We start from the raw sequence: 121,896 nt of genomic DNA, 5'->3' as shown, positions 1-121,896 counted from the left end.
TACCCCGAACTATTGTAAATGGTATGCAAATACCCTCCGTCATACTTTTGGGACATTGTTACCCCTGCCGTCCAAAAACTAGAGCATATATACCCTTTATACTAACGGACATACACGTGTCATAATTTTATCCACCGATCCGACATTTATCGACAGATAAGATTGCGCCACGTGTCCCTATTTAGTCTTTCGTTAGAGTGAATGGCATATATGCTCTAGTTTTTAGACGGCAGGGGCACCAATGTCCCAAAAGTATGACAGAGGATATCTGCATACCATTTACGATAGTTCGGGGTTAAAAATTACTACATATGAAAATTTACCAAAATAAATAAATAAATATAAGGAATATATTGGTAAATATGTATATATGGCAAGGATAGTTTGGTCTTGAAAAAAATAAATTCCTGCTTTTTTTAAGAAGCGGAAATTTTTAGTTTTTCCCAACAACAGAAAAAATGTTTCTACCTCCAATTAAAAGCCGTTTTATATGTTAGCCAAACACCTTAATTTTTCTAAGAAAGTGTTTTTCGTCAAAATAAGTGTTTTTGGCCTCCCAACATCAATGTTAAACAGGCTCTAAATTCATACTTTCAAGGTTCATAACTCTTGAAGGTAAAATAGAAAGAATAATGTTATTTATGCATTGATTTTGTGAAATGACAAGTATTAAAGAATATTTATTTTTAATAAGGACGATATGTAATTAGGAACGGGGAAAGTATGTTATAACAATATAAATAGGAACGGGGACATTTGGTTTGAATACAAGTTATGTTGGGATTAGTTATGCTGGTATAAGTTATACTGGGATAAGTTATGTTGGAATTAGTTATGTTGGGATTAGTTTTTATTGTGTGTTTGGTTTGTCATATTCAAACTTATATTCATTGGATAATTTTTAAGAATAAATTGTTTGTTTACAAAAATATCCCCCATCTTATTCAACTTTTTTTTCTATGCAAACTTTAGTTATTCATTCTTTAAAATAAAATTTTCATCTTATTTAGCTTAATATTTTTGTGTGTGCATTTCCATGATTGTGTCATGTCTTTTTAAAATAAAACTTTAATCTTATTTAACTTAAAAATAAAACTTTCATCTTATTTAGCTTAAATATTTTGTGTGTACATTTTCATGATTGTGCCGTGTGTTTTTAAAATTAAACTTTCATCTTATTTAACTTTAAAATAAAATTTTCATCTTATTTAGATTAAAAATAAAACTTTCATCTTATTTAGTTTAAAAATAAAACTTCCATCTTATTTAGCTTAAAAATAAAACTTCTATTTTAAGTTTGTTAAAGTAAGAGAAATTTTATTATTTCTATATTTTAATTGATATATAAAATATAATTTTTAAGTGAGTAATAAACTATTTAATTAAAAATATGTAATTTAGTAATGGAGTGAACATTTTAAGAGAAATCAAAATATAAATAAACATAAGAATTAGACAAATAAATTTAACTAATAATATATTCATAAATAAAAATTGTTTTTATAAAATGTATTTTTTTAATAGAAAATTATATTATCATAGAAACAACGAATAATTAAGGTTGTGAATGTTATTTAAAATGTTGTTAAAATTAATATACATAAATATAAAAGTGGTGTATAGAAGGGAGTTTAAGGAGGATATTTTTGTTATTTTACATACTTTATCTTATGATAAGTTATTCTGAGATTACTATTCCATCCCAAGTGACAGTGAGGGATAACTTATCCCTGGACCAATTGTTAATCCTGAAATAAGTTATCCAACCTTTGCAACCAAACAACAAATTAAAGGTCACTCAAAAGTTATCCTGGGATTCACTCTTCTTAACTATCTCATCAAACGACATAGTATTTAATTCGATATTTCCAACGGGTAGGCGCTGGGTTAGGGGCTGGGTTAGGTGCTTGTCTTGGGTGGGGTGAAACAGCATCCAGTGGCACTTTTTAGTTTCGTTTTTTGAAAAATAGTCATTGTTTTCGAGTTTTAAATTCATAAATTTAACTTTAAAATGATATTCTAAGTTTCATTTATGAGTTTTAGAGCAATTGAAGATTATTTTTTAAATTACAAAAGCTGGAAAATGATTATTTATGACCAGACTTGACTAATTCAAATTTATGTTAAAAAATCACACTTTAAAAGGTAAAAAGCGTTTCTTACAAAAAATGACTTCATTTTCATCTGAGACCTTTGATATATATTCTAAAATTTCACTTGTGAACTTTAAAACTTCAAGAGATTATTTTTCAATTACATAACTGAAAAATGATTATTTGTGATTTGTTTTACTAATTTAAATTTATGTAGAAACATCACTTTGAAAGGTAAAACGCTTTTATCAAGATTAACTTTATTTTTCCTTTGAGATCATTGATTAAAAATAAATTATTACTTGTCACTCTGCGTTTGATTACAAACATTTTGTACATTTATGATTGAATGCACACATTTGAATTCGAAGGTGAATTGAATTATTTCACAATGTGCATAATGGACCTACAAATTAGGAAAAAAAGGGTTTGTGGGACACACAATAATGTGAAAATGTCTCTAATAATAGTAGGGGCCTCTCACCTCCCCCCAAAAAAAGTCATAAAATTAAAATAAAAAATAAACACCGTCTTATAAAGAGAAAATGTACATAAATAATGTGACAAAAAATAAATTATGTTTAATATAAAATAATTCTACCTCTATAGGTGAAAAAGGCAAAGACAACATCATTGTATTCATTGATATAGAGAGCCTCTCTTTTCTTCTTTTCTCGTCTCATAATGAAAAAAATGTTTATTGAATTTGGAAAATAACTTTTTCAAAAATAATAATTCATTTTTGATATTTATTTTGGAGCCGACTAATTCTATTTGCATCAGAAATTCCACATTTGGCGGTACAACGCTCTTCATCAAAGATAATTAAAAATTAAATTTGAAACCTCGGATAAATGATAAAAAAAAATACTTATCATTTTTTTTTCTTTTCTTATTTTATTATAAACATTTATATTTGAATTGTGCTTGTTGGTTAAATTATTAAGTAATAATATTTGTAGTCAACAAATATAGAGTTTTTTTTTTTTATATATATATATATTTGACATACATTTTGCAGAAAAATTGCAGGAATCATTGAATTGGCACTTTTGCATTTGCATTGGCAATGATGATATCTCTTTTATCATTATCAAATGGCTTTAATCATTTCATCACTTTTGTTACATATTCTTGATGTTCTCTTAGGTACGGAGTTGATTTATATTAAGGAGCGTTTTTGTGGTAATATAAATTTTTTTCAGCGTGAATTTAAATTTAAGCGGATTCTAATATAAATATCAAATAATAGGTAGAAAACAAACAAAAAAAAAACATATTCTTTAGGATTTATTAATTGATTAAATACAATATATCCTATATATTTTCCTTATATAAATGTAATACTCATATGATTTAGAAAGGAAAAATATATATCTAGTCAATAATACCGTGGGATTCGAACACTGGGTGGAAAAAAAAAACAATCACTCACTTTTTAAACGCCGGAACTTTTGATTAATTAGCCCCTCATGTTGGGTTAAAGATTAGCATTAATTAGGCACACTAATAAGTTTATCCAGTTTTATAAGTTTCCTAAGCTATATATATTATTATATTAGTGTATGGAATATTTTTTTATAATTAAATTGATGTAATTTAATAATACCAAGTTATGAATTTGAACTCATGCAACCCTATGAATTCAATTAGTATGGCAATTCGTAGGGGTAAAAGAGTCGAATTTACGGTTATACAATTAAAAATTGCTCGATTTAATTATCCATTAGATTTTTATATATATAAAATATTAGTTTTATATTTAGGTAAAGAGAAAATGATAAAAATACCTCAACGCGATATAAATGACATAAATATACCCCTTCTTTGTTGGATTGTCCAATAGTTGGTGGATGTCCAATCTTGCGTAACTTTTTCATGAAATGAACATCACGTGGTATGTTATCTCACCGCTCCTTAAGTCCTAAGTCCTAACCCATTTTATCCCCTCCAATCCACTTCTTGCTCTATCACTATCATCTCTTTCATTATTAATTAAATGTGCTTAATCAAATATTACGAATATTAAAATCAGAATTCATGAGTAATTGTGAAATAAGAATGCTATTGTCTAAACTTTTTAAACTTAACTATCAATGTGGGGAGGGGGAGGGGGGGGGGGGGGGACAAGAAATTAACATTGATATGAAAACTCAATTAATTACCTAGATGCTACTACCAAAGATATGACTCCACTCTCATTTCTTCCCACTAATAGCATGTGTAGTAGTCATGGTGTAGAGTGGCTACTTTTGCTTCTCTTTTAATTGTATTTTTTTAATAATAATGATGGTGTTCGTGATTTATACATATTTTTATCGAAGCTTAGATAAATAGAAAAGAAATTGCTTAATACATTATTTATCTTTCATTAGATTTGATCCCTAGCCTTCCTATTTGCCTATTATATTAAGATCACATCCTTATAATACTACAAAGAAAACATGCATTAATTAGTGACATACAATTATTCTTATCGCTAAACAATAAAAAATTGTTATAACTTTATTTAACAATGGATTAGTGAGAGTACATTATCAAAAATTCATACTAGCCCTTTCTTTTTTAGTGCTAAATACTCTTTTACCTTTTCTCTTCGAGAAAATCTCACTTACTTTAAACAATGAACATTCATATCGTCGATCTCAATTTACACCTTTATCTTATCGTCAATCCCAACTTATTCAGAGTTGAAATCTAGTAATTATTATCGTTATTCGCTAAAAAATCTAACCCTCACTTTTTTTTATTATATTTACTCATTTCATTGACGACTAGATCAGACTAATCTTAAATGATCTCTTCCCTATTTTTCTTCAAGAATATCCTTACCAAACTTCCCTCCACCCCTAGCCCCCACACAAGCAAAAGACATAAATATGCAAAAAGTAAAGGAAAATGGGATTTGACTATGGGATCAAATATTGATTGAGATTGAATTCTCTTTATTAGACATACATCATGACCCTTATAACATGCACTGTCTTACTATATAGGAAAAAAACTAGGGTCCCCACCCCTAAAAATAAACCCAAAAAGGTGAAGGGAAAAAAAAAATCTAACTTTTTTTTCTCTATGTTTTATTTGGCTTTCTACTCTTTTCTTCAACCAATTTTTTGTATTTGTCAATTTTTATCATTGTGATAGAATGACATAGTTGAAAATTTCCCACTTTTTCTAAGTGCATTTAGAATTTGTAAAGTGTAGTTTTATTTCTAAATAAACAGAACAATAAGTCAATACTAATAAAAATATTCAATATAGTGTCACAAGGTGGAGTCTAAAGGGGGATAAAATGTACACATATTTTATTCTTAATTTATGAAGATAGAGAGAGCTTTTCTTAAAAAAAATCGGCTCAAATAAAGCATATAAAAAAATATTTCTAAATAAAGAGTAAACTTTAAAGCATAGTTTTACTTCTAAATAAAGAATAGATTTACTAGTAAAATGCTTCAATAAATGTACAAAAAGGAAAAGGAAAAACATAAAAGAATAAAATAAAAAAAATACTCCACTGCTTAAAAAATGTGACACTGTTCTCTTTTAAAGATTCAAATTATATAAATTTTCATCAATATTTTTTAATATATTTTTTTTATCATATTGACATGCGAAGAATTGCAATTTATAGTATTTTTAATATAATTTTTGAATATTCAAATTTTAATTTCGAAATATTAAGTTAAAACTTGATCGTGTCAATCATATTAATTCTCGAGAAGCTAAAAGTATCGTATAAATTAAGACAATAGCACATAAGTACGTGAAGAGCATACTTGGAAGTACATTACACCGAAGACATATTTTTTTTGGGCTAAAGGCCTATTTAATCACAATATAGATATGAGCCCAAATCAACAGTCTGGGCCAATAAATAGGCCCATCAACAATAAGCTGTAAAACCATTTTTAAGATTTCAAAATTTCACATTTTAAGATTTAGATGATCCGCTAAAAAATACTTTATACTGAAGGTTCACAAAACGTAAACTCATAGAAAAATAGTCACAACTTAATAGAACAAAAGATATCCTCCTCCTCCTCGTCTTCTCCTCCTTCTTTACACAGAACAAGAAAATAAAAACAATTTAAACTTTAAGATAAGATGATCACACGCTTCAAAATTAAACATTAGATACTGAAACATGATTAATGTTTTCACTTTTCAATAATTCTTAAAATTTTCAGATGCAAATAAATAAATAAAACATTATTTTGCTAGTCTTTTCATTTTTTCATCTGTACATAACTTTGTACCACTACACTAAGCTCATCAAAACCCTTAAAATCATAAACATTATTGTCATTGTCACTGACATTCTTAACCTCATCAATATTATCGCTCGTAGCTTGAATAATATTATTTTTGTCACTAACATTATGTACATATTGTTGTACCACCACACCAAGCTCATCAAAACCCTTATAATGATAAACATTATCATGGACATGATTACTTCATGATGAAATTAAATTTGTAGTAATTTCTTGGACAAATTGACGATCGTCATAAAACTCCAAATTGTTGTTGATACCTACAAAATTTTGTCTATGCTCCAATTTTTCTTCATGAATCGGATCGTCATGATCAATTATATTTTCATAGCCATTGACATACTTAACTTCATCAATATTATAGCTCGTAGCTTGAATAATATTGTTAAAAATATTGTCATTGACATTTCTAACCTCATTAATATTGTCACTCGTAGCTTGAATAATATCCTCATCGTTATTATTGGTCCTTTTGTTGATATAGATCTCGCACAATACACTTTTGTCCAACTACAAACATTTTAAGTGGTTAAATACAAAAAAAATAATTAATTCTTCTATTGAAAAAAAAAAACATTGAGGAATGTTATAAAAAAATTACAATAAGAAGCTTCAATAATAATAATAATATATATTCAATGTATTTTTAAAACTAAATAAGAACATATAACAACATATTTGATCGGTATGATTTCAAAACTAAATAAGAACATATATACTACACTACAGTAACAACAAGGACAATAACATATTTAATGTAATTTTACAGTCAAATAAGAACATATATACACTACAATAACAACATATTTGATCAACATAATTTCAAAACTAAATAAGAACATATATACTACTATTACTACTACTGTAACAACAACAACAACAACATATTCAATGTAATTTCACAGTCAAATAAGAACATGCATACATTATAACAACATATTCAGTGTAATTTCAAAACTTATAAAACATATATATATACTACAACAAGAAGAAGAAGAATATATTTAGTATAATTTTAAACTAAATAAGAACACACACACACATAAATATATATACTACTACTACACTATAATAACGACGACAACAACAATAATATACTCACTGTAATTTCAAAACTAAATAAGAGAATATATATATATACTATTACTATATTATAACGATGACGACAATAATAACATATTCTGTGTAATTTCAAAACTAAATAACAATATATAAAAAAAATTATGAAAAATTACTAACCTCATGTGGAGAACTTTTTTTATCAATACGAAATTCATGCATTTTCCACTTAGATTTAATTCCTTTTTCTTCTTGGTAATCAAGTGTCTTTTTGTACCCAATAATTTGATCATTTTTCTTTATTTCTACATCATTACCAGTAGCTTTCCAAAAGCCTTTGCTGCCTCCCACTTGTCTATTTGGTCTACCTCCTCTTTTGTACTTTCTTTCCCTTCTTGTGAAGAAATACCAATTGTCCCCTCTTTTGTGTTTATTTTCCGTTGCTGATGAAGATATAATTAAGTAAATAAAAGTATAAGATGTCGTCTAATAAATAATCATATTTTATACGAGATAGTATATATTACACATATAATTCAACAAGGTATCAGACTAGACACAAATTGCATATACATACGAAAAGAATGTGAAAAAACGATTTACGTAATTGTAAAAAATTATTTATAAAAGGAACATAAAGATATATGATTTATTAATTCAGTGTCTTAGCTTTTAGACGAGATAATATTTACAAATAACGACAACAATATATTCAATGTAATTTCCCGATATAGAGAGTAATGTGGTGTGTATACCCACAAGATAGAGATCAGACTATATACCATAAATCCTCAACCGCAAGTAAAAGACAAGATAATATCGATATCACAATATAATTAACTAAATCGGGTATCAGATTCCTAAGTGACTTTGAGTTTCACATACATATATATTACTTGAATTTATTAATAAAAATATAGAGTTTTGTTCTACAACATGTAACTATATATATAACTCCAATGACTCCTCCAAATAATAGATTTAGGGTTTCGACACAATAATTTTCTTCTAGGTAAAAATATATTAACTTATGTGTGTAATCATAGTAATATTTTTTTTCAGATAAGACCTAATTACACATAATATGCTTATATCAAATCATATCGACTTACCATATAATTAAATATCAAGTGTCAATAAATTTTTACCTTTTTTCCCTAACTTGCACGTATGAAACCTTTCTTTGTAAGAACCAAAATAAATAAAATAAAATAAAAAGAAAAAAAATCTTCTTACTTTATGTCAATATAGATATAATTAAACAAAAAATAAAAAGAGAGAAAAAATTCTTCTACTTAAATACATATATTAAACAAAAAGAAAATAGAGAAAAGTTCTTCTACTTAACGTCAATATACGTAAAATTAAACAAAAAATAAAATTGAACTAGATTAATGATTATGATGGAATGAATAGGATCCTCCAACACACAAATACAAGCATTGATCACCAAATGAGAATTTTTTTTAAAAAAAAACATATAAGACAAATTAAAGGACTTACTAGTTACTACCAAAGGTTATGGTAGGATGGGACAAATAAAATCTCTTTATTCTTAATCAAAGTTCCGAATTCAAGTTTTGAATATAAGAAAATGGATTCTAGTAAAGAACGTTTATGAATTAATAAAAAGTAAAAAAAATCGACTTACTGCAATATTCTTGAGGGTGATAACTATTGATACATATTTCTTGAAAATCATTAGTTTTTGGTAATTTTTCACCATTGATTTTCTTCATCAAATAATGCTCAATGAGCTCATCATCTTTTGGTAAAAATCTATAACCTAATGGAATTGAATTAAACTCCTCCATATATCTGCAAAAGAAAAAAAAAATTAATTCCTAATGATCTTAAAACACGTACTACTAATAATAATTCTAGAATTATAATAAGGAAGAAGAATAAAGGACGTATTAATTATAATATAATATTTATATGTATTATTTCGTGTGAGTTATATGTCACCAGTTTGATATGATCTATGAAGATAATCTCTAATACTTGTATTAAGGTAAGCAATTGTCTACATTACATACCTTGAAGTTTGACGACTTTGCTAACACAGAATACTTGATGCACGAGCTGAAACTTAGGTTTAGAATTTTTAGTATAATTTCTAATTTATGATTTATTTATTTTACGTATGTTGTCATGTATAAGAAATAAATATAAAGATACCTTTTATTATCCAAATAGGATAAGGCTATTAATTTGTACAACGGCAAAATTAGCTAGTAGATAGAAAATAGGATTATCCAGCTGGATTGTACTAATATTCTAAAGAGGTTAATGTTTATTTAGTTTTAGGGTGAACAAAATCGAATTAGAAATCGCATCAAATCGTAAATTGAGAAAAAAAAAAACTTGATTAGTGATTTAGTTTAACTTGGTTTGGTATCGAAGAAAAAACCGACTATATTGAGTTAGTTTGGTTTTAACTTTAAAAAGTCAACCCAAGACCAAATCAACCCAACATTATATATATAATTTTTAAAATTATTTTATACATAAAAGTATTATTTTGATATAAGTTATAAATATTTTTTATATTTTTTCATAATTTCTATTTTTTAACATATTATTTCAAGTTTGACTTATAATTTTGAATAGTCCAATAAAGTTTATATTTCATAAATATTAGTAACTCTAACAAAGTTCAAATCAAAATCAAATCAATACTACTGCTAACAAAAAAAAACAACTCAATACTAAGAATGACAATAGTGTTGAATATTTGTTCTTTAGTTATATATTTATTTAGATAATTAAAATACATAACCTAATTTTAGTTTTCTTTAATGTTTAGTCAGATTATTAATACTAATTAGACTTATTTTGGCATGATTAAGCTAGCGTTTGGCCCCAAGTTCCCAAATATTCTTGACAAAAATATTTAGGCAAAGTTTCTGGTGAAATTACACCATGTGTTTGGCCCCAAATTTTTTCAAGAATATTGGACTATTTCAAAAAAATATGATCTATACCCGTAAGTTCTAAAAACTATTAAAATACACATAAATTTGTATCATCATTTTATAATGAATATGTTTCGTTAAAAAATAACCTTATAGTATACATTGATAACAATCAACAATAACAAAATAACAACATAGGCAAGACAATACATTAATCTCGTACTCAAACTTGTCATTGATTCGGTTATAATGATAACCTATTAAACACAAATTGTTCTTTTTTCTCAATTTTGTCACTCAAATTAGAACTCAAACTTTTTTCAGAGGAGGTAATAACAAAAAGTTGGAATTAATAAATAATGAGTATTTTTTATAAAATAAAAAAGTTAGGGGTAATTTTTGATTTTTTAAAAATTCTCAAATATTAGAACTTGACCCAAATACTAGATTTTTCTAGTACGTGGGATACTTGGCAAATATATTTGTCAAGTTATATGACCAAACACCACCTCCCAAGTTTTTTCCATATTTTTCCAAAGTATTCTTGGGGCCAAACAGGTCCTAAGTACTTTAAAATTATGATCATCTTCATTTTGACTTAGTTGTTTGTAATATTTGTTTATTGTGATTTCATTATTATTTTTGTTGAATATAATTAGTGTCATCACTATATCATGTTTGATGTTATTTTCTTAAGAAACACCTTAGGTAATTATATTTTGGTAAAACTAAATAAATATCTGAAACAAAAATATGTTTGTATGAATAATTTACGAAAAACCCAAAAAACTAGAGAATCCGAAAAATCTGAAAAAATTAGAGGTTCAAAACCCAAATTTTATTAATGTGATTTAGTTTATAGATTTAGAAATCCGACATAAATATTTTAGTTTGGTATGTAAAAAACTTGAATTAACTCGATCCATATACACTTCTATCTAATTAATATCAAGTCGTATAAATTTACTATAGTTAAGTAAAGGATACATAGTTATTAAGCATAGTTAAGTGCTAATTGTTAAAGAACTATATATAAAGTGTAAACATATGTCATCTATATATAATTATTTAATGAAACTTCGAGTTTGAATAATTTTTATTCCATATCTGATATTTCCTGACCTAATTAATCGGACGCAAAGCAATATAAAAAATGTAGAAACAAAATAAAAACTATATTCAATTCAAGAGCAAATAGGAACAGCGAGATAATATTGAATTTGAGGATAATTAATGTTTTCACTTATTGTTTTCTTTGTTTGTTTTCCGGTAAAAAAAATATTTGTAATATTTAAGAATTCAGGATTTGATAAGTAAATTGTGTTTGGCTAATCTTTTTTAAAAAACGCTTTTGAGAGTGAAATAACGAAAAATGATAAGTATCAATGTACTTTTATTATTAAAATTATTTTATAGAGATAACATATTTTAAATGTCTGTTAGAAGTTTTTTAATTAAATTAAAATATACATATTCAAATTTTCAATTAATATTATACATAAATAAAATTAAGTATTAATATAATATTAACATGATGACTTAAATATAATTAAAAATATCTGGCAAAATAAATTCAAAAATCATTCCACAAATTAAATCACTATATACAAAAAATTCACCACAAAAATAAATAAACTCTTTCATATTTTTAATCCTACAAAATATTGTTGTTACCTTTATTTCTAATTTTGGAAAATAAAACATAAAATAATATAAAAATCTAAAATATAAATAATAATAATATATAAGCATAAAACAATAATAAAATTATATAAAAATAAAAAATAAAAAATAATTTTTTTATTGAAACTTAACCAAACATATTAGATATGCTAATTAATTAATAAGAGATATATTAGTATTAAATATGTATGTATGAAAGGGATATTTTAGTCTTAAAAAAATAATTTTTTGCTTCTGCTTTTTTTATGAAGCAGAAATATTTAGCTTTTTCCCAATATCAGAAAAAACTGCTGCTCCTTCCATTTAAAAATAGTTTTAAGAATTTGACAAACACTTAATTATTTTTTTTAAAAAAAGTGTTTTTTCAAAAAATATATATAATATTTTTGACCTCCCAATAGCAATAGCAATGGCAAGCAAGCTCTCATATTCAAATACTTATAAATAGATTTTCTTAATACATATATAGATTTGAGAGAAAAAAAACTACTAATTCACGTGAAACCATAAATTATATTATAGATCCGCTTAGTGTGCTGCTTCTTTCCCTATAACCATAATTTTGTAGTAAAAATATTTCTTAATGATAAAAATACGAAACGTACCGTATAAAGAAAGACAAAATTAAGCAATTTCATATGATAAGCAAAAATACATTTCAAATGCTCAGTTCACATGCAAATCATATATATGAACCATACCTTAAAGGAACACCAGCTTATATTTATCATAGTAATTATTAAAATTCAAATGGTATTTAGTTTTTTTTAAAAAAAACATGTTCCATCAATTAATGAAACATTAATGATTAGTGAAAAAGTCTGTTTGTACTTGTCTGTACACATTCATTGGATTAAAGTCAAAGGCTTAAATTAAATCTCATGTGAAATACTTTATTGACCTCAAATTATTTGTCGTATTTTTTTTTTATATATATAATTGTTAAAAAGATATTAATTAAGAGTTTTTTTATTGATAGTTTTATTTTTATTTATATTTTAAAATATAATCTCAATCTTTAAGAACAATTACTATTAAGGATAAATTAGAAAAAAATTAATTAATTTTGTCTTAAACTTCAATAAGTAATTTGAGATCATTATTTATAAAAATCGCGACAGATAATATGAGACGGAATACAAAAATAAACAACAAGGAAGCTTCATTGAAATCTATAAATTTTCAACTAATTGATGTAGAGCAAATTAAGGAAATCAATGAAGCCTTTTAGGTAAGCCACGTTCTTGATATTTGACTTGTTTAAGAATTTAAAGTGTTTTTTAATCATCTAATAGTTGAAATTTATTAATCAGACTAATTTAAATTTTCATCAAGTTTAGTAGACAATTAAGATGGTAAAACACACCTTATTAAGAGTGTTTTTTATTTCCAGATTCAAACCCTAAGTCTTTAATTAAGCCTGAAGAGATCCCAATCTTCATATCAACATATTGTAATAAAAATTCGGGTAACTAAGCATAGTGTATTGTTATTCTATTGTCGTAGATCAATTTAACTTGATGGTGTAAAATATTAATATATACATTGTTGGTGTAGATGAGTACTCGGTATCTATGCTGATGAGATGTGAGATGCATGTAAATTGATCCGGGATATAAAAATTATATTCTTTTATTTTTCAATTAAATAAAGAGAAAAAAAATGAGACAACCTAACATATATCACGGCTAATTTAGTGGCACAATGTAATGGCAATACATTTTTTTACTTTTTTTTAAAAAAATCTTATATTTAATTAATTTTAAAAAAAAATTCATTACTCTTTAAATAGGACCATATTCTTGATTTTTTTCTCTTCAATCTAATTGAGATTTTCATCTTCTTCTTTTTCACTAAGTTTTTGAACAAAAATGGCTTCCTTCTTTTCACTTTCTTTTATATTAATTTTCTCTTTATACAATTATAGCTTTGCTTATGCTAATACTGTTCCATATCTTGATGGTAAGTTCTACCTTTATATGAATTTTCTTATTTACTTTCTTGCGATGTTACATCGGATCGACTCTTTAAAAATATTAATGCACCTATATCAAATCCTCTTAAAATGTACTATGTTTTTGAGGTTTCGATAGACACATTCAATAATTTTTTGAATAGTTCGAGCAACATATCAGTTAGTAGTGTTTAGAAAAGTTCTTTTAATGTGTAATGAGGATGTTATTAGTATTTAGAGTCCTTTTGGTACTGTGGAAGGGGGTAGAGCTGAATATCGTTCGCCCGAAAATTATAGTGTAAATAGGTTAAATATAATTTTATATACATATATTCATTAAATATTGAGTATTCTTAATAAAATTTATATTTCAATCATTATTCTGCTAGTGATGTTGCCCGAACTTTTCAAAAATGTTGTCGCACCAATATTTGTTCCTATAAAACATGCATTACTTTTAAAGAATCTGACAAGTATTCGACGAGATTTTTTGAAGAGTTTGAACAACATAAGTCTAGAAGAGTAACAAGTTGACCAAGTTGAGGTTGTAGTCAACTTTTACACCTCAACCCAATAATTTTACATTTGAGTAATTTTGCATTGTATGCATGGATTTGACTGAGCTATCGGAAACATCCTCTCTATTCGCATGAGGTAGGGGTAAGGTCTATGTACACAATATCCTTCGAGACTCTACTTGTCGGATTATACTGGATATGTTGTCGTATATAATTAATCCCTTTCTAACATTTCACAGATCTACTAGAAAATGGAAGCTTTGAACAAGGGCCAAAACCATCAAACATGAATAAAACAGTTATCATAGGCAAACACTCCTTGCCCAAATGGGAAATCAATAACATAGTGGAGTGGGTGTCCGGTGGGCCCCAAGAAGGTGGATTCTACTTCCCGATCCCTCGTGGGGCCCACGCAGTCCGACTTGGGAATGAGGCTTCCATCTCTCAATATGTGAAGGTGAAACCAAACACAACATATTCACTCACATTTGGAGCCACCAGGACTTGTGCTCAAGATGAGGTCCTTACCGTCTCCGCGGGAGGCATGTCTAGTGATCTTAACATTCAAACATTGTACAGTGCTGATGGTGGTGACACTTATGCTTGGGGTTTCAAATCAACATCTGATCTTGTTAAGGTCACATTTCACAATCCTGGAACTCAAGAAGATCCAACATGTGGACCACTTATAGATCATGTTGCAATCAAGGAAATGCTTATGGCAACATATACTAAAGGTAAATTTCAATCCTACAATATTGTATGATCGTAAGACTGCGTACACATCACCTTCCCCAGACTCCACTTGTGAGATTATACGGGGTATGTTGTTGTATGACCATTTCTAAGGCAACAACTATTCAATATCAGTCCCCGTTACAGTCCACTGGGCTAAATTTTGTCTTTAAAAGTTGTCGGATGAACTTTCCTTTCCGTAGACAAATTTAGCCCAAATGGACTAACGGAGACAACATTTGTTACTACTATATATCATTTCTGTATTCTCCTTTTCAAACTTCTTGGAAGTGCTTTGTTTTAAGCTGAAGGTCTATCAGAAACAACCTCTCTATCTCTACGAGGTAGGGTAAGGTCTACATACCCTCTACCCTTACCAGACCCCAGTTGTGGGATTTCACTGTGTATATCGTTGTTGTTGTTGGCATACTTAAAATGAGATCCTTATAGAAATACCTTGTTCATGGAACATATGCAGGTAACTTGGTGAAAAATGGTGGATTTGAACTAGGTCCTCATGTATTCAAGAACTTTTCGACAGGGGTACTCGTCCTGCCTTTAAAACAGGACAAGTACTCACCAATTCCAGGATGGATGGTTCAGTTTGCAAAACCATCAAAATACATAGACTCGAAGCATTTCTTCGTGCCTTCAGGAAATGCAGCTGTTGAATTAATAGGAGGAAGGGAAACAGGCATTGCACAGACGGTACGTACAGTCCCAAAACAGTTCTACAACCTGACTTTCACCATAGGCGATGCACAGAACAATTGCCACGGAACAATGACAGTTCAAGCATTTGCTGGAAAGACTAGTACACAAGTTACCTTCGTATCGAATGGAAAAGGATGGTCCAAGACTGCAAGCTTCAAGTTCCAGGCTGATTCAATTAGAACAACAATAGCTTTCTACAATCCATACTATCACACGAAGATACACGATTTTGGACACATGTGTGGACCTGTCATCGATGATGTTAGTCTCGTTCATCTCCGTAAATAAACAGAATGAAGTGATCATACTCAGGACAGGTCAATATCAAGACAAGTTTAAACATGAATAGATTTTTCTCTCCAAATACGAATGATATATTCAATAAAAGTGTAAAATCACTCTCTTGTTTCCTTGTAGAAATGTATTCTCTTGATTCCAAACTCGATGATAGCATCAACTTTCCTGATCCTTCAGCAAATTAAATTTTGAAAATGAAACTAGAATCATGGTACTGATGAACTTGTTTGGTTAATTCATTACATCTAGTTAGCAGTCAGGACAAAATCTATTTTGTGAATCATTGATCGACTTTAAGATAGGAGTAACGTCTGCATACATCCTACCCTCCCCAGATCCCCACTCGTGGATTTACACTGGTATGTTGTTGTTGTGTTTATTGATCAACTTTAAGGCATTGACATTTCAAATCACATCCGAACAGCACCTAGAATAGCAGAATTTGTTTGTCTTATTTTTCTTTTTAGTCCGTTTCAAAAGAGTGTCCTTTTTTCTTTTTTAGCAATTCTTTGATTTCAACTTTCACCTGACATGTTTAAGACCAAACGATTAAAGGGCATTTTAGTACATTCTACATATCCTTTTAGTTTAAAATCACGAGATTCAGAACTCTTCTTTACTTTTCTTAAACTCCGTGCCAATCAAAACCAGACTATCAGATTGAAACGGAGGGAGTACAAGAATAAACTAAAGGAAACTTCACTGAATTCTACAATGTCAACTAATTTCAAGTGAAACAGAGGAAATTATGGTAACCAATGAAGACTTTAGGTAAGCCATGTTCTTGGTTTGTATTAAACTTGTTTAAGAATTGAAGTTACCTATACCTGACAGTGTATAATTTAAGTATAAGCCATGTTCATCGGGTCGGGTGCGTGTCAAATCTTTCAAAAGCAGTGCTTTTTTTAAGGATCCAACACAGGTGCAACAGGTCGGTGCAATTCAACTTAATATAGTATCTTCTAATTTTTCATTTTAAATTTGGTTTTGAAATGAAATAATTCAAGTTAAAATGATAGAGTAATAAAATAATAATAAACTGCCAGTACAGACAATATAAACTCAATTATTAATAAATGAGTGTCAGGTTTTTGCAATAAAATAAAGGGTAAAAATGAGACAACCTGACACATTTTCATGGCATATTAAGTGGTAGTACCATGCAATGTCTATAAATATCTTTTTTTTTAATCTTATCCTCACTACTCCTTCCGTTACAATTGTTTGTCTGATTTTGACTTGACATAAAATTCAAAAAATAAAGGGAAACTTTGAATCTCGTGGTCTTAAATGAAATATGTATGTAGTCCTTTAAATCTCATGGTCTTAAACTTACAATGTATAATATTGGAGTTGGAAAACTTACTAAATATAGTAAGAGACTCCCTCTGTTTCAATTCGTTTGTCTGGTTTTAACTTGACACTGTGTTCAAGAAATAAAGGAAAACTTTTGAATCTCGTGGTCTTAAATAAAACATGTATCTAGTCCTTTAAATTTCGTGGTCTTAAACTTACGATGTATAATGTTGGAGTTGGGAAACTTACTAAATATAACAAAAGACTAATTTTTTTTGGGACATGGAAGTAAGACAATTAAATTGAGACGGAGGGAGTAAATTTTATACTGTTTTACTTTTTTATTCTTTAAATAGGACATATTCCTGCCTTTTTCTCTTCAAATCTAGTTTAAATTTCTTTCTTTTCATCAAGATTTTTTGAACTAAAATGGCTTCTTCCATTTTCTCTCTTTCTTTTGTACTCATTTTCTCTTTGTACATCAGCTTAGCTTCTGCTGCAACTGCTCCAATTGTTCCATATCTTGATGGTAAGTTCTACTTCTTTTAGATGCTATAAAGATAAGTACTGCTTAAGTTTTTATGGATCTTGGAACCCTTCGGCAAAAAATTACACTGTATATAGAAGTAATTTTTCAATTTTTTTTTTATGGTTATAGATAGGTTTGGAATCTTCCGAACACAAGACTAGAGGTTGACTCAATAGTTTAGGGAGTTCAAAATTTACTTTGAGGTTTCGAGTTCAAATCCAGTATGCTACATTTTTATTTTTCGAATTGTCTTAGTGAAAATCCTGGATCCGCTACTTATGAAGACTACACTTGGAACTTTGGAGTAGCAAATCAACCAAGTTGAGGTTGTAGCCAACTTTTGGACTTTAGCTTGATAAGATAATTTGAGCATTTTTTTTTATTTGTATGCATTGATTTGATTGGCAAATACTCAGATTTGTTTGAATGTTATGTCAAATGTACTATAAACTGTGGTGTGATAATGACAGGTCTACTGGAAAATGGCGATTTCGAAGAAGGGCCAAAGCCATCAGAACTAAAGAAAACAGTGATCATTGGCAAATACTCCTTGCCTGAATGGGAAATCAGTGGTGTAGTGGAGTGGGTATCAGGTGGGCCCCAGGAAGGGGGGTTCTACTTCCCGATACCTCGTGGGGCCCACGCGATCCGACTTGGGAATGAGGCTTCCATCTCTCAGTATGTAGAGGTGAAGCCAAACACTGCATACTCACTCACATTTGGAGCCACTAGGACTTGTGCTCAAGATGAGGTCCTTACCGTCTCGGCTGGAGACACGTCTAGTGATCTTCCTATTCAGACATTGTACAGTGCTGATGGTGGTGACACTTATGCGTGGGCTTTCAAAACAACATCTAATTATGTTGAGGTCAAATTTCACAATCCTGGTATGCAAGAAGATCCAGCTTGTGGACCAATTCTAGACCATATTGCAATCAAGGAATTGCCTATGGCTACATATACTAAAGGTAAGCCTACAATACATTGATAATTTGTACCATATGGCCTTTTCTGAGAGTGGTCTCCCTAGAGATGGTTCAGGCATGTAAAGAGATGTGTGGATGCCCTTGTAAATAGGTACGAGAGGTTGGTCGTAGAGGGGTAGATGTAGGCCTAAGAATTACTGATGTGAGGTGGTTAGGTAGGACAATATGGAGCAGCTTCAGCTCACCGAGGATATGAGTGTGGAGGTCGAGGATTAGGATAGAAGGTTAGTAGGTAGTTGACTGCTTTGCTTTCTCATTCCCGGAGTATTCGTATTAGTCTTGTATTTTCGTATGCTTAGATTTCTATCTCTATTAGTTGATTCATTAACCTCGGTTATTGTATTTTCTTGTTGTTGTTCCTGCTTATTGCTAGTGTCGTCTTTTTCATCTCTTTTGTGCCGAGGGTCTGCCGGATTCTGCCTCTCTACCTTCTCAAGGTAGCGGTAAGGTTTGGTGTTGTTCTTGGCCTTTTCTGAGACTACTCTTTAAAGTATGTTCCCCTTAGTCCAGTGGGCTAAATTTCACCTTCAAACATAGTTGGATGAATTTTCCTTTCAGCAGACAAATTCAGCCCAGTAAGCTAATGGGGACAAAGTTTAAACAGTGGCCTCAACATAAGCAACAATAACATATCTAGTGTAATCCCACGAGTGAGATCTAGGGAGAGTAGAGTGTACGTAGACCTTATCCCTACCTTAAAAGGTAGACAGGTGGCCTCAAAAAAGGCGATTTGTGCAAACGCCGAAAATTCTTTCAGCAGAATGATGCATATTTAATAACTTTAAAAATCAGATCCTGATGCAATGCAACTTTTTCCTGGTCATGTATGCAGGTAACTTGGTGAAAAATGGTGGATTTGAAGCTGGTCCACACGTATTCAAGAACTTCTCGACAGGGGTGCTCGTCCTGCCTCTGAAACAAGACAAGTACTCACCAATTCCGGGATGGATGGTTCAGTTTGCAAAACCAGCAAAATATATCGACTCGAAGCATTTCTTAGTACCTTCAGGAAACGCAGCTATTGAATTAATAGGAGGAAGGGAAACAGGCATTGCACAGATAGTAAGGACAGTCCCCAAACAATTCTACAACCTGACTTTCATCATTGGCGATGCAAACAATGACTGCCATGGAACAATGACAGTTCAAGCATTCGCTGGCAAGGCCAGTACACAAGTTTCATTTGTATCAAGTGGAAAGGGATGGTACAAGACAGCAAGCCTCAAGTTCCGAGCAGATAAAACTAGGACAACAATAGCTTTTTATAATCCATTCTATCACACGAAGGTACATGACTTTGGTCACATGTGTGGACCTGTCATCGATGATGTTAGTCTCGTTCATGTCAAGAAGTGAGCATACTCAGATGAGATCAATTTCAAAACAAGTTCTGTACCATTGTTTTTATGTTTGTTTAAGTTGTTCAGTCCGAAACAAGAGTGATATATCCAATAAAAGTAGTAAAATCCCTTCATTATTTCCTTCTAGAAGTCACAAAGTGCCTAATCATGTATTTTCTTGGTTCCAAATCCGATGATATGAAATGAGCTTCAATGAAGAAGCGGAGATTACCCCAATTTGTTTGAGACTGAGGGTGTAGTTGTAGAAGCTCTCTTAGCAATGTTCTTATTTTAAAGCATAACACTACAATTCTTCTCCTTGCCTTGGAAGCAATTTGAAGTTACATCACAAATATAGCTTATTTTACCGTATAATAAAGTAGCACCAATCAAGACTGTGAAACAAGCAGATGGGAAGAAGAAGTAAAAAACTGGAAAATACACAGAAAATGAAACATGATATAACCAACCAAGGTATGAAAGAAGCAAAACTCAAGATCAGTCAGTTGATTTGCGCCTCAGAAATATGAGATGTCCTGCCTTGGCATTCTGAACTCAAGATCAGTCAGTTGTCGATCTTAAGTACCTTCAGGTTTGTGAGGCAACTCATCCCCTCGGGCAATGAAAATGATTTTCGGCACTTGGAAATTTCAAGTTTTTCAAGCGCAGTAAGATTTTCCAGCCACTTTGGCAATGCTGCAAAATTCAGGCACCTTTCCACCCTCAGGTATTGTAGAGTAGCACTAGCACCTTCAAGCCATCGTGGCAAAGTAACTAACTCTGGTAAACCAGCAAGTACCAACATCTGAAGGCTCCCAAGGCAGTGAACATCTTTTGACTCCAATTCAGGTAAGCCTCCGATAACCAATGACCGAAGCATCCTAAGTCCTTCAATATCTTGCCACTCCAACAATGTAAGCTCTTTACAGTCAACAATCAACAGATTCTCTAAAGTAGTAAGGTGTTTCATAGCACTTGGAAAAAAGGTCAGTCTTGGGCAACCGATGATTGCCAAAGTGCGAAGGTTAGTCAGATGTTGCAGACCTTCAGACAAAGATACGAGATTGTTGCAGCTGTGAATGTACAAAGAACAAAGAGATGATAAGCAGCCAATTGCTTTATCAGGAAAACATGCTTGCTTGGTGGTTATATATAAGTGTCGTAGGCTGATCAAATTTCCAATATCTTTAGGCAGCCCTTCAAGTTGTGGACAATGAGAAACTCGAAGTGTCTGTAAGCTCAGTAACTTGTTAATCGAATCAGGTAATTCTTTAATGCTTCCATTGGAGCTTACATCAAGATATCTTAAATACTTCAATTCGCCAACAGAGCTAGGCAGCTCATCGAAACATGAATCACTGATATCTAGCACCCTAAGTTGCATGAATCTTGCTATGCAATTCTCAACAAACATTGTACTCGTCGGCCCTAATCCATCAATGGAGAAGGATATGGTCCTTAATGCCTGGTTACTGACAAGGGATGTTGGCAGTTCCTTGCCTGACAAATCATAGTCAGAAAACGCCACATGTCTGACCTCATCAGAAATGTTTTGTATGTGAGAATTTACTGTACAGAATTCAACCCCTGCTGCTGACAGTGCAAGATCATGTACAAGGTCATGCATTGTACAGATTGAAGTATAAACGGAACGATATTCTTCAACGTCTTGAAAAAAAGATCTCGACAATAACTCTCGGAAATGTTGAATCGCAACGTGCTCAAGATCTTCTGATTCATTAGACTTACTAATGAGACCTTCTGCTACCCACAGCTGTATAAGTTTATCTATTTCAATCACACAGCCCTTGGGAAATATTGAGCAGTAAGCAAGACAAACTTTGAGATTAGATGTCAATTGCTCATAGCTCACTCTTAGGGCAGATGAAATTTCGCCATTCTGATTTGAGTTCCACCCACTGTGATTGTTAACTATACTCCACTCCCGTCTCTCAGTTTTCTTGCGCAATGTAGATCCTACAATCATTAAGAATAAGGGATTTCCCTGACATTTACGCACTATCATTCGCGCAATCCAAACGAGATTTGGATGGTCCACTTCTTGACCTTGTTCAAATGCCTTACTCAAGAACAAAGTAATACTATCTTCCTTTAACAAACCCTTCAAACAGTATGCAGGAACCGTCCCCATTATCAAAGCTACTTCCTTTTTCCGAGTAGTTACAAGTATCTTACTTCCACAAGCACCCACCATCAACAACTTCTTCAGTTCATCCCACTTCACTGGGTCCTCATTCCACACATCGTCTAACACAATCAAATAATTCTTTCCATACAAAGTCTGATGAACTAGATTCTTCAGTTCATTCATATCAAGTTTCTCACATAATAAATCTTCTCTAACTGAATTCACAATTTGTTCTAATACTTCCTCTACTTTAAACACGCGAGACACGTGAATCCACAAAAGCAGTTGAAAATGACTAACTATCTTTGGATCATTGTACACAAATTTTGCAAGAGTAGTTTTTCCAATGCCTCCAACTCCAACAATGGGATATACAAAAAGGGTTGCTTCATTTCCTGATTTTAAAAGTGCTTCGATAACGGTATCTCTATCAATGACCCTCCCCACAACACCAGAGTAATGTACAGATACACGAGTACGTGAACTGGCACTCCTTCCTTGTGGAGTAACCCAGATGGGAAAGGAGTCCAACTCAACAAGTTCAATCTTTTCTTCAAAATCTCCTATCTTATCCAATATCTTTATGAGCTTTCGAATTTCAAGACACATTCGATTTCTATAAGCAAAAGGGTTTAATCTACCGGAGAAAATTAAACCACGCACCTTTGATGATGTCGAACTAGGAAGCAATTGGTTTTTGAGAGACCAAATTTCATACTTGTCAATGACTCGTTCAGCATCATAACAAGCAAGCTTAAGCATCTCAGCTACCTCATGACTCAATGTAACATCTCTTTCTGTTTTTTCAACAAAAAGCTCTAGTTTTATGAGGTCAGAATGCATATTCATAGCCCTTGCAATGTTAACAACAGACTTCACTTTCACTAGAAGCATATCTAGTAGAACCTTTGCATCCTTGGTGATGGAAAGGAAAGTTGAAGATTCTAGAACAACATCCATAAAGAAAGGTTGGTTCTTTGGCAGAGGAAGTGAGAGAATGTGGTTTTCAACTTTGGGCCTAATTACCCCTTGTTGGTAGAATTATATGAAAAGAAAAATAAATAATTTTTACTTGTATATCCAATTGGTATATTATATTTTTACTAGCATTAAAATAAAATAAAAAATCTCTATAGTAAGTTATTAAATGATATTATATCCAAATATAAAATTAAGTATATTAAAATATTATTAAAAGATGAATTAAAATTATAAATACCAAATTTCCTAATAAGATATACAATCAATTATTGATTTATAACTTCCTTGCACATTAAATTTATAAATATATTTATAATTTCAATTATTTATTTATAAGAACTCTGTATGCATAATGTAAATTTTATCTACATTTGATATGCTTCGTTATATATATTATCTCATAGAAAGTGTAAGCATAAAAATTTCATGATATGTTGGGTGGTAGTGATTTATTTTAATATATAAATAGTTGTCATGCTTTATTTTTGAAAAGGTAAATCACATTAACTTTACTTAACATTTTAAGATATATTTTTATCTCATATTAATATGAAATGACTTTATAGTACTTTTTGTGTAATGAATATCTAAATTGTATTTTTAATACTCAATTAATTTAATTAAATTTAGCTTTAAAAATTAATAAAATTGAAAAAAAACAACAAAGTTTAGTGTAATGCTAGTGGTACTTTTTACCACATCGGTGGAAGACACATGATCTTTAGCATTTATAATGCTATTAGTTAGACAATTGGTAGAATAGAGTAATTACATATAGGTTGGGTAATGGGGGTAGTGGGCTTGGATTAAGTTGAGTGGACTAGGATTATGTTAGTACAATTAAGTATGTGCCTATGTGTATGTGTATGGGGTGTCCTTAACGGGTTTGGATTAGTAATGCACTTAAGGGGTCGTTTGGTAGGTAGAGTGTATAAGAATTATTAGAGTTGTATTAATAATGCATGTATTAGTTATGCTTGCATTAATTATATATAGATTATTTTAATGCATTTTCATTTGGTTGAGTGTATAAGAATAACTCTAAATATAGTTGTATTAATAATGTTTGCATTAGTAATGCACATAAGGATTATGTTAGTCAATTAAGTATGTGCCTATGTGTATGGTAGAGTTGTATTAATAATGTTTTCATTAGTAATGTTGGGGTGTCCTTAAGGGGTCGTTTGGTAGAGTTGTATTAATAATGCATGTATTAGTTATGCTTGCATTAATTATACATAGATTATTTTAATGCATTGTTTGGTTTGATGCATTAAAAATAGTATGTAATGCATTAAAAAATTATTTACAAAGATACCCTCCACTTTCATGGTGGAAAAGATGTAAAAAAGGTTTTGAGGGACAATTGGATCTTTTATCATTTTAATGCATGCATTATAACCATTGCATTGCTAATGCCTAGAAATCCATTGTATTAGCAATGCACACATTAATACACAATAGAGTGTTAGTTATACATATGCATTAGTTATACATAGGTTGAAAAAAAGTACCAAACAAGGTACTAGTAATATACAAGGCTAATACATGCATTATTTTTTCTAATACGCTCTACCAAATGACCCCTTAATGTATGGGGTTCAAGAACAAAATAATTAATTAGGAGAGATACTAATTATTAATTAATATTGTCTAGAAAAATTCTTTTTTGTTAATTTTTACAAAAAAAAAGGGTATATTTTTTTGCAAGAAAATTCCCAAGCAATTTACCTGCGAAATATAAATCCCTAGGTAAATTACTTGGGAATTTTAAAATTCGCAGAAAAGAATTACCTAGGAAGGTTTTACCATCGAATTTTATTTGGTAGGAAAATCCGCAGGAAAATTAGTTTCTTGCGAATTTTCATATGTAATCCCTAGAAAATCCCTATGTAATCCACATTTTTCTTGTAGTGCAACTTAGTGGGCCTACTAGGTACAAAGTTGTATTAGTCGAGCCAAGCAGACATATTGTGGTTGGCTGTATGAAATGTTACACATTATACATACAAGCTACCAAGTGAGGATGAGAAATAGTTCGAGCATGTAAGGAGATGTGTGGATGCCCCAATAAAGAGGTGCCAGAGGTTGGCCATAAAGGGGTAGAAATAGGTCTAAAGAGTATTGAGGTGAGGTGATCGGTGATTAGGCAGGACATGACACGGGTTCAGCTCACCTAGATATGAGTGTGGAGGTCGTTTAGGATAGAAGATTGGTAGGTAGAGATAGTTGAGTGCTTTGCTTTCCCATTCCCGGAATGAAATGTTACACATTTTACACACAAGCTACCAAGCTCTCTTAGAAATGTTCTCTTTAAGGCATAACACTACAATTCTTCTCCTCAATTTGAAGTTACACCAGAGATATAGCTTATTTTACCATAAAATGAAGTAGCTAGAGTGCCACTTGACAGTCAAGACAAGAACAATTTGTATACATAACACAATCAAGACTATGAAACAAGAAGGAAAAAAAAATCTGAGTAAACTGGAAAATACATAGAAAAATAAATTTAAATTTTTTGACACGCCCATTTTGGTTTTTCCTCAAATAAATGATGAGACAAAGGATGATGTTGTTTTTCCCTTAATTAGAGGTCTCGAGTTCAAGCATTGTGTATGAAAAATTTTTAATATGCAATATATCTCTCCGGATAAAGCCTACACAATGCAAATCTGAAATAATCAAATTTTAATGCAGATATCGAATGCAAAATAAAATATCAAAAAATAAATATTATACTAGAATAAAATTATATTAAGGGATCGTTTGGTTTGAAAATGAGTTATGATGGGATAAATTATGTTAGGATAAGTTATGTTGGGATTAGTTATGATGGGATAAGTTGTGTTGGGATTATTTTTTATTGAGTGTTTGGTTTGTTGTATTCAAAATAATAAATTTTAAGAACAATTTATTTGTTTACAAAAATGTCCTTCATTAATGTAAAAAGTGATATAACAAAAGGGTTGAAAGAGACATTTTTGTCATTTACCTATTTTATCCCGGGATTACTATACCACCCCAAGAGAGGGATAACTTATCCCGGTATTAATTATTAATCCCGGGATAAGTTATCCCGAACTTGCCAACCAAACAACAAAATAAGCGGTACTATAATTTAATTCCGGGACTATTTGGTATTATCCCTCACACCAAACGACCCTTAAGAGTCAACTACAAGAGTAGTATGCAAGGAACAACTACCGACTAACCCTCAACCATATTCCGTGCCTCCATAACATCCTATCTACATTAGAAAAGAAAAAAGACAATTTGTGGGTCATAGTTTTCTTGGTGGAAAAAGATGACAACCTTACAAACTAGAAGTTTCTTTGCATCAACAAAATGGAAAAAAAAAAAAAAAAAAAGAGACTTTTCTTTAGGGAAATGAAATTAATGGGAAATTTGTGCCCAAGGCATATGAGACCCACATTCCACTTCCTTTCATTTTCTTTTCTCATCCATTTTTAACCTCTTTTTTTTTTTTACTTGTTAATTCCTAACATAATTTTATTTTTGTATGATATTTATTATTTTATTTTTAATTTTGCATCCGAATCTGCATTAAAATTATACTATTTCAGATTTGTATTGTATAGGACTTTGTTCAGAGAGATATACTGCCTATCAAGAATTTTTCATACTCAAAGTTTGAACTCAAAATGCCTAGTTAAGCGAAACAATTTTTTTTTTTACAAGAGTAATATGCAAGGGACAACTACCGACTAACCCTCTACCATTATCCGTGCCTCCATAACATCCTATCTACATAAGAAAAGAAAAAAGACATAGTTTGTGGGTCATAGTTTTCTTGGTGGAAAAAGATGACAACCTTACAAACTAGGAAGTTTCTTTGCATCAACAAAATGGAAAAAAAAAAAGAAGAGACTTTTCTTTAGGGAAATGAAATTAATGGAAAATTTGTGTATATGAGACCCACATTCCACTTCCTTTCATTTTCTTTTCTCATTGTTTTTTTCTTTCTCCTCACAACTCTTTGTTGCATTTTTTTTTCTACTTGTTAATTCCTAATATAGTTTTATTTTTGTATGATATTTATTATTGAATTTTTTATTTTGCATTCGAATCTGCATTAAAATTAGACTATTTCAGATTTATATTGTATAGGGCTTTGTTCAGAGAGATATACTGCCTATCAAGAATTTTTCATACTTAAAGCTTGAACTCAAAACCTCTAGCTAAGCGAGACATCCTCTGCCCCATCATTTATTTGAGGAAAAACCAAAGTGGGTAGGTCAAAAAATTTAAATTTAGTTTCTAAATTAAACAATTGATAATCAGTCAGTCTCGTGATATGATGAGATGGTTGATTCCTCTACTCTTAACTAGACGTTTCGAGTTTGAGCTAGAACCTTTCAGCTTAAACATACCCCTCTTAACGGCCCACCAGAGGCGACTTTGAATTGGTCGACCAGTGAGTTTAGAATACATATATACATGCTGCTTAAACAAAAAAAAAGAAATTGCTTTGAATTTGAAAAGACATAACATGATGTGATCTTCACTCTTCAGTAGGTCCTTCTGAGCTGTGATCTCTGAACTTACATGTGATGTGGGGACATCCATCATAGATTGGACACATTCATCTCACCTACAATAGAAGTTGATGAGTTAGGTTTAGAAGTCGATTCTTCGATTCGATTTTTTGGTATTCAATTTTAGAAAAGTGTGCACCATATTTCATACCAAACTAGATCAATTCGATTTGGTTTTTTCTACTTCGATTCGGTTTAGTTTGGTGTTTTTAAATTGATTTTTCAATGTGAATAAAACTAAAGAGGGAATATGATAAAGTGTTAAGAATTTCATGTGTTTAATTTTTAATTAAGAAGACGTAGTATAGATGATTCTTTAACTAGAAAATTCAAATTTTGTTTCTGTTTCTAGCAAAGATGCCAAAAGATTTGTTAATTAGATGGATTATTTATCCTCCCATGTTGCTACAGAGATGACCAAACTCAGCAAACATATGCAGATAAATGGTAAAGAGCACACAACAATTATCTTTACTCACAAAACAAGGTCTTCAAAGACTTGTCCACACATTTTTTTTAAAAAAAAAACACAACACCAGGTAAATATTTTGAGTCAAAATATATAAGTATTATTAAGTAATATAATTTAAATTTTTTAAAATTTATTTAATAAAACTTCGGTTCTTCGGAGCACCGTAGTTTCGGGACCCTTACACCTAACTCCGAACTCCAAACCGAAGTTTCGAAAATAAAGAACCAAAACACCGAAGAACCAAAATAGTTCAGTTCGGTTGGGTTTTTCGGTTTTCCAGTATTTATGCCCACCCCTAGTCAGGTTGCATTGAAATCAAAAGGACTTACATAACTCGAAACGAAAGACAAAAACAATCCTAGATAGAATTATCAGTCGAGGCATCGAGGGACCGGAGATGTGGTGGTTAACGCTGCAGTGATTTTCAGCTATTCGTGAATGCAGATTCCACATTTAACATATAAGTTGTTTTAAGTATCCAACTTTGTGGCAAAAGTAAGATGCTGCAAATATACATGAACATATAAAAGAAGGCTCTTGATTACCTAGTTATATATTGTGATATCATTAAGATGAATTTCCTGGATGTGAGCAATCTTTGTCCAATCCTCTCCAGCATCCTTTTCGCATCGTCTAGTTAATTCAGGACATTTCTGAATTTTCAACATCCTCAATGTAGTAAGACAACTCATGCTATCCGGGAGAGATGAAAATTTCGGGCACCCTGTTATCTCAAGCTTCTCGAGGGACGTGGAGTTTTCCAGCCAATCAGGCATTGCAATGAAGCTTGGACATGTTGAGATGCGAATGAACTTTAGACTATTAGAATCCCCTTTCAACCACTCTGGCAAAGACACCAAATGTGGAAGTCCTCCGATTACAAGTGACCGGATTCTCTTTAGACCCTCAAAATCTGGCCAGTCAGACAACATAAGCTCTTCACAGTTGACAATCATAAAGTTCTCTAAGGCTGGCAAGTGAACTATGCCTCTTGGCAAAGCAGTCAACCTCGGACAATCACCGATAACCAGAGTCCTAAGTTTCGTGAGCTTCTGTATTCCTTCGAATAGGGATACAAGATTTTCACATCCGAATATGGACAGGGATTGAAGAACTGCCAAGGACCCCAATCCTTTCTCCGGTAAATTCTGCTCTTTGGTTGTCAAGTACAGATGTCTTAGACTGACCAAATTTCCCAGCTCCCTTGGCAATTTCTGAAGTTTCATGCAAAGAACAATCCGTAAAGTTTGCAGATTAGGCAACTTGCAGATGTTTGAGGGAAGCATTTGGATGTTATTGTTGCCACTAAAATCAATGTACCTTAGATGCTTCATGTTTCCAATAGAATCTGGCAGCATCTCAAGACTTGAATGGCGTAAATCTAACACCCTCAAGTACTTGAATTTTGAAATGCATTGACCAACCCAAAGAGCAGCATATCTTTCAAATCCTTCAGACGGAGCAAAAATGGTCCGAATTCTCTTCTGTTTACATAAAATTCCAGGAATGCTTTCCTCTGAAGGACTATAACTGAAAAGTGTTACATGACGAACCTTTTCAGTTATACTATCAGTGTTGTTTTTTATGACACAACAATCAGTTTGTGCAACAAATACTGCAAGGTCATGCAAAAGATCATGCATTTTAATACTTATGAACGAGTCATACGCTTCAACCTCTTCGAAAAGAGATCTCGAGCACAACTCTTTCACATAGTGGACACCAACATCTTCCAACTCTTGGCTTTCGTTAGACGAATGTATTAGCCCTTGAGCCGACCACAACTGAATCAGCATACTGCTCGCGATTTCTTGACCCTTGGGAAATATTGAGCAGTAAGCAAAGCATGGCTTCAAGTAATATGGCAACTGATTATAGCTTAACCTTAGTGCAGGTAAGATATCATCACCTTCCTGATTTAGTTGCCATATCTCATCGTCTCTCACTTTTAACCATTCCCTTTCATCTGTTGTCGCATACAGCATGCCTCCGAGAGTCTTTACTGCCAAAGGCACTCCTTTACATTTCTTCACAATATCTTCTCCAATTTTAGTAAGGTTCGGAAAATGCCTCTCTTGTCCGTTCCTAAACGCCCATTTTAGAAACAAAGAGAGGCAATCCTCATGTGGAAGCTCCTTCAAGTTATAAGTAACGACAGATTCCATCATCGAGGCAATATAATCACTACGAGTAGTTACAACGACCTTGCTTCCACACTCTCCAACCATCAACAAACTTCTCAATTCCAACCACTTGGAACGATCCCGACTCCAAACATCATCAATGATGAGTAAAAACCTCTTCCCCCTCAAAGCATCTTGAAGCGAAGCATGGACTTGTTCAACATTAAAGTTATCACAAGAGGCACCACTCGCCAAATTAACAACGATGTTTCTAGACAATTTTGCAACGTCGAAATCCTGTGAGGCACATAACCAAATCCTCACAGGAAAGTTCTTAACTATCCTCTCATCTATATACACTAATTTAGCAAGTGTGGTTTTCCCCATACCTCCAATCCCAACAATTGATACCACAGAGAGACGACTCTGATCATCAACAACACCCTTTTGCATTAGAACTTCAATAACCTCTTCACTCTCATTCCTCCTTCCAACAACATCAGAAGGAAGAATAAATGAATATGTCAAATCCCTTTTATTCATTTCTAAGGCAATAGTTCTCTCAGATAAGTGGAATTTAGCTTTATCGGCTGCAATACTATCTAATCTCTCCCTTATTTCTTTCACTTTATAACCCATTCTATACCTAAAAAGAAGAAACTTAAAGGGTGAGAATAAAAAACAAACCTTTGGTTTCAACCTTTGACTCTGTTGTACATGAGTCTGAATTTCATCAAGAAAATCATCAGCATCATAAAGAACATCTTTGAGTTCTTTAAGCCAATTGGTCAACTCATGATTCTTGGATTGTTGATCCTCAGCATCCAACAGTACATCTCTGATGGTGACTAAGGTCTTCTTGAGTTTTTTGAGCTCATTTTTAACACCCCAAATCAAGTAAAACTCTTGAAGAGCATGAGATCCTAATTTACCTAAGATGGAGTTTGCAATGTTGAAGAGAAAAGATGCTGCCATGTCTTTCAAAAGAAGGAAAATTTTGACAGTATGGAGAAATGCTGGAGAGAGGCACTATGTTGTCTCTATGACTTTGTAACAACTCAATAGTAAGAATAATCAACCTTATCCCAACCTGAGGAAGAGCAATTGTTTTTGAAAGAGTCTCAGCTCGAGCAACGCAAAGAAAAATACAAAAATAAAGAGGACATAGAAAAGCATAACAAAAATGCCCTTACAATAGGTGATTCTCCACACTAATATGTACACAAATTGTTTAATTTAACATACATAAGATACATTTAAAATTTGTCTTGAAAAATCAGTTATATGCTCTAACTTTGTTGGACGTCTTCTTAACCCCATATTCTCGTTCAAAGTGAAATTACTATTTTCCGTTGGTTCTACTCTCTTTGTACATCTTTACTTATTCATGTTTGACTAGACATACCTTTAAATAATAATAAATAAAATGATAATTTTACTGCATCACCCTTATTAATTACTCCCTCCGTTCACAAAGAATGATCTAGTTTGACTTGGCACTGAGTTTAAGAAAATAAAGATGACTTTTGAATCTTGTGATCCTAAATTAAAGTTATGTCAAATGTACAAAATTGCCCTTTAATCTTGTGGCCTTAAATATGTCACGTGGAAAGTTGAAATTAAAATGTTACCAAAAAAAGAAAGAGGTCATTCTTTTTTAAACTGACTAAAAAGGAAAGGAGATCATTCTTTTTGAAACGGAGGGAGTATAAGTCATGTAAATGTTGGAAAATGAATAATATTAAATAAATAAGAGTAAAATAGATATAAAATAGCAAATTATCCTTTGATTTTTAAACTGAACAATTAAAAGTGGACGGAGGGAGTGTTCCGTTTTCATCTTTTTCTACCCCACATATTTGGCTGTCAAATGTATATAGACCTACATTCCACTTTCATTTCATTTCCTTTTCTCATCAATTTTAACTTTTTTTTCTACTGTTTCTTTTTTCCTTTCAACTCTTTCTTGTTAGCTCTTAATATAATTTTATTTTTTGATATTTTATTTTGCATTTGATATTTGCATTAAAATTTGATTATTTCAAATTTGCATTGTGTAGGTTTTATCCGGAGAGATATACTGCCTATCAAGAATTTTTCATACACAATGCTTGAACTCGAGACCTCTAATTAAGGGAAAAATAACATTATCCTTTGCCTAATCATTTATTTGAGAAAAAACCAAAGTGGGTGTGTCAAAAAATTTAAATTTATTTTTCTATATATTTTCCAGTTTACTCAGATTATTTTTCCTTCTTGTTTCATAGTCTTGATTGTGTTATGTATACAAATTGTTCTTATCTTGACTGTCAAGTGGTACTCTAGCTACTTCATTTTATGGTAAAAATAAGCTATATCTCTGATGTAACTTCAAATTGAGGAGAAGAATTGTAGTGTTATGCCTCAAAGAGCACATTTCTAAGAGAGCTTGGTAGCTTGTGTGTAAAATGTGTAACATTTCATTCCGGGAATGGGAAAGCAAAGCACTCAACTACCCACTAACCTTCTATCATAAACAATTTCCACACTCATATCTAGGTGAGCTGAAGTCATGCCATGTCCCGCCTAATCACCGATCATCTCACCTCAATACTCTTTAGACCTACGTACCTCTACCCCTTTATGGCCAACCTCTCGCACCTCTTTACCGGGACATCCACACATCTCCTTACATGCTCGAACCATCTCAGCCTCACTTGATAGCTTGTATGTAAAATGTGTAACATATCATATAGCCAACCATAGGGCTGCTTGACTCGACTAATACAACTTTATGCCTAGTAGGCGAACTAGGTTTGTAAAGCATGACAGAGGTGCACACATCGATTAATTTGGAACTACTATCTAAGCCATATCCACAATGCATAAATGAAAATGAAAAATAAGGATCATGGGAAAAACTTACTCGCACTCGGTAGACGAACGCATAAAATAACAATTCAACATATGCGTCAGAGCGATTAAAAGGAGAGCGTCCATTTCACCGAGACAAACAACCCATTTATGATCAGGGTCCCCTAGCTGACATAAAGTTTCAATATAAAAATCAATCGCCTCGTCTTAAACACTCGTGCATGAGTAAATTTGTATTAAAGAAAAATTTTAATATAGCTTGTAGGTGAAAAAGAGAAGAAAAAAAAACTCAAGTAATGTAATAACACAGAAATTGAGTCGACTACTTGACTTTTGGGTTTCACAGAATAGTATATTCACAGGTTGTGTTTTGGTATGAAAAGAAGTGTTCCACTGCCAATATATACGACTATCTAGTTTATGAAATATGACTGAAATATACCATATATATACACACAGTTATTATATATTATGTATATGTTTTGTATATACTATTTATATACGGTATATGCAAACTAAATAACCCAAAAGATATTGAGCTATAATTTTGCAAAATATATAAGTAAATCTAGAAAATGTTTTCAAATTTTTGTTTTGTCATGTATTCATTTTATCCTAATTTAAGTGGCACATTATATATATACTAGATATGGGACCCCGTGCCAGCACGGGGCCCAATATATGTTACTGTTTCTGTTTCAATTTATGTGGTACATATGAAATTTGAAGTTTATCAATTTTTTAGTATGTTTTTATATATTTTATCATGCACAAAAATATGTTTTTATAGCTCGAACAATAACCTGCTAAGCACATAACATTAACTTTACTAGTTACGCTAACGCTGACCTTAGTAATTGATAGAAATAATTGTGGAAGTTCTTTTTGAAATTTCTTTGAAAAGCTTTGACATTGAGAATAGTATAACAACGAAAATGTCAAAGATTCATTTAACGTACGATTGGTTCAAGGGTTACCATTCCAAATTAGTAGTACAAAATTTTGATGGAAAATACAAATGGACAGATTAATAGTTAAATTTTCGTTAGGTATTGACTAGGAAACTTACTTAGTATTAATTAATCATTTATTACTTATTCCACAAGATATTACGTAGTGTAGCTTCATTTTCATGACTCAAGCATGACCTTCATTGGATTAAATTATAACCGGACTCCAAAAGTTTATCAAAACAGGCCAAAAGGATAAAAGTTTATCTTCAAAATGGTTATTTTTTATAATTAAGAAAAACTGCACTTTAGTGTGGAAATGACAGGTCATGGTATAGAAATTAGAATATGGTCATATTGACCTTTTTATATTCACCTTTTTAGTACTATAGTTTCTTGATGTTTTACCTAAAGACTAAAGTGAGTTTTTTTTATTTTTTTATTTTTTATGGGAGCTTTTTCCTTGGGAATTACTTTTTTTATTTTAATCTGTTTTATATCTCTTAATTTGAATTAGTACGTATAAAAGTTCCATGTAATTGCTCAGGTAACTCTACAAACTACAAGTGACATCTGGATAAAAAAGAAGTGTTTTTTATGAAAAGAAGTGTTCCACTGCCAATATATACGACTATCTAATTTACGAAATATGACTGAAATATACCATATATATACACACAGTTATTATATATTATGTATATGTTTTGTATATACTATTTATATACGGTATATGCAAACTAAATAACCCAAAAGATATTGAGCTATAATTTTGCAAAATATATAAGTAAATCTAGAAAATGTTTTCAAATTTTTGTTTTGTCATATATTCATTTTATCCTAATTTAAGTGGCACATTATATATATATATATATTGTCATAAATAGAATATCACTTTTTCATATTAAAAAACCATTTAACATTAATTTTCTCTCTCTTAACTATATGATTAATGGCTACACAGCGTTTCGACTCTTGTTTTAAATTTTAAATTTAAAAAAAATTACTTCCTTTTAAAAATTTCATACCCGATATTACACTGCAACATAAATTCAGACCAACATAATAATTATTCTAAAATCATATATTGTTAATCTACATTTATTCCACGTATATAATACATAAATTCCCGCATAATTACGGAAAAAGTGAAAAATTCAAAACCATATATTATAAATGAACTATACTATGTTTTTATGTGGAAAAGTCGAACAAAGATAAAATATTACTCCATATGAAAACATTGTTGAATTTCGAACCACAAGAAAATGGCAAACCGGAAAGTACTATGAAATATAACAAATGTACAACTAAGAGTAGCAGCCTCCCTTCCTATTGACTCTATATATATTAAGGTCATTCATCTAAGGTTTTTTTCGCAAAATCAGAATTTGAGGTTTTTCAAGAACAAATGGCAGTTGGTAAAAAGGAAGAAAATATGGCAGTAGCGATAGTGAAGCCTCGAATTGATAAAAGGGATTACAGAAGAATTGTTCTTCAAAATAATCTTGAAATCCTTCTCATCAGTGACCCAGAAACTGATAAAGTTTGTAACTTTTATTGATTTATGTTGTATTTTTATGTGTTTTTTGAGTTCTTTTTATGTGGGGTTGGTTTAAATTGTTTGGTTTTGCTAAAAATGAATCAATCTCATGTTTTTTGTTTTGGGTATTTGAAGAAATGGGAAAGTAATTTTTATTGATTTGTTTTGTATTTTTATGTGTTTTTTGAGTTCTTTTTATGTGGGGTTGCTTTAATTTATTTGGTTTTGCTAAAAATGAATCAATCTCATGCTTGTTTGTTTTGGGTGTTTGAAGAAACTGATTTGGTTTGTTGCTTTTATGTTTTTCCATGTTTTTTGGAATTGATTTTATATGGGTTTACCTTGAATTATTTGGTTTCATTAGAAGTGAAATAATTCTATCATTTTTTGTTTGTTTTTGTGGGTACGTGTATCAGTGTGCAGCTTCAATGAATGTGTGTGTTGGTGCTTTTAGTGATCCTGAGGGACTTGAAGGCCTTGCCCATTTTCTTGGTATGATTTCTTTGTTGCAAAACAGGTTCATTCTTTATGTGGCTTCATTGAGTCTCTTGTTTTGCCTTATATTTATCCTTAATTTTGAGTCAAAAGAGTAGTTTTACTGTACTGTGACAGCAGGGGGTTGCCGTTCTGGGTTGAGCTCGTCGCATGGGGCTTGCCTAGTGTGGTTTACCTCTCCTGTGTGGTTTGTGAGCTATTGCACAGGAGCGAGGCTTACCATGCCCCAAAGGGTAGCGGCTATGGGCTTCCTTGTCATTCAAAAAGAAGAAGTGTTGTTTTACTGCAATTTAATTTGAATTTTAGATAACACTCTAGATTGTTATTCTTACAGCAATATTGTTTAACTTGGCTGAGGATAAAAATCATAATTTTAATATGAATTTCTATTTTTTTGTGCGGGCATACTAGGAATGATAGGACTAAGAATGTGGATATCCGGGATAAAGTAGGAGTGACATCCGTGGTGGACAAGATGAGGGAGGGGAGTCTGAGGCGGTTTGGGCATGTGAAGAGGCGATTCGCAGATGCCCCAGTGAGGAGGTGTGAGAGGCGGGATATAGTGGGACTGAGGAAAGGTAGAGGTAGGCCGAAGAAGTATTGGGGAGAGGTGATGGACAAGATATGATGTATCTTCAGCTTATCGAAGACATGGACTTAGATAGGAAGGTTTGGAGGTTGTGGATAAGGGTAGACAGTTAATAGGTAGTTAGGGGTTGTCACATTACTAGCCTTTCCATATAGTCTTTGGCTTTTTGTACCTTTTATCACTTGGTATTATTGTAGTTCTTACTTTTGATATCTCGTATCGTCTGTAGTTAACTGTGTTTCAATTATCGCACTAGCGTTGATTCATCGGGTTAGTTGTTATGTTTTCTTCATTGTTTTCATCTGCTTTGTACTTGGATTGGATTTACTGCACTTGAGCTGGGGGTCTTTTGGAAATAGCCTCTCCACTTCTACGAGGTATCTACATACACTCTACCCTCCTCAGAACCCAGTTGTGGGATTCTACTGGGCATGTTTTTTTTTTTTTGTGTCAGTTTCATGGTTCAGTATTACTGGAGTATGTATTGTGTTCAAAAAAGTTTTGGGAATTTTTGAACTTCTAAATTTAGGTTGTAAAAGACCATGTTTCCAACTAAAAATAGTTAGATGCAATGAAATGGTATTAGGAAGTGCTATTGCAAAATACTGATGGTTATTGGTGGGTTAGCCATGTGTTATAAGTGGGGGATGCAATGAGATGGTATCGGGAAGTGCTATTCCAAAATACTGATGGTTGTCGGTGGTTTAGACATGTGTCACAAGTGGAGGATCAGTTCTTTGAATCCAACTTGAGCAAGTAAAGCGTAATAGTTTCTGATGGGATCTATACAGTTGGATTGTATTAGGTAGGGTCCAGTGTTCTTAATTAGTTGTAGATGATATGATTTCATTTGTGCTTAAGCATTGTAAATCTTACTATAAGGAAAAGAACGCATCTCTTAATTACTTCGTTTTTTGGGGTCTATCTGATTGTCCCTTCTATGCAGGCATATGCACATCTATAGCCCTTAAAGATAGTCTTGTTCAATTAAGAATATGATGAAATTGCGTCAATTGAAACAAACTTGTACAGTGAATCATCTACATAGAGAATCTGTATTAGTATAAAGCTAGCAGGCACTAAAACCTCTTTTTATTGGCTTTAGGAACTGCCAGAGTGTGCTAGTGTGCAACTCTTACCTCTGATTCTCTTGTTGGTGGTTTCTGTTGCCTTCCTTGCATCATTTGTTATCAACTGTCTTTTTTACTTTTTGATTTGGCCGTTTTCCTGTTATATGCCAGAGCATATGTTGTTTTATGCAAGTGAGAAGTATCCTGTAGAGGATAGTTATTCAAAGTACATCACAGAGGTAACAACTCCGAATTCACTGTTTCTTTAAGTTTTTTTATTGCTTTTGTACATTCCTTATTTTCCTATTGATTCAAAAAAATAGTTGTATTTTACAAATCCCTTTCTTGTTTCCTGATTAGAATGGAGGTAGTACAAATGCTTTTACATCTTCTGAGGATACCAATTACTATTTTGAAGTAAATGCTGACGGTTTCGAAGAAGCATTGGACAGGTAAATTATTTTAATTCCGTGGTTAAGTATCATGTTAATATTTTTAAAAATGCCACGGCTTAATTTTGTGGTTTTCTTTTCCAGATTTGCCCAGTTCTTTATCAAACCATTGATGTCAGCAGATGCTACCACTCGAGAAATTAAAGCTGTTGATTCTGGTTAGTATTCTGATTTTTTGCATATCTTTTGATTTTGCACCTGTGCATGTTCATAGTAATTTCATTGTCACATATATCTTTTTTACCCATACAGAACACCAGAAGAATCTACTCTCTGATCCTTGGAGAATGAACCAGGTATATGACTTTCATCTTCCTTCGTTCTTGGAGAATCCCCATCCCATTTGCCGACTAAATAAAAACAAAAAGAAAGCGATTCAAGAGAGATAATAGTTTGAGAAGGTTCTTTTTCTATGTAATAATGATGAGACCACAAGAGGTTGTTTGGTGGAGTGGAGGTACTACTCCATTAACCATGATGTTTCGGGTACGAGCTCTAGGAGCGGAGTTTCCTTTGGTAGGGAGCGCTTTATCCCCAAAGTGGGACTTCCCAACGCAAATCCGGATTAATCGGGTCCCAAAGCGGTACCAAATGCCGAGGGGGAAACAAAAAAAAAGAAAAATAAAAACCAAGACAAATCAAAAAAAGGTGAGAGTCCGATAAAGACAACAAGCATACCATGAGATTTTTTGTAGAGAAATGTCTTTGAAATCATTCACCAACTTTTGCACTAAATGAAACTGTTTGATTCCAAGATACTTACATAAATTCCAGGAGCAATGCCATGAATATTTCTTGGGCTAATAAACAAAGAAGAAGAGCGGTTCTTATTTTTGCCCTCAAATTTGTTCAACCTTTGTCAAATCACTTGATCTTTTTGTAGGATTTTCTATGTTCTTTAGGAGATTTTGACCTCTAGACTTGCATTTATTTTTTTAAGGAAAAAGAGTAAAAGTGGCAACTTTTTCATGTAGGTGCATTCTCGCTTTGATATAGAAAAGAATAAGGAGCAATGTTTTTTTTTTTTATAAAGTAGTAAGGAGCACTACATCTTTTGACAACAATAATGGGAATTTCCTTATCTAGAGATTGGATGATGTTAAACTGAATCTGTGGGCGGTGTAAAATCGGTGACATGCTCGAATAGGGTTTCTGTCTGGATACAAATAACAGCCACGTGGGAAGAATTCCAGAATCATGCCAGACTCAACTGGAAATGGCAGAAAGAATCAGATTTTGGTTAGATAAATGGCTTGAGAACTATGCATTGAAGGTGATATACCCTAATTTATTCAACAATGTGCAAAATAAAGAATGTTATGCAGCAAAAACAGATGCAAAGTGGTTGGAATAAGCAATTCAGAAGGATTTTTCTGATTGGAAAATAGATAAGAGTTTAATCTGTTATTTGACAAGTTGGAAACAGTAGAGTCCCAAGATGACATGGCAGATACTTTCTGATGGACAGCCAAGGCAGATGGATGATTCTCTGTTAAATCTTGTTTTTTAGATTGCTGGAAGTTTCAAATTCTATGAATGAAACACTGTGGCTTGGAAAATAATATGGAGAACAAAACCCCTCCAAATTGCTATGGCATTGGATGGACAGCATTACAAAATGCATGCCTAACTCAAGAATTTCTACAAGAAGAGAGTACAGTATGTAACAGGTGTTAGTTCTGTAAATCTTCGGCAGAATCAGTGAACCATCTGTTTCTATATGGTTACCTGACTTGGAATCTTTGAAGTATGTTTCTGAACTTGTTTGGTATATGATGGACTATGCCAAGGAGTTTAAATGCCGCTGGCGGAGTCGAAGGATAAATAAGACAAGAGAGTAGAGAATAGAGAGTAGTCCGGGGAACAGTCCCGCTTTGCATGATGTACTAAAATGGATTGATATAGTTCCAGATGTTTTGATGGAGTAAAGGATCATATACTCCGTGCTAAGTACATTTCTTCAAAATCTTTATTTTTTTGTAGGCTGAATTCTGTTAACATGTATGATGACATTTTGGATATGATTGACTCCCTATAGTTTTATTAGAAGTTGGTCTAGCTCTATTGTAATTTTGTCAACACTATCTTAGTGCTGCTATAAAATAAAATTCCTTCCAGAAAGTAGAAGTCCCATGATGTCAAAGTTTTCTGGATTATTCTTTTGCAAATGTTTTCTTTGTTGAAGAAGTTGTAACTTTCAAATACTACTTTGTGCAGCTTCAAAAACATCTAAGTGCGGAAAATCATCCATACCATAAATTCAGCACAGGTTTGCCCTGCTTGCTATGATGCATATCCTTATCATGTGTTTTGTATGATTATATCTTGGTTTTGATTGTTCAATATCTGCTTTCTGATTGTCTACTACGATATGTGTAGAAATATGACTGGTTTACTATGCATTGAACAAAATCCTATCAGAAAATTTCTCCTTCATGAAATAAAACCTGCAGTTTTTCTCTCCAAGATGGAGAAAGCACATCATAAAGCCACAGGAATTGATCACAGTAATACGAGCTGTTGACACCCTTGGAACACATTTGATGCCACATTTTTAACGTGTCAACCATACTTCCTTTTAGTTTCCTTATATTTTCCTTGAAAATTCAATTTTGAGTTAAGCATACTGGATTCTTTCATCATGCTCATATCACAAAAGATCTTAGCACTATGATGTTATTACTTTTTTGTTTGTGATATCTGTAATGCAAACGGTCCTATCCTCTCTGACATAGAAAACTGACCATATTATAGTTTTACTTACCCCAAGAAAAAGAAATGATCATATCACTCATCATGTGTGTAGGCAGCTGGGATACATTAGAGGTGAGACCAAAAGAAAGAGGCATAGATACAAGACAGGAGCTTCTCAAATTTTATTCTGAAAATTATTCAGCCAATCTCATGCACTTGGTCGTCTATTCAAAAGGTTTGGACAATCTTTTTTAACAGAAGGCATGGGTAATTGTTGCAAATATATTGCTGGTGGCCCAAATTAACAATTTACCTGTATAACTATAATTCAGATAGTCTTGATAAAGTTGAGCAGTTGGTGCGGGGTAAGTTCCAGGACATCCGGAACATAGATCGTAATCAAATTCATTTTACTGGACAGCCTTGCACCACGGAACATCTCCAGGTATCAAGTTGTAAAACACAGATGCGTCACCTTTCCTTTTCTTTTGGTTGTGGACTGTATTTGAACAGACTTCTTTCGATAATAGCTGTTGAATTTCAACAAGTGATTTGTTCATGATGCCTGTTGGTTGCTGAATCTACTTGTTTAGTGATTTTCAATTCCTCCATGCTCTCATCTGTTCTCTCCAAATAGTCCACATGAATTTATTATTTTATTGTCCATTTAATAGTCATATTGGTTATGTCTTTTTTCTCAGATTCTTGTTCGAGCTGTTCCAATAAAACAAGGTCACAAGTTGAAAATCATATGGCCTATAACCCCAGGCATACACCACTACAAGGAAGGGCCTTGTAGGTACCTGGGCCACTTGATTGGCCATGAAGGAGAAGGATCATTGTTTTATGTCTTGAAAAAGTTGGGTGGGTTCTCAATTAATTATTTTATGCCCTTTCTCTACCCTATCCTTACGTCATTCATTTCCTGGCTCCAATTCATCCTTCCCCATTCTTGAAATTTGGAAAGAGAAATGTGATATTATCGGTATAAATTTGTCACATCCTTTTATTGACCCATAGCATGTTTGAAATATTAGGATGCCTTAGGCAGCATCCTTGAGGCGGAATCTCTTCTGTCCAAGAAAATACCCACAGTAGGAAGTTCTAATTTTGATAATAAGGTTCGTCTGCCACTTTGCAAACATGATGACATCCTGTACACTTATAACTTGTCTCATCCTTGAGTTGCTGACATGGTAGTTGCTATATGTGTTCCTACTTGCTTGAAGTCAATGTTAAGTCCTTCATATTTACTTATTAGAACCAACTATCTAATTTAGGACAATTGTGAGAGAACATGTGTATAACAGTTCATGGAAATTATTTTTATCTGATCAATGAATGATAAGATGTGGTTTCACATATGCTGGAATGATGAAATCAATGTGTTTGTTAAGATGCTAAAATGCCATATTATTTTTGTGACTTTGGTACATTTTTTTTGCATCTTGCATTGGATACATGTTATCCCTGACAATGCTATTATAGTTCTTCAAGTGCCTGAAAGTGCTCGTCTCAAACTATTTTTTAATATCCAGAAAGGTACTTATATTTGGTTGTTACAGGATGGGCTACAAGTTTATCTGCTGGTGAATCAGACTGGACTAATGAGTTCTCTTTCTTCAAAGTGGCTATTGATTTGACTGATGCTGGGCAAGGTACTTGTTTTTCTGTATTGAACCTTAATATGTTACCATGCCCCTATTTTCCCTTCCACTAAAAGTAGTTTTTCTTGAATGAAGCTGAAGATGTGAACTTTCCGGAACTTTATGTGGGATATTGATGTTTATGTCCATTGTTTATTTCCAGATCATTTTGAAGACATTATGGGTCTGCTATTCAAATATATTCATCTCCTACAACAAGCTGGTGCCTCCAAATGGATATTTGAAGAGGTATCGTCAATTGAAACCTCATGCATCCCAGTCAACACCACTAATTTTTCATGACTGTATTATATGTCATTTGCATCTACTAACACCAATGATGTGTATTCTAATAGATGATTTGATGAATAAGTTTTGACCTTACATACATTTAGTGTATATAAGAATCCTTAATTTGGAAAGAACAACAATAACAACATACCAGTGTAATTCTCTAAAGACCACTCTAAAGTGGGGTCTGGGGAGGATAGAGTGTACGCAGACCTTACCCCTACCTTGGAGGGAGAGTGGTTGTTTCCGATTAACCCTCGGCTCAAGGAAAAACATTTAAAGCAGGTTGGAAAAAAGAAACAACGGAAGTGAAGTAGCCATAGCAAAATACTTAGAAAGCATGACAAAACATTCTGAAAAAAATAGAATAATAACTACAAAATTATATGATAATCGTACGAGTAAATCTGCGCCTACTAGTTTGTAAGGATAAACGAGACAATGCTCTACTACCTACTAACCTTCTACCTTAGTTTGTGTCCTCCACAACCTCCTATAACAGGTCATGTCCCCAGTAAGCTAAATTGCACTGTCTCCTATCTAATCATCTCACCTCTCCTGAAACCATCCATAGCCAATCTCTCATACCTCTTCATTGGGGCATTCATGTGCATCTTTTCACATGCCTGAACCATCTCAATCTCGCTTTCCGCATCTTGTCCTCCACCGCGGCCGCTCCACCTTGTTTCGAATATTTACATTTTTAATCCTATTGCTCCTAGTATGTCTACACATCCATCCCAACATTCATACTTTTGCAACTTTCATCTTCTAAACGTGAGACTTTTGGCCTCTTCTTGACTAGCCAACACTCCGCTCCTTACAACATAATAGTTCTAAGCACCACTTTGTAGATCTTGCCTTTAAGTTTTGGTGGCACATTCTTATCACACAAGACTCCAGATGCGAGTCTTCATTTCATTCACTTAACATTAATACAAAGGTAGACATCATTGTCAATCCCCATTAATTTGAAAAGAAGTTTTTGTTTTTTGTTTCAGTTGTGAAAACTCTTAAAGAGTACTTAAAGCTCTATAGGGAAATGGTTATTGAAATTTGGAGGGGAGTAGCAAGCCATATGGAGGGAGGTAGTAGTAGAGTAGAGAAGTATGGTACTATGATAAGGGGGCTGGACTAGATCTATCATGATCCCATTGGGTGCATCACGCGGACGAGTATCATGAAGGGATGGGAAGATTTTAATAGTCATATTACTTTTAGGGTTGTGAATTGGAGAAAAAATAGCTTTTTTGGAAGCATAAGTGACGTGGGGAAGATACTTTGAGGGTATCATTTCCTAATGTCTAGTTTTGAATTCAGAGTGAGTTGACAGTCCAACAAATTCGAAGGGTGCAGGGGGGAGTACTTTGGGATCTTAGCTTTAGGAGAAATCTATGAGATTGGGAGTTGGGGGAGTTCCAAAGATGTGGAGTTATTATACAAGCCCTCATCAGGATTCATGGAGATGGGTTATTTATATGTGACCTTTACGCTCTTTTTTCCCCAAACAATCTTTAATTCTCTTGGTATACTTATTTTCCTTTTCTTTTTCATTCTTAAAATTGAGGGAAAGAATAAATTTGGTATTGTATTTTCTTTCTTTAGGTGGCTTTTAATTATGTCCTGCCTTTTCTTATCCTTTGTTGGTGGATATATGGTGCTAAGGAGGACGTCTATAGTGAATGTGAAATACTCTTATATCTTCTTCTCTTAAGGATTGGGTTTGATTAAGCATTTTGTTAGTTGGAAATGTGATGTATCAAGAAAAGAGTATGCATTTAGCTTTTTACGTAGGACTAATCATACTATTGGCAAATCACTCTAAGATCCACATGAAGCTTTAAGGACTGATTAACTCTCTTGCTTAGTTTGGGAATGTATGCTATATGTTTGCTTTCATATTTATCATTGGCCAAGCTCATGGCATGTATAGTTCGCTGTGACCTAACAAAACCCTATGGATTTGTCCCTTGGGCTACCCACATCAAATCCATAAGCGTGTGTACCATATGAACTTGTGTTCTATCTTATATAACACTTCATATTTCTTTTCTGATGTTTAATTTTTCTGAAGTGTCGTATGTACCCCTTTTCCGAATTCTTGCCAACTTAGAAGTTTGCCTCTTTGACCTTGCCTTCAATTGACCGTCCTCTATCTTAGGTGTAACATACAACCCTCTTCGAGATATAACATCCTCGCGAAGGTTTGCCCACCATCATAATGTGTGAGTCCAATTTTCATAATATATTTAACATGGCATGCGCTATCTTTTTTGGCCAATTATACTTCCCTGATTTGTCCTTTGGGTTGCATGACATTGAGCCCAAGAGCATGCATGTCATGTCAACCTGTGTTATGTCTTGTATAACACTAAGTTTTCCTCTTTCTGTTGTGATGTTGAATTTTCCTAATGTGGCCTATGAGTTGTTTTTTTAAAAGTTGGCTAGCCTAGAAAGTGATTATTTTTCCTTGACCCGCTCTCGTCACCCCGCCTTCTACCATTAGCATCACAAGTATCTCGTTTAGGGACTTAACGTTCTAAGTGAGGGTTGCCCCACCATCGTACCATAGTAGTCTTGTCTATGATACCATATTTGTCACAACCTAATTCTTGATACATATTATTTGCTTTGGCCTAACAAACCTTATAGATTTTTCAGTTGCACCACATTGATTCAAAAGCACTCATACCATGCGAACTTATACTCTTATCTTATATAGCTTTCACTTTCCTTTTTCATTGTGGGATTGCCTAAGGTGTTATATATACCCCTTCTCCGGAATGGTGTTGTCAAAGGTGCGCTTAATACGCACTTAAGCCTTGAAACGACGCTCAAAATGTGTTGAGTAATTCACCTCGCTTAGAGTGCATGTCATTGTCATCATCAAGGTTTTAATACATACTATTCCTTGCCAATGAGTCTCTTCTCAAGAGGTGACACTAAACAATTGATATTTTATTTTATCATAATTTTCTTATTCATATATTTGTCATTTAAGCTTATAATTGTTAGTCTTGGACTAAACACTATCTATTTATATTTTTTCTCCCTTTGCGCCTTTTTTCATTAAAGCTCATGCTCGCTTTGCGCGTAAAACTCCAATGGACCTTAGAGCTTTTTTGCGCTTTTTGCTTTTGATAACACTGCAAAAGCCTGCTAGTCTAGGAACCTGTTAGTCTCCCTCCTTAGCCCACCCTACTGATAGTCTCCCTCCTTAACCCACCCTACTGAGCTCGCCGTCATGGGCCTTAACTTCGCTGAGATTTCATATAATTGTACTGCAGAAGTCCGTCCTTTTTTTTTTTTATGACAAGGGAAACCCGCAGCCGCTACCCTTTGGGTGCGCACAGGGTAAAACCCCCACTCCTATGCAATAGCTCGCAAATCACATAGGAGAGGTAATCTGCACTAGGCAAGCCCGGTGCGACAAGCTCGACCCAGAAGGCAATCCCCTTGCTTTCGCTGGCAAGGAGTTTCGAACTTGAAACCTCCAATTTGGAAGTCCTAAGCCTAAACCATTGGGCCACCCCGAAGAAGCCCGTCTTTGATACCATATAAATCACAACCTAAGCCATAACATGTATTTTGTTCGCTTTGGCTCAACATACTTCATGGATTTGTCCCTTTAGCTATGTCATATCTAGGGCTGTTCATGGTTATGGTAAAAAAACCAAACCGATTTAAAAAAATGATATTTGGTTTGATTTGGTAAGGTTTGGTTTTAAATTTGAAAACCGATACTATTTGGTTTGGTTGGTTTTGGTTTTACTAAAAAATAACCAAACCGAACCGATAAATTAGATATATAAATTTTATAATTATTTATATATTATTCATAAAGAAAATATAAATATTTTGTTAAATTTTAATTAACTTAAGTCTTTAACTTTACCATTTTCTCTAGCCCAACACTTTAGCCCAACTATGACAATCCTAAGTCCAAGTCCATCAAAATCCATTTTGGTCTTTACCTACCCTACTTCACATAAAATAGTCACACTTTCTTTTAATTGAATCACTTTGTTCGTGTAATGATAACTCTAGTATTGCTTAATTGAACCAACAATAACTTTTTTGTGGATTGTCCATGTACTAGGTGTTTGTGTGTATCTCGAGATACGTACGTCCTCAAAAACATTATTACTTTCAAACCGAATAAACCAGAAAAACTGATCCAAACCAACAATAACCAAACCGGCGGTTATTTTTTTCGTTTGGTTTGGTTTGGTTTTAGAAATTTAAAAAACCGACTAAATTGGTTTGGTTTGGTTTTAGAAATTTAAAAAACCGACTAAATTGGTTTGGTTTTGGTTTTAATCAATAACCGATCCAAATCGAATCACGAACACCCCTAGTCATATCTAGTCCATAGGCGCAGTGCATGCGAACTTGTGTTTTATCTTTAGATAACACTCCACTTTCCTGTCACTTTCTAATGTGGGATTTGCCTAAGGTATCATATGCACTCCCTCAGATCATGCCATCCTAGGAACTTATAGCCTGAATTTTTTTTTTTGATAAGGTAAATAATTTTATTATTGTGGAAATTCCTAAAGCCTTACTAGCACACAGATCCAGAAATGCTGGAACAAAACCAAACTCCAATAAATCCAAAAAAAGTCTGAGAATGCATAACTTCACTGTACTGTTCTGCCTTCTCATTTCATTGCACGCCTTTTCTTGAAGAACCGTTGATCAAGAGGAAGGAAAGATTCTCTGGACCACCTTTGTCCTTCTAGTACATTCTTTGACTTTGTCCTGGATGGAAATCGAAAACAAGCCAAGCATCTTTGAAGCAAAGATGTTTAACTACTGGCTGTACCCTTTACCATCTTCCTTGCCCATCTAGCCACTATTTCTGGCTGCTCGATTGGTTGGTCAAATCGCACAACCAGACAGGTTCCAAAAATGGCTACGCCTCTCTATATTTTCTTGCTAGAAACAGAAAATATCTACTCCCAGCTCATATTTTTGACTTTGTACCCGTCATCTGATATGAGCGTAGGCCATGGCACCACATCTCTGTAGGATCTCGTTCTTACTATCTTTAAGTTCATTTGAAGTTCTTAAAATTTTCACAATTCTAGTCTAGTGTAGAAGCAAACTAGACTTTTCGTAGCTAGATTTATTAAAGAGAAGGAAGAGGATGTCATTCTAAACGGAGGTCATAATGGGCTGGCCCCAGAAAGGAATAGTGTTACATTACATGTGCACTATTCTGCATGTTATCAATAAGATTAGGGTCGATCATCCAATCTTGTTTTTGTTAGTTTCCTTTGTTAATCTTGGCATGTAATATGACCAGGTTTTGTCTTGGCCTTCTTTTTCTTGCTGTCTCTTATGCATTATTGTTCTTAATGATCTCACTTCCTTCTTATTCCTTTTTTTAAGTTATTCTAATTTTTTTTATTTTGTGTTAAAATTTGTATATTAAGCTCTCAGCTATTTGTGAGATTGCCTTCCATTATCAAGACAAGATTCGACCAAGTGATTATGTGGTTAATGTTGCAATGAATATGCAGGTATTCTTTAACATCTGTTCCTATTTTTATTTGAAGTAATTTATCTACACGAAGTATACTACTCAATTGATACAAAAGGAAGAAAAAGTATATGCAGTTCAAATTCCCATGTATATTTTTTTTTGAAATTGAATTCCCATGTATATTTTTTGTTGAGATAAATTCCTATATATTTTTTAATATGCTTTTTCCATCTTTGAATTGGTTGATTAATGTGGATTAGATTTTACACCCAGTTGGCAGTTATAGTTATTGTTTTGATCGTTTCCGGGAGTCATTAATGGTTTATAGGTGAAGGCAGACCGATAAAAGTTAAACCTTCGGTCTAACTCAACCCCACAAGCTAGTTCATTAGATGATGACTTTTCAAGACTATGAAGAGTCCAATTCCACATTCCTCAAGGGATGTGGAACAATGTACTACCTCCTGCACACCAGCACTTGCCAACTTGGCATGGAGTCAAAAAGCACTTGGTGATTTTTTCCCACTTGTCCAAGCCTTGGTAGATAGAGTTACCTGGTACCTGTGTTGGTGGAGGTAGTAGGTATTATGTTGAATTAGTTGAGGTGCCGGCAAGCTAGCCCGGACACCAAAGTTGTTAAGAAAAAGTATTTTGGTTATAAATTTTTATCTTTAGGTGAATATGTCTAAAGTTGTTAGTCTGGAGATGATTTTACTTTTGTTTATGTTAGAATAGTAATAGGTATATACAATCCTCTTAGAATAGAAATAGGAATAGTAATAGTAATAGGAATAGTATATGGTGTCCTACTTAGAAAAGGAAGGATTGTACTGTAGTGTCCTAGTTGGAAAATGTATCTATTGTAGTTTCTATAAATAGGGTCTCTCTGTAATAATGTCGAGACAATAATTCAATAATATATATTTCTCACATGGTATAAGAGCCTCTACGATATTGGTAGAGAATCAAAGTGCTTCTGCTGCAGCGGATGGCTATTACCCATATATGCCGCTTGTCTGGCCAACGATCATGTTAACAAAAGTAGGGCCAATGATATACGCATGAACTCCATATTTAGGGAAGAAAACTCAATTAGACAGGTCACTGTGTGTCAATTTTTGGTGACTTTCTAGGGCTGTTTTGTGTCAACTCAGATCCATCGGTATTTATGTAGCACCGTGCCATCTTTTTGGTGACTATTTTTTCATAATTAATTTGTGTAGCACCGTGCCATCATTCCGGTAACTACTTTTCATATCTGATTTTTGTGTAGCACCGTGCCATCATTCCGGTGACTACTTTCTCATAGTTGATTTGTGTAGCATCGTGTCATCATTCTAGTGACTACTTTTCATATCATATGTGTAGCATCGTGTGATCTTTCCGGTGACTACTTTTTCATATTTAATTGTGTAGCACCATGTCATCCTTCCGGTGGCTACCTTTTTTTGCATATTTAATTTGCGTAGCACTGTGCATCTCTCCGGAGTACTTATATTTAATTTGCTTAGTACCATGAATTTTTCCAAACTACTTGCTCATATCTGAGTTGCTTAGCACTGTGTCTTTTTGGTGACTCCTTAGATTTGATTTGCCTAGTTCTATTCAGCTTTCTGGTGACTCCTCAAATCTGATTCGCATAGGGTTGTGCCATCATTCCGATCCTACCCATATAATTCCTCTTTTTCATTAGGGTTGTGCCATCATTCTGACCCTACCCATATTATTTCTCTTTTTCAACAGGGTCGTTCCATCCATTCAAACTTTCCTATATAATTTCTATTTTCTAGTTGGGTCATGCCATCATTCTGATCCTACCCATATAATTTTATTTTTTAGATTGTGACCACTTTCAGCCATCAAATCTAGTACTCCGGCATATGAGCATGTTCCGACCAATTTTTCAGTGACTTTCTTGTTTAATATCGACTCATCTATTGATTCCAACATGATCCATATACTTTATACTAGATTTTGAGCACTTTTCGACGACCGCTGCATTGTGAAGAATTCTATATGGAGCAACCACCTAATTTTGTTGCTCAGTGGGAGTTTAGTAACCTTGTATGTCGATTACATAAGTCACTCTATAGTTTGAAATAGTCTTTGCAAGCTTGGTTTGGGAAGTTCAAAACTGTAATTTTATCACTCTGTGTTTTATTGACATTATGCATCAAATTCAGTATTTCATGAGAAGACCAATCACATTGAGATTGACTGACATCATGCATCAAATCCAGTATTTCATGAGAAGACTAAGCATATTGATATTGGCCGACATTATGCATCAAATCCAGTATTTCATGAGAAGACTAAGCACATTGAGATTGACTGTCAATTTTGTGAAGTAGAGTGATCAACTTGCACATATCTCTCCAAGCTCCTGATCGGTCCTCGTATTAATTATATTTGTAACAAGCTAGATACATATGATTTGTATGCACTAGCTTGAGGGGGAGTGTTAGAATAGTAATAGGTATAAACAATCCTACTTAGAATAGAAATAGGAATAATAATAGGAATAGTATATAATGTCCTACTTAGAAAAGGATTGTATTGTAGTGTCCTAGTTGGAAAGTGTCTATTGTAGTGTCTATAAATAGGGTCTCTCTGTAATAATGTAGAGACAACAATTCAATAATATTCTTTTATATTTCTCACAGTTTCAACTTGAACTTAAATGAGTTCTGCTCTAATTTTTGCGTTTCATGAACTTATGAGCAACAGAAGGTGATCTTGCCCAATCAATTCAATAAGTTTCAGTTTGCATTATGAACTATCATTGAAGTTAAAGAAACTATATATACATCATACATGTCATCTATATGCACAAATATATACCTGGATAACAGTAGAATATGGTTGTTAAGTTTTTCGGTTTCGACTTGTGAACTTTTCGTAGAATATTGACATTAAAAAGTTAATACCTGAACAACCTGATAATTGTGATGTTACTTCTTAGCACTATCCTCCAGAAGATTGGTTGGTGGCATCCTCTTTGCCTTCAAAGTTTAATCCTAGCGTCATTCAGTCATTCTTGAATGAACTCAACCCAGACAATGTCAGGTTAGCTTTGCTCTAATATAAAATACAAGTTCCAAGTATACCCAGTTTTTTGTGGGAAATCTTTTAAGTATTAAAGTATTAAAAGACCTCAATGAAATTTTGTTCTGAACAGAATCTTCTGGGAGTCGACAAAGTTTGAGGGTAATACTAGCATGACTGAGCCATGGTATGGAACAGCATATTCTATGGAGAAAGTTGGTGGTGACAGTATCAAGGTTTGATGGCAGCACTCTCTCATTAAATTAGTATTCATTTGTTATATTCTAATTGCAGAGACCAAAATAGTCGTCTTTTTAAACATTTGCTGACATAACAATTACTTTTGCAGCACTGGATGGAGCATGCTCCCAGTGAAGAGCTGCATCTCCCTGCTCCCAATGTGTTCATACCAACTGATTTATCACTTAAGCCTGTCTTTGAGAAGGTGCTAATGTTGAACTTATTTATTACTTCGTTTGTTCCATTTTATATGAAACTATTTCCTTTTGAGTCTCTTCCAAAAAGAATGATACCTTTTATATTTGGTAACTCTTCAATTTTAAACATCCCATTTTGCTTCTAATGGCATTTTCTTTTAGCTATATATCATGGCACAGTTAAACCATTTTAAATTTTAATGACACTTGTGGTAGGAGCCAAAAGTCTTTCTTTCTCCTTTAAACTGTATACACATTTAAACATCGTCATAAATAGTAGAATTGAGGGAGTATAGTTCTGATGGTCTTGGTTTTTCTTATATATAATTTGTCGAGCAGACAAAAGTTCCCATACTGCTGCGGAAGTCACCTTATTCAAGGTTATGGTATAAGCCCGATACAGCATTTTCATCTCCAAAAGCCTATGTTATGATCGATTTTAGTTGCCCATATGGTGGACATTCTCCAGAAGCTGAGGTTCTTACTGAGATATTTACACGTCTATTGATGGATTACTTGAATGAATATGGTACGTCTGCAAGATATTGACTAGTTATGCACTGCCGGGCAACTGTTCTACAATAACTCTGGACTTAACTTCTTAATGTTAATATTATTATTCATTAACTTCTTCACACTTCCAATATATTCTTAGCAATTGCTTTTGTTTTTCTCTGCAAGATATAACACTTCTTCAAAATCTCTTCCTTTGCATCTTTCAGCTTATAATGCACAAGTTGCTGGTCTTTATTATGATATAAGCAAAACAAACAGTGGTTTTCAGGTGATCATCTTGTTTCCTATCTCTATCATACAAACTTTTGAAGAGATTTATTTATTTGTGGGTGTGTAACCTTTTTCTTTTTTTCAAGTTTAGTTCTTCCATGCACTACGAAATACTCGCTACATCCATTAAACCCATATTTGTTTAATGAAATAGTCGCTACATCCATTAAACCACAGTATTAGTATTTGGGCACCATGTTTCTCTAAGGTTTTAGCTTTAAAGTGCTGATATGTCATATGGTAGGGGAGTTAATCCCAGATCCAACATCGAAGGATTTTAGGTTCTTGTCTGTACTGAATACCAAGTCCTAATGTTAATTTTAACATTGTTAGGCTTCTTTTAGCTGGCTCAAAGCTATTTAATCTTTTGATGTCATTTAAGGATGAACTAGCTGCTTCATCCCGTCTTCTTGAAGTGAATTGATATTGCTACTTCAATGGCTGTTAAGTTTCTTGCATTTTCTGCTCTTACCTGAAAACGACTATGCATTTTTCCTTCATTTATTCCCCTGTTCTTCCTCTCTTTTCTGCAGTTGACATTGGTTGGATATAGTGACAAGTTGAGAGTCTTACTGGAAGCAGTTGTTGAAAAAATTGCGAAATTTGAAGTAAAACCAGACAGATTCTCTGTGATCAAGGTGAGCATCAGCAATTTTTGCTGCTTATCGACACATCAACTATTTAGGCTCTCCAAGAATGCATCATACTCTATATGCATCTCATTGAGGCAAAAAGGTTACTCTTTGGCAATTGGCTTTAAAATAATGGTCCTATTATGCCATTGTCTTGGCCAGATGAACAACGATAACTTAGCAGATAACTATAAGAAAATTCTGAGATTCATATTCTCAACAATGTTTTTAAAGTTCACAGATAAAATTTCTGAACCAATTCCTCATGCAATCAATATCTAAGTTCTTCATTTTAAGTTCCCAATTTCACTCTTTTTCCCCTTTTGTCAAAGCATTGTTAGAGTTGCATCGGGCACTTATCGCTTCATTTGGTGTTTTGAAGAGCAAGTTTGCTGTCACATCTATTGGTTTATTTGCATCTATCTATTCTGCTTTTAGATACTATTGTGTGCATCAACATGTCTGCCAGCTACCTCTAGCTTTAGTTTGCAGTTGTCTTCACTGTACCATCTTCTTATTAATGATTCATGATTATTTATTCTTGATGTGTCATACTCAAGTTTTTCAGTCACCTCATACAAGAATGTTGTGTAGAAAGATCAGTTGCTTCTTTCCTGTTGCTTAATATGTTCTTATGAGGTTACAAAGGACATAACACCTGTAAGTAGTGGAGTTCTACTGTGTGGACTTGAAAATATCCTTGTTCCATGTACGCACTAATGCATACAGACACATACATATACAATTCTAGCAGACTAGCACAATTAAATTAAAGTCAGATTGCCAAAATGGACCCATATGAGTATAAGAAATCAGCTGCATAATTAAAAAGAGTTCCTAAAGATAAGGAGTCTCATTAAATATTTGAATCCCATCCTTATGGTATTCTCCATTGATTTTTAAGACCTCTCTGTCTCAAAATAATGATGTACTTTTGACCTGTTAAGTTTGAATAAACTATTATTTTGAACTTGCTAGACAATTTTTTAAAATAATAGTTTTTAAAAAGATTGAGCAATTTGTAAAAAAGATGTCACCTCAAAGCTTGAAATAAAATAAATTATATTTATTTGGATACAAAGAGACAATTTTACTATTTTTTTGGAGTAGTTCAGTTTTCCCTGGATGAACCAAAAAAGTGAAGTAGGTCATTTTTATTGGGATTGAAGGAGTAACATACAAATTTCTCTAGGTAACTCCATTATTTTCCTTCTTTTGTTCCTTCAGTTCTTCTAATGATTTTGTCGTTCAGTGTAATTCAAACAAAACAAATAGGATATTACACAAGTCACTTTTTAAAATTTTTTTATTTGGGTCCTTTTTGTTAGAATTTACTCTTGGTCATCTGGATGTGAGAAGTATGTGTCACCATTACCTGCAATGTTGGTTTTCTGTTACGATGTTGGCCAGCCTTCTTAGATTTTTATATTTCGTGGTCCATTGTTAACTCATGAATTTTACTGATATTTCTCTTTATTTCCTCCTTTTTAATCTATTTCTATTTTCTAATCAAGAGCATAACCACCACTCTTTTCTTGTTGATCTCCTTTTGTTAATAGGAATTGGTGACAAAGCAATATCAGAATTTCAAGTTCCAACAGCCATATCAGCAGGTTATGTATTACTGCTCATTACTGCTAAAAGACAACACATGGCCTTGGAATGAAGAACTTGAAGTCCTTCCACATCTTAAAGTTGATGATCTGGTTAAGTTCTATCCGCTTTTGCTGGCAAGGTCCTTTATGGAGTGCTATGTAGCAGGTAACTTTTCTCAACGGCCATTTAAGTTGTTTAATTTTACATCTATTAACTTGTGAAATTCACTGCCTTTCTCAGGAAATGTTGAACAAGCTGAAGCAGAGTCCATGATACAGCTTATTGAAGATGTGTTCTTCAAGGGTCCGCAGCCAATATCAAAGCCTCTATTTGCATCTCAGCATCTGACAAACAGAGTGGTTAATCTTGAAAGAGGTGTAAATTACTTCTATGCTGCAGAGGGCCTAAATCCAAACGATGAAAATTCAGCTCTTGTTCATTATATTCAGGTAAATCTTAAGTTGATGGAATGTGCATGGAATTGACAGCAAGTTTCTCTCTTCTTCTTCTTCTCTTGTTTTTTTCATAGAAAAAATTGGTAAAAAGGTTATCTCAAATGAGTTCCTTGGAGGTCCGTATAAAAACGTTATCTTAAATGAGTTCCTTGGAGGTCAAATACTTGCACAAAATTAATATGTGCCTAGAAGAAAAAGTTTTCCATTTTATTGGATGAAACCTCATCCAAAACCAAAAGTAGGTGCTGGATACCCCAAGCCAAAACCCTTGCCTTGCAACTATTTAGCACCAGCAGAACTTGTAGAGTGCTTCATTTTATATGGATTTCTGTCAATACTTAATTTGCTCTAGTCCCCTCATTCGTGGTTCTGCTTTGTTATGTTGCAATTCCTGTTACTTCCTTCTTGCCACTTCTGATAAGGTAAATAATTTCATCAATCTGGAAATTTCCATTATATAAGAAGGAAGTAATACCAAAAAATGGGAGACTACAAAATATGGTTCGTTACAAAGCACACATAAAGTAACTGTGTATTCACAAAAGGCTCATCATCAAATAAATGATGAGCATAGGTCACTTACAATCTCATCAGAGCATATCAAACTACCCTATGGGAGATTACAAATTACCTATAAAGTCTGCATAAAGTTCTATATCCCCCATCATATCTTGTTTACACCAAAAGTACAAAAGACTAAGTCAATTCATTCTAATTTTCTGGATGTTGTTCCTCTTATCCTCAAAGCATTTTCCATTCCTTTCTTTCCATAGGGACCACCAGATGCAGGCTGGGATTACCTCCCACCAATCTTCATTAGACTCCGTTCTTCCTATCTCCTTTCAGCTGTAGAGCAAATCCTTAGTGCACTTTGGAATTACCCAGCATACACCAAGAAGACCAAGAAACATGTTCCATAAGCTTGTAGCTACTTTGGAATGAAGGAATAAGTGACTATTAACTTCTGCATCTTGATCACACATAAAGCATCTTGAGCATATTTGTCTGCATTTCTTTTGAAGCACTTCATGTGTTAAGCAGGCCCTTTTGCACACTAACCAAGCAAAACATGAGATCTTCAAGGGTATTTTTATCTTCCATATTAACTTCCGTGGCCAGTTTTTGATCTGTGTTTGGCCAATATTGTATCTACAGTAACAAGACTTTACTGTAAACACACCTTTGCTTCGCCATCTCCAAATAGACTTATCAGGTTCAGTGGAGGTGCCTGGGAAGGCATTGAGGATCTGAAACAGATTAATGACCCTCTCGATTTCCCAATCATTGAAAGCTCTCCTGAATATGAGATTCCAACCCTGAGGGTTCCATAGTTGTGAGATTGTGGCCTTTTTTTGAGTGGTGAGCATAAACAGGTCTGGAAAGAGTGATTGCAGGCTTTCATCCCCAATCCAATGTTCATTCCAAAAATCAATTTTCCTACCATTTCCCACTTTTAGTGAGATGTTGCCTTTGAATTGGGGCCATAATCTTCTAATAGTCTTCCACACACTGCATCCAAAAGTTCCAAGAGCCTCCTTAGTAATCCAATGGCTTTGTAGTCCATACTTCATTGTGATGACTCTTTTCCAGAGTGACTGATCTTCGATGCAAAATCTCCACAACCATTTTTGAAGGAGACAATTGTTCTGAAGATTGAGCTTTTTTATTCCCAACCCCCCTTTTTTTCTGCTAAGAGTAAGAGTATCCCACTTAACTAGATGGTAAATTTTGTGCTCTTTATTTCCATTCCATAGGAAAGACCTTCTAAGTTGATTGATCTTTTTCACAGTGTTCTTTGGAATAGGAAATAGGTTCATCATATATGAAGGAAGGGCATCAAAAACTGATTTAACTAGAGTCAACCTACCTCCTAGGGAGAGGTATTGACTCTTCCACCTAGCAAGCTTTTTGTTACATCTCTCCAAAACTTCACTCCACACAACTATCTCCTTATTTTGTGCTCCTAAAGGCATGCCCAGATACCGTGTAGGTAGGGTTGCTATTTGGCAGCCAAGATTTCTAGCTAGCAACTCCATATTATCCACTTGGTTCACAGGGTAAAGAAAACTTTTTTGCCAATTTACATGCAGACCAGATATACCATCAAAGATGGTAAGGATTGCTCTAATGTGTCTAATTTGTATCACCTCAGCCTCGCAAAAAACTAAAGTATCATCTGCATATAGTAGATGAGTAATCCCCACCTCATTGTCCCTATTCCCCTGAGTGTGAGCCTTAAAACCTTTAATCCATCCATTAACATTTGCTTTTCTGATCAAGTGATTTAGGCCTTCCATGACTAGCAAGAAAAGAAAAGGTGACAGAGGGTCACCTTGTCTCAAACCTCTTTGTGATTGGAAAAAACCTTCAGAGTTTCCATTTATGATCGAGGAGAATTTAACAGTGGATCCAATTGAGCCATTTCCTCCCAAATCCCATGTCCTTTAAAACCTTCAGCAGAAAAGACCAATTAACATGATCATAGGCCTTCTCTATGTCCAACTTACATAAAATTCCAGGAATTTTTTAACTCTGGAGTCTACCAACTCTTTAGCAATTAGTGCAACATCCATGATTTGCCTTCCTTTCAGAAAGGCCATTTGGTGTACATCAACCAGCTTCCCCATTACTGTCTTCAACCTCTCAGTGCTATCAAGCTAATAGGCTTGAAATCTTTCAATTCTTATGCTCCAGGTTTTTTAGGAATCAGTGCTAGGAAGGTGGCATTGAAAGACTTTTCAAAAATTTCATTTTGATGGAAATTTTGAATTGTCAGCATTAGATCCTCTTTTACAATTCCCCAACAAGATTTAAAGAAACTCATTGTGTAGCCATCTGGACCTAGAGTTTTATCTCCATCACAAAGTTGTAGGCATTGCAAGACCTCAGATTCAGTAAATGGTCTTTGCATCCAATCAATTTCTTCCTGAGAAATAGTTGGACATTCCATAAAATCAAAACTGGGTCTCCACTCCTCAGATTCAGTGTAGAGTTCTTTGTAGAAGTTAATCACGGTGTTCCTGATCTCTACATGGTCTTCTACAACCTCTCCTCTGTCTATCAATCTATCAATAATGTTGATCCTTCTGTGTGCTGTTGCCATTCTCTGAAAGAACCTTGTGTTATTATCTCCTTGTTTCAGCCATAAAACCCTTGATTTTTGTCTCCATTTCAGTTCTTCATTTTTTGCCAACTCTTCCAGCTCCACTACTATGGTGGCTCTTATTATCACTTCATCTTCAGTCAATTCCCTGGTTTCTTGTATCAAATCAATTTCTGCCAGTTCCTACAGTAAGCTATTTTTCTTACTAGTAAGCTCCCCAAAATTTGACTTGCCCACTCCTTAAGTTTCTGCTGTAGCATTCTTAGTTTTATATTCAATTTGTAATCAGGGAAACCTTCCACTAGAAATTCATTCCACCAGCTCTGAATCAAGTTGGTGAAACCCTCCACCTTAAGCCACCAATTCTCAAACTTAAAATTTGACCTTTTCTGCTCCCAGTTACCACTTTCTAACAAGATAGGACAGTGGTCAGATAGCACTCTAGGTAGTAACTTTTGCCTGATGTTTTTGAATTTTTCTTCCCATTCCATCGAGTACAAGAATCCCACTCCAGATTCTACTATCCCACAGCAACAGGATCCCCCCACAACTGCCTTCAGCTTCCAAGTATCCGCATTTCATCCACCTGCATGACCATAGTTGTTTGGCCATTACTTCTAAATCCTTCTAATCTTTGTTTCCTGTAAACAATAAACATCTGCCTTCCACTTTTTCATTAGACTCTTCACCATAGTTCTCTTATTCTGATTGTTCAGCCCCCTTACGTTCCAGGTAATCAAGTTTACTTTCAATTATAAGTTAGACTTAGATTCCTCCCTCTACTTCTGCTTCCTTCCACCTCTTCATTTAGGTTGGATTTTAAGTTTTTCAGTTCATTCTTTCCAATACCTCTGCTTTTTGGAGTAATGACTGCCTTGCCCTTCCCCTTCTTATCAAGCTGTGTTTTCCTCTCATTAATCTTCATCAACAAAGCTATGGTTTCTCTTTCGAATCCTTCGAAAGCCACCCCATATGTGTTGCTCAAATCTAGGATATGAGAATTTACCCAATTTGAAGCTTCTGTTTCGCAATCTTCTTGGGAATTTGGAAGCTGAATGTTGACTGGTTCTGCATCGTGAATATGTTGAAGTTGCATGTCTTGTTCTGTTGAATGTGTATCGTTTGTCTCCCCTCCTCCTTTTTCATGAGAAGTTTGTTGTGTACTCATCATCACCAATTCTGTTTGGATGCAAGATAAAATTCTCTCCCCCATCCACTTGCGTCACCATGCTTGATTCTTTCGCTGTGTTTGTTTCCCAGTTCCTGAAGGCTTCCAGAAATTTAGTTGCCAGGTCTTTTTTTTCTGCCATGTGATTGTCACGCGAGGGTTCATTAAAGTTCATGGGCCTTTTTGAACTCACAAGAGGATTTGTAATGTCTGGATGCTTTTGACCTATTGGGCCTGCGTTTGAGGGCTCCTGGCCCAATTTTTTTGAATTCAAAGTGGGTCCACCAGAATTCTTTTTTAACAGCTCCCCACGTGGTCTCCTGCTGACACCACAACTTTCCCCTCTTTTATCCTCTGGATAAATCCTCGATAACTGCTGGGTAATGGGTTTCCCCTTTCCCTCTTCTACGATGGTGAACTTCGGCAGAATTTCTGTCCACAGTTGCATGGAAAAGGAGATTCCAGCATTGATAATGGTCACCTCCTTCGGGATCCTTGACCCATCGCCTTTCACTTTGATTCGAGCCCATTTGAGATGATTCCGTAGTTGTGTCTCTTCTTCAGTTTCAATTCAACCTCCACAGAGATCTCCGATGGCCTTGAAAACAGTCTCTGACCAGAGATGTAGGGTAAGGCCTACAATCTTGGTCCAGGTCGATGTTGATTTATTCTCCATATTTGTGGCCGCTAAAGTTGGGGACCACCACTCTAACCGAACCCTCGAGTTGTTCCAAATCCACTCACCTGCAATAACCTGTTCTGCCGTGGTTTTCATCGCAAACTCAAATAAGAATTTTCCAGCTCCCATCTCATAAATGTTTAGTCCATGGCTTTGTCTCCAAAACTTGTTTGCCCAGCTTCTCACTTTTGCTAGGTTTGGCAGTACATTATTCTTTCCTTCAAAATCTCCAACTAGTCTTCTCTGCAGAACTTCATTGTGGGTGTTTGAAGATTCATTAATGCAAATGATTCCCTCTTCCTTCATTAATGTTGCTTGGGCATTAACTCCGTCTCCTTTTCTATTAGTCCATTTAATGCTCCTCACTGCCTCTGCAAAGGAGAAATTATTGTCTACCAACCTCTGCTTTGTACTTTCCACCTCCTTTCTATGACTAGAAAGGAATCTCCCCATTTTGTCTGCTATGTTTTCCCATCCTGAGTTCAAAGTCAACTTCGGGATTATGATAACAGACTTCCTTCTTCCCCTTATGTTTATCAGACTCAGATATCTGCCATATTTGTTGAAATTCCTAGCACAATATATTTCTGATAGAGGTTCTAGTCTCCTCCATCTCTTCACCACATTTCCTTTCGTCCTTGAAGCTTCCCGCATGACCTGAGTGATCCAAATCATTGATTCCTTGTTGAAAGAAGTTCTAGTAACGTTTCTTTTACTCCTCTCAGTCCATTCGTACCAGTCGCCCGTCGTTCCCTTGATTCTCTCGAGATCGAAGGATTTAAAACCTACTGCAAAGTAAATACAGTCCTCCATTGATCGGAGGAGGGTTTAAGGAAAGAAAAGGAGGGAAGTTGAGGGTGGAGGTTCCCGGTGATCAGAAGGACCACCGGAAAATGGATGTTGGGTTTGGATTTAGTGCATAGCTTGGGAATCGTGCCTGAGAGTGTTTCTCTCTCCACGTGAAAAGCTACGCGACATTAATTTCACACATAAAGTTCTATACAGATGGGAACCTCATGGATGAATGAACCAAAAGGAGGGCAGAAACAAGAGGTTGTTCCTCATATGCACAATGTCCATGTGGAGAGAGAGGAACAAAAGATGTTTTCATGGCACCCCAATTCTCATCCCTACCCTTAAAGCAAGTTTATTGATTACTCTTTTTGGTTGGGTTTAAAGACCAGATCTGCTTGATGAACTCCCAACTTTCCAAGAACTCCAACACACAAAAGCCTCTCTCAATGAGCTTGGCATGGCTCAAGTGAGTCCAAAAAGTGAGAAGAACATGTTCCATAGGTCTGTTGCAACTGTGCAATGAGGAAACAGGTGATTGATAGATTCTGAGTTGCATAAGCACATGTAGCATCTGTTTAACTATTTGGAATTTCCTCCTTATGAGGTTATCCTGTGTCAAGCAAGAATCTTTTAGAATAACTTTAGGTGGCAGCTTAGTTCTCCAGATTAATTTAAGAATTTTGGAACTTATCGTTTAGAACAAGCAATAAAAATTTATGTGGCCATAAATCATCTCATTAAGGGTAAAATGGAAAGTATAAAGCTAAATTATTTCTAAATATGGAAAAGCGTATTTCTTTCTAGGATAAAGGGAGTAGTATTTATTCGTTTGTACTTTGTAGTAATGACATATCAAGTTGGAATTGGCAACTCCTCAACTTTGGTGTTGACTCTTCTTTGTAGCGGGTATCCCATAGAGTACCCATATTACCTTTTATTTCTGAATTAGATTGTTCTTCTAGAGTCATGTAATTTTCCCACATTCTTGAATATTGATCTCCATTGAGGGGTCTTTCCATTTTTCAACATGTAGGTCTCCTTGATTTTGAAATCTGCTGCCTTGCTATCATCTCATGTTTCTTAATTCTTTCTTCCTTCTGGAAAAATTCCTTTATGGAGAATCATTCTAACTAAGGCTACCTTATAAATCAATCTTGTGAGAATAATATGCCTATCGCGATGGCAGTTTTCCTGAGAGCCTTTTTGAATTTGATCATGAACTTCTAATCAAATAGTGCCTGATCCTGTGAATGGCTTGAATTGCTTGTTTTAAGGCTTAGCGTAATTTGAATAATCAATTTCTTTTCCATGACCTGTAAATTCCGTTTGTGCTGCTGTCATGAGTAGTGAGAGTCCTAGATCTTCTAGTTCTATAACTTTACTCAACTTTTTAATGATCATAGTTATCTGTAACAAATTACTGCTTTAATCTCGAGAAGATATTTCTTTAAATATTGGATGTCTTTCAGAGCTTTATTACTGGTCATGGATGATTTTGTTTTTCTCATTTATTGGAACGAGAACCTTGACTACAGATATGCCAGTAAAGATTTTACCAATCATCTTCAAGATCTTTTGACATATGATTATTCTTTTCTAAATGGAAAAGAAACCTGTCTAATGCATTTGTAATGAATTCTGTCATCAATCTTTTCCTGGTTCTTTGCTTCTCTAACATATTTGCTTGAGTTTCCAGGTGCATCAGGATGATTTTATGCTGAATGTCAAACTTCAGCTTTTTGCTCTCATAGCAAAGCAACCAGCCTTCCACCAGCTTAGATCAGTCGAGCAACTTGGTTATATCACTGTGCTCATGCAGAGGTATGTAGTGTGTCTTTTACTGAACACTGTTCGGCAAGTTGTTGGCTATTCATCCTTAAAAAGTTTTTGTTTTCACCTCAAGTGGACTAATATTCTCTTTCTAGGAGCGACTCTGGTGTTCACGGGGTGCAGTTTATCGTTCAGTCAACTGCAAAGGTAAGGATTTTTTATTATAGGTACTTTGGAAGGAAATAAGATTGGGCATTTATAGATTATGACAAATCTACTGGTTGAGTTTGGCAGGATCCCAAATACATTGACTCAAGAGTGGAGTTATTTATGAAGATGTTCGAAAGCAAGCTTTATGAGATGACTAGTGATGAATTCAAGGTGCGCTTAGTAACACTTCTGCTTCTTTTTCTAGCGATGAAGGTAACCTGTAGCAACTGAATTAGTCTCAGTATTGTCAGGAAGGTCCAGTAAGTTGACATCTTCATTTCTTATCAGCCCGTAATGGATTATTATTATGTACTTTTGATAACTCAAATTATTATCACTGGCGGAAGGGAAAAATAACCATTGACATAGCACAAAGATGGTATAACGTACTATGTGGATTTTTATCAACCCTTAAAAAATACATTCAACTGTATCTAATATGGAATAGAACTAAAAGGAGCTCTTGCTCTCCAAAATGGAGTATTATGTTTTGCACTTTTTTCTTGTTTGAGAAGGAAATCTTCAGAACGGAGTTTTAAATCCCTTCAAAGAGTTTCTGTTTGTTCCCTACAAATCAGCCAAAAGATGCATCCAGGCGAGACTTCCAACGGCTCTTTTTTCCGTTGGAACCTTCGCAATCTCAAACTTGCCTGTGCTTCCTCTTTACCAAAAATTAGCCTGTGCTTCCTCATGGACGATTTCTCAGACAAAGCTGCTGTGCAGTAAATAGTCCATGTCCTCTCTATTTGCCGTACAAAAACATCAACTAACTCCTCCTCAGATTGTGGGCATGAGTATAGCACTCCTAGTTCACATAATCAGAGGGCGCCACCTTTTTAGGAGCCTTTGACTTCCACGTGGTTCCATGTTTTGACTCATCATAATTGCTTACACTATCATAATTTTATTTCGTCAAAAACTTCATCGTTGATGGTCCCCCACCCACTCTTTAATAAAGCACTCCGGATTGTATACCTAGCTAGCTACTGTTGTTTATTAATCAATAGGATGTAGGTTTTGTCAAAGTTTTTGTGTTTGCAATACATGGTGGGTTACTGTTATCTGTCTTTATACTTTGATAACTTTCCAGTATAGCTTTCTTGTCTCTTAACTTTTGTCCGTTTATGACACAGAATAATGTCAATGCACTTATTGATATGAAGCTTGAGAAACACAAGAATTTACGCGAGGAATCTCGATTTTACTGGAGGGAGATCTCAGATGGGACCCTCAAGTTTGATAGACGAGACCGTGAGGTATGAAAATTGTTACACTCATGTAAAGAATCACTTTCATTTCATGAGCATTTGTCAGAGTTAATGACTCTACTTCTTTATGTTTTATTTTTGCACAAAGTGAAACTGAACTGCTGTAAAAGGAATAGGTCAAATATATGATATGACCCTTCTATGTAGAATTCTTATGTAGGTTTTAACCTTTTTGACCACATAATAACATTTCCAGTGTAATCCCACAAGTGGGGTTTGGGGAGGGTACAATGTATACAAACCTTACCCCTACCTTGGGAGGTATCGAGGTTGTTTCCGATAGACTCTCGGCTCAAGGAAAAGCATATCAAAGTAGATCAAAATGTATTAGTGCAATTGTTATTTCGGAATAATCTTTGTTTTTTTATTCTAGAAATGTATGCATTTTGAGTCCTCATTTTTTACTGTAGTTAGTGGCTCACATAGAAAACCTATAATTCATTCCGTTAATTGATGTCTCACTTACAGTAATTTAAGTATGGATCAGTCTGTGGCTTGTGTCCGTTCAGCAGCCTATCTTACTGTCCTTTTCATTGTCAGTCTGGTATTTCATGACTGCTGAAAGAAATTCAAAATGTTTCCACAATCGTAGGGGAACAATGTATCTAATCAGTTGCCAATGATATTGATGAAACAGATTGACGCGCTAAAGCAACTGACTCAAAAGGAGCTGACTGATTTCTTCGATGAATATATTAAAGTTGGTGTTCCTCAGAAGAAGGCCTTGAGTGTCAGAGTCTATGGAAGCTCACATTCTTCTCAATTCCAAGCACATAAGAATGAGCAGATGGAACCAAATGCAGTTCAGATAGAAGAAATATTTAGCTTTAGACGATCTCGGCCTCTTTATAGTTCATTCAAAGGAGGCTTTGGTCATGTGAGATTGTAAGAGGTAAGCATAGCTGCTCGAGAAGCTCCCCGATACAGTTGATATGTTGGCGAGTCCATTACTGAAGCAGTTGATCTGCAAATTACCTCTCTCGTATTCAGTTGTGTCAATTTGTCAGTTGTACGAGGGCTTGTGGTAGGCATGTGAGTTGAATTGCTCAACTGATTTGATGATGGACTGCTTAGAGATTTGGAGAAGTAAATGTAGACTGACATTAATTTCTGTTTTGATTGCTGAATATAATTGTTCAGAAGACAAGAAGTGACATGAATGAAACCTGAAAGGGAAATTATTCATTCATTGATTTGATGGGATGAATAAACTACAATATACTTCAGTTTTTTTTTGTTACTTAAATCTTCTTGATGTTACTAGTGTATTAGGCAAACTTATCAGGTGATCTTTTTCTATATGTCCAAATTTTAATGGATAGAATTATTTGGTATTTGTGTTGATGGGAGGTAGTAGGTGCCTCATAGAATTAGTCGGAAGTGTACATGCTGGTTCGAGCACTACAGTTATTAAAAAATGTTGTTTGATAGATGTTCATATGTGATGTTAGCTTTATGAGATCATAAAGATAGTGTTTTATCATGTAATTGAGTATTTTCTCTTTTTTCATAATGGTAGTATTTAGATTAGTTTACGTGCATTTCACGAAGTCCTCCATTTAGTGGCAAAATCAGAATTATCACTGAGAGAGTTAAAAAAATGAAGAAGTAAATATATGAAAAAATTAACGAAGTTTAATACCCACTAGTATACATAAAAAATAATTTAAACTGCGCATATATAATATAATTTTATTGAAAAACCACACCTTCGACCCTACCTTGCTCCACCCCTGCCTTTACCACCCACCAACATACATATTAAGTAAATGTCCAATCTTTTATATATAGTATAGTTTTGACAAATTCCTTTCAACCCTACTTAGCTTCACCCTTGCCTCTACCTCCTACCAACATACATATCAAATAACTTTATTTAATTTTATTTTATAGATAATATAATTTTCTATCAATAAAATCCCTTTAATCTTATTTGACTTCATCTATCTCTATCTCTCTCACCAACATATTACTATGTAACTCTATCCATTCTTTTTTCTTTGTCTTTATTGAGTGGATGACTTGCCTAAGGAATTGAAAATTGAGGGATGACTTTTCACCCTCATGGACCACACACTATAGTAACCTTTTTTGTCCAATTTTGCTACCTATCACATTCCTAAACCAAATGCCAAGTCTTCTATTACTTGATTAAAAAGTCAAGCATTTAGTTGTTAATAAGGTGAGTTGAAATATCGTAAAATTTTAGGTTTAAATTTTGCAGACACAAATATTACACGATTCTTTTTATTTATTTTAGATGCAATTAGTTGTTGTCGATGGAAGGTGACCCGTGGAATTAGACGAGAAAAACAAAATAAAATAAAAAAACAAGATGACTAGGCATAGACTTGGACCCTTGTCAATTTCCCTCCTTGAGGACATTATTCAACATTTGCAGGCTAAGTTTGCACACTTTATAACATGCAAGACTAAACAAGTCTCACTCTATCAATATTAGGAAAATTTCTCTATAATTGCACGTTTTATTGATCCAAGTTGAAATTTTGAACTTACCCTTTACTTTCTTTTGCTGTATTTCAGTGATTCTTGAAATACCCATTTGAGATTTTGGACTTAAATCGTGTTTTTTGAGCTATTGAGATTTGGGGTTGTTTAATTTTGCGAGAAAATGGCTGTGGGCAAAGCAAATGAACCTGTAGAGATCTTTAAGGCTCGTTCAGATAAGAGGGAGTATAGAAGAATAGTTCTTCAGAACTCTCTTGAAGTTCTACTAATCAGTGATCCTGAAACAGACAAGGTGAGTTGTTTTTGTGAACTTTTTTTTTTAATTTGAGAAAATTTATGAATTTATTGAGTAGGGTTGTTTTATAAATGTTTTTGTATGTTGTTGGATCAGTGTGCTGCTTCTATGGAGGTGTCAGTGGGGTATTACAGTGATCCTAAGGGTCTTGAAGGCCTTGCTCATTTTCTTGGTAAGTAAGCTAGTGCATTGACTGTAGGTCTTGAAGCAAGGACAAAGCTGCTTTTTATTTTTTGGGAAAAAGGACAAATATACCCCTGAACTATCGTAAATGGTATGCAAATACCTTCCGTCATACTTTTGGGACATTAGTGCCCCTGTTGTGTAAAAACTAGAGCATATATGCCCTTCACTCTAACGGAAGACTAAATATGGACACGTGGCGCAATTTTATCCGTCGATAAATGTCGGATTGATTGATAAGATTATGACACGTGTATGTCCGTTAGTGTAAAGGTACATATGCTCTAGTTTTTGGACGGCAGGGGCACCAATGTCTCAAAAGTATGACGAAGGGTATTTGCATACCATTTACGATAGTTCGGGGTATATTTGTCCTTTTTCCCTTATTTTGTTATTAATGATTGTGGTGTCCTGACCGGCTTGCGAGTAACCGTATACCTGTTACCTCCCACCAGATCAGCTCAACTACTAGTGTTTATCTTGGCGTAATTGGTAAAGTTGTTCTCATGTGGCCAAAAGGTCATGAGTTCAAGCTGAGATGTAGGGTAATGTTGCGTAGAATAGACCCTTGTGGTCCTAGTGCACCCGGATCGATTTTTTAAAATTTCTACTGTTTCTTTTCTCCAATATTTTCACTATTGTATCTACTGTATTTCCTTTCCTACTGATTTTGATATGCTTTATTTGAGCTGAGGTCTATCAGTAACAGCCTCTCTACCTTCACAAGGTAGGGGTAAGGACGTAAGGTTGCATGCACACCACCCTCTCTAGACCCCACCTGAGTGACTACAATGGGTATGTTGTTTCTTGTAGCTTTGGTTCTATGCACCAGTATTCTGCCAACCTGGAAGGTGGTGGTTTCTTGGAGGGGTGGGAATTTTAACTTCTCTTAATGTGCAGCTGATGTGTTTTTGGTTAATTTCATGATCTTATTTCTTTAGTTTTTGTGAGTTCATTGCACCCTTTGCAATGTATTCCATTTTACTGTATGCTACTTCAGTTTCACTTTCTTCCACGAGGCAAAAGTGCACACTGATTCATAATGTGTTAAACTGCAGAACATATGCTGTTTTATGCAAGTGAGAAGTATCCTGTGGAGAATAGTTACTCAAAGTACATCACCCAGGTATCTTCTTTTATCTTATTAGCAATTATAATTTACTTTTTTCCTACTCATGTAAAATAGTTTGCCCCTTCTTCCCACCGCTTACCCTTGCAATCTATCTTCTCTTCAGGACTGTTGAGAGCTGATTATTGTTTGTGTTCGTATTTTTTATGTTGGGATACAACTTTGATCCTTTTTAGGAGTTCTTTTATTGAGCCTCGATGGTGATACATGGTGGTAGTTTAACTATTTGCATATTCTTCAGTCGTTAATTTGTTAATTCAAGGTGACTTCTCCACTCCGAAATTTGAGGGGAAGGTTAGAATGTGTTGAAAAGTCATCACCAACTTAATATCCAAGACATGTCGAAGAAGAATCTAAAATATGCAGGAGTTGTAAAGAAATGAAGGAAGATCTCTTGAATGAGTGTTCTAGAGAGAGAAGACTAGAAATATTCCAGAAAGGGAAGTTCTAGAAGTGAGTAGTTAAAGGAACATTTTAGAATAGAGAAGAAATACCTTTAGTTAGATTCTTGCATCACCAGGTCACCACCCATAAATAGAGGTGGTTCATTTGAGATGTGTGTCCGCTCAAGTAAAGATTGAGTGCTCAAGCAAGAAGAGAGTGATCGAGAGAACTATAAGAGAACAAAGAGAGTTGCTAGAGTGTGAGGGCAAGAAAAATTGAGTGTAAGAATTATAAGATCGAAGCGGGTCTTTACCTTGCAATAATAAAATTCAAGTTGTGAACAATGGTGCAAAATAATTCTCAACAGAATGTTAATATGAAATGTTGTCTCGCATCTGAAGAAAGTATTGTGTGTATTCACTAAACTATTTACAGGAATTTGTGGTGTAAGTCACTTCACCTTGCCTTGTCAAAAATAAATAAATTGTGGCGAAAGTCACTGGTCTAATGCATGGCTGCAAATAAATTGTGGCAAAAGTCACTGGTCTAATGCATTGCTGCAATCTCTTCTGTTATTTTTCATGTAGAAGCTGAGCCCCAATAAGTGAAGAGATTGGGAATGCATAGACAACTATGCGGGCGGAGGTTATAGATGATTTATGCAAATACACATAATAGATTCTTAAGATGTGGGACAATATATCTAATCTGACATTCCAACATCAAGCAAGCAACTACACCCTAGTACCAAATCAGTTATGATCGGCCTTATGAATCCTCTACATTATTCCTCTCTATTCAGATCTACTACATTCCTATACAGTGTTTTGGAAGGCGAGAGGAGGCAAAAAGCGATGAGGGCCCGTTCATTGAGGTGAGAAGTGATGTGCTTGCCTTTTTGAAGTGAAACGTCAATTAATACAAAAAAAATTAAATATTAAATTTGCATATATAAATAACCAAAAACTCAATAGCAATAACATATTAAGCAAAACTAATTAAGTTATTATGCAACTAAATCCAAATAAATGCTAAAAGAAAAAAAACTGCGAAAAAATGCAGAAAATAGATATTGTTGCTGGAAAGCAGAAGAGAAAGAAGAAAGAAAGAAGTAAATGAACTCTCACTTCAACTTGTCTCATCTAAACGGAAAATAGATATTGTTGCTGGAAAACAGAGAACGAAGGAGAGAGAAATTGCGCAGGGTAGTCCGACTCTGACCAAAAAAACCTAGCTCTCAAATTGTAATTAAAAGTGAAGCTTCGCCTTGCCTCGCCATATATGCTTTTCAGATCACTTCTTGCCTCATAGGAAAAAGGTGATGTTTGTATGCTTCACCTCTCCTCATGCTTAAGCGCTAAGTCGAGCGCCTTTCACAACATTGTGCCAATACTAAATAGTTTTCCTTATTCTAACAAATTATAAGGCATGTAATCTTTGCATGTACATAATATACCATTACCCCAACCTAAATTCAGAATAGAAATAAGTATTTCCTACTTAGAATAGAAATAAGAATAGGAATAGGAATAGGAATAAGAATAGGAATCCTAGTTGGAAAAGGATTCCAATGTAGTGTCTATAAATAGGGTCTCAATGTAACTATTTAGATACACAATTCAATAATATTTTTCGTATATATTTCTCACATGGTATCAGAGCATTGGTGAGAACAAACAAGTCACCGTATGTCTATGTCAATTTCCGGTGACTGTTGGGTCTGATTTTGTTATACTTTTTTCTTTCTGTGGGTGTTGTGCGAAAACCAACACCACCACGAGGCTCGGAAAGCCCCCGCGACCAAACCCCAGCCAAAACCACCGGAAAACACCACCCCACGCGCTCTCACGCGCCTATCGGAGGTGGCAGTTTCCGGCGAGATCTGTCTCACGCGCCGGCGCGTGAGGGCTTTTCTGATCATATTTTTTTGAGATTTTTTTGACAGTTGGGGTCGTCCAGCCAATCCGACCAGGCCCATACTGTTTTTGACCAGATCCGATCGCCGGAATTAGAGTTCCAGCTATTTCCAGGCAGTTTCCGGCGACTTTTCTTCGAGATTTGAATTTTCCGAGACAAATTTAGCATAATGTCTTTTGGGTGTGATGTTTTTGGTTCCAAAAATATGGGGATTGGAAGTTCTAGCCCTATAATCACTTCAGAACTTTTATTGGGAAGTTCAAACTATTTATCTTGGGCTTCCTCGGTTGAGTTGTGGTGCAAGGGTCAAGGTGTCCAAGATCACTTAACGAACAAGGCTTATGAGGTAGATGTAAAGGCAAAGACTAGTGAGGAAGATGCAAAAGCCAAAGCACAATGGGAGAAAGTAGATGCTCAATTATGTAGTCTCCTATGGCGTTCTATTGATTTCAAGTTGATGCCCTTGTTTCGCCCATTCCAGACGTGTTATACAGTTTGGGAAAAGGCTCGTGCTTTATACACTAATGACATATCTCGATTCTATGATGTGATATCTCGATTGACCAACTTAAAGAAACAAGAATCCGATATGTCTACTTACTTAGGACAGGTACAGGCAGTCATGGAGGAATTTGACACATTAATGCCAGTTACTACGAATGTGGAAAAACAACAAGAACACAGACAAACATTGTTTCTAGATCTTACTCTTGCTGGACTTCCTCCTGATCATGATTCTGTACGTGATCAGATTTTAGCTAGCCCTACAGTTCCTACAATCGATGAATTATTCTCTCGTCTCCTTCGTCTTGCGGCACCTCCCAGTCACAAGGTAGTTTCATCACCCACTGTTGACTCATCTATTCTTGCATCTCAAACCTTTGAAAAGCGTACATATCAATCTATGGAGAATCGGCGAGGAGGAGGACGTTTTAGGAAACCTCGATCCAAGTGTAGTCATTGTCATAAGCCTGGACACACTCGTGATATATGTTATATTTTGCATGGTCCACCACCCAGTTATGATCCTATTGTTCTAAAGGAATATAATGAGTTCCTTCGAAATCGCGCAAGTAAACAGACATCTCCACCAGTAGCATATGGTGCTCAACCTAATCAACCATCCAATAATGCTCATATTGCTCAGACAGAATATGATGAGTTCCTTCAGTATCGTGCAAATAAGCAAACGTCTCCACAAGTAGTTTCGGTTGCACAACTTGATGTCTCTGTTGCGGGTAATTCTTTTGCTTGTGTGTCGCAATCTAGTACTCTTGGAACATGGGTCATGGACTCTGGGGCTTCTGATCATATCTCTGGTAATAAATCACTTTTATCCGATATTGTTTATTCACAATCTCTTCCAGCTATTACTTTAGCCAATGGGATCCAAACCAAACCAAAAGGGGTTGGAAAAGCCAAACCCCTATCTTCTGTCACCCTAGACTCTGTTCTTTATGTCCCTGGTTCTCCTTTTAATCTAGCATCTGTTAGTCGTTTGACGAAAGCCCTACATTGTAGCATAACTTTTTTCGATGATTTTTTTCTCATGCAGGACCGCAGTACGGGACAGATGATTGGAACAGGACATGAATCACAAGGCCTTTACTATCTTACCTCTTCAAATTCCTTAGCAGCATGCTCCGTTACAGATTCCCCAGATTTAATTCACAAACGTTTGGGACATCCGAGTCTATCCAAACTGCAAAAGATGGTGCCTAGTTTGTCTAGTTTATCCACATTAGATTGTGAGTCGTGTCAACTTGGGAAACACACTCGTGCTACGTTTTCTCGTAGTACTGAGGGTCGTTCAGAGTCTATTTTTTCATTAGTTCATTCTGATATTTGGGGTCCTAGTAGAGTCAGTTCCACCTTAGGATTTCGTTATTTTGTTAGTTTCATTGATGATTATTCAAAATGTACTTGGGTTTTCTTAATGAAAGATCGTTCTGAGTTATTTTCTATTTTCAAAAGTTTCTTTGCTGAAATACAAAATCAGTTTGGTGTTTCTATTCGTACTTTTCGTAGTGATAATGCCTTAGAATACTTATCCTCCCAATTTCGGGAGTTTATGACTCACCAAGGCATTATTCACCAGACTACTTGTCCATACACCCCTCAACAAAATGGTGTAGCTGAAAGAAAAAATCGGCATCTTATTGAGACCGCTCGTACTCTTCTCCTTGAATCCAATGTTCCATTGCGTTTTTGGGGAGATGCAGTTCTTACGTCTTGTTATTTGATAAATAGAATGCCCTCTTCTTCTATTCAGAATCAGGTTCCCCATTCCATACTGTTTCCTCAGTCACATCTCTAACCTATCCCTCCTCGTGTCTTTGGGAGCACATGCTTCGTTCATAACTTAGCCCCAGGAAAAGATAAATTAGCTCCTCGTGCCCTCAAATGTGTCTTTCTTGGTTACTCTCGAGTCCAAAAAGGGTATCGTTGTTATTCACATGATCTTCATCGATACCTTATGTCTGCTGATGTTACATTTTTTGAGTCTCAGCCTTACTATACATCTTCTGATCATCCTGATGTCTCTATGGTCTTACCCATACCTCAGGTTTTACCTGTGCCAACCTTTGTGGAATCTACGGTTACTTCTACATCTCCAGTTGTAGTGCCACCACTACTAACTTATCATCGCCGTCCACGTCCAACCCTAGTCCCAGATGATTCATGTCATGCGCCAGACCCTGCTCCTACTGCGGACTTGCCTCCTCCTAGCCAACCGCTTGCACTTCAAAAAGGTATACGATCCACTCGAAATACTAACCCACATTATACCTTCTTAAGTTATCATCGTCTATCATCACCCCATTATGCATTTGTGTCGTCTTTGTCCTCTATTTCCATTCCTAAGACTACAGGTGAAGCACTTTCTCATTCTGGATGGAGGCAGGCTATGGTTGATGAGATGTCTGCTTTACATAAGAGTGGTACTTGGGAGCTTGTCTCCCTTCCTGCAGGTAAATCTACTGTTGGTTGTCGTTGGGTTTATGCAGTCAAAATTGGTCCAGACGGTCAGGTTGATCGACTTAAGGCTCGCCTTGTTGCCAAAGGGTATACTCAGATATTTGGGCTAGATTATAGTGACACTTTCGCTCCTGTGGCTAAAATTGCATCTGTTCGTCTTTTTCTATCTATGGCTGCCGTTCGTCATTGGCCTCTTCATCAGTTGGACATTAAGAATGCTTTTCTGCATGGTGATTTTGAGGAAGAAGTCTATATGGAGCAACCACCTGGTTTTGTTGCTCAGGGGGAGTCTAGTAGCCTTGTATGTCGATTGCGCAGGTCACTCTATGGTCTAAAACAGTCTCCTCGAGCTTGGTTCGGGAAGTTCAGCACAGTAATTCAGGAGTTTGGCATGACTCGTAGTGGAGCTGATCACTCTGTGTTTTATCGGCATTCTGCACCAAGTCGATGTATCTATTTGGTTGTTTACGTTGATGATATTGTTATCACCGGTAATGATCAAGATGGTATCACCGATTTGAAGCAACATCTCTTTAAGCACTTCCAAACTAAAGACCTTGGCAGATTGAAGTATTTTCTAGGTATTGAGGTTGCTCAGTCTAGATCAGGTATTGTTATTTCTCAGCGCAAGTATGCCTTAGACATTCTTGAGGAGACAGGGATGATGGGATGTAGACCTGTTGACACTCCTATGGATCCGAATGTTAAACTTCTTCCAGGACAGGGGGAGCCACTTAGTAATCCTGAAAGGTATAGACGACTTGTTGGAAAGTTGAATTATCTCACAGTGACTAGACCTGACATCTCTTTTCCTGTGAGTGTTGTAAGTCAGTTTATGACTTCCCCTTGTGATAGTCATTGGGAAGCAGTTGTTCGTATTCTGCGATATATAAAGTCAGCTCCCGGTAAAGGACTACTCTTTGAGGATCAAGGCCATGAGCATATCATTGGATATACAGACGCTGATTGGGCAGGATCACCCTCTGACAGACGTTCGACATCCGGATATTGTGTTTTAGTAGGAGGTAATTTGGTGTCGTGGAAGAGCAAGAAACAGAATGTGGTTGCTCGATCTAGTGCAGAATCAGAATATCGAGCAATGGCGACAACAACTTGTGAGCTAGTTTGGATCAAACAGTTGCTGGGAGAACTAAAATTTGGCAAAGTTGATAAGATGGAACTTGTGTGTGATAATCAAGCGGCTCTTCATATCGCATCAAATCCAGTGTTTCATGAAAGGACTAAGCACATTGAGATTGACTGTCACTTTGTCAGAGAAAAGATACTCTCGGGAGATATTGTTACGAAATTTGTGAAGTCAAATGATCAGCTTGCAGATATCTTCACCAAGTCCCTCACATGTCCTCGTATTAATTACATCTGTAACAAGCTAGGTACATATGATTTGTATGCACCAGCTTGAGGGGGAGTGTTAGAATAGAAATAAGTATTTCCTACTTAGAATAGAAATAAGAATAGGAATAGGAATAGGAATAAGAATAGGAATCCTAGTTGGAAAAGGATTCCAATGTAGTGTCTATAAATAGGGTCTCAATGTAACTATTTAGATACACAATTCAATAATATTTTTCGTATATATTTCTCACAATACCATTACCCCAACCTAAATTCAGAATTCAGAACGCTATGTACTTCATATTCCTAGTAGCAATGACACAATCATATCACTAGCTAGGTAATCAATGAACAAAGCACACTTCTTATTGGTGAATTGGCAATTCAAAGTTCTACTATAAGGGATTGAATTAGAATCTCTAAGATCTTAGCAAAGATCCAATCAAATCAATATTAGCTTGTTTCTTGATTAAGTTTTATGATAAATTATGTTATTTGCAAATGATGTAGTTTTGATTAATGAGACTTGCAACAGAGTTAACTCTAAGTTAGACGTTTGGAGATAGACCCTTGAGTTTAAACGCTTGAGGTTGAGCATGATCAAGACTAAATCCTTGGAGTGCAAGTTCAGTGATGTGACGCATGAGGCTGATGTGGAAGTGAGACTTAATACACAGGTCATCCAAAAGAGAGGTAGTTTCAAGCATCTTGGGTCAATTATCCAGGGAAATGGAGAGATTGACAAGGATGTCACTCACCATATTGGTGCAGGGTGGATGAAATGGAGGCTCGCATTTGGAGTCTTGTGCGATAAGAAGGTGTCACATAGACTTAAAGGCAAGTTGTACAAAGTGATAGTTAGACCATCTATGCTGTATTGGTGGAGAGTGTTGGTCAGTCAAGAACTCTTACATTCAGAAGATGAAAGTGGTGGAGATGAGGATGTTGTGATGAATGTGTTGATATACTAGGAGAGATAAAATTAGAAATAAGGATATCCGAGACAAGTTGGGGGTTACTTGTGGGAAGCGAGATTGAGATGGTTCGGGTATGTGATGAGGAGATGCATGGATGTCCCCGTGCAGAGGTGTAAGAGGTTTATTATGGATGAATTTGGGAGAGGTAAAGGTAGATCAAAGAAGTACTGGGAAGAGGTAATTAGATAGGATATGACGCAGCTGTAGCTTACTGAAGACATGACCTTAGATAGAAAGGTGTGGAGGACACAAATTAGGGTAAAAGATTAGTAGGTAGGAGTGCGTCCATACTAGTAGGTAGGAGCACTTTGTCTTGTTGCCCTTACTAGTAGTCGTAGGACTATTCTTGTAGTTTCTTGTTCTTCAATTTCTATGACTACCTATTATTTCGTGTAGTTTGTTTGTAAGATTATTTTGCTGTAGTACTATTCTGGTCCTTGCTGTTGTTTTTGTTACTATCTATTGTCAATTGTGTTTTTCATTAATTCATTTCCTAGACTGTTTTTGCCTTGCGCCGGGGGTCTATCGGAAACAACCTCTCTACCTCACCTCCGAGGTAGAGATAAAGTTTGTTATACCATCCCCAGGCCCCACTCTGTGGTTACACTGGGTATTTTATTGGTTATATACTAGGTTACCTATAAAAAAAGTATTATGATACTGGATGAAGATCATATAGAATATCAGCAATGGGGTACCAATTGACATCAAATGCATGTTGTATGCAACTGTGTTTTACTTCTTCTCTTTTGTTAATAGATGCACACAGTTTGTTGAGCATGGAAAATTTTATTATAATTATGGTGGTAGAAGAAGAAATTATTAAATAATTGTTGGAGTGTATTTGCGGCAGTACCAACTTGGTCCTGAATGTGTTTCATTTGGACTGTAAGTTTCTAGTTATTTCTCCTGTATTCAATAAAATGTCTGTTCTATATAATCTTCACTACGATGTCCTAGCTTAATTTGGATTTTAAACCAGTGTGAAGAGGAGGTTATATATTGATGAACTCCCTTTGTCCCATTTTACATTTTATATGACATTCTCTGTTTTAGGTTGTCTTGGAAAAGATTAACAAATTGCTTCTGGAAAATTACGTTTTCTTATCTTTTTTAGCTTCACTCTCCTCGCACTAGTCCTTGTTTATATTTAAATGTTATTTGACAATTGTAAGTCTATGAATGCCTAGCAATGAGGTAAAATAGTGGTTGTGATGTAAAAAAATTGTTTGGACATTTAAAGAAGATGAACATAGGGTCTAAACATATGAGTTGTCTCTTAGATATGAAGACATTCTTTGTCATAATTCAATAGGCCAAATAAATTGGCGACCGCTAAAGTTTCCACCACCTTCCATATAGACCCCTCAATTGAGGTTGTTTCCTATTAAATACCTACCGTACGTGAAAAATGTACCTTTTAGACCTTAAACAGACAATCAGTCAAAATTGCATTAATACTCTATATTTTTGGTGTAAAGAAGAGGGTATAGATGATGTAGATCAGTTAGTAGATTTCCTAGGCTCTTTGTAATCATGACTACTTCGCCTTGGAATATTTTTGTTTGGTTGCCAGCATACCCTCATTGCTGATGAATACAACTTTACCATTCTCAAAAAAAAAAAAAAAACAGACAATCGGTCAAAATTTTGGAGTGCATGTATTTCACATGTGAATGATGTGGCAAAGTGACAAATGAAACGAGACATGTGGCACTTGGGCCCAAATAATTATAAAGAATGAATCTTGAGCAAAAAGAAATGTATTTTCACACAATCCTGATTCCCCCCCTCCCCGATTCGATCTACCACCACCCAAGAGAACCACCATGGCCAATTGGATGTTACTGGTTTCTTTGTATTAATGGCAATGGGGGAGGGTGTAGGAAAATGGGTGGAGCTTGGTGTTAAGCAGGTGTTTTTGCTTTCATTGTCAGTGGAAACAATCAACAAACAATTCTTAAAAAAAGAAGAAGAAAGAATACCTGCTAGTGCTTTTACATCTTAATGAAGTTTTGTATGAATTTCCCTTGAGGTAACTGTCTTATAGAGTTTAATTTCCTTCTCATTCTTGATTATTAATTCAGCACGGAGGTTCCACCAATGCCTTTACATCTTCTGAGCGCACCAACTTTTACTTCGATATCAATGCAGATTGTTTTGAAGAAGCATTGGACAGGTATGGATTTAATTTCTCCTTATTATCTTTGAAAGAGTATCTATGAAATGTCTTATGGTGTTTCATTATATAGATTTGCGCAGTTTTTCGTCAAACCATTGATGTCACCTGATGCTACAACAAGGGAAATAAAAGCTGTTGATTCTGGTTAGGCTTCATAATTTATGCATGTTGATGCATTCAGTCCCGTAAACATTAACAACTGCTGATTGCTCTTTCTTGTTGTGTTCCTGTGGCAACTTGCTGAGTCATCTCAGAGAACCAAAACAACCTATTATCCGATGGTCACAGAGTGTACCAGGTATTTTTATGGACTCATAAGCCAGCTTTAGGCTTCCTTTGGTACTTGTGATGATTCCTTAATGACAGAGATAGACGAAGTTGAACTGTGTGATCTCATCAGTTCAAAGATTAAACTATTAGAGAGGGGATATTGTCATTTATTTTTTTTAGGTCTTCACACACCCTTTTGTGTACGAGCATGATTCTATCATTAGGGACAAGAAATATTCTTCTAGTGGATGGCGGTTTGGCTTGAGTGCAGGACCTCTTGCCTACTCAGATACCATATTGAATTGTGTGATCACATGTCTAACAACTTAAGTTATTGGTGAGGGACCTTTTTATTTATTTACTTTAGGTCTGCAACAATGTATAGGATTACCTGGTCCTTTATCCTCAATAAGGATGTGCTGAATATTGTTCTAAGATTTTTTGATTTCTGAACTTGTTCCATGCTATGACTGTTTCTCTCTCTTATCTTGTGTATCTTGAGATTGTACGTTTGTTACATACCTGTTAGAGCCGTGTTGTTTACACTTCCAAATTTTGTTTTTATATCTTTTGGAGTAAAGAACACCCTTCTTCATTTTGCATTACTTTCTGTGCAGCTTCAGAAACATCTGAGCTCAAAAGATCATCCATACCACAAATTTGGCACAGGTTTGTTATTCTATGTGTAATGTCTTCCATTTGACTTGACTACATGGCTTGCAATCTAATTTTGGCTTACCTTAAATCCCTGTTTAGCTAACTTGTCTAGTGTCTACTGCTGCACCCTTCTCTGATTTGTCCTTTTCAGAACATCAATGCTGTAAATGCAGTATCTTTGGGTTTCAAATAAGCCTGAGTCTTGAACTAATTTTACTTAAACACTTATTTTGGATAAATAATTTTATAGACAAAAAGAAGTCTTACTCTTTCAACACTAGTAGACCCTCTACCTCTTATTCCCTGCTTTACTATACTATAAGATACAACATTATGAGGATTGTGTGATTTCATTATTTCCCCACATAACTAAAAGGAACTATACTTTTGGGTTAGGTCGTAAAGTTTACAGATCCATTTTAGTGCAATCTATTGTGAATAAATTTTCTATCTTATTGATAAAAAGAAAAGTTCGGTTGAAATATTTCACTCCTTTGTTTCAATCAATTCATTATTTTGGTTATCAAAAAACAATAATTCACTACTTCATAGCCTATTTTGCTATCATTGATATTGAAACTACTTGCCTGGCCAATCAAACAAGTATTAAGAACTCCCTATATTCTCAGTTTCTCTTCTGGAACTGAGAGCACCTCTACATTTCCTTCTTCTTTGCTGCATACTCTCAGTAACATTGACAATTTTGCCACTTATCTGTAGGTCATATTATCCAGTATCATCTTTTGGGCTTTAGTGACTTTGTCATTGCTTTCGTGATATTACTTTTCTGTATTGGAGAGAACAGGAGGTTACTCTATCTCTGTTGCACATTGTTTCTTTTGACACTTGTAAACATTTGATTCTTGCACAGGTAATTGGGATACCCTGGAGGTGCGGCCAAAAGCAAGAGGGTTGAATACAAGGGAGAAGCTTCTCAAATTTTATAAAGAAAATTATTCAGCCAACTTAATGCATTTGGTTGTTTATTCAAAAGGTAGCCGGTTGATTTCTCTTTTCTTCCCTATAAATTATTATTGTGGAATATCATCTATACTAATTTTCTCTTCTAAAACACTCAGATTGCCTTGATAAAGCTCAGACACTGGTACAGGGCATATTCCAAGAAGTTCCAAATACCAATAGAAGTTACTCCCCTGTTACTGATCAGCCATGCAAATCAGAACATCTTCAGGTGCTCAAATAGGTGTAGAGATCATAAATTTGACACAAAAGTTCAAAAATAAGGGCTATGTTCTAGCGAATCTCTTTTCTCTTGCCCCTTTTGTGTTGGCTGGATTGAAAGGTGTTTTTTTTGTGGTACAAAGATTAGCGGCAAGACAAGGAAGGGAGAATGTGTTTATGATATGGGGTCTTACGATTGATAATTTTTACTGTGCTTATGATTTATCAGATAGATTTTGGAATTTGTGAGAAATGAATGGTTTTTCCTGTACATGCATTTGATTTTATCTGAACCATACTTTCAGAGAAGAGAGCTAAACTTCTGATTGTTTCCTACCACCACTTATCATCCTTCGAGATCAAGCTTAATTGGCTTTGGTGGACAACGCATGAAAGAAACTGAGCCCTTTCCTTGTGTCCATGTACTTGTGATGCAATAAGATGTCACCTAAGCTTAACAAAGCACTCAATTGTCATATATTATATACTCGGCACTGAGTTGACATATCAGATATATTCTGTACGTTTTTTAATAGAAGCTCCTGCTGGATTATTCCAAGACCTGCTACTCCTTAATCTCAAAGAGAAGTCTTATTGATGAAGCATGAATTATGCCAAATTTTCTAGGAGTGGGTTGAATCTTCCCATTTTCAGTTTTCATTTTTCATTTTGGGTAGGGGTGTCAGAAATGCGCTAATAATCTATGTTCTTCTCTCTTCTATTGCATTCTCTTTATTATTACAAAGGCATTGTTGTCCTATGCCTATGATTCTGTACTCTTTGTTACACAGATTCTAGTCAGAGCTGTTCCAATAAAACAAGGTCATAGTTTGAGGCTCGAGTGGCCAATTATTCCAGACTTAACTCATTACAAGGAAGGGCCTTCACTCTATTTGAGTCACTTGATTGGACATGAAGGAGAAGGATCCTTGTTTTATATCTTAAAGAAGTTAGGTGAGTTCTCAACATAATCGTTAGAAATTCTGATTCTATTCCACCAGACATTTGTTATGAGGCACTTATGGAGCCCTTGAGTTCAATTGCAACAATATGCAAAAATAGTGAAAACACATAAGTATGTTGTTTACAAGTAATTGAGTGGTTGAGATATTTTCATCAATTCTATCCAAGGTAACCATGCAGGAGGTTGCGTATAGTATGCCATCAGCAATAACTATTGCTCTAAAGAACGAAAATGTTTTTTATCTACCATGATAAGTAGCTAGAGGATTGATGTAATGTTAATTACATCTGATAATCCAACCTCTCTCTCTCTCTATTACTCTGGAAGTGGGGCACACGTTGAAGTTAGAATTCCTTGTTAGTTGTTAGGACTCAACTCTCCAGACTGTTTCTAAGTACTTAATGCTGTTTATCTCTGCAAATTATTGCAGGTTGGGCAACAAGCTTATCGGCTGGAGAGTCAGGCGGCGGTCATCACTTCTCCTTTTTTGAAGTTTATATTAGTCTGACTGATGCTGGGCATGGTTAGTTCCCTCATGTCCCCCCCTCCCCCCCCCCCCCCCCCCCCCCAAACCCGTTCACGCCCTTATGTGGACAGTAATTCAATGGAAATGTGTTTGTCGTAACCCTCCATTTTTTCTGGAATTTACCTTCTATCAGGAAGTCTACTACACTGACCTTCATGTCACAATAATATTTCAGACCATTTTGAGGATGTTGTGGCACTGGTGTTCAAATATATTCACCTTCTGCGACAAGCTGGTGCCCGCAAATGGATATTTGATGAGGTTGTTGAAATTTTTTTTGTATCAAACACAAAAGTGTTTATTGTTGTTTACAGCAGAACAATATACCTTCAAGGTTAGAGGAAGATTTATTGATGAAACATCGAAAACATACATAGCAAATTAAATTTCCTCAGTGATCTCTGCCTCTTCCTCCAATTAAATCCGCATATGTTCCTCAAAATTGGCTTCACTTTAAAGTGCATCTAGAAGTAAATACGTTGGGGAGAAAAATCACAGAGTTTACTTGTCATGTCACAATTAGCTTATGTTCCCAATTTATAAATCTAAAGAGAGCATGATAAAACACAGAATCTACAGAAGGAGAGGATTTACTTTATGTAGTCGGTGTTAGTTCTGTAAGATTATACTGAATCTGTAAGACCTCACTTGTTTGAAGTTTATATGGGCATGTTATCTGAATATATATGCAGCTCAGTGGGTGATACCTGGCAATCTGCAGCAAGCTTGATCAGCTAGCAGGGACAGAGACCAAAGAAATTTAGAGACAGAATTGGAGAAAATACCTTAGTATATTTTGGGCCGTTCAAATAGAAAAAACTCACAGATATTTTGAGGGAAAAGGTGAACCCATATCATATGTAAAGCCTAGATATTGTCAAAATTTGTACTTCTGGTTCTGGTGTAGAGTGAATTCACCTATGTAAGTTTCTCATAGCCAATCTCCAGCCTAGAGAATGGATGATGGTTGTCATAAGCACTAAACGGCTTCTTGAAGGGGGGGCGGGGTGTACACCTAATGAATATGTGAGCATATTCATAAACGGATAAACCTGATAACTATGCTTACTCATGATAGTTTCAGGCTGTAAATGTGCAAGGTATTTTTTTGTAAATTGTTGATTTGATCAACAGTGTGTTGGATGCCTTACCAACATACATGATGTCTGTTTTCCCATCCCTAGCTAGTGTAATCAATAGAATAGAGGTACTCAGAACCTTCTTTTGGCAAGGAAATGAAGAGAAGAGGAACTATCATCTTGTCAAATGGGAAGAAATGAACATAAGCAAGAAGATTGGGGGTGTGAGCGTCAGAAACATGAAGTTTCAGAACCAAAGCCTTATGATGAAGTGGTTATGGAAGTTTGCATCTGCTGAGAACTCATTGTGGAAGGAAGTGATTGCTGCAAAATATGGAATGAGGGATAAGTGGATGACAACAGAGGTAGCCTTTCTATATGGGTCTAGTGTATGGAGATCTATCAGTGATCTATGGGATCTGGTGCTAGAAAGATCATACTGTAAGGTGGGAAATGTAAGGTGGGAAATGGCAGAAAGGTGGCTTTCTGGATGGACAAATGGTGTGGATAAGTTCCACTAAGACAAAGGTTTCCTGACCTCTACAACCTATGTCAAATGCAACAAGCAACTGTAGCAAAATTATGGAATGATCAGGGATGGAATTTGCACTTCAGGAGAAACTCAAATGCTTGGGAGATGTGTAGAATAGCAGAGTTTTTGGTCACCCTAGCACAATTCAGTAACCTGTCTGAGGAAGAGGATTCACTGATATGGAATGTGGGGAGCAAAGGGTGTTTCACTATTAACTCAGCATATGAAGATTTGAACATAGTTGGCATTGAGGAAATAGAATGGCCTTGGAAGATGATATGGAAAACTAAGATACCCTATAAAGTAAATTGTTTTACTTGGTTGTTAGCTAAGGAGGCAGTTTTGACACATGAGAACTTGAACAAAAGAGGTTTTCACTTGTGTTCCAGGTGCTTTTTGTGTGAACAGCAAGGAGAGACAGTCAACCATCTCTTCGTACACTGCAAGTGTACAAACCAGCTGTGGCAAATGTTCACCAATATGAGAGAGATCAAATGGGTGAAACCAGGAAGGATCAAACAGGTTTTGAAGTGCTGGAATAGGGATGTAAATGCAGTAAGAAAGGAGGAGAGATGGAAGATTGTTCCATCATGTATATGGTGGACAGTATCGCTAGAGAGGAACCAGAGATGTTTTGAAGGAAAGCAGAAAAACATATAAAGATTTAAGCTTAATTGTTTAGCTTTGTATTATTTTTGGTGTAAACAAGTAGTCTTAGATAGCTCAGAAGTAATCAGCACAACTATAGACTAGTTGTAACTTGGTAGATATAGGATCCTATGTAAATTACAACACTTTTGGAGGGGAACTACACTTTTGAGGTAGATAGACTAACTGTTACTTTAATAAATAAAAAACCTAGAGATAAGCAAAAAAATTCTGCTGAAAATAACAAACTCCTAAAGTCTCGAAAATACTATTTATTCAAAATTCAAATAGAAATCAACTCCTACATACTAGGTCTAACTAGTTGACTGGGTCTAACTAGTTCCTTAGTTTCTTGTGCTTCGATTTTTGTTATAATTTGTTGTTTCTTGAACTTCTACAATCATATTATTTTGTTGTAGGTACTGTCTTGTTACTAGATGTTGTTTTTGTTACTATCTGTTATTTCTTGTACTGCTATTATTTATTTTTCTGGACTGCTTTGGACTATTTTCCCTTGAGGAGGGGTCTATCGGAAACAACCCCTCTACCTCTGAGGTAGAGGTAAGATTTGCATACACTCTACCCTCCCAGACCCCACATTGTGGAATCATGCTAGGTATGTTGTTGTATAGATTCCAAGTGATTGTTGGTATTTCGAGATAATTTTCTTCCATGTGATTTTAAGTTTACATTATCTCCTTTCAACATCTTCAATTACCATGGTTTCACATCTTCAAACTTTGCATTTAGGATTCAACATAGGACATGACCAAACCTTCTCAAAATTCAAGTCGAGAGATCAATTAATCTAGTCACATAATAGATTACATAAAAACTCTATTGTTTTTCCATATTCCTAAATGGATATTGTTCAATGATTGAATAGGAAGTTTTCATCTTTTTATAAAGGTATTGTTCATCACTTTATTTATTTGCATATTTTGTTTGATGAATTGGCTTCATTAAAAGTTATATGTACAAATGTTCGTTCTTTAGTCAAAGTTTCTAGCTCACATATATTTTAAACATGCAGCTTTCTGCTATATCTGAAACTAATTTCCATTATCAAGACAAGAGTTCTCCCATCGGTTATGTGGTATATGTTGCATCGAATATGCAGGTACATTCACAATCGTATTCCTGCATTTGGTGTTGATTCATTTTTATGGTTGCTTTTGACGACTCATTGATTCTTTTTATCTTGTTTTTTTCTTCATGCAACTGATATTTTATGAATAAAATGGTCCTAGAATGCTAGAACCAAAAATAGCTCTAGAAGTATAGATTTTTTACAATTCCATCACATATCCAACTCCTAAAATGGTAGATGTTCAATGGCGAGCAATCGAATGATGGGCATACTTCCATTGCTATACATAGGAAATAACAAGTGATATCAATTTTATTTTATTTTTGACAAAGGTAACAGTTTTGTGTATTAATCTTCAGCACTAAAGGCTGGGATCCCAAATTTACATCATGGAGCTACATACAGTTGAGTGTACTCCTTATGATCGCTAATCCCAAAAGTTTTTGTTGACTCTGGAACGCTTCCCCAACCATTCTTTTTTCCCTCATGGTAGAAATGACAGGTCAACGGTTCGAATCCCACTGTCTACATACAAGTATTTTATCTGTCGGAAATAATCTCTCTACCCCACAGAGGTAGGGGTAAGGTCTACATACATCCTACCCTCCCTAGAGTCCCAGACTCCACTTGTGTGATTATACTGGGTATGTTGTTGTTGGTGGTGGTGGAAATGACGAAGAGCTTCTGGAAAGTGGTCGGCATAGCTATCTCCCTACCAGTGTTATCTCCAAATGTACTCCTCTCCTCCTTCTACCTTAGATTTTTTGTTCTTTGAGAATTTTCTCCATCCTCCCATGATTTGCTTCCATAAAGCAGATTCATATGAAGTTAATATGCCAGTACACCTAGAAGTCTTTAACTCCCAATTCCTTCATCTTCAAATAGAAAGTAACCTTCTCTAATTATGACAATGTGGATAAATCTCTTCCTTTCCATTCCACAGAAAATTCAAGAATTCAGAACTCCTAATGAAAAGGGGTCAGATAAAGAGTATAGTAAGCAAAATCATATGAAAAGAAGGGGGTTGAGGGTGTTCTCGTCTATTATTGTTGTTAGCTTAGTGAAGAAAGGCATAAGGTAGGTTAATAAATTAGAGAGTACACTCGATTAAGGTTATCTTTCCTTCTTCTGACAGAGTTTCCTAGTGAACCTTATCGACAACAAGGCTTATTGTTTAATCTTCATGAGTGGACCCCATTGGTAGTCTCAGGAACGTAGCCAGAAGATCAATGGCTTTGCCTGCTACCACCCTTGTCATGTCATCCGCTTCCTGAATCTCTTCCAGAGGAAAGAGTTCACCCTTGCAAACATTAATTGTCAAACCAGAGATTGCCTGAAACCATAATAACAACGAAGTAAACATATTGGTAATGGAACCTTCTTCAAAAAAGTCTAAAGGGTAAGCTAGCGAGTCCCCTTTTTTTTGCTTTTTCTGCAATAGAGGAAATTTCCATTGGACTAGTTAAAAGACTTAGATAGCACACCGGGTTTACATAAGAAAAAGTTCATGTACAGAAAAGAGATTAGATTAGTCATTGCATCTAGGAGCCTCCCGCTTCGGTACCATCTTTTTTACCAGCTGAGCTGCCCTGTCAACCTTTTGTGGCACTTGCTTCCTAGCTAGAACTCACACGGTGCAAACATCATAAATGAGAACTAAGCATAGTCTAACTCCCTAGCGCACAGGGCAAGAATAAACTACTTCACTCAAGAGAGAAATTGTTGAGTGAGTGATCTGGCCTAGCCTTTCATTGATGGATATGTCTTCAAAAAACCCCGACCTCAGTAGAAAACGAATGGCAAGGCTCTCATTTACACTAGCATAGAGTTAGCCAATGCTTAATTCCTAGATACCATCATTGCTTCTTCTCTGGAGAAAGAAGTTCACGACTCGTGGGCCTTCTACCTCCGATTGAATAGCGAGTCAATCATAGTCCATATTCCATTATTGGATAAGTACTACCAATCCATCTTAATTGAAATGTTTTCATCAAAGTCAAACCAAAGAACTATGTTTCTTTCCTTCGAGGCCCCGGGATAAAGATACAATTTTTATGCAAAACCCCTTGATTGGGAAGTTGATTCTTGTCTTCATCACAACAGCTTTCAGGCTTAAGGCATTTGTCTTCACAGATTCTCTCAGTCTTTCTCTTATTCTCATAGTATAGATAGTTGAGATAACTTGATATGATTGTGGTCAGGTATACACTCTATAAATTCATTTTATACACCAGTTTGCCATTCTAATAATAATTTTTTTATGGACTTAACAAAAGAATAAGAACTGTGTATATTTGTATCAATTTCCAGTTTTACCCGCCGATAGATTGGTTGGTTGGGTCATCTTTACCTTCAAGGTTCAGTCCAGACATAATTGAAGCAGTTCTAAATGATCTCACACCACAAAATGTCAGGTGAGTTGGCCTCCATGTAGACAATTATATATTTTTGAACTATTGTTTATGCAAATAGGTACTTGCATTACTAGCTTCTCGATGATTTCAAAATCCAACCCTTACAATATCTTTTTGACTATGTTATTCTTTTTCTAGTCAAGCTTTTTACTATGTCCATTGGATGACATTGGAAGTCTAATGACTCTAGTCCTGATAGTGGTGGGCTCAATTTTAACTATTGCTGCATAGAAGTCAGGTTCTCATGACCTCTAATGAAGACAATTGTTTTGCATCATGGACTTGGCTTTGGTTGGATTCATGTCTTTGACATGACAAGAACCCGGTACAGTTGAGGAATTCATTTTGGACAGGGTCATAGTTTGTTGGGTACTCCTTCAGGGAACATAGAGAGTGAAGAAACAGAAATGACTCTGAATGACAAGCAAAAAAGTCTGGTTATGCAATTGCGTTTCCTCTTTTTCTTTCGGTAGAGCAGGGCAGGATGGAAAATGTTGATTGGGTGAAGAGAAAGGGACTGATGGTGTCTGTTGTCAGTGGCTCAGACTCTTATGGGCATCTGTGTGTTCTCTTACTGCTGTTGGGCTCATTTAACACGAAAAAAGGCTCATTTAACACCAAAGATCAATTATACAATAATTGGGACTTTATACTTATGAATCGCTTTTCTTAATGAAAAGTGAGATCGTTTTAGGCTGCCAAACTATTACATCATTAAATATCATAAAATCATGGAAAAATATTTCCTAGTCATTCCTCTGAATCCATGGCAGCTATCCGGATAATACGGATAAATAAAAATACAGAAATTGTGTGTTAGAATTTCCGGCATCAGATAGTGTGTTCCACATGTATCATTTGCATAAATAGTACTGAATTATGATGGTGTCATATATCATTACACTGTAGCTAAATCTTTTGGGAGTGCCTCTCACAAAAAAGTATTTCCAACAGAATCTTTTGGGTTTCAACAAAATTTGACGGTAATACAGACTCAATGGAGCCTTGGTATGAAACTGCATATTCACTAGAGAAAATAACAAGCTCCGTGATTGAGGTGCGCAGTCAGTTATCTGTAAATACTGATGCTTTTTATTTGGTGGAGATTTGGCATTGAAATATTGCTTAAGTCAATATTGATCGGTACGATGGCACTTCTTTGAATGTTACAGCAATGGATGGAGAAGGCTCCTGATGGAAATTTACATCTACCTGTTCCTAATATGTTTATTCCTACCGATTTGTCCATTAAAACCGTCTCGAACAAGGTATTACTAACAACGAAACCTCATTTCACATGCTTTCACTTTATAAAATTCCTGAAATGTTTTTCCCTTCAATACAGATGAATTTTCCGGTGTTGTTAAGGAAATCCCCTTACTCAAGGTTATGGTACAAGCCGGATACATTATTCTCCATGCCTAAGGGATACTGTATAATAGATTTCATCTGTCCCCAATCTAGAAGTTCCCCTGAATCAGCTGTTCTTACCTGCATTTTCGTACGGTTGCTGAAGGACTATCTAAATGATTATGGCAAGTATCAAAGACTAAGATATCATGTTTCTTTGTATGTTACCTTTGTGAAAATGTGCAAGGACCTAACAATCTAAAAAAAATTCCAAGGACTTTTTGACAGTTGAAATACTGATCAATTAATTCACTGGAAAATCCGCTTTACTCAACTAATCTACTTTGCATCTTTCAGCCTATGATGCCGAGATTGCTGGTCTCGGTTATTGGATAAGTGGTCACTGTAGTGGTTTCGAGGTATTTATCTTGCACATGCATCATCATCATGAATGGAATTCTCTAAGCAATAATACAACTTATCAAAGTTAATCTTCACAAAACTCTCTCCTAACTTCCGTGTTTTCAATTTAAAGAAAAACATAATTATTTGGTTGGAATATCGTGTAGGGTTTTTTTCTTGGTTGCACTTTGGGAAAGCATTATGCTCATTCGGCTTAAGATTATTGTCATTTTTTCCTATCCCATGTGCATCATTTTTTAGACATTGTACCCTCCCACTTTGATCTTCTTCCCTTTCAGGTTACTGTGTCTGGATATAATCATAAAATGAGGATCTTACTAGAAAAAGTTATTGATAGGATTACCAATTTCAAAGTTGAGCCTGACAGATTCTTTGTTATCAAGGTAAGGGTTTATTGTCATCCCTTACAATTTCTTTCAAGTCTTGTCGTTCAAGTGGATTCACTGATTGAAGACCAGATTGTTTGATGGTAATTGCTGCATCTAACTGTATCTGAAATGAATTGCTCCTGTCGGGGGTTCACAAGCGTGCTATATCTCGGCCTGCTTCAAATAGTGGGCCACATTTTTACATAAGATTCTAAGGATCTAGGCCTGCTTAAGATATGTACGACATTTTCACTTTTGATTTGAGGAACTTGAACTCTGTCAAGACATTTTATATTCATATCATAGGGTTAGGGATATTTTCTTTGTATTCTTTACTTGTTATGGACATTCAGCTTGTATTGTCAACACTTACATCAAAGAGTGCATTCTTGGCTTGCTTGGCACAAATATGTCTCAGACAATACTGTTTCCATTTTTGTGCTGGTTTACCAAAAATTATTTCCTGTTTAATTAGTTTGTTGTGTGTTTGTATATTAAAGAAACATCAACATGGAGCAATATTTACTCTAATTCTGATCTTTGTAACTGCAACTGAATGATTGAGCCACTGCAATTCCCAGTCAGCTTTGCTTACAATAATTTTAGTATATTGTCATGACAAGATTTGCATTAGTTGAGTTGTGTTACCCCTCCAAAAAAAAGGACTTCTACTGTTTGAAAAACTCTCGTATTGATGTGGTCTTAAACTTATGACTATTACAACATTTGGGGTCTCTTCAGTACTATAATAAATTCTACATTTAGGTATTCAAAAACACTAAAAACTAAATGAAATGCATGATAACTTCTTTATGATTTTGGGCAAAGCATACTTTTTGGGTTAGATATAGCATATAGTGCCTAATCTTTTTTATTCTAATAGTTACGGCTGCTTAACTTGACATGATTTAGTTAATAATAATGTAGTAATCCTTGAATGGTAAAAGACGTAGGTTGAGAAAGAAGGATAACGTGAGGGAGTAATAACACTTAGGAGGCAGATTTTAGTTACCCCGTATACCTTATTGTAAGTCCAGGAATATTAAACATAGAGTAAATTAGATAAGGAAAGGAAAATGGAACAATTGTGATTGCAGTTTGCTAACATTTTGAATCCAAAGCCATGGACTGATAATTCCTTCTCACGGACTCCTTTTTATCTTATAGGAGTTGTTCCTAAAGCAATATCAAAACGTCAAGTTTCAACAGCCATACGAGCAAGCTTTGTACTACTGCTCATTAATACTTAGGGAACACTCATGGTCATGGAATGATGAAATTGAAGTTCTTACTAATCTTGAAATTGAAGACCTTGTTAAATTTTATCCTCTGCTTCTATCAAGGACATTTCTGGAGTGCTACATAGCAGGTTCTCTTTTCTTCCCTACTAGACTTCTCTAGGATTTTTGTCAGCTGTGTAGCATATTCACTCTTTTGATTATCCCTTTTCAGGAAACATCGACTCAAAGGAAGCGGTTTCAATGATCCAGCACGTTGAAGATGCTTTGTACAAGGGTTCCCAGCCTCTATCTCGGGCCCTATTTGCGTCTGAGCATTCGTCAAGTAGAATTATAAATCTTGAAGAGAGCAAGAATTACTTCTATGCTGCAGAGGGCCTAAATACATCTGATGAAAATTCTGCTCTTGTCCATTACATTCAGGTACATGTGAAGTTACAACTCTTGTTCTTTTTTTCAATGTCATTTTTGTAGTAGTATCATATATATGACTGGATGCCCTATGGGAAAAGTCATATTCTTCTCCAAAGGCTTATTTTTATACCTCTAACAACAACAACATACCCAGTGTAATCCCACAAGTGCAGTTTGGGGAGGTTAGGGTGTATGCTGACCTTATCCCTACCTTTACCCATTATACCCCTTATATATGGGGTTTCCCTTTTGTTTAGCAATTAACTCCTACTTGTACAGAACAAGTATTGTTAGAACAGTCAAATAGAAATAGCAAGAATTGAATGATCAAAACTGGTAGGAGCTTTTAAAGAATTTAAAACCTGAAATGTTTATAATCACAGAACCAATTTTTTTTTAAAAAAATTTGGTCATTCTACTGACTTGTGGCTAGACAAATAATTTGTTTGTACTTAAGAAGAAGCTGTCAAAAGTTTATAATGAACAAAATGTGAAACCTTTCCTAGTGAACAACTTTAATCTGCTTGATATCTTATTTTTATAAGTTGGCTCTTAATGAGTTCGGCCATCTTTCTTAAGTTGGCTCTTTGGAAGGATCTGATACAAAAGCAAACTAAATTATGCAGGTGCATTCAGATGAATACATCAAGAATGTAAAACTGCAGCTATTTGCTCTGATAGCCAAACAACCAGCTTTTGACCAGCTTAGATCTGTTGAGCAGCTTGGTTACATTACATCACTTTCACGGACGTATGCCAACACTTCTCATTTTAATACTCTATGAATGTCTCAACTCTTGGGAGACATGTGGTACATCTACTAAATTTTGTTTCACTGCTGAAACCAATGTAATGTTGTTAAACTGTAGGAGCGATGCTGGTGTTCGTGGACTGCAGCTTATAGTTCAATCATCAGTCAAGGTAAATACATCATATCTTCTGTATGTAAGCCAACGAAGAAATATTATAAAAATCCTTTTACTTCAGTATGAGAGACTAATGGTTAGCCACAATGCAGGATCCTAGATATATCGAGTCGCGATTCCAGGCTTTTCTCAAGACGTTGGAAACTCAGCTTCATGACATGTCAGATGATGAGTTTAAGGTCAATTATTGAACCTCCTTTTGAGATTTTCATTCAGAATTGTTTCGAATCTCCAGAAGGCAAAAACAAAAACTGGATAATTTCTTCTCATCTGCTTGAGCCTTGGTAGGCAGAGTCCAGTACTAATCTAGTTGCACACAAGTTGAATTGGACACTGCAATTATAAAAAGAACTATACCAGAACAACAACAATAACACAATGGGATCATTGTGACCACTCTCAGGAAAGTAATATTACGAGAAGTATCTATACGGAAACATCTTAAGATGAACATCATAAAATACCCAGAGAATAAAGGTAAAAAGTTTGAGAGGGTAGGCAAAGTCAATATGAAAAATATTTGCTATGAGAGCATTGGAAAGAACTACTTATCATAAGGAACGCGGTTTATACGAGGGAGCATAAATTGTGACACTTCAATCGGTAAAAATTAGAGGTGTGCTTAGTTTAGATACTGTTTGATAGTGTCATAACATCTTCATCACGATGCACTTAGTAACCCTGCAAGTGAAATATATTTGGCTGACTGTTCTTGTACTTAACAATCATTTGTTGCTTTTTCTGAGGATAGAAATAATGTGATGTATCTGCTATCCTGATCTTCTGGTACTCAGAAAATTGACAAGTCTATGTGGCTTCATACATCAGCTTCTTTAAATGCCTTTCTTCTATTAGCATCACTGAAATAATAAACCCGGTCAGTAACAAAGCAATAAAGTCAAATCAAATAATGGTGCTGAATAAAATGTTAGGTTGATGTGAAGCTTATTAATTATTTCCACTTGTCTGCAATCTTAAATATTTTGCCTCATCTACTAAGATTTTGATTTTATCATATACAATGCAGAAAAAAGTCAATGCACTTATTGATATTAAGCTTGAGAAGTTTAAAAACTTACCGGAGGAAACTAATTTTTTCTGGTGGGAAATTTCTAGTGGCACCCTCAGATTTGATAGAATTGAAAATGAGGTATGGGCTTTCTTTTATTCATATCAAGCCAGTTTTTATTTCCGTGAATTGAATTGACAGGTAAAAGGAGATTATTGTACGTCTTTCCTTCTCCCTTTCCGGGAGGGGGAGGATAATTGGTATGGGTGGTGGGTGTTTGGCACCTTTGGGTCAAACTAAAGGGATATAAAGAAGAAAGAACTCTTCCAAGTCTTTCTTACGAGATGTTGACTCCTTGATGGAATATAATTCTTGATTTCTTCCCATCGACCTAAGCCTTGGGTAGGCAAAGGTGCTGGTGGATAGTCAAGGTGCATGAAAGTAGGCATGAACGCCTCTATTATAAAAAATGTGCTTGCTTTCTGAAATGCTGAATAAACCAGTAAAAGGTACTATGGCTCATTGTTCCCTGAAAGTTGATGATCTTCCTTTTTAGTTTCTGGGAGTTCTTAAGGTACTATTTGGCAGGCTTTATTTAAGCTGAGGGTCTATAAGAAACAACCTCTCTATCTCTATGAGGTAGTGGTAAGGTTTGCGTACACTCTATCCTCCCAAGACCACACTTGTGAGATTACACTGGGTATGTTGTTGTTGTTGTTGTTGAGAGTTCGTAAGATAGGATAATTACTTCATTGACGTGCTTTCTCTCTGAAACAAGCATTTCAACTTTGACTTATATACTACCAGATATGATGGGATAGTGCTAATTAACATTCATGAATCAGGTTGCAGCACTGAAGCAGATAACCAAAACGGACCTGATCAATTTCTTTAACGAATATGTGAACGTTGGCGCTCCTAAACGGAAGTCATTAAGCTTACAAGTCTTTGGAAGCTCACATTCTTCTGAATTCAAGTCGGAGAAAGTCGATCCAGTTGAACCAAACGTCGTCCAGATTGAAGATATATTCTGTTTCAGGAGATCTCGCCCTCTTCACCATTCATTGAAGGGAGACTTGGTCCATTTGAAAGCTCATGATGTTGATCATCAGTGAAGTTTACAGTACAGGAAAATAAAACCAAGAGATGGAGATATTTAGTTGAACACTGTATTCTGAAGTGACTTGTTCACTATAGACATAGCTATTACTCCTTGTACAGTGCAAATATAAACTGTTAAAAAGGAAATGAAACAAACTCTTTTGCTTCAGAGACCGGAGTTCAAATCCCCGACAAAGAAAAAACACTAGGTGATTTTTTCCGTTGTTAAAAAGGAAATGAAATGAACCCTTCTTATTATAGCAGATTGGAGATATTTGGATCATAAGAGTATCATTCTGTCTTTGTTTTTTTTCAAGTTCTTGTTGGTTTAGTAATCTGCTATAAAGCCTAATCTGAAAGTGAAGGTTTCATGTATGTGTCAATGCAGGAACATTGTTGAGTTTCTACATCGATGTGAGGATGAGAAATTGGTTTCTTTAGATCGTCTTGGACAATCATTGTTCAATAAACTAGCTTTTAGGGTTGAGTCAGACACAAGGTCTATTTTTTTTTACATGGTATCAGAATTAGGTTCATCCCAGTTTTAATCGATGTAGGGCCCCTATTGAGGAGGTGTTGAGTTTTCACAATGATGTGGGTATGAGAAATTGGTCTTTTTATATTGTCTTGACAATTCTCACACTATGAACTAAACATTTGTGATTAGGTTAGGCCTAAAGTCCACTTCTACAAATAAAATACACATTCTTATCTAACCTGAAGTGTTTATTTTCAATCATTTGATTTCACCAGCTGGGAGGTCATAACTATCACCAACTCTTTATGTAAGAGTTAGAAGAGAAGGAAATGCTCTATTGGGTAGGAAAACAACAAGTTGGATAAGTATGTTTGAACAAAGTTGATCGCATATTTCAAAAAAAAAATTATAGAGTAATACACACAAAAAAAAACAAAATAATTATGAATTCTTGTTTTGTGATAGAAACTCCAAAAAGCAACGCCTGCTTTTCTAAAATTATAAGTATTATTTAATAGGTTGTCACCATTGAACCCATAAAATTTGAGCTCAAATAGAGTCGATCACACATATTTCAAAAATAATTATAGACTAATACATACAAAAATTAGAAAAAAAATCCTAAATTCATGTTTCGTGACTCCTGAACTCTAAAAAAATTGGTGAGGATCTTGTATAGACTATGAATATCGTTTACAAAGTCGTTACGGGTAGACCCATAACAAAGTTGAACTGTCATTCGCAAAAGAATTATGGAATAACGCACACCAAAAAACAAACATATTCTTGGTTTTCTATTTCATGATCCCTAAACTCCCAAAAAAATGGCATTCATCCTATAGATGTTATTAGTATCGATTACTGGGTCATTACATATGGACCCACAAAATTTGGGGACAAAAAAAGTCGTTCAATCATATTCAAAAATTATTGATTAATACACACAAAAAGTTGAAAAAATCCTACTGTCACTTTGTAACACCTAAACTCTAAAAATGTAAATTGAGACTATGGATATCATTCACTAGGTCGTCACTAATAGATTCAAATAATATCAATTCAGATACGTTGCTCGATTTGCGCCTTTGCACGCTCGACCGCTCCATGTTGCTCCCAATTGCACACGCAAGTGTACGTGGCCGCACAAGTAATATAGTGGCTCTTAAAAGAACCAGATTATTGAACTCAAAGGACTTGTCAATTAATTATTCTTACTAAATTATATTCATTCTAATTATTTATTTAAGGGGAGGATTTCAAAAGATGAATATATTAACTAAACTAAAAATAAATATAAAATAACTAAAAAGAAACAATTAACAAAAAAAAAGAAGATAGATGTTGACACAATCAATGAATGAATCGATCTAGGATTATAATTTAACTAACAATCATGTTTAGCATCAATTTCATCAACTTATTTGATTATCTAGTTATTGATTCACAGGGTTAAATGTATGATCATGGTCTCCCAACCTCTAATCGCCTACGATAAATGACAACCTAACTACATCGTTGAGCGGGGATAGGTTGGACCAAGTACCAAGCATTATGATTTCTTCCTGTATGGTGATCAAACATGGTTTCTAGGTATATCCCTATCCTAGATACAAATTAACCCTAATTATTAAGAGAAAATCATGCTCCTTATATTCCACGTTCTATCCTCTTATTCCTCTCCCGAGTTCAATTCGGACAATATGTTTATTTCAATGCTATCAAGCATCAAATAGTAATCACAAGAATATAAGAACAACTAATATGATAAACAAATCATGTCGAATCAAAATCACTAAACAATCATATTGTAAGTAAATATAATTCAAGAACGAGAAGTTTAACTCCACATAGACATATAGCAATTACAACCCATCATTCAAAGAAAAGATATAAAATAAATAAAAGAGAAGAAAAAAAGAAATCCTAAATCAAAAGTTAATTTCTACATTCATCCTCCTCCCAATAATTCTTCTTATCGACTATTTATAGATGTAGGAAGCTCTAACTAAAATAATTGAGTCCAAAATAAATTGAAAACCCAAAACCTTGACGGAATTGGATTCCACGTCCGAACGCTGGTTCGCCGCCTCAAACTTTAGTGTTGCCTTCAGATTCTGACACGTGGCCATCAGTTTAATTGCAATTCTCCTTCTTCCTTTGGCAGTTTATATGTTTATATATTATTATATTAAGTTTAATCCATTAAGTTGTCTGTTTAATTTACTTTTATAATCTTTCATTTTTAATTATTTTTAGCTCCAAATTTTTTTATTTTTCCACCAATTTAATTCTATAAATAAAATATATTTTTTAGCATAATTCATAAAATTCAGGCTAAAAAAGGACAGATATAAATACTAAATATAAGGTAAATAATGATTAAAAATATGTATTTTGGCCTCACATTACTCACCCATCCCACCTGGCCCATTCTAGCGGGGAATAACCTCAATCCGTAGAAGCTGCATCCTCAAGGGCTGAGTGATTATGCCAGTGATCAAGATATCAATCACATAAATAGATTATGTTCGAACAGAGTTGGTCAGTAATATTTCAAAAAAAATCATGAATTAATACACACGAAAAATAGAGAAAATTCTAAATTTCTATTTTATGACTTCTATAAATGCTAAAAAAAAATTATGTGGATTATGTAGAGGGCTATGAGTATGATTCACTAAGTCATTGCTGGTGGTTCTTAAATTTTTTGAGTCAAACTGACCTGATCTGTCATATTCTAAAAAATTAATGCACTAATACACAGAAAAGTTGAATTTTTTTTTTTGTTTGGTGACCCTTAAATGTGAAAAACAATAATGTGGATCACGTATAGGCAATAAAGTATGCTCACTAAGATATTACGAATGGTTCTTAAAATTTTGGAGCCAAACAAAGTTGGTTTGTTATATTTCAAAAAATTTATAGACTAATACAAACGAAATTGAGAAAATCCTAAATTCTCATATCGTGATCCCTAAAAGCAAAAAAAACTGATGTGATTCTTCAGGAGGCTATGGATATGATTCACAGGTCATTACAAATTATCCTAAAAAATATCGGGCTTAACAGACCGCCAATTATTTTCAAAAATTCATGAACGTTACAAATATCCTGAATTTTTTATTTTATGACACCTAAATACTAAAACATATGTGAATCAAGTAGAGGCTACAAATATGGTTTCCTAGGTTATTATGGATGATCCAGAAAAATCTTAGGCCAAAAAGAGCAGGTCGGTCATATTTCAAAAAAAATCATGGACTAATACACAAAAAATTGAGAAAATATTGAATTCAAGTTTTACGACCCCTAAATGCTAAAAAAATGTTGTGGATCACGTAAAGGCTATGAATATTGTTTACTATGTCATTACGGACGGTCCTACAATATATTGAGCTAAACAGAATCGCTCACTCATAATTTCAAAGATTTATGGACTACCACACACGGAAAATGGAGAATATCATGAATTCCTATTTCGTGACTTCTGAATGTTAATAAAATTGGTGTGGATCATGGTTATGGGTATGGTTCACTAGGTCATTACAGATGGTCCTAAGAAATATTGGTTCAAATAGTGAATGTTAGTTATATTTCCAAGAATTCATGAATTAATACACATGAAAAAGTGAGAAAATTATAAATTTTATGTTTTATCACACCTCTAAATGCTAAAAAAAAATAATGGTGTGGATCATGTGAAGGCTATGAGTATGGTTCACTAGGTCATTAAGAATGATCATAAAAAATTATGGGTCAAGTAGAGTCAGTTAATTAGTTTCCAAAATACATGGACTAACACACAAAAAAAAACTAAAAAAATCTAGAATTTCTATTTCTTGACTTCCAATCTCTAAAGAAAGTGGCATCCATCTTGTATATGCTATGATTATTATTCATTAGATCATTACAGATTGACCCACAAAATTTGAAACCTAACAGAGTATGTCAGACATATTTCCAAATATCAATGGACTAGTAACACGAAAAACTGAGAAAATTCTTGTATCATATTTTGTGACCCCTAAAATACTAAGAAAATGACATTCATTTTGTATATGCTATAATTATTGTTCACTAGGTCATCATGGAAGGACCCACAAAATTTGGGTTAAACAAAGTTGATCAATAATATTCCCAAAAAATTGTGAATTAATACACAAGAAAAATTTGTGAAATCCTAAATTTTAGAACAATGGTATTCATCTTGAAAAAATCCTGATTTTTTGTTTACAAAACCCCAAATTCTAGAAAAGTGGCATTCATCCTGTAGATGTTGTGAATGTCATTCACTATGTCATAACAGATGGACTCATAAAATTTGAGGTCAAACAGAGTCAATCAGCCATTTTCCAAAACATTCATAGACTAATTTACACAAAAAGCTAAAAAAAATAATCTGAATTCATGTTTCGTGACACCTAAACTCCAAAAAAATAGTGTTCATCCCATAGAGATAATGGGTATGAAACCAAGGATGAAACCACAAAATTTAGAATCAAATTGAATTGGTCTTTGGTCAATCATATTTTTAAAATATTGTGAACTAATACACACGAAAATCTGGAAAAATCATGAGTTCTTGTTTCCTCAAACCCTAAACTCCAAAAAAGTGTCATCTGTCTTGCAAAGGCATTAAGAGTATTTCACTAGGTCATTTTACAAATGAACCCACAAAATTTGAAGTCAAACAAAGTCTATCAATCATATTCCAAATATTGAATCTAAAAACAAGCTTTAAAATTATTATTTTTTTGGGAGGGGGGTGGTTGAGGGTAGGGACAAAATAAATTGAATTTTTCAACAAAAAAGTAATTGTAATTTGAAGTTGGAAGAGAAGTTTGGAAAATGTTTTCCTTAAGTTTTGAAGGGAAGTCATTTTCCTTAAATTGGAGGAAAATGAGTTGATTTGGAAAACATTTTCCAAAACATTTAACCCAACCAAACATGAGAAAATTGGAAAACATTTTAAAATGTTTTCCTTCATACCAAACACACCCTAAAAGATGTGATAATTCTAAATTCCTATTATCACCCCAAAACTTAAAAATTGTGATTTTAGCTCTAGAGAAGCAATTAGTATAGTTCAATAGATCAGATAAAATGGCACAACAAAATTTGGTTTCAAACAAAATCGATTAATTGTATACTGAAAAATTTATGATCAAATACACACGAAAAGCTAAGATTCTTCTTTGGGTCCACGGAATCGATCAATCGTATTCCATAAATAATTACTAAATTTTTCTTGGCGCAAAAACATCAAAATCAAAGAAGTATTAAATATTTTCATTTCATACAAACCCATATATATATACATAAACTTGATCAACAAACAATGACACCCCCGACTTTATATATACTACTAAACATGACTTACTTAAATCACTCATTTAATCTCTCTTTTTCTTTCTTTCCTATTCCTTCAAACCAATCAACCCAGAATGTCATAAACAATACATACAATAATAATCACACAATAAAATAAGAATTTAACTTATATACACTGACATCACGTATAAACACACAAACTTGACATCCCAATCCATTAAATTTTCACTTTCAATCCTTCACAAAAGTAAGTATTCATAGTTCCATGCATACATGGACTTAGTCCAACGTGTGAACGATGAAGTCTGCAGTGTCAACATGCATGGAAGTTTTGACACCATAACTCTCCATAGAGTTTGGCTCTTGATTATGAGCAATAAACCCAAGTTTCTCTTTTTGACAACGACGAGGAAAATCTGAAGCATTGCCATGGATGTTGGAGGGTGGATGGTAATACATTCGAGCAGTCTGAGGGCAATGAGAATGAAACCTAGCTACTATTCTCACACCTACATCCACCATCTCCATGTATTTACCCATGGATTATGTCTTTCTTCACAATGGTTCGATGTATAAGAAAACTTGAACAAAATTAATATAAATGCAGATGGTTGAAGAAGAAATGAGGAAGAGGAATATACCAAGTATATAGATTTGTAGAGGAGACTTTGAAACTTTTGCTTCTTCAAGATGGCTTTGACATTTAGTATACTTTCTTGTCCTTTCCATGTAGTTTTGAGTCTTTTTGACTTGTTAATTGTGTCTGTTCCAAATATGGTGGGTCAGAATATCATAGATTTGGTCAACAAAATTTTGTTCAATAATATCTAATTTAGACAAATAATATTGTAAGCTGCAATTTTGATGGAAGTCAATACCGTAAGATGCAATTTTGAAAACTGAAAACTGAAAAAATAAGCTTTGCAACTGTACTTTTGGTGTCAATTATATAATATTTCATGTTCTCGTTTTTTTATCAAGTAAATAATTTCATCAATAATAACAAGGCCAACTTGGCCGTATACATATATTTCTTGTTATAATACATACATGTAGCCTCTCTTACGCCAAAATTTAACTTCATGTAGAACTTACCAACTTGATTTACCTCCGTTTTAGTGTTGTCTACCTTGTCAACTTATCTGCTGCAAAAAGAGAGAAGGTTGATAAAATCATTAGATGAAATGATGCTGAAAGAAATTGAGAAAAATCTGTGCTGGATATACAAACATAATGCAATAACTTTGACAAAGTCCAAAATACAGCATCAGCTATGTTGAAGTACCTTGTCACATGAAGAAACTGACTAATCTTCCTCACATCACTTGGTCTTAGCACGACCATGATCTACTTATGAGGAACACAAAAAGGAAAAAACTGAAATGCTTTTTTCGAAAGGTGATTATTGTAATTGTATTCACAAAACAACACAAATTGAGTGCTGTAAATTTTGTACATGTGAGCAGAAAAAGAAAAGAAAAGTAAGACCTCTCCTAAACTTAGAAGGACTATATGAACTCTAATAGAGTTTCTGTCTAGTTAGCAGATTTCAGTTTACACCAAAAATGAAACAACAAAAGACAATCTAACTTAATCATCTGTAATGCTTCTCTTCAAAACACATGGAGTTCCTTTCTCACCAAACCACACACCAGAAACAAGGAACAGTTTTCCACCAGCTATTCCTTACTTTGTCTTGTCCATACTTGCATCAACATCGGTAAAGATCATGTGTACTCCCAGGCATGAATCATTTGATACCCACAAAATTCAGGAGGTGTGATGTAATCCATAACAAAAACAAGAAATACATAACCTTCAAAATTTACCTCCGTCGTGGACTACAATAACATAATGACAAATCCATAAACGTTATGATTTGAGGAATTTCCAGATTAATATCCACAGGTAGCTTATCTGCACAACAAAACTCCCATAACACCTTCACAGATATCTATTTCCTTCTTGACCTTGTTCTTTTAACCATTTCTTTTTAGCTCTGCTTCTTGTCAATGGACCATTACTCGAGTTAGTGGTGTTTACTATCCCAAAATCTCCCTGTCCAGATACTTTGTGCACAGCTCTCTTTTCTTCTTGCGTCTGGTGGACTTTGGTTTTCTTATATAAGCTAGCTTTATCTCTTATTAAAGGGCTGCTACTTGAGCTATTCTTATCAATATCTGTTCCACTCTCATCATTACATTTCTGAAGCACTTCTTTTCTACATTGTGCATCGGGCACATGGTTATCATCTTCTTTCCTCAAATTAGCTGCAGTTTTCTTCTTTTTAAAAGGAGGTTCATCCAGTGAAGGACCCCTGCTTGTGACTTGATTTCCACTTTTTTGGTTCAAACAAGAATTTTCACCAGCGGTAGGAACATCGTCACCACTTCTATGCAGTAGTCTATCCAAAAATCTCTTTTCTGGCATATCCTTTGGAGTAGCTTCCGGCAAGTCTTCTTTACCAGATTTTGCATCTGGTATATAGCTATCCTCTTGCTTCCGGATTGTTTTAGCTTTCTTCTTTTGACTAGGACTTCCATTCAGTGAAGGACTTTGGGGTGTGACCTGATTACCACTTTTTTGGTTCAAAGAAGAAGCTTTATCAACGTTAAAAGCATTGTTACCATATTTCTGCACTATTTCATTAAAAATACTCCTTCTTAGCATGCCGCCTTCTGGATCACCAGCACCCGATATCAAGAGATCTCGTAAAACATTGGCGGGAAGATGATCAACAGACATTGTAAAGGAACTACTTGTGCAATCAGCTGATGCGTTTGCTGACTCTGAGAAATCAGAAATTCCAGAAGCTGTATTTTCATTGGTTGATTCTCCAAATGACACAGCAGCAGACTCTTCCCAGTTGTATGGAAATCCAAGAAGGAACTTCTTGCAAACCTGTTGGTTTGAAATTTCTGTTTATTATCTTCATCAACAACAACATACCTAGTGTAATTCCACAAAGTGGGGTCTGGGGAGGGACGAGGGTAGAGTGTACATAGACCTTACCCCTACCTTGGAGGTAGAGATTGTTTATTATTTCATCTTCACAAAACATGATCTTATTCTAATTTGTAACTAACATGTGTATGCTCATTTTGGAGAGTCCATTTTATGCTTTAGCAGGCTTTCCTTCTTTAGGTTCCTCAAGGAGCTAGTTAAAACCACAAAAGCAGAAAAAGATTGTAGTTTATCTGTAAAAAATGAGTGATAGCTGGAGAAAGACTGTCAGAAGTAATTATTGAGCGGAGATTACTGGAAAGAGGTAAGCAAAAATTAATTAACAAGACAGGACCCATTGGATAGTAATATGAATTTTTAAGTCAAAAAGTTTCATTAATAAACACCAAATAATGTTAAAAAATTTGTACAAGATGCGTGTGCAAGTCATACATTGTCTTCCACCAAGATTGACAAACTATAGATAGTACTATGATTGCAACAGTTAATGCTACAGATGGGACCAAATAGAACCTCTAAAACTTCTTAGCTAACGTAAACCTCAATTATATGTTCCATCAAAACAGCTGCAAATAAAGCTGTCATATGAGTTAAGAACTAAAATAACTTCAATACCTCTGATGAGAAGCCATTTTGAAGAGTTCGACACCTATTAATGAAACCGCTAAGAAGAATGGTGATGCCATCCACTGTCACTAAAGTGGCAGTATCATGCCTCTTCGCAATTGTTGTGGAGTGGAAAACTCTTCCATCTGGTTTCCTAACGAAGGGAAACAAAATATCACATTACTTGATTCCAAGAAATGTCTTGTCACACGAAATAAATAATACAGTACTCTAGTTCCATTAAAGCACTTTTAAACTAAGACAAAGTTATGAATTAATATGCTTGCATATGAGTGGTCCAATAGGGACATCCAGAGGCAAAGATAAATAAACTTTTTATCTGTCATCTCATGGAAAAGAACCCAAAGAAAGGCCTTTTAACTGTGCTATGCTAATTATGTCCTGGAAATGGGATCATTGACAAAATTCCACACCTTCCAAATAACATTTTCGTATGCAACTTGGAAAACAATCCAACAAAAAGAACATTACTAGAACCGTGTTTCTTACTTGATCAATGCAATAAAACATGGAAAAGATTAGTACAATTTGTTTGGCAACTTGAGAGACAATCAGACCAAAATTCTGAAATCCACATATCATCTGTGTCTTGATTAAATTTTAACTAAAATAATAGCATGTATTAACCTCTTGTGAGATTAACAGTGTTATATAGAAATGAATACGGTGCTTCTAAAATCCAACATATCCACAAAATAAGTGTTGTAGAAATTGGAAGGATAGAAGGTTTAAGGCAAAGACATGCAATAACAATCTTTTGTCGACATTAAGAAACTGTGGTCGTTGGCTGTGGAGAACAATCTGGAAGACCATCACACCCCTTAGAGCTGATTGCTTCACTTGGATTGGAACTCATGAGGCTTGTTTAACACTTGACAATCTGCAGAAAAGAGGTCTCACTATATGAAGCAGATGCGTTCTATGTGAAAAAGCTAATGAATCAGTAAATCACTTAACGCTCCACTGTACTTTCACCAGGCAACTCTGGGACATGTTTCTAGCGATTTTGGGAGTTAAATGGGTTATGCCAGGTTGATAAAACTTGCTCTAAGTAGCTGGGATGACCAGTATTATTCTAAGAACAGATTATATTGGAAGGCAGCCCATACTTGCATTTTCTGGAATGTTTGGAAGGAGAGAAATAACAGGTATTTTAATGATAGAAGGGAAAACATACTTCATGTTAAATCTAGATGTTTGAAAAGTCTATACTTATGGTGTAAAGGAAAAACATTTTATCGGACATGAACTCTATGTTAGATCTTTTACATTCCTTCAACATATAGAAGGAAATATTTTAGTTTGTACTATACCTTATATTGCTATTTTACTGCCTTATTTTCTTACAACCCCACGTCGAGTACTTTTATTTTGAGCCAAAGGTCTATTGGAAACAGCCTCTCTACCCCATAAAGGTAAAGATAAGGTTTGCGTACATCCTACCCTCCCCATACCCCACTTGTGAGACTACATTGGGTATGTTGTTGTTGTACTCTTTTTTGTACCTTCTTTGGTACTCTTTAATGAAATCTATTACCTTTTTCATCAAAAATAAAATAAAATTGGTCATATAGAAATAGAAAATATTAGAAATGACCCAAAAGCTGGTACAAGTAGCACATGAAAAGGAAAAAAAATATGAGAGGTCGTTGAAATGGTTCAATCACGTCCTACATAGACCTCCAAATGCACTAAGTTATTTGATATTTGAATTGAATTAGCATAGAATGGGATCAATAAAGAGGCATCATAGTCCGACCACACAAATTTGGGATTGACCATTGTTGATTAATGGATTGATATATTGATTGATAGGACAAAACATTGCTCTTAAAACTACTCGCTAACTTTCCAGCACCCTGTAAAAGATCCAAAAAACTATCTGAGCATGTAAATTCAAATCCAACTTTAATAAATTCATATATTTTTTCTCTAATGTGATCCATTACCTTCTTCTTCGTGGTCAATGAAGTGGGAGGAGAATCATGAGTTCTTAGGTTCATATCCCAACAGAGACAAAAAAAAAACGCTAGATGATTTCTTTCCATAGGCCTAAGCCTTGGCTGGCAGAGTTATCACATGGAAGGTAGCAGGTACCTGCTGGAACAGTCGAGACGCAAGCTGACTCGAACATCATTATCACAAAAAAAAGGACATCCTACATTGCTCAGACTCTTCGAAAATATTGATGGGCGTGTGTCGGATTCTCATGCAGCAACATTTTTGGAGAGTCCGAACAACTACTCTGATTTCAACTCCCTGAATTAGATGAACTACTACCTCAAGAATCTTATACTCCCTAATAACTAACTAACTTATCAACAAAAATTCCAACTTTCATTCAAGAATACGTATATTCAACTCCCTGCACTACCTCAAAATCTTATAATCCCTATTTAACAGACTTTCCCAAAACAGAAAAAAAAAATCAGCAACATTCTAAAGTAAAGGGTAAAAAAAATTACTCTTTTGCAGTGAAACCTCCAATACCCAATCGCTTGCTTCCATCACCAATTTCAACTTTAATCAACCACCAATCATACAAGTAAACCTGCAAAATGTTAAAAAAAAACATATCCATGAATTTCTACGGAGTATATAATTGAATGTAATTAAGGTGAACAATAATTCATTAAAAAAAAGATTGTACTTGTTTGAGGAAGGAAGAAGAGAGAGTGAAACTATTTGCTTCCGCCATGTGAATGAACCCTAAATCGAAATGAGAAAATTCAGCTTGTTTTCTGGTTTAAGCGCGAAATATAATCCTTTTAAGTTTTAAGTATAAGAGTAGGGGTATTTTGGTCTCTTAAAATGTATATCAATGAACAAACTCCGTCAAAGCTAGAATAGATAGAATCGTGGAAAGAAACGGTAATGTTAAATGGCCAGAAAATTTGGCTAGAAATTTTTAAAAATTATAATATATTTTTTATTTTAAAATAAATTGATTATTTTTCCATTTTTTAGTTAAAAGAGTAAAAATATTTCTAAAGGTAAAATAATATATGTAAAATACCATTCTGATCAAATTTTCTAGCCAAAAGGATAATTACTTAAGGGATTATTTGGTAGTTGATTGGGTGTCCTGAAGTTAGGACTCTTGGAAGGAATCACCTAGGATCCTCTGATAATTGGTTTAGAAGTGAGTTACGCATACATAAAATAATTTTTTTTTAATAATTAATTTCTACATTATTGTGGGTGTCTACCAAGGATGGAATATATAGGAAGAAACCACCTAGGGGATCGTTTGGTAGCTGATTTGGAGGTAGAGGTGTATGTAGGAGGGGGTCATCGGGTTCACGTGAACTCATGCTCCCCTTTCGAAATCATATCTAGTAGTGTTATATTTTTTAATTTTTTGTTAAATATAGATGTGTGAACCCACATAAGAAGTATCATATAATGTGACAATGATTGGGTGCACTTTCCAGTGAGGTTAGAAATTTGACTTTTATATATATCTTGTCTTATTTCTCTTTTTAAGATGGGTAACAGCTCTAAAAGTGGTTATTGATAACATTTTTTGTGTTTTAATTAATTCAGCATTTCAATTTTGTATCTATAATTTTAAAATTTTAATTGTTTTCAATGATAAGAATCTAAATGTCAAACTGATTAGATCCATTTTTTCATAATAATGCACTTATCATGGATACGCCTAAGACTGGGCACCGGACCGGAATGGGACCACCGGATCGGAACGGGACGGTTTGACCGGGTTGTTGACCGGTACCGGGATGAACTGGACCGGAATTACCGGGATGGAGGCTCAGTTCCGTCCCGTCCCACTATATACCGGGATAGAACCGGGACGGACCGGAACGGAACGGAACGGGATAAACGGGATGGCACATATAGCTATTTCAAAAAATAATTATTTTTTTGAGTAATTTTGAATTACGAAAATTCGAATGTTTTTTTTATTTTTCTAAGTTATATTAGTTTATAGTATTTAAGTTTTAAAATTTATAATAATTTTACTTAAGTTTATTTTAAAGATTTTTTTTAAAAATTTTTACATATATAAGTTGTAAGTTAAGTTTAATAAAGTTTTTTTTTTAGTTTTTGAGCTTATGTAGTTATGTTATAAGTTTTAAAGATTTGAATCTTTTGAGTTTATAAGTTATTAAGTTATACTTATAACTTGTAAGTTAAATAACTTAAGTTTGTAATTTGAAAAAAATTAAATAAACAAAAAAGAAATGCTAATAAAAGTAAATAATGACAAAAATATTATTTTTTATTTTAATTAAAAATGATTTACCGGGACCGGACCGGTACCGGACCGGACCGGAACGGAACCGGAATGAACCGGTACCGGTATACCGGTACCAAATCATGGTACCGTTCCGTTCCGTGTACCGGTTCAATGTATCCCATCCCGTCCCGAATACTACCGGACCGGAACGGACCGGAATGGTACCGGTACAACCCGTTCCGGTGCCCAGCCTTAGATACGCCTCTGTTTGGAGGTGAGTTATGCATATATAATTCTAACTCATTGCTTGATCGAGCACTTTAAATGACTACGTGTATTCGTTGTTATATGAAAAATATTGGTCAATATCTCTAAATAACATTGTAAGCTGTAATTTTGAAGAAAGCCCAATGTATAGGCAGGTTTAAAATTAAAACGTTGTTAGTTCAAGCTCAAAAATTCTACCACAAATTCATACAAATGTTGAAATATTTTATTATTCTTCTTTTTGAACCATAATAATCAAGAAGCAAAAAGTATATAATTTTTCAACTAGTCTAGTAAAATAAACTTTGGGATTATAATTTTGTTTCATTTATTTATATAAAAAATATATATCCAGGCTCTCTTGGGTAATTTATTTTCCAAGTCAAAGTTGATCCACTTCTGTTTTGGTGTTGTCTAACTTGTCAACTTATCTGCTGCAAAAAGATAAAAATAAAAGGTTGAAAAACATTAGACAAAATGATGTCGAAAGTTAGAAAGTGTAAACTAGTAAATCAGGCTAATACATATTAGTTTAAAAAAAAATTGACTGTTAAGTACTTCCTTGTGGCACTTTTCGAATTTTGAGATTCAAACAAATCTATTTTTAATCGTAAATTTTTCATATATCTTTTAATTATTTTGAGTTGTCAATTATTGTGACATATAGTAGTTTTTACTTAATTTACAAATATATAAATTTCATTTCAAAAAAATTGAAGATGTCACACGCAAATTTCCAGTCAAACTTAAATTATTTGACTCTCAAAAAATGAAAAATGTCACATAAATTGAAACAAAGATAGTATTTCTTTTGAACTCCAAATGTAATCATTTTTTTTGTCAAACAAAATGAAACTATGGAAGTACTTAAAAAGATAATATCCTTTCATATTTCAAATTAGAATAAAAAAAACTTATGCATATTAGTAACTGAAAAATGGCGCTTTAAAGTTGATTTTTTGTACATGTGAGCAGACCTCTCCTAAACTTAGAGGGACTATATGAACTCTAATATTCTTCTCTTCAAAACACAAGAAGTTCGTTGTTGGGTTTAGGATTTTTTTTCCTTCCTATGTGGATAAATAAAAGTCTTATTAGGACTAGCCCACTTTAGCCCATAACCCAAAATATTATGTGGCATATATAAGGCTTATTTGGTCTTATTTTCAGAAACACAAGAGAGAAAAATCAAGAGAGTTTCGTTTTAGAGATTGAGAGAAAAAGAGAAAAAATCCCGTTTTGCTTCTGGAAATTTTCTGCTCTCCGCTTCAGACAGAGTTTGCCGCTTCGTTAACCGTTGGATCGTGCTCAAATTTGAACTGGGAGTTCTCAGCATCTGGTTCTTGCAATTCAACGGTGGAGATTGGATTTGGAGGTCTGTAGCTTCTGATTTTGGGGCGTGAACAGTAGCGCATTTTTGGGTGAAATCTCTTCTTTAATTCTCTAGTTTTTGTGCAATCTTGATTTGTTGTTGCTCGTTGTTTGACACTTGTTTTGTGGCCAATTTTGGAGAACAATTTTGTAACTCTTGGTGTTTATAGTGGAGCTTTTGGTCCTGTGGTTTTTTACTCTTCACATCGAAAGGTTTTCCACGTAAATCGTTGTCTTGTGTGATTGGGTTATTCTTATCTTGTTGCTTTAGTTTGATTGATATATCTGCTGTCCATTCTTCATATTGCTTGATTTGGTTTGTCTTCTCTTGGTTCAAATTGAAAGGGAAAGTTTAGATTTGGGTATTATTCCGCTGCTATCCTGTCTGACATTCTTGTTAGTGTCTTGCCTTTCCTAACACGTTTCTCTCCAAACCACACACCAGAAACATGGAACAGTATTCCACCAGCTATTCCTTACTTTGTCTTGTCCATACTTGCATCAACATCGGAAAAGATCATGTGTATGAACCATTTGATACCCACAAAATTCAGGAGGTGTGATGTAATCCACAACAAAAACAAGAAAAACATAACCTTCTCCCTTGTGGACTACAATAACATAGTGACAAATCCATAAACATCATGATTTGACGAATTTCCAGATTAATATCCACGGGTAGCTAATCTGCACAGCAAAACTCCTATAATACCTTCACAGATATCAATTTCCTTCTTGACATTGTTCTTTTAACCATTTCTTTTTAGCTCTGCTTCTTGTCAATGGACCATTACTTGAGTTAGTGGTGTTTACTATCCCAAAATCTCCCTGTCCAGATACTTTGTGCACATCTCTCTTTTCTTCTTGCATCGGTAAACTTTGGTTTTCTTATATAAGCTAGCTTTATCTCTTGTTAAAGAGATGCTACTTGAGCTATTCTTATCAATATCTGTTCCACTCTCATCATTACATTTCTGAAGCACTTCTTTTCTACATTGTGCATCGGGCACATGGTTATCATCTTCTTTCCTCAAATTAGCTGCAGTTTTCTTCTTTTTAGAAGGAGGTTCATCCAGTGAAGGACCCCTGCTTGTGACTTGATTTCCATTTTTTTGGTTCAAACAAGAATTTTCACTAACGGTAAGAGCATCGTCACCACTTCTATGCACTAGTCTATCCAAAACTCTCTTTTCTTGCATATCCTTTGGAGTAGCTTCCGGCAAGTCTTCTTTACCAGATTCTGCATCTGGGATACAGCTATCTTCTTGCTTCCGGTTTGTTTTAGCTTTCTTCTTTTGACTAGGACTTCCATTCAGACTTTGGGGTGTGACCTCATTACCACTTTTTTGGTTCAAAGAAGAAGCTTCATCAACGTGAAAAGCATTGTTACCATATTTCTGCACTATTTCATTAAAAATACTCTTTCTTAGCATGCCGCCTTCTGGATCACCAGCACCCGATATTAAGAGATCTAGTAAAACATTGGCGGGAAGATGATCAACAGACATTGTAAAGGAACTACTTGTGCAATCAGCTGATGTGTTTGCTGACTCTGAGAAATCAGAAATTCCAGAAGCTGTATTTTCATTGGTTGATTCTCCAAGTGACACAGCAGCAGACTCTTCCCAGTTATATGAAAATCGAAGAAGGAACTGCTTGCAAACCTGTTAGTTTAAAATTTCTGTTTATTAGCTTCATCAACAACAAAGTGGGGTCTGGGGAGGAACGAGGGTAGAGTGTACATAGACCTTACCCCTACCTTGGAGGTAGAGATTGTTTATTATTTCATCTTCACAAAACATGATTTTATTCGAATTTGTAACTAGCATGTGTATGGTCATTTTGGAGAGTCCATTTTATGCTTTAGCAGGCTTTCCTTCTTTAGGTTCCTCAAAGAGTTAGTTAAAACTGCAAAAGCACAAAAAGACTGAAGTTTATCTGTAAAAAATGAGTGATAGCTGAAGAAAGACTGTCAGAAGTAATTATTGAGCAGAGATTACTCAAAAGAGGTAAGCAAAAATTAATTAACAAGAGAGGACCCATTGGATAATATGAATATTTAAGTCAAAAAGTTTCATTAATAAGCACCAAATAATGTTAAAAAATTTGTACACGATGTGTGTGCAAGTCATAGATTGTCTTCCATCAAGATTGACAAACTATAGATAGTACTATGATTTCAACAGTTAATGCTACAGATGGGACCAAATAGAACCTCTAAAACTTCTTAGCTAACGTAAACCTCAACTATATGTTCCATCAAAACAGCTGCAGATAAAGCAGTCATATGAGTTAAGAACTAAAAAAACTTCAATACCTCTGATGAGAAGCCATTTTGAAGAGTTCGACACCTATTAATGAAACCACTAAGAAGAATGGTGATGCCATCCACCGTCACTAAAGTGGTAGTATCACGCCTCTTCGCAATTGTTGTGGAGTGGAAAACTCTTCCATCTGGTCTCCTATTTAACGAAGTGCAACAAAATATCACACAAAACAAAATAATACAGTACTCTAGTTCCATTAAAGCACTTTTAAACTAAGACGAAGTTATGTATTAATATGCTTGCATATGAGCGGTCCAATAGGGGCATCCAGAGGCAAAGATAATTGAACTTTTTATCTGACATCTCATGGAAAAGAACCCAAAGGAAGGCCTTTAAACTGCGTCATGCAAATTATGTTCTGGAAAAGGATCATTGAAAAAATTTCATACCTTCCACATAACACTTTTGTATGCAACTTGGAAAACAATCCAACAAAAAGAACATTATTAGAACAGTGTTTCCTACTTGATCAATGCAATAAAACATGGAAAAGATTAAAATAATTTGTTTGGTTACTTGAGAGACAATCAGAGCAAAATTCTGAAATCCACATATCATCTGCGTCTTGATTAAAATTTAACTATAATAAAAGCGTGTTTTAACCTCTTGTGAAATTAACAGTGTTATATAGAAATGAATAATGTGCTTCTAAAATCCAACATATCCACAAAATGAGTGTCGTAGAAATTGAAAGGATGGCAGGTCTAAGGTAAAGACATGCTATAACAATCTTTTGTGGAGAATGGGAGGAAGGCCATGGTGAAGCCATCAGGGCCTTGGGCTTTGTTTGGAGCATAAGATTTAAGGGCTTCTGACACTTCCTGCTCATTGAAAGGAAGCTCAAGCTCCTCTTTTTCTATAGCACTGATAGTGGAGAGTCCCTCAAAAACAGTTGTAGGTCTCCATGTCTTTTCCTCCTGAAATAGCTTTTGGTAATAATCTAGAATACCTTCCTTAATCAGCCCCTTGTCTTCAATTAGAACATCCCTTATTCTCAATTTGTCAATGCAGTTACTCCTTCTGTGAGAGTTGGCCATTCTTTGGAAGAATTTAGTGTTTTTATCACCTTCTTTCAGCCATAAACACCTAGATTTTTGCCTCTATGAGATCTCTTCAGCGATGGCAATCTGGTGAATCTCAATTTTCAAATCAAGTAACTTCAAATTCTCCTCAGTAGTGTAAGGTCTTTGCTCAGCAATTTGATCCAACTTTCCAAGTTCCATGAGAGCTTTGTGTCTTCGAGTATCAAGCTTACCAAAAACTTCTTTGTTCCATTTTGTAATATCCTTCTTTGAGTGCCTTAGCTTCTGGATCAGGACAAAATCAGGAGTGCCCATAACAACGTAAGAGTTCCACCAATCTCTTACCATATCTAGGAAACCATCTGCTTGTAGCCACATATTCTCAAATTTAAAGTAAGAGGGTGAAGCATCCCAATCCCCACTTTCCAAGACGATGGGATTGTGGTCAGAGAACACTCTAGGCAGTGGGAACTGTTTGATAGCATTGAACATTTCACTCCATTCAGGTGAGATTAGAAACCTGTCAATTCTAGAGGCTTGGAAGGAGACCTCCCCTCTTGACCAGGTAAATTGAGCTCCTTGGAGAGGAGGATCAATCAATTCTAAATCTTTAATGGTGTCGGAAAAGCCCACCATTGCTCTTGATCTTCTGGTATGTTGTTGTACTCTTTTGTGGACCTTCTTTGGTACTCTTTAATGAAATCTATTACATTTTTCATCAACAAAATAAAATAAAAAATGGTCATATAAAAGTAGAAAAGACCAGAAATCACCCGAAAGATGGTGCAAGTAGCACATGTAAGAGAAAAAATATGAGAGGTCACTGAAATGGTTCAATCACGTCCTACATAGACCTGCAAATGCTCTAACTTCTTTGATATTTAAATTAAATTAGCACGGAGTGGAATCAATACAGAGGCTTCATAGTCCAACCACACTAATTTGGGATTGACCATTGTTGATTAACGGAATAATATATTGATTGACAGGACAAAATGTTGCTCTTAAAACTACTTGCTAACTTTCCAGCACCCTAGAAAAGATTTTTAAAAAAAACTATCTGAGCATGCAAATTCAAATCCAACTTTAAGAAGTTCATATTTTTTTCTCTAATGTGATCCATTGCCTTCTTTTTTCTTTTTCTTTTTTGTTTCTTTGGGGGGGAGGGGGGGGGTTCAAATCATGCGATCCGTTACTAGCTTAAAAGCATATTTATTATTTGACCACAGAACTAGTTCGTTGGCTTTATCATGCTCCAAGAAACTACTTGAAAATTAGCAAGAACAAAAGGATGCGGGCTAGTGGTCAATGAAGTGGAAGGAGAACCATGAGTTCATAGATTCATATCCCACCAGAAACAAAAAAAAAACTCTATATGATTTCTTTCTATATGCCTAAGCCTTGGCTGGCGCCTGCCAGAGTTATCACATGGACGATAGCAGGTACCTGTTGGAACAGTCGAGACGCAAGCACGCACGGACACCATTATCACAAACAAAAGGACATCCTAAGTTGCTCAGACTCTTCGAAAATATAGATGGGTGTGCGTCGGATCTTCCGAAGGCATTACATTTTTGGAGGATCTAACACAAGTGCAACAACATTTCTGGAGAGTCCGAACAACATAGAGGACAACCTATCAGACTCTTCGAAAATATTGATGGGCATGTGTCGGATCCTGATGCAGCAACATTTTTGGAGAGTGCAAACAACATAGAGGACAACTACTCTGATTCCAACTTCCATTCAAGACTCAACTCCCAGAATTAGATGAACTACTACCTCAAGAATCTTATACTCCCTACTAACTAACTAACTTATCAACAAAAATTCCAACTTTCATTCAAGAATACGTATATTCAACTCCCTGAATTCAATAAACCGATACCTCAAAATCTTATACTCCCTATTTAACAGACTTAACCAAAACAGAAAAAAAAAAATCAGCAACATTCTAAAGTAAAGGGAAAAAACTTACTCTTTTGCAGTGAAACCTCCAACACCCAATCGCTTGCTTCCATCACCAATGTCAGCTTTAATCAACCACCAATCATACAAGTAAACCTGCAAAACGTAGAAAAAAAATAAAAATCCATGAATTTCTACAGAGTATATAATTGAATGTAATTAAGGTGAAAATTAATTTATTAAAAAAATATTGTACTTGTTTGAGGAAGGAAGAAGAGAGAGTAAAACTATTTGCTTCCGCCATGTGAATGAACCCTAAATCGAAATGAGAAAATTCAGCTTGTTTTCTGGTTTAAGAGCGAAATATAATCCTTTTAAGTTTTAAGTATAAGAGTAGGGGTATTTTGGTCTCTTAAAATGTATATCCATTGACAAAAATTTGTCCTTTCAAGTTTCAAGGATTTGATTGCAAAACAAATAGAAAGAAACTATCTAGGAAACCTTTGGTAATTGATTTGGAAGTGAGTTAGGCGGACATAAAATAATACTACATAAATTCTCTTATAATTAATTTCTACATTACTAATAATTTCATAATTCTAACCAATCTCGACATTACTAATACTTGCATTTGAACCTTAGATCTCATTATCTCATCTATTTTATTGACCACTGAAACACACTCTTGACGGCTTAATTGAGCACTTTAAATACCTACTTGTGTTTGTTGTTATATGAAAACTATTGGCCAACAATCTCTAAATAATATTATAAGTTGTAATTTTGAAGAAAGCCAAATGTATAGACAGGTAAAAAAAATTAAAACATTATTGGTTCAAGTTCAAAATTCTACCATAAAATGATAAAATTCATACAAATGTCGAATTTGTTACATTATATTCTCCTTCTTTTTGAACCATAATAACCAAGAAGAATCGTAAATACTGTAGTATAGTAAATTTTCAAGTGAGTCGTCTGAATACAAAGTAAAGTAAATCACCATTTTTGTTGGCTTGGATTCTCTAGTCTAGTAAAATAAACTTTGGAATTATAATTTTGTCTAATTTATTTATATAAAAAATATATCCAGCCTCTCTTGGGTAGTTTATTTTCAAAGTGGAATCTACAAACTTGATCCACTTCTGTTTTGGTGTTGTCTAACTTGTCAACTTATCTGCAGCAAAAAGATTTAAAACAAAAGGTTGAAAAACATTAGACAAAATGATACTGAAAGTTAGAAAGTGTAAAAAGATTTAATGACAATTTTTTTATATTTTAAATAAATATTATGATATTCCTAGATTAAATAGTAGTAATTGATTAACTTACCACATAAACATAGGGATCAGTGCGACCTCCTGCCCCTGTCCTCTTCACTTCTTCTAGCCTCAACAATCTGAAATAACCAAACATACACAAGAAAAAAGTCACAATATTAGACTATCACAAACATCATGCAGTTGTACACTATGCATTGATGATTTGTACGCACTATTTATGTGCTCTGTGTGTGAGAGAGCTGAATCGTTTTGTTTTTGTAATTTTCTAATAGTGTTTCGTTAGATAGGAATAGATTTGATGATTATTTGGGCCCTCGAAAAATATCCCCATTCATAGGCCCGAGATCTACTACTGGGAGAGAGAGAGAGAGAGACTGACATTCTCAAGGCTTTGCTGGTATCAGGGCTATCACCAAGAAGCTGACGAATCCTAACTTCAGAAGCACAACCATGAGATGACAACACCTTCAATATGGCTTCAGCTCGACGCCGCATATTAGCTGAGAAAATCACCTTCATCTTCCTCGGAACACACTCTCTTTCCTTTGGTACTACTCTATTAGCCTCACAGCTTCCGCCGCTTGAGATGTCGCCGGCGGCAGTAGAGCCAATGGACACGCACGACGAAGCTGATGTGCAAGAGGTAGCCAGAGAAAACGCCGATTTCGGCTTGCCGGAGCTGATTTTCAGGCAATCGGAAATGCATAAGCTCTTAGATCGTCTCCTTCGCACCGCCTACAAAACAGAGAATGTCGAATCGATTATCAAGCGTCAATTTCTAATCGAAGAACAGAGAAAACAGAGTAGCGGAACTTTGGAGATTTGAAGGAACGAAAATTCAAAAACTCAAAACATCTAAACATCAATCAAAGCTAGAAAAAAACTGATTCGTTCTAAATCATCGATTCCGCAATTCATAACACTGAGAAAACAGAGCAGTGTAACTATGAAAATTCAAAAAACAATCCAATACGAAGCACTGAAGAAGCAGCTTCATAACAGATCGAAGAATATAATAAACCGATAATTCAATAAAAACAAACTAGAATAACAATAAAAAAAATCTAGATCGCGTTCATTTTCATGCAATACTTCATTTTTATCAACTTTAACAGTAAAACTGATCACCTTGAGCTTATTAATGACACGAATCATCCGAATCATCTTAATCCGACGAGCATTTGCTTTAGCCTCAGCAAACGAGGCATCATCATCATAATCAGCATCCTCATCGTCGTAATCATCAGCTGTTATAGTTGAAGAATCAGTCGATTTGGACTTCGAATCTGATACGGACGTCGCATAACTCATTGCAGCTATTTGCGAAGTCTCAGATATGCTCTTCATTCTGCAAAATTACCAACAAAAAACACGCAAAGCAAGTTCATAATAGCAACAATTTCAGTAACTTAAATTCGAGAGAAATTTTGAATTTCGTTATACATTGGAGATGCAGAATGTGTATCAAAATCATCAACTGTTACAGTTGAAGAATCAGTCGATTTGGATTTCGAATCCGATACCGACGTCGTGTAACTCAATGCAGCTATCTGTGAAATCTCAGATATGATCTTCATTCTACAAAATAATCCCAAAAAAAAAAACTCACAATAGCAACAATTTCAGGAACTCAAATTCAAGAGAAATTTCAAATTTCATTATACTTAGGAGATGGAGAATGTGTATCATCATCATCAGCTGTTACAATTGAAGAATCAGTCGATTTTGACTTCGAATCCGATACCGAAGACGTATAACTCAATGCCGCTATCTGTGAAATCTCAGATATGCTCTTCACTCTGCAAAATTACCCCAAAAAACTCATAATGGCAACAATTTCAGTTACTCGAATTCGATAGAAATTTCAAATTTCGCAAAAAAAAACATGCAAAAAACTCATAATAGGAACAATTCCAGTTACTCAAATTCGATAGAAACTTCGATTCATTAAAAACATGCAAAAAAACTCATAACAGCAACAATTTCAGTAACTCGAATTCGATAGAAATTATGAATTCGTTATACTTGGGTGATGGAGAATGTGTATTTGATAAAAGGAGAAGAGCAGAAGCAACATGAAGTTCATCTTCATTAGGAAATGCTTCTTCTTCATCTTCCATTGTTAAACTTCTTCAACGTTATTTTTGTTTCTCTATGCAAATTTTGAAAAATGGCGCGTTAAAGTTTTTTTTTTGGGTTACTTGCTGATTACGGACTACGAAATGGGCTTTATATAAGATCCAGTATGCTTCTTTGGGTTCGGCCCAATATTCGGCCCACTCTCTTGCTATTACTCGTAGAGACCGCAACAACCAAGATGTGTATTATTATATATAGAAAAAGGCGAAGCATAGTGATTTGTGCTATCAAAAAAGTTTCACTAATTGATAGGCAATAGAATTAGTCGATAGGTGCAGGCAAGTGCAACGAATCACATAAACAAGCTCCTACTTGTTAGTGCAGGAATGGATAGGGTGGTCGAAGTACGAAGGGGATGGATGTATTAACATTTTGCCCTTAAAATGTGATGGTCTTTTAATTTTTGTCCTTCAAATGGATCGGTCTTTGATTTTTGTTACTCTTATTTAGCAATCGAACTTATACCTGGTGGGGCATAAATTCATTTGGGAAAAGGCTCAGATATGCCATCGAACTTTGAGAAAAGGCTCATTTATGCCATTCATTAAAAGTTTGGCTCATCTATGCCATTTTCGTTTGAGAAAAGGCTTATCCATTTCATTATTTGTCAACTCAAATGGCGTAAATAAACCAAACTGTTAACGGATGACATAGATCTGCCTTTTCTCAAAAGTTCGATGACATATTTGAGCCTTTTCTTTTTTTAAAAATGATTTAATTAATTATGTGCCCGAATCATAGTTGACCACGTGTAAAAAAAATTGCAAAACCAAAACTTTTTTTAGTTAATAGATAATGGCATGGATGAACCTTTTCTCAAACGAAAATGCACAGATAAGCTAAACTTTTAACGGATGACATAGATGAGCCTTTTCTCAAAATTCGATGACGTATTTGAGTCTTTTTTCAATTCTTTAAAAACTAAAGTCATGTTTAGATATGTCTTGTGGATATTATGATGGGAAGATATATACTTATATCTCACAAAAAAGTTATTTGTAAACAAAAATTAAAGACCATCACAAAACATGGGACAAAAATGCAAATGACCCAAATTTTGCTTGCATCACATTGGACCTATAATAGAACCCAATTTTTGGCCCTGATTTTGGGGCGAATTGCACAAATAGCACTATTTATTTTATTTAAAAAAATTGCCAAGGTTACAATTTTTTTAAAGTTTAGCTGCCTCAAAATTTTATTCAGAATTGAAGTTATTCAAAATCATAGGTTTAAAGTAGGAATGATTAAAGTCTAACTAAGGCATGGAGTATGGATGATAGTTCAAATTGAGACATTTTGGGTATAAAGTTGGCATATAGTTTATTCCTCAAATTTATGTGAAAGCACTTCAAGTTAAATTTGCAGTTGCATGTGTATAGAACGAGGTAGAACCAAATGAAAGCTCTCTGGTAACACTAGGATCCATTGATCATTTTTACCTTTTTTTTACTCTACTAATTCGAACAATTTACATCTCACATAAACACTATTCATATTATACGTAAAAGTAATTAGTTTACAAGAGTAATGTATCAATTTTAATCAGAAGTGTTTAAATCTTGGTCATATTTTTTTTAAAAGCTAGTTCAGTCTCTTCTTTAATTCTACACTATCACTTGTAAAATTCCTAATTAACTTGTTGTTATGACCTGGACTATTTTAGATTGTCATACAAAATAAGTCATATATTTTCTTATTATAGATAGTTCAATTTCTTTTACGTAATTTAAAATTCTTTGTAAACTTATGTGAAAACCTTCCAATATTAACCTTAATTTTCCTAATAAATAACTTACACATAAAGTTAAGTTCTCTTTTGCCTTTCTTTTTCTTGACTTTTATGTTTTCATCCATTGAGTTGATTTCTTCTTTCTTTTCTTAAATATCTTTTGAGTTAGTTTATTTTTCATTTAGTGTTTAAGTGAAGTTCGATTAAATAAGATTTTTGTTACGCATAGTTCATTCAGGAGAAATTTTTCCTATCAAGTATTATTTTATCTCCAACACTCGAAATCAAAGCTTCCGATTAAGAGAGAAGTAATTTCATCTGATGCACCCGATAATTTTCATTTAGTGTTCGAGTGAAGTTCCACTAATTAAGATTCTTGTCGTGTAGGGTTTATTCAGGAGCAATTATTCTTGCCAAGTATTATTTCATCTCCAACACTCGCAATCAAAATTTCTGATTAAGAAGGAAGCAATTCTATCAGCTGCACCAAATCATTTTCATTTAGTGTTCGAGTGAAGTTCGACTAATTAAGATTCTTGTCGCGTAGGGTTCATTCAAGAGAAACTCTTCCTGTCAAGTATTATTTCATCTTCAACGCTCGAAATCAAATTTTCTGATTAAGAAAGAAGCAATCCTATATTTGCACCAAATCATTTTTATTCAGTGTTTTAGTGAAGTTCGATTAATTAAGATTCTTATCATGGAGAGTTCATTTAAGGAGAAACTCTTCGTGTCAAGTACTATTATTGAATCTCCACCATTTAAAATCAAAACTTCTGATTAAGAGAGAATAACTTAATCCGCACCAGATCGTTCAGTGTCATCTCTTTAAGTTAGTTGATTTGTCTATTCTTGAGTTATTGGCCACCCAATCTCCAGATCAACAAACATAATTAAAAAAAAGTAGAAATGGTAGAGTCCAAAGGTGCACCTCTCACCAAACTACCCCAACTGAAGTTAACCTTCAAGCTAAAGGAACCCACCCCCGTCCCCCCACCCCTCCCATCCCTTGTCGGCAAATACCCAAAAACACAAACTTTTTTAGCATTTTCAGTCTCAAGTCAAATGCTAGATTGAAGAATCTAACACTTGAGTTTCAAGAACTCAAAAAAGATAAAGCTCTCATTTTACTCTTGTGTGTGTGTAAAATTGAGGTGGTGGGATTTCAATGTTAGTCCAAGATCGTGAAGATGGTGTTTCTAAATCACCAAAAGGACCAAAACCCATTAGAGAAAGATCATCAATTCCTCTATCAAGAACCCCAAATCGTTTCAATGGAGCCAAGAATCTTGATTTTTCCACATGGGTTTCTGAAAATCTTTACAAAATCCTCACCATTTTGCTCTTAATCTCCACCATTGCTATTTTTTTCTACCTTCGTAGTGCTGCTGGTGACACCACTACTCTCCTCTGCTTACAGTCAACTCAAACTCACTCCATCAGACCTGAATTCCCCAAAATCAACTGGAATAACATACCAGCTATCTTAGAT

At 34.6% G+C, this 121,896-nt stretch overlaps 8 protein-coding genes and 2 pseudogenes across 8 annotated transcripts in view; 5 read left to right on the top strand and 5 right to left on the bottom strand.

Annotated features, from left to right (window-relative positions):
* Positions 1 to 6,322: 6,322 nt before the first annotated feature.
* LOC125819046 (NAC domain-containing protein 83-like) lies at positions 6,323 to 9,243 on the bottom strand (annotated as a pseudogene).
* A 4,645-nt stretch (positions 9,244 to 13,888) lies between these two features.
* On the top strand, positions 13,889 to 16,299 carry LOC125818601 (uncharacterized). Its single transcript, XM_049498096.1, has 3 exons — positions 13,889 to 13,992; positions 14,742 to 15,239; positions 15,716 to 16,299. The coding sequence occupies exons 1-3, from the start codon at positions 13,902 to 13,904 to the stop codon at positions 16,237 to 16,239; spliced, it is 1,113 nt and encodes a 370-aa protein (XP_049354053.1). The 5' UTR covers positions 13,889 to 13,901; the 3' UTR covers positions 16,240 to 16,299.
* A 1,623-nt stretch (positions 16,300 to 17,922) lies between these two features.
* Positions 17,923 to 20,536, top strand: LOC125818600 (uncharacterized). Its single transcript, XM_049498095.1, has 3 exons — positions 17,923 to 18,073; positions 18,544 to 19,041; positions 19,892 to 20,536. The coding sequence occupies exons 1-3, from the start codon at positions 17,974 to 17,976 to the stop codon at positions 20,413 to 20,415; spliced, it is 1,122 nt and encodes a 373-aa protein (XP_049354052.1). The 5' UTR covers positions 17,923 to 17,973; the 3' UTR covers positions 20,416 to 20,536.
* Positions 20,537 to 20,964: 428 nt separating this feature from the next.
* Positions 20,965 to 23,508, bottom strand: LOC125818837 (disease resistance protein RGA2-like). Its single transcript, XM_049498354.1, has one exon. It carries the CDS (start codon positions 23,506 to 23,508, stop codon positions 20,965 to 20,967), a length of 2,544 nt encoding a protein of 847 aa, XP_049354311.1.
* Positions 23,509 to 28,071: 4,563 nt separating this feature from the next.
* LOC125818836 (putative disease resistance protein RGA3) lies at positions 28,072 to 31,658 on the bottom strand. The gene is made up of 3 exons (XM_049498353.1): positions 31,384 to 31,658; positions 29,106 to 31,329; positions 28,072 to 28,144 (listed from the first exon to the last, which is right to left on the bottom strand). The coding sequence occupies exons 1-2, from the start codon at positions 31,656 to 31,658 to the stop codon at positions 29,106 to 29,108; spliced, it is 2,499 nt and encodes an 832-aa protein (XP_049354310.1). The 3' UTR covers positions 28,072 to 28,144.
* Positions 31,659 to 35,775: 4,117 nt separating this feature from the next.
* LOC125819067 (insulin-degrading enzyme-like 1, peroxisomal) lies at positions 35,776 to 65,941 on the top strand. The gene is made up of 26 exons (XM_049498579.1): positions 35,776 to 36,029; positions 36,443 to 36,518; positions 38,352 to 38,419; positions 38,541 to 38,632; positions 38,717 to 38,790; positions 38,885 to 38,928; positions 40,850 to 40,901; positions 41,439 to 41,561; positions 41,659 to 41,771; positions 42,028 to 42,190; positions 42,892 to 42,984; positions 43,136 to 43,221; positions 48,702 to 48,788; positions 51,714 to 51,817; positions 51,930 to 52,032; positions 52,146 to 52,241; positions 52,573 to 52,762; positions 52,956 to 53,017; positions 53,553 to 53,657; positions 55,211 to 55,412; positions 55,488 to 55,696; positions 63,144 to 63,268; positions 63,373 to 63,424; positions 63,512 to 63,598; positions 64,561 to 64,683; positions 65,333 to 65,941. The coding sequence occupies exons 1-26, from the start codon at positions 35,895 to 35,897 to the stop codon at positions 65,582 to 65,584; spliced, it is 2,916 nt and encodes a 971-aa protein (XP_049354536.1). The 5' UTR covers positions 35,776 to 35,894; the 3' UTR covers positions 65,585 to 65,941.
* Positions 65,942 to 67,094: 1,153 nt separating this feature from the next.
* On the top strand, positions 67,095 to 95,020 carry LOC125819068 (insulin-degrading enzyme-like 1, peroxisomal). Its single transcript, XM_049498580.1, has 26 exons — positions 67,095 to 67,456; positions 67,556 to 67,631; positions 68,701 to 68,768; positions 78,472 to 78,563; positions 78,637 to 78,710; positions 78,821 to 78,864; positions 79,454 to 79,505; positions 80,365 to 80,487; positions 80,573 to 80,685; positions 81,467 to 81,629; positions 82,070 to 82,162; positions 82,341 to 82,426; positions 85,458 to 85,544; positions 87,825 to 87,928; positions 88,883 to 88,985; positions 89,101 to 89,196; positions 89,274 to 89,463; positions 89,636 to 89,697; positions 89,980 to 90,084; positions 91,237 to 91,438; positions 91,522 to 91,730; positions 92,348 to 92,472; positions 92,591 to 92,642; positions 92,740 to 92,826; positions 93,675 to 93,797; positions 94,502 to 95,020. Exons 1-26 carry the CDS (start codon positions 67,328 to 67,330, stop codon positions 94,769 to 94,771), a joined length of 2,928 nt encoding a protein of 975 aa, XP_049354537.1. The 5' UTR covers positions 67,095 to 67,327; the 3' UTR covers positions 94,772 to 95,020.
* A 7,388-nt stretch (positions 95,021 to 102,408) lies between these two features.
* On the bottom strand, positions 102,409 to 106,912 carry LOC125819039 (kinetochore-associated protein KNL-2 homolog). The gene is made up of 4 exons (XM_049498552.1): positions 106,808 to 106,912; positions 106,623 to 106,708; positions 104,146 to 104,290; positions 102,409 to 103,467 (listed from the first exon to the last, which is right to left on the bottom strand). Exons 1-4 carry the CDS (start codon positions 106,853 to 106,855, stop codon positions 102,511 to 102,513), a joined length of 1,236 nt encoding a protein of 411 aa, XP_049354509.1. The 5' UTR covers positions 106,856 to 106,912; the 3' UTR covers positions 102,409 to 102,510.
* Positions 106,913 to 110,710: 3,798 nt separating this feature from the next.
* On the bottom strand, positions 110,711 to 115,617 carry LOC125819040 (kinetochore-associated protein KNL-2 homolog; annotated as a pseudogene).
* Positions 115,618 to 121,500: 5,883 nt separating this feature from the next.
* LOC125818592 (probable glycosyltransferase STELLO2) overlaps positions 121,501 to 121,896 on the top strand; it is a 5,115-nt gene continuing 4,719 nt past the window's right edge. Inside the window, exon 1 of the mRNA XM_049498089.1 lies at positions 121,501 to 121,896. This exon is cut by the window's right edge and continues 1,397 nt beyond it. Coding sequence (XP_049354046.1) covers positions 121,573 to 121,896 — 324 coding nt within the window. The 5' untranslated portion in view covers positions 121,501 to 121,572.

The sequence above is a fragment of the Solanum verrucosum genome, unplaced genomic scaffold (genome assembly GCF_900185275.1).
Source record: "Solanum verrucosum unplaced genomic scaffold, falcon-dt-bn FXZP01000252.1, whole genome shotgun sequence".
Lineage (NCBI taxonomy): Eukaryota > Viridiplantae > Streptophyta > Magnoliopsida > Solanales > Solanaceae > Solanum > Solanum verrucosum.
The sequence above is the reverse complement of the archived record's forward strand: the minus strand, read 5'-3'. Positions and strand labels throughout refer to the sequence as shown.

Bases quoted from the DNA above. Each gene is read 5' to 3' on its own strand.
- LOC125818600 (XM_049498095.1), top strand. From the start codon at position 17,974: ATGGCTTCTTCCATTTTCTCTCTTTCTTTTGTACTCATTTTCTCTTTG. The intron at 18,074-18,543 runs GTAAGTTCTACT...TGATAATGACAG, and splicing joins AATTGTTCCATATCTTGATG to GTCTACTGGAAAATGGCGAT. The intron at 19,042-19,891 runs GTAAGCCTACAA...TCATGTATGCAG, and splicing joins TATGGCTACATATACTAAAG to GTAACTTGGTGAAAAATGGT.
- LOC125818601 (XM_049498096.1), top strand. From the start codon at position 13,902: ATGGCTTCCTTCTTTTCACTTTCTTTTATATTAATTTTCTCTTTATAC. The intron at 13,993-14,741 runs GTAAGTTCTACC...AACATTTCACAG, and splicing joins TACTGTTCCATATCTTGATG to ATCTACTAGAAAATGGAAGC. The intron at 15,240-15,715 runs GTAAATTTCAAT...GAACATATGCAG, and splicing joins TATGGCAACATATACTAAAG to GTAACTTGGTGAAAAATGGT.
- LOC125818836 (XM_049498353.1), bottom strand. From the start codon at position 31,658: ATGGCAGCATCTTTTCTCTTCAACATTGCAAACTCCATCTTAGGTAAA. The intron at 31,330-31,383 runs GTTGAAACCAAA...TCTTCTTTTTAG, and splicing joins CATGTACAACAGAGTCAAAG to GTATAGAATGGGTTATAAAG.
- LOC125819068 (XM_049498580.1), top strand. From the start codon at position 67,328: ATGGCTGTGGGCAAAGCAAATGAACCTGTAGAGATCTTTAAGGCTCGT. The intron at 91,731-92,347 runs GTACATGTGAAG...TAAATTATGCAG, and splicing joins CTCTTGTCCATTACATTCAG to GTGCATTCAGATGAATACAT. The intron at 93,798-94,501 runs GTATGGGCTTTC...TTCATGAATCAG, and splicing joins TTGATAGAATTGAAAATGAG to GTTGCAGCACTGAAGCAGAT.
- LOC125819067 (XM_049498579.1), top strand. From the start codon at position 35,895: ATGGCAGTTGGTAAAAAGGAAGAAAATATGGCAGTAGCGATAGTGAAG. The intron at 48,789-51,713 runs GTATTCTTTAAC...GTTACTTCTTAG, and splicing joins ATGTTGCAATGAATATGCAG to CACTATCCTCCAGAAGATTG. The intron at 63,425-63,511 runs GTAAGGATTTTT...TGAGTTTGGCAG, and splicing joins TCGTTCAGTCAACTGCAAAG to GATCCCAAATACATTGACTC.
- LOC125818837 (XM_049498354.1), bottom strand. From the start codon at position 23,508: ATGGATGTTGTTCTAGAATCTTCAACTTTCCTTTCCATCACCAAGGAT.
- LOC125819039 (XM_049498552.1), bottom strand. From the start codon at position 106,855: ATGGCGGAAGCAAATAGTTTCACTCTCTCTTCTTCCTTCCTCAAACAA. The intron at 104,291-106,622 runs GTAATTTTTTTT...TCCCTTCGTTAG, and splicing joins GGAGGTTTCACTGCAAAAGA to GAAACCAGATGGAAGAGTTT. The intron at 103,468-104,145 runs GTATTGAAGTTA...TCAAACCAACAG, and splicing joins AAAATGGCTTCTCATCAGAG to GTTTGCAAGAAGTTCCTTCT.